Raw genomic sequence first — 144179 nt, forward strand, 5'->3', positions numbered from 1 at the left:
TATTATTGTGGGTTGAAAACCCTATGTACTCACCAGGTTTCCCAACCTGACCCACTCAAGCTTATTTGTATCACAGGTGTCGATATGAAGCCACTTTACACTGAGAGATTTAAAAGAGATGTAGATCACTAGTGTAAGTGAATGTAAGTTCTGTTTATGCTTATGTTTCTGTATTGACAATGACATCCCAAGGTTTTAAAATGAAAAAAAAATACATTTATTCGGAAATGCTTTGATAACGTATTTATCATGTTTTTATGGGAACAAATTCCGCAACATTTTTTTTATTGAAAGAGGTACTCTGATTTTTATAAAGCATAAACAAAATCGGTCTTTTCTGGCCGTGAAAATAGGGATGTCACAATAGGTCCCTTGAATTAGATGTTTTAGGGACAGAAAGTGAGGATAACGTGAATGGGTAATCGGGTTGAATGATTCGATGAAAATAAAGAATTTAATTATTATGGGTTAAAATGTAACACCGTAATTTTTCAAACAGATTTTTCATTTTAAAACCACATACTTTTCATAACATATTGTATTGAACTCTTGTTTATTCATTTTACAAGCACAACTCCATTAATTATCCAGGATCCTCAAAATATAACTCTTTCTCTGGTGTGTACAATCAAGCCGGTACCTTCCCGCGATCCTCTGAGATACCTGAAACACATAACACATAACACGATAAGCACGAAGCTTAGTGAGTACCCCAAAATACCACATGCAACACATACGCCACTCGAGGCTACAATACGACCCTCCGGTCGATGTGTCTCAGTGGGACCCTCCAGTCCCGTAGCTCGTTGGACCCTCTGGTCGGTCATAGCTCGTCGGACCCTTCGGTCCATTCTGTGTCGTTGGACCCTTCGGTCCGGTCTATATCGTTGGGCCCTCCGGCCCGGTCTATTCAACACATAGCATACATATAACACAATGCACATAACTCATATATATACACATAGCATACAAGACCCTCTGGTCTACACATAAATACCACTCTAGGTAATGTATAGTGAGAAGACTCACCTCGCATGATGTCGGATACCTTCTCGTGCTCGATAACCCGACCTAGCCTCCTCCTATTAAAATGATAACATCTCTAATAAAAATCCTCTCATGTTCTCATCCCTAATAATGGGTAGAAGACCATTCTACCCCTCTCTGACCTCTCTTGAATCAGCTTGACCAAAACCCCAAGGTCAACTGAAGTCAACTCTAGTCAACGGTCAGACTTTGACCAGACTCGTCGAGTGCACTCAAGTGACTCGGCGAGTCCATGCGTGTCCTCTGAATCCTCAAAAAGCCTTACTCGACTCGTTGAGTTAACCTTTCACTCGACGGGTTACCACTAGTCACGAACTGCGGGGCAACCCGACTCGACTCGTCGAGTCCCCATATGGACTCGGCGAGTTCCCTCCATGGCAACACTCAAAAGACCTTCTGAGGTCAGATCTGTTTCTCTAACTTATAGATCTGACCTTCTTACACCCAATAATCACGTAAAGGTTCAATCTTTAAGCTCATGCAACACTCTTATGCCCTTATATGAAGAAATAGCTCCTAAAATGGCAACCTATATCCATAACCCCAAAGGGACTGCATAAAGCTGGAAGATTGGGACTCTCTGGACCTCTTAAGGTCCAGATCTAAAGCTTATTCCACATTGGGACCTCATATGCATCATATACAATCCAAGAAAGGGTAAAGAAAATCCTAGATTCAAGGATTTTACACTAAACAGAAAGAAGGGGCGAAATACTACCTCAAAATGGAGATCCTTGCTTAGATGTCTCAGAATAACAACCTCCTTTGGTCCTTCAAGCTGAATCCCTTCACTTCATTTGAAAAACCACACCAAAACTACTTGATTTCATCACAAGAACTCTTCATTGGCTCCAATGGCGATTTAGGGTTTCTCACAGGAGATATGAGGCGCACCCAAGGTCATAAGTTCCTTTAAATAGGCTCCAACCCCGGAACTTAGGGTTTTCTCTGCCCAGTGCCTACTCGGCGAGTCCATCCTCGGACTCGTCGAGTCTGCTCATTAAACCCACGCGGTCAATCTCGACTCGACTCGGCGAGTTGGTCCCTCAACTCGTCGAGTCCCTCCTTAAAGCTCAATATTAACATACACAATAATGTCCCTGAAAATCTGGATGTTACAATTCTCCCCCACTTGAATTAGATTTCGCCCTCGAAATCGCTCCTCCACAACATATAGATCTAATCCAATAACCAAACAGCACAAGCGAAAGGGTCTCATACCACACAACTATCTTCCTCTCTGGACACCTGAATTCTAACAGGAACTCCTCCCTGGAAAAGGATATACCCATTTGCCACTACGCTACCCCTCCTGACTCTCAAGAGTCTGGAAACTCTAGTATCTCGATACACAGCCAGACCGCTCTCTTCAGGTGTCACCTCGTTATTCGCTCCTCGAATAATAAACCCCGATAGCTCACTGCACCTCTGATTCTCTGGTGGGGACTGCTAAAAACAAGTCCATGCCCAAAACTGGCTACCTATCACTCGTCCCAGACATGATAAAGGACCCAGATCATATACCAAGGAATGGAAGGATCACATCACACCAGGGACTCATCCACTGTATTGCAATCAAATCCATCTGAACAATGAATCCTCAACACCCTGACCTCAAACACAGATAATGATCATGCTTGTTCTGAAGCGTCCTCCGACATCTAACAAACATAGACCTCATCTCCCCTCTCAAAACTGAGCACCGGGTCCTCACCCGACCCAGCAGCTGAACCTCTAAAGGTTACCCCTTGCATGTTCCAAAACGTCTCGTCTACTTCCTTTCCACAACCACTATCTCGGCCCAGTGTGACACACACCAGTCACGGAGTTCGCTGTACCTCAAGCGAATACTGAATTCGACTCGCTCCCGATCTCTGTCGTCCACTACTCATTAGTTCCATGTGTTTCATGGTTTTCTCATACCAACGAATTGACCCACTCCGGTCCAAGACACCATATGGAACAATACCCCCTTCCAAATGAAATGCATCACTGAATCTGGAATCTCATTCTGTCTACTCGATACACCACTAGAATCGAACTCAACTCGAGAGTCTGATCCGACACAGAATTGGAACCACTCGTCCCAATGAACCACTCAACTCATGAGTCATGACCCGCAACTCATGCGTTCTTCACTTATCCACTCCCCTTTGGTTGCGTCAACCATTACTCAATTCAGAATATAACAACTCCCGACAATTATGGAGATCCCAGTCTCACCCCTGATTCAACCACCAGGCTCCCACAAAACTCAAATATTAGGGCTTCCCAAGCCCAAAACTCCTCTATCTCACGCTCTGATCAGAGAGTACTTCGTCGCAACATTCTCTTGCTGACTAGTGGGTACTACGGCTCCCCGCAATATCACAACAACCTCTCACTGAATAGTGAGTACTACGGCTCCCCGCAGCATCACAACAACCTCTCACTGAATAGTGAGTACTACGGCTCCCCGCAGCATCACCACAACCTCTCACTGAATAGTGAGTACTACGGCTCCCCGTAGCATCACCACAACCTATCACTGAATAGTGAGTACTACGGCTCCCCGTAGCATCACCACAACCTCTCACTGAATAGTGAGTACTACGGCTCCTCGTAGCATCACCACAACCTCCCACTGAATAGTGAGTACAACGGCTCCTCGTAGCATCACCACAACCTCTCACTGAATAGTAAGTACTACGGCTCCCCGTAGCATCACCACAACCCCTCACTGAATAGTGAGTACTACGGCTCCCCGTAGCATCACCACAACCTCTCACTGAATAGTGAGTACTACGGCTCCCCGTAGCATCACCACAACCTCTCACTGAATCATTGAAATTGCAGCTCCCCGCATTCTTACCACACTTACTCTTACCACTTCACAATCTCATCCTCAGGTTGACACCACACTGCGATCATTAACTCATGCTCTGCGGGCCAGCATAGATAGGTACACACACACCCCTCTAGGTTAAGCATCACTACTTCGGACGACCACCTTCGTGACAAAACCTCTTTTTCTCGCTGCAATTCACATTCTCAAATAAATCCATTGATGTCAATTAGCTGAAGGGCCCCCACCGGAACCATAGACACTCGGTACACCACTCGTCATCTCCAACTCAAAACTCAAAATAATCTGAGATTTAGGACATTAAACTCGGATACCCCGGAATACCATCACAACGCCTCGTAGTGTCTTGACTCTACCACTGATCTCATACTCGTGGCATCATATTCAGATACCGCATTGCTTCCTCGGAATCTCGCAACCGGTCTTTCTCTCGTGCCACTTGTATCCCCAGAATACTCCTTCTCCCAAATTAAAACACGGAGGAATTGCCAACGACTCCGAACACGAAGATGACAATCCGAAACTTCCTCCTCTATTGCTCAAAACTCATGCAAGAATACTCATAACGCCCCTGAAGTTGGTTGCCCAATCAACTTCTTCCCTTCCCATACTGCATATAATAGCCCATACTCTGAACCAGAATTCCTCAACCGCCGAACTAACCTCACAAGCCAACCACCTCGAATTCACCATTTTAACCTTGAAGGATTCCTAACCACCACAAGATCTCCGACCAACGGCCACTTGCTGTGGAGACACTCATCCTTTTTCAAACACGTACCACATGCACTATCTCACTCTGCACCTCTCCTTGACCACCAATAACCCTGGTTTCAGGAATCCGCACCGCAGGCCATCTCTATCCAGTTCCCTAACCGCTCTCGAACAAATATCTGATCTCCTCAAAAGTACCCGGTTCTCCCCCACTCAGGGTTCGAACCATCACCAATTGGTTCGCCAACAATCTAACTCACAGACTGTTTTTACCAATAACATCGCACCTACTCTTGGAAGGTGATACGCAATGCTCGATGATCTCCCCGATGGAGGTCAAGCAATTCCAAATACCCCGAATCTCCGATGAAATCCTCAGAAACTTCTCATCATGACTACCTCTAGTCATTCAGAATCTCGTATCATCCTACTACCGGACATCTCAACTGTCCAGTCGTAACCCTGACTCTCAGTCTGAAAATAACGAACTAACATATTCCTCATCCTCGACTCTTCAACCAACGTTCCATCATGTGGGTTGTAATAAGAGTGGAGTCCTCATTACCACACTCGATACTCATCATAGACAAAAAGAGTCACTGCCCTAATATACTCTTCTTGCTCGTCTGCCGCTGCAGCTAATACATGCCCTACTATGCTCAAATAGGGTGTACCCTTGTCCTTAGCCATCTCAGTCCCCGCTGACAACCTGCTCATGCTCTAACATTACCTCTCGGCAGACATACTGCCCAAATACTCTGATGAAAGATCGTAACCAAAGCTAACCCACAGGGCTCACCCCCAACCTTGGAAACCAAAAATCTCAATACCTCTCCTGTTTCCCACAGGAACAGAAATAGTACCGCTCAGGTCACAGAAAATGACATTCCCACCATCGGCCGGTCACTCAGCCCAAACCGTATTCTCCCATAACGCACCATCCCTACTCATCCCTGAGTCTTGTGACTCCCACTGGCATCTCACCAGCAATCCCTCGGAGCTAACTCGATTTCCCTTTTAAGGGATGCTCCACTAAAACTCGATCATCCTGGCCCTCTGGCCCCATATTTTTTTCACATCTGATCTCAGTCTAGACAATCACAACGAAATAACTGGTAGAACCAGTAGCACTAACCGCCAAGGGTCATGGTACTCGAACCATGTGGCCACCTCTCGATTAGCTATGAATCATGGTACCCGAACCATGTTATCTCTTCTCAATCCGCTACGAATCATGGTACTCGAACCATGACATCACATCTCGATCTGCTACAAATCATGGTACTCGAACCATGAAATCACCTCCTGATTTACTACAAATCATGGTACTCGAACCATGAAATCACCTCTCGGTCTGCTACAAATCATGATACTCGAACCATGAAATCACCTCTCGATCTGCTACTTAGATCCTCCAGAATGTTCCCTGTATCGAGTATGGGTCCTCTACTTTCAGTAGTACGGGCCCATACTACCTGCCACATCTACCCATACTTTCTGCACGGACCATCCCCGAGTTCCTAAGTAGTTGCTCAGCCTTCTCGATCACCAATCCTGTCACGTGTGTTCGCTCCTCTGCGAAATGCTTGTTGGGTTATGAGCATTCTAACACTCCTAAGTGTACATGCAACCCTAAATACCTTGGATCTATGTTTTCTCTATTATACATACAATTATGAACATCCAAGGTATTATCCTAATCTAGCATACAAAATAATAAATATAACAAGATAGAATACATACCTCTTTGATGTAGAATGTCTTCATGAAGCTTGAGTGCCTAGTGCCCCAAGTGTGACACCTCAAATGGTTCACACAACACCAAATACACTTGGAATAACTTGAGAGAAACTTGAACACTCCTTGAAATCGTCTAGCCCTCACACTCACACATTAGTACACGATTTCTTGAGCCATGGGATTCTTTTATATGGTGGCTATTAGGGTTACACCATGTAACTCATAACTTTACCCATTCCTTATGCTCCATGGATTTTAACCTCCATGGAGTATCCATGGGTCACCCCATGGACTTAGTCCAACATAAGAAATCTTGGATCACAAGCCCACATATATAAGAATGAATGATTTACACAATCAACCCATATATTTAATTAGTCTCCTTTTGATCACTTAACTAATTCCAAATTAATTCTTGATCAATACTAATTAAATAACCTTATTAATATATTAGAACTTATAATATATTAACCAACCTTAAGTGTTATTTCTCTCATTATAGTCTATCCAAATGCATGATGCCATGCAACCCAAATGGACCATGTCGGTTCGGGTCAAGTCTTACCAATTATAGTTATGGACTTAGACATTAATCCAACAGTCTCCCACTTGGATAAGTCTAAAACTATTATTGCGTATGACTTCAGGACCGATCAGCAATCGTAGCTCTCAAAAGCTTCTGTCGAACTCTGACCTTGTCGATGAACTCTGACCTTTGTCAATGACTTGTCCATTAGATAAGGGATCATATATTCCTCCATTCTAGATATCATATGGACTGAGACATGGATTATCAATCATTCTCTCTGTCCATTTGTTGTTTCCCGATTTCCGATTCATGATGACTGACTGATTGAACAAATCAAATCAGTCCTGGCTTGGCCAAGCACTCACATGTGTCATCGCTAAATCATCGAGGGGCCCACAGATATCGCTTTTATCCCGAAGGTAAAAGGAATGGATAAACTTCGACTCATATGGCTTGTTCTACTACTTGTTGAATCATACACAAAGGCACGTTTTATAACATCGAGTTACCAATGCGTTTTCGTGCAATCAATGTATAACCAACTCATAGTAACAACTCATATCTCTAGGTTTGAAGAATATAAGATATTATCGTCTCATGATCACTCGTGATAAAATCCATGAAGTGATTCAAATGAGCGCGGGTTGAATCCAATACTCAGAACTTATGAGCACTCATGAGTGTTGTAGCACCACTTTGTCCACCAACTTGGACCTTTACAAACCAACCCATGACAGTCTTGATTCATATCTACTTCCAACATATGACCGACTGTGGATGGTTTGAATAACTTAATCATTCAGGAAGAGCGACTTAGTTATTCTGGAAGTCAAAACATGCAAAGTGAAACACAAGAATAAATGAATCAAATATGGTATCAAACCCTATGAATATAAATAAACACTTTTATTTATCACCATACTGATTACTCATTATTCATTGTTTCGGTTTTATCAACTTTATACTTGAATTTAAAACAATAGTTGTCCCATGCTCCAAGCATGTACACTATGTTTTCTAAACACTAGTCATGCCATACACCAAGTATGCATACTATGTTTGTCTATGATCTTTACTTTGTAAAATAGATCAATTGAACATCACTCCAATGATCCTCTTTTCACAGTCCCAAATCCTTATTGCAACCTCACGAATTGAAACTTTTGTTTTCTATAATTAACATTGCTAACTTGCAACCTTTGTCATAATTATCATGCTCCCACTAACATGATGATTATTAGCATAACACTTATGCTCCCACTAGCTTTGACATGTACTCAGAAATCAGCTGACTTTCTTACCAAAGTTCAGATTTCTGATACTAGATTGTTTTGATAAAACTTTATCAAAATCATACACCTCTCTTAGATAGCTCACATGTGTGTCTAAACAATTTTAGAACTATGAAAAGGGATGCCGTAATCATAGTCTCAATTGTTTAGACCTTTGCCACTTCTCACAAGTCCATGTTAGTGTGCCGGTAAACCACACACGCTCCACTAACGACTTTGAGAATGCAAATATCACAATTGCTATCTAGCTAAAATCTACTTAGTGAAAGTGTTTCCCCACCATAATTTTCATGAATCGGAGAGAAACCTTATGACACTTAGATTTAATAGTGTATGTGTTCTTATCCATGTGAATTTGTCAAAACCATAATCACAAGACAAGGTTAGTGACAAATCCAAACTCATATTGATTAAACTTGTGCAATCTTAAATTCTTGCCATTTGGCAGCTCAGGTGCCTGCCATTGCTTCCAAGTAGTTGTGCAACCAATTGAGAACTCTCAGAACTCCTATGCAAAGCCAACTTGAATAGGCACAAAAATTTCAACACGATAGGTTATAAACCTCAAGTCGTGTGCTAGTGAAGGACTTTAGGTTTTATTCTTGATTAAGTCTTAAAACTTTCAAGAGCTTTAAGACTCCCACTGTCCTCTTGACATATAAGACTCCCTTGTCAAATATTCAAGAGATAGTGCGGATTCTTTATCAAGACTAACACTTTACACAATTGGCCTAAGTTGGTCTCTGTTATATCTAAAACATCACAACTTACCAATTTCAAATGTACAAGAGTAGATAACCTTTTACTCTTACATTTGACTAGTGTTAACAAACCCTCTTTAAGATATGTCACTCAAGTTACAATCTTGAAGTATGACTCTAAGAATTGTTTTGGAACGAAGTATGACTCATCTTTTTGATTTAACCATTTCAACAATTCATGACTCCTCTTCTTAGTCATAAGAATGCACTAAGATGACTTTAGAGGACCAATTGTGATATGGTATCTTAATCATTAAGATGATCATAAACATGATACTAAAGTACTCTCCCATCTTTTCAGATTTGAGAAACTTTTATCTTTCTGCCATACTTTGATTCTTCTTATTCGTTCTGTCTCACATTGAAACTTCTCCAATGCTACAGACTTATATTTAAACTTATAAGTATAACCATATTTACTGAACTTAAGTAAATCATGACGAATAGTCTTCTTGATCTTTTGTGGTGGACTTGACCAGTGCACAAGAATGTGTACTCGATCCCTTAGTCCTTTCCTTATTCACATAAGGAATTAGTCTTAATTTTCCAAGCTGAAAGTTCTCATTCATCATACTATACAACTTGCATGATTCCAAGTTTCGGTCCAATTGAACCTTGGGTGATGAGAATCTTTCCTTATTTGGTAATATTAGACACTACCACAACCGAAAGAATAAAATCCATTTTTCCAATATTGCTATCAATGGAATCTTATAAGCAACAACTTTTCACAAATGTCATTGTAAGGATACTTAAAATAAATAAAATCAAAACCTTTTTCTTTTATTTTAAAACTTTGCGGAAAAACTTATCCTTACAATCCATATGAAAACCTTGTTGTTATCTATTCCTAAGCAATATAAATATCATAACTCTTAAGTAATAGCCCAAAATTCTGATCACCGAACCATGCGATTGAAATCCATCTTCGCGATCAGAATCAGCATGTACTTAATAGAGTTAGACAATGAACTTTACCTGAAGTAGAGCCAAACTTATTGACTTTAACATCCTTAGGTAAATTTGGTAGCTTCGTAACCAATGCCCATTCCTTTGGCAATAGTTACCTATGGACCCTTGATAATGGGACTATCTCAGACTTCGCCTCTCTCTTTACCATTGGGTCAACCGAGTTGACTATGGCCGATCCCTTTCCATTGGGAAGAGAGAGCTTTACTGGATATCCAATGTCATCATTGTCAATGTCCATAGCGTTTTAGGAAGTTGATCTTCGCAAATAGATAAGATCATTAAGGGTCTTGTCTTAGTCTGTTTCATAGGATTCCCAAAAGAACTCACTATGTGACTTAGAAAGTAGTTGAGCCACCAACTTTCTCAAGACTTTGACACCCAACTCTCTCGGCTTGTCAATATGTGACTACATCTCCAAGATGTGATCACACCTAGACCTTGCCTTGCCAATAGGGCTTGAGTGACCTTAAACTTTTTAGGAACTTGTGGGTTAGGGAGAATAATTGGAGGAGGTGAAAGAAGTATGATATCCATGGGACATCATCTTCATTTAGGAAAGCTTGTTTCAAGAGATTTGGGAAGATCATAAATGTCTAGACCAGACATCTTTTTGGGAGATATTCAAGATAGTTGATTTAAAGTCCTTAATATGACACCCAATATGAAATATTAAGGCTAGGACCCAACAAACTATTTTATAACTTAGAAGAGGGATGCCGTAATCCAAGCTATAAAATATTTGAAGGTAGGTGAATGACGATTCACCAATTTCCACCATGAAAAACGAAATAATTTATTAGGTTTTAATTGGATTTGAAAGTCCTAGATCTTTGAGATTCATTGAACTGTTCAAAGGCATGTTTCAATCTCGAGTGTGCCCTTCAGGTTTTGTGACTGGGATGCCGAGGATCACAAAACAAGGTGTGAATAACCATGCAAATATACTTGGTACCCTTAATATTTACCCCTTAATCAGTGTGCCGGTTAACGACCCTGAAGCGGTGGGTGCGAGTGGACACCCATTAACGGTGGGTGCGAGTGTGCCCTTGTCCTACCCGTTCGGCTAACGACCCTCCACCAGTCAAGGAAGCGGTGGGTGCGAGTGGACACCCATTAAACTGCCATTTTATAGGCAGTAACCTTATACCCCCCTTATAGACCGACTTCGTGAATGAGGCCTACTAACGGTAAGACTGACTTTACTCTTATACATATATATAAATATTATTAACTTATAATATTATAAAGTATAAGGGTTGAATTTTAACTTTTAAAATTCTAAGGGCTAACTTGGAATTAAAGTATTCATAAGTGAAAACTTTTCAAATTCCAAAACTTGAGGGCAAGTTTTGAAACTATTCAAAACTAATTAATTCCATAACTTATGAGTTTAAAGTAGTTTTAATTAAAAAAAAAACTCTTAAAGTTCCATAACTTGAGGACAAGTTATGGAAGACTTTAAACTAATTAATAAAAAAAATAACTTTTTTTATTGTAACTTATGGAACTAATTAAGGTTACACTTTTTTTTTTAATTTAATGAAGAGACTCTTGAACCTCCATAACTTGAGGACAAGTTATGGAGTCATAAAACCATTTAATTAGAACTAGACTCTTCATTTTGTAACCTTTGCCAACTTTTATGAGTTTTATGATTCTTAAATGTGACTTTTCATATAACTTGAGGACAAGTTACAAAAACACACTTTGGAATCAACTCTTAGATTAAAATGGATTAAAAACAACTATTTCACACAACTTTTCTATTAATTTAAGAACCTCATAAGAACAAGATAATTCAAATCATCAATCTTCAAGAAATTAGCATGAACATACAAACTAATACAAATCTTGAAATTATGACAATTATCTTAGAAATTGGATTAGCATGAACATTACCACATCAAAAACAAGTTTATAAGTCCAAAAACATCTTAGGGTAATGTTCCTAGTCCAGTTCCAGCCAAAACAATCGAATATATGCATCCAACTCGATTTTTCAGCTACTTTTGCAAGTATAACAAGAAAACAAGCCTAGTCTCTGATACCACTGTTGGGTTATGAGCATTCTAACACTCCTAAGTGTACATGCAACCCTAAATACCTTGGATCTATGTTTTCTCTATTATACATACAATTATGAACATCCAAGGTATTATCCTAATCTAGCATACAAAATAATAAATATAACAAGATAGAATACATACCTCTTTGATGTAGAATGTCTTCATGAAGCTTGAGTGCCTAGTGCCCCAAGTGTGACACCTCAAATGGTTCACACAACACCAAATACACTTGGAATAACTTGAGAGAAACTTGAACACTCCTTGAAATCGTCTAGCCCTCACACTCACACATTAGTACACGATTTCTTGAGCCATGGGATTCTTTTATATGGTGGCTATTAGGGTTACACCATGTAACTCATAACTTTACCCATTCCTTATGCTCCATGGATTTTAACCTCCATGGAGTATCCATGGGTCACCCCATGGACTTAGTCCAACATAAGAAATCTTGGATCACAAGCCCACATATATAAGAATGAATGATTTACACAATCAACCCATATATTTAATTAGTCTCCTTTTGATCACTTAACTAATTCCAAATTAATTCTTGATCAATACTAATTAAATAACCTTATTAATATATTAGAACTTATAATATATTAACCAACCTTAAGTGTTATTTCTCTCATTATAGTCTATCCAAATGCATGATGCCATGCAACCCAAATGGACCATGCCGGTTCGGGTCAAGTCTTACCAATTATAGTTATGGACTTAGACATTAATCCAACAATGCTCTACTCTGTCAGCGTACTCATCTGACTAGGGTCACCCTTTCCTAGGCTCTTCCTAGGTTCTCACACTTCTCCGCCATCAGCTGCTGAAGAACTCCTTATGATGTCAGCCATCTACCTCCTGAATATCGTCATATTCACTTAGTAGGTGACTCCCATCATCAAGAGTTCCACAAAGCACGAAGCAAGCAGCATTCGGGCATCGAATAATCTCTACCAACATGTAAAACCACTCTAGGTTATTACCCACTTGCTCTCCTCATACTCAAGGGATATCACTGAACTCAAGCAACTTTACCCCACGCGGGCATCTGACTACTCTCTCAGTAGGATCCTCAAATGTTCATCTAGGTATCTCTCATAGATTACTCCTCTACTCAGATCCCTCTCTAAAAGGATTCCTGCTGGATACTCATACTCAGCACATACTCGAGGCACATCACATATAATAGCAACTCCTATGCTAAGGTATCACAAATCAGGCCACTCTAGTCCTAAAGTATGAAATACCTAGCATATCTCTAGCATGCATATCATATCACATAATATCTCATAACACATAATGTAAGGGTATTTTGGGAAACCACCGTTCGGGCGCTGGCTGATCGTACACACTGCTCCGTTCTGATTTTCTCAAAAATCTTTTACTCTTTTTAGAAAAATTGTTTCTTTTATGAAAAATTTTCCTCAAATCCTCAGTTTGAGTTCATATACGCTCCAAGGTGCATCCGAATCCCTCAAACCAAGGCTCTGATACCAACTTGTATCACCGTAATTTTTCAAACAGATTTTTCATTTTAAAACCACATACTTTTCATAACATATTGTATAGAAATCTCGTTTATTCATTTTACAAGCACAACTACATTAATTATCCAGGATCCTCAAAATATAACTCTTTCTCTGGTGTGTACAATCAAGCCGGTGCCTTCCCGCGATCCTCTGAGATACCTGAAACACATAACACATAACACGATAAGCACGAAGCTTAGTGAGTTCCCCAAAATACCACATGCAACACATACGCCACTCGAGGCTACAATACGACCCTCCGGTCGATGTGTCTCAGCGGGACCCTCCAGTCCCGTAGCTCGTTGGACCCTCTGGTCCGGTCATAGCTCGTCGGACCCTTCAGTCCAGTCTGTGTCGTTGGACCCTTCGGTCCGGTCTATATCGTTGGGCCCTCCGGCCCGGTCTATTCAACACATAGCATACATATAACACAATGCACATAACTCATATATATACACATAGCATACAAGACCCTCTGGTCTACACATAAATACCACTCTAGGTAATGTATAGTGAGAAGACTCACCTTGCATGATGTCAGATACCTTCTCGTGCTCGATAACCCGACCTAGCCTCCTCTTATAAAAATGATAACATCTCTAATAAAAATCCTCTCATGTTCTCATCCCTAATAATAGGTAGAAGACCATTCTACCCCTCTCTGACCTCTCTTAAATCAGCTTGACCAAAACCCCAAGGTCAACTGAAGTCAACTCTAGTCAATGGTCAGACTTTGACCAGACTCGTCGAGTGCACTCGAGTGACTCGGCGAGTCCATGCGTGTCCTCTGAATCCTCAAAAAGCCTTACTCGACTCGTCGAGTTAACCTTTCACTCGACGGGTTACCACTGGTCACGAACCGCGGGGCAACCCGACTCGACTCGTCGAGTCCCCATATGGACTCGGCGAGTTCCCTCCATGGCAACACTCAAAAGACCTTCTGAGGTCAGATCTGTTTCTCTAACTTATAGATCTGACCTTCTTACACCCAATAATCACGTAAAGGTTCAATCTTTAAGCTCATGCAACACTATTATGCCCTTATATGAAGAAATAACTCCTAAAATGGCAACCTAGATCCATAACCCCAAAGGGACTGCATAAAGCTGGAAGATTGGGACTCTCTGGACCTCTTAAGGTCCAGATCTAAAGCTTATTCCACATTGGGACCTCATATGCATCATATACAATCCAAGAAAGGGTAAAGAAAACCCTAGATTCAAGGATTTTACACAAAACATAAAGAAGGGGCGAAATACTACCTCAAAATGGAGATCCTTGCTTAGATGTCTCAGAATAACAACCTCCTTTGGTCCTTCAAGCTGAATCCCTTCACTTCATTTGAAAAACCACACCAAAACTACTTGATTTCATCACAAGAACTCTTCCTTGGCTCCAATGACAATTTAGGGTTTCTCACAGGAGATATGAGGCGCACCCAAGGTCATAAGTTCCTTTAAATAGGCTCCAACCCCGGAACTTAGGGTTTTCTCTGCCCAGTGCCTACTCGGCGAGTCCATCCTCGGACTCGTCGAGTCCGCTCATTAAACCCACGCGGTCAATCTCGACTCTACTCGGCGAGTTAGTCCCTCAACTCGTCGAGTCCCTCCTTAAAGCTCAATATTAACATACACAATAATGTCCCTGAAAATCCGGATGTTACATGAAAACCCTATGTGCTCACCAAACTACCATGCTTGACTCACTCAGTTTCTTGTATTACATGTAGTGGCACAAGAGCACATGTATGACAAACATATGAGAGATTTATGAATTATAGGCCAATAGAATAATAGATGTTTGTAAGGCATGTATTATTTTCGTTTATGTTTATGTATTGTATTGACGATGACATCCCAACGTTTTTAATATAATTAAAATACATTTATTCGGAAATGCTTTGATAATATCTTTATCATATTTTGGGAACAAATTCCGCAATATTATTCTTCAAAATGATACTCTAATTTTAAATAAATCATAAACAAATCGGTCTTTCTGGCCGTGAAAATTGGACGATGTCACAATATCATAACAATACTTTCTTTGACCATCTAGTTAAAGAGGTGGTGTTCCTAAGAAATTGAATTTTGTTTCCTAGTATAAAAAATTCGCTATTAATATAAAATAAAACATCGTGATATAAATGAAGAATATATTATATTATACATATAATATTGTTTATTTCTTTTTTTAATAGAATAAAAATTAAGAGTATATATTTTAATACAATTTTATTCATTAAGTGATAAAACATGATGAATGTTATATTCATAAATAAATAGTGTTTTATATCTTTTCAAAATGGCTTTTTATTCAATGATAAATAAATTCAACGACATATTCATAAATGAAAATGATAAGATTGGATTCATATATCAACAAAACTCATTTTTATTCCACAATTTTATTGTATTTATCGAGAAATATCTAATTTAACATTTTTAATACAAATTAATGGTATAGATAACTTAAATATGATAATGGATTTTTATGTATTGATAAATTATATTCATAAATGAATATGCCAAAGTTAGATTTATATATTTATAAATGATTATACTACAAATGAATTCATACATTTATATTGAAGATGTTATCTTTATAAATGTTTAAAATCACATAAAAATGAGATATTGTATTCATACATGATTATAACTAATTTTTTTTTCCTAATATATTTGGACTGAAACATATTTTTATAATTGTAATCACAAATGAATAAACATATTTTTTGTTCCATCCGACGTAGATGATGGTTTCCCTTGCTATTTTTTCTCAAATTACCAACCGATTTGTAACAATAAAGAATAGAGTTCATACATTTATATTGAAGATGTTATCTTTATAAATGTTTAAAATCACATAAAAATGAGATATTGTATTCATACATGATTATAACTATTTTTTTCTCTAATATATTTGGACTGAAATGTATTTTTACAATTGTAATCACTAATGAATACACATATTTTTTGTTCCATTCGGCGTAGATGATATTTCCCTTGTTATTATTTCTCAAATTACCAACCGACCTGTAACAATAAAAAATAGAGTTCAACATATTATTTTCTTTAACCAAATAATGATATAAACACCAAAAAAATTAAAAGAATAAAATGCTACAAATATATCATGAGATACAGATAAATAGCTTGATAAGTTGTAAAGTTTAGAAAACTATATGCATATTCGTTAGTGAATGGGCATATCTGAAATTCATTATAAAATAATGAATGATTATAACTAAATTATGTGAATATTCCAAAAATATTACTAGACATTACTCTATAAATTTGTGATGTAATCTTCTCTTCTAATAAAAGACTCCTTGAAATGTCACATGTCATTACACCAATGATTTGCCACGTGGTGTTTTTCTAAAGGCTCGCCGGATGATTTCCTGCCCATCTTCTTTGTAATTGTAAAAGACCGATTATAAGTAATTCTTGATCATTCAAATTCATATTAAGGGTGAATTTTTTTTGTCAATATGCCAAAATATAAGTAATTTTTTTTCAATGCATAATAATTTTTAACCTCAAGTCTTATATATGTTAAGATTAAGAGGGTGTTTGAGATTTCATTTTGAACCTCAAAAGGATTTTTAAGCAAAATGGATTACTGACTTATGATGGTGAGAAAATGAGTTTTTTAAAAATGTTTGGATTAACTTTTATGGTGGGGAAAGTCAACGAGTCAATATGTTGTGTTTTAAAAAATGTTTGTCTTAACTTATACATGTTTTAGGGGGTATTTAACTTTTACAACCCAAAAAATTATAAGGAGTTTTGAAAAGTGAGAAATTCTAACTTATTGAAATCTCATTTTTTTTTGTTGAAACACCACCTAAATTATAATATATTTTTGTTGAAACAACCATTACAATTTATTTGATTTTTAGTATATGATAATAAATAAATTATACTTCTATTTAATAAAATATAAAACCGATTAAAATGTAAAAATATATTGTTATGACATGTATCTGTCACTTTTTGATGATGAGACAAAATCAAAATTTGATACGAAATATACATCCGCATACCAACTACTTGGTTGAAAACAATGCATTAATTCATTTATAGATCGATTGAGAAGATGCAAAATAGTCTCGTCCGCATGACATAGAAACTCTATTCTTGCGATAACTCAACAATAAGTATTCTTAATTTATATAGAATATAGATTACAATATATCATATTGACACCAATATGTCTACGATTTTAAAAATTCAAACAATAAACATCATACAATCTTCTTTCTCTCTTAGATTTTCATAATGGTTACCAATGTCAACAATGGTTTCATAATTGTTTAAAAACGTATTTATGCAACTGGCAAAAAAAAAAAAAATTTCATCTGCAGATCATCTTCATTTTAACCGTGTTTTTGATACACACAGACCCAATAAAAGATTTTTCAACCAAATCTTTGATATGTGAATGTATTTCGTATTAAATTTGATTTAGTTCTATCATAAACAACTGACGATACATTTCATAATAATTTATTTTTACATTTCAATCGGCTTTTATATTTTATTAAATAGAAGTATAATTAAAAAATTGTATTTATTTATTATTATATATTAAAAATCACATAAGTTGTACCGGTTGTTTCAGCAAAAATAAATTATAATTTAATCTTAAAATGGATAAGACTTGAGGTTAAAAATTATTATGCATTGAAAAAAAATATATAATTTTAGCCTACTGACAAAAAGCCACCCTTAACATTTTGCTTAAAATTTAACCATCGAAATCTGCTATTGTTTATGATAACCTGCAAATTGAACTAAATTGTAAGTAATAACCGGTTCTGGTGGTTAATGGTCAGGATAGATTTTTTTTGTCAATAGCAACTTTTTTTTTTTTTTTTTTTTGTAAAATACTAAAAGTTTGGTTGGTTATGGTTTAAACATGTCATTTATAATCTCCCTATTCTAATAAAAAAATAGTTTTAATATTCTTTTGACATGTGTCATCATATTAGGCCTCCTAATTAATATATATATATATATATATATATATATATATATATATATATATATATATATATATTACCCTATTAGGTCTCCTAATTAATGAATGTAATTTGTCAACCTATTAATTCTTCATTTCAAATTTTAAATTTTAAATTTTCTCATTCTAATTATATTAAATTAATAACATTAAAATAAAAATAAAAATAAAATTAATACAAATTATAAGATGATATAATTTCACGTATTTATTTAAATTAACGATTATAATTTTATATAACTTAAAAAATATCTCTTAATTAATAATTTATTTAAAATAATTGATTAATAGTTTTGAGTCCTCACTATAAAAGTTTAATTAATTTTGTAACGGTGGTTCCATAAGTTATAAACTAGTAATTGATATAACAATAGTTATATATTACATTTTTCTTAAAACTAAAATTGTTAAAATTATCCATAAAATTTAAACAAACCTTTTTATCAATTATGTACTTTGGTCGTACGATAGTCGAGAGGTTAGGGTTAATTGCCGCTTTTACTCATGGCGTTGAAATGACCTAACACGCCACCACTTGACCAGATGTGCTATCGTTTGTAGAACCAAGCTTTTGTCACCGGGTCAACTCAACTCAGTTTCTGCCTATCATCATCAACAACATAGCGAAATAGGTTTCAGAAAGAGACAGAAAAACACAGTAATCGGTGTTGCCACAATTTGCAATTTTTAGGAAAACTCGACGTTTTTTTAATAATAATTAACACAGCTTTCTCGGAGTCGCCGTCGTAGCGGTGCGGACTAATGGCGTCGGTGAAGAGAGAGATTACAGAGGAATCTGACGACCAACACCATCTTCCCAACAAGCGATCTAAGGTGCTTTTTGCCTATTTACTTTACAGTTAACGAAAAATCGTGCAACGAGTTCGTAAAATCTATGAAGTTTCATTGTTAGTATAATCGTAAATCTGCTTGCGTTTGATATTTTTTTCTAAATCGCGATAGATCTAAAAGTTCTAGATATCGATCTAGAGTTGTTATTTTATAAATTAGAGAGTGATTAGAATAGAATGATCCAACTTTGAGCCCTAGATTCTCTGGATAAGGTGTTTTTGTTGAGGTGAATGAATCTCATCAGTGCTTTAATCATCTCTTTCGTATTGGCAGCATCATAATTTTGGAGTTGATGCCTTTCCTGTACCACAAATGCAAATCAATCTATTAGATGAACCAAGTCCATTAGGGTTACGCTTGAGGAAGAGCCCATCACTCTTGGATTTGATTCAGATGAGGCTCTCAGAAGGAAATTCCTTTTCCAGTTCTACAAAAGAACACAAAAACACTGCTGCTTCTGCTGCTACAGACAAGCTAAAAGCTTCAAACTTCCCTGCATCATTCCTCAAGATAGGTACCTGGGAGGTAAATAATGTCTTCATATCTATACATAACTTTCTTTTTTGATTTTTTTCTCCTTTCAAACACTTCTTTTGATAAATTCGTCATGAACTTCTTGTAGTATACATCCAAACACGAAGGAGACCTAGTAGCAAAATGTTACTTTGCAAAACATAAACTCGTATGGGAAGTTCTTGATGGTGGACTCAAGAACAAGATTGAAATTCAATGGTCTGACATCATGTCTCTAAAAGCAACATATCCAGACGATGGCCCTGGAACTCTAGACATAGTGGTAAAATGTCGTTTTTACCCCTTCATCTTATCTTAATTCTTACCCACCATTGATTTTCCTTTTCTTTTTTGCAGCTAGCTAGGCAACCTCTCTTCTACAGAGAGACAAATCCACAGCCTAGAAAGCACACGTTATGGCAGGCCACGTCAGACTTTACAGGTGGACAGGCTAGTTTATACAGGCGCCATTGTCTACAGTGTCCACAAGGGTTATTAGGCAAACACTATGAGAAGCTTATTCAGTGTGACCCTCGACTTAACTTTTTAAGTCAACAACCTGAGATACCATTAATATCCCCTTACTTTGAATCCAAAAGATCAGTTTTTGATGAGCCAAATGAATCTATTGGATATAATTTAAGTAATGAGGGACCCACCACAGTTGACTTACATGGAACAATGTCAACATCAGGAGGTCAATCTTCTTCTTCTAGACCTACAGAATTCATTCGGGAAACACCTTCACCCAGCTCAGGTAAACATTGCATATACACACAATACTGTGTTGTTTTGGGCATTTCATTGGTTTTTTCCACTTTATTTAAAAAAACAAAAAATTGTTTTTTTTCCTTAATTATGTTTGTTCGGTTTTGGGTTTTTTGCATTTTGCACACACCTAGCAAAATGATAATTGGATGAAAATGTGATGTGATGATGTCATTTTTTTTGTATTTAACCAAATTATTTATGTATTTTTGGTATTGGTTTTATATGAACAGTGTCAGCGAATGAAGAAGTGAAAAGAGGCGACTTCAAGAGGAATGAGATAAAAGTGGGAGGGGTAGAATCGTCAATGTCCATGAGTGATTTGGTGAGTCACATTGAAAACAAGATCATAAAACACAGAGTTCCAGGCGATCATCATCATAATCATCCGCTTTCTAATGAAGAAAAAGAAAGTCTAGTGATTCTTGAAGATATCAGTCGATGTTTATTCAACGATGCCCAAAATGGATCATTGGCTTCTGATGAGCAGTCAATAATGTCTAGAGTTAACTCTCTTTGTTGTCTTTTGCAAAAGGATCCTGAAATTGTGCAAGATTTAAGTCAGACTGATAAAATAGAAAAGAGTTGTGATGAAGGTGATGAGAATAATAATGGAGGTGGAGGTGGAGGTGGAGGTGGGATGCGTAGGAACGACTCTGTGGGTGAGTTGTTGCTGAATCTACCTCGGATAGCATCTCTACCAAGGTTCTTTTTCAACTTGGATGATTTTGGGAATCAAAGTAGATAAAGATAAAAAGAGTATATTATGGAGATTGAGGTAGCTTTTGTAAAGTGTTGGGAGTTATCTAAGCTTTTGATTATGATGTATATATATGTTTGTGTTCTACTGTTCTTCACTCTCTCCATGATGAAATATCTTTGGAATATTATTTTTGATGTAAAAATTGGTATTAATGGGTTGGAGATAAATCACTCCTTACTCCATTGGAGATGTATGATATATTTGCATTTATTTCAGTTATTCTGGATGATCTCATACTTTTATTACTTGATCACGACACGTATGCTTGTATTTGTATTATATTATATTAGACTCACAAACAATGCCAAATGAAATAATATCATCATAACAAAAAAAGAAAAGTAAACTAAACTAAGGATCTTGTGGGATTTCATCATCTTCCAAGTTCTCATGTTCTTGAAGCATATTCATAAGCATATCAACCTGATTCTGCAACATTGCATTTTGTCTCTCAACATCACTACGCTTGCTTCGTTCATCTAGCAACTGCAACTGAAGATGTTCAAGCACACGCGAATCCTCTTCTAACTGCTCGTTTAGCCCATCAATCTCTCTATCCTGCAATTAATCAATCCATCTTCATATTTCACTTGGATGAGACTAGACAAGACTAGTTTATACTGGATTGGATTGAACTCTACTAGATGAGATTGGACTAAACTAGACTATACTGTACTGAACTAAATGAGACTGGATTGGATGGGACTGGACCATACCGAACTAAATGGGCTAGGCTAGACTAGATTGGACTGGATCAGATAGAACAAGACCAAATTAGTCTGGTTTGTACAATTTTCTCGGGCTATTTTGTCCTATGACATCCATCTCATAGGATATTTATCGTATCACATTGTAGCAAAAAAAAATTGCAATTTTATCCTATTGACGTCACAAAATGCCCTACAATCTGTTTTGTCATGTCCTGTACTGCATACCTTTCTGTTCATTTCTTGTACGGCAATCCTGCGCATGCTTTCAACAACGTCAACGTTTACAAGCTTTCGTTTCTTCCCAATGAGCCATCCGCGAGGGTAACTGGCAGAGTCAAAGTCGGGTGGGGGAAGTAAAGATTCAGCTGAAGGTCTTCTGCCATTCAAATCCATTATTGGTTCAAGAGGTTCAAAGAGAGCCTTACGTTTCTCTGAAAGTATACTTGTTTCCTCCATTTTCTCATCAGTGGAATCATCGTTATTGTTATTGTTATTATTATCGTTATTGTTCTCGTTTGTTTTATCTTTATCTTCAGTTGAGTCTTTAATATTGTCCTTGTACAAATTCTTCATACTAGCTGCAACCATAAAGCTGCTAAATCAATAAGAAAAAAAAAACACGTAATTATATTTTAAAACATTATTTTTCCTATTCCAAATTGGCGTATTATAATATCAGCAATCAAAAGTCAAAATTTGTTGCCTGTTGGCCATCAAATCACATAAAATAATTGCGTATCTCCTTGTATAGTTGTATTCATCTATTAAAAGCAATATTTTGATCGTTTATTAAATGTTCATAATTGTATTAAGGAACTTATGAACAACTATAAGTTTTATTAACTTTCCTTTAAATAATTTTGACTTTTCGAAATGAAACTTTGACCTTAACGACTCCGGTTATCTCTTTCGTTTGATCAAAGTAACATTAAATTCATAACAATATATGCTTCAAAAATCATGAATGTCGAACTATTTCCAACATGAAAGAACACAGATCTACAGTTCTTAACAATTAAATCAGCAACAATTTATATCGTTGCACATGAAACTCATTAATCGTGAAATAATCACACAAACACAGAGGCTAATTAAAAAAAACGTTGATTACCTGCTCTCTTGCGAGATTTCCAGAAAACAGGCGTAGAAGTCACCGGAGAGAAGCCATTAACGAGAATACTCTGCACCTCCTTCTTACCTTCTTCCATTTCTCCGCTGTTTACAAACTCAGCAATCAATCAACTTCACCAATCTTCTTGTTGTTTATAACTTCAAAAAACTGAAATCACAGAATACGATACAAAGAGATAAAACTTGAAGGAAGGATAGAAAGAGAGAGATTCGCTTCGTTTTCTTCTGATATATTGTTTGTTGTTGTTCTTGTAAATAGTGTAGTTGTCGCTTAACGCAGAGGTTTATTTTAATGGTGCCGATAGGATCAATGGTGTGGAAATTGGACGGTTAGGATTTGGTGATTGTAGGGTCGACTGAGTCTCCACGGTGGATGAGGTTTGGTTTGTTGTCTCTTTTCGTCTGCTTTCATATTACTCTATCCTTCTATTCTGATTTCTGGGTCCTTTTCTTTCCCGCAACAAAGGATTACAAAATGTCAAATTTACTGAAATGCACAGGATTTTTTGCGATATTACGAAAAACCAGAAGGTAGTATTCAGTGGAGGCATGGTCAAAAAAGGAATACTGTCTGACAACACGCACTTTAATAGATCCTTTTTATTATTTTATCAAATATATTTAAATACAATATTTTTATTGGCAAATTTCGTGGACTTATATTCATTTAGATAAAGACTTTTGGGGTAGTTTACACGTTACGGTTAAAATTGTAAACCAGGTCTTATATGTTTTTTGAGATTTTTGAAAACCGCATACAACATTGCACTACAAAATTTTTAAATAATGTTTTGACATTAATTATTTATAGATTTTTTTGAATCTAAAATAGATGACTATATTTAGTAAAATAACGACAAGTCACTCTAAATAAATTTATTTTCTCTAAATGACCACGTATGTCAACTTTTTTATTCAATGTCCTTTATTCTTCTTTATAAAAATTATGTCAGCTTTTGCAACCAAAGGAGGTAAAAGCTTTGTTATGGTACCAACACATTTCAAATATTCGTCTCATAAAGTGTAACGGATGATGTTGCAAAAAAGTCGGAGGTTTTATCAAAATATTCTTGTTCAAACTCAACTTTATTTTCTTTAAGTCAAATCACATCAAGTTTTTAAATAAAATACAGTTAGTAAGAGCACAACAAATGAAACAAACAAACTATTAGCATTTCACAAAAAAATAAATAAAAAGATTTGACCATTGAAGGAAAATTTCAGAAAATTTGAATGCACTTGAAAACCCTAATCGCTGAAAATCGAAGGATGACTTTGGTGGTGTCTGATGGTGTCGGTGGTTACCAGCGAGAATAGCAGCTTTGGTGGTGGTTCCCGGCTAGATTGCCGGTGGTTTCCGTTGAGAGAGTGAAGAAAGAGAGATAAATGAAGTTTATGTGCGTTAAGAATAGGGGTGTGGGTTGGGTGGGGTTGTTAGGGGTAGGGTTAATTTATTATTATTATTTATAAAAAAAATCCAAAAAATAATTAAGTAAATAAAAGAAATAGAAAAAAGAAAATCTTAAGGGCAAATCCGCCTTTTTCAAGTGCATTCAAAATTTCGAAGAAAGAAATTTGCAAGACATTCTAAATTTTGGAAAAAATTGTAATCGAACTGCTCTTTTTGGGATACCAATTACCAAATGGACCAAATTTGCAATATACTCAAAGACATATCTTACAAGACACAAGTCATTGTCATAATCACAAACAAAAACTGATCTAGCACAAATTTCATTAGCAGGGCAAAATTTCATCCAAACAAATAATACACAAGAAATCTAGGAAATAATTCAACTTAAAAACAAACAATAAATCCATTTTACAAATCTAATTTTCTACTAGGTAGAGGAAAGACCTTCAAGTTTAATCTCCCTTTCTGTGTTGATGTGAAACACGAAAGACTGCAAAACAGATAGAACCCAACATTCCAACCAAGTACCCGAGAATAGCTCCATAAGTTACACAAATTGGCCATTCCTATTAAAAAAATAGGTGTTGTTAAAAAGATAAAATGACCATTTTACCCTTCACTTTGTTGCACAACATCAAATCATGTTCTTAAAATTGTAAAGTAAGAAAAAGTTACCTGCCATGTTCTTTCCCAATCAAGGGGCATAGGCCATGCCCCAAACCAAGCTCCAATTACTGCACCATGTGCAGGTAAACATATCATATAATCAATAATTCCAATTAGCCTGCAAATTAAAAAAAAATGCACATGTAAAAAATATAACATAAAAACGGAAATTGAACAACTTATATTATTATTAATCAATAATCATTTACTTTGTATGCACAAATGTATGTTGCCAATCAACCCATGAAGAACCATACACACATGCTGCAGGAACAAACTGCAAATAAAAATATACATGCAACTATGAATTGTGAACATTTTCATAATGTTTTTAAAACTAGAAAATAATTTTTTTTTATTGATTCACACTTACTGTAAATGCAGACATTAGAAGAGACCAGTTGAGGGTTCTTTGAAAGTAGCTGCATTTAGACAGAAAATTTTCTAACTTTAATGAAAAAATTAGTCTTCTTAAATTTTATAAAGTTTGACGGATTAAGTCGCCTACTGAGTTCCGATAGGTGCCCCTAAAGCAATAGCTCCAAGTGCATTGATGATTGCCCCTGAAAGTTTAAATTTGTTGTGTGTCCCAGTAAAAAAATTTAGAGTTTTATGCAAAAGATTTAAGGGTAAAGACTAACCAATTGGAAGCCCTAGTAAACCTCTAGCTACAGCCTTCAAGTACTGCAAATGTAAGACATAAAGTAAACCCTAGTTGATTGCATAGAATAGATTATATATATAATCGATTGTAGAAAAAAGAAATGATGAATTACCGAACTCTGATTCTTATCTTTCCGAAAGAGACTGTATATCAAAATCACAACTGGGACTTCAATCAGCTGCAATAACAGATTCAAATTCAGTTTTTGGAGTATGTTTTTGCTCAATTATTTAGGTACGAACGTGTTGATTGGAAATTTCTGAAACTTGTTCACATCTTATTGTTAGGGAAATCAGTGAATAATCTCTTCAATTACCAAAATCACATACGAGCAAATAGGTGATATCACACTGCACTAACTCTGTATACTTTTGGGAAATCATGGAATCTCTAATTCAGATACAACTCTTGGTTTTCTATAGATCTTAGTAGAGATAGAAAGGTAGGAAGATCAATTGATAGTAATAAATGGGCATCATCACTTATCATCCAGATTTTCATTCAAAAAGTATGGAATAGAATAAACCTTACATATTGATTAACAGGGAAACATTATTACAAATACTTTACTAAAAAACAGTTCTTAAATCACAAAATAGAACGATGAGTTTATAGAGTATTATTACCCATACTAAACGAAGAGTTTCGGCTGGATTATCGATCAAGTTGATGGAGTACACATTAATTGCTAGCCAAAATGATGAAGCTAACCCAATGCCGCAAATCAAATGCGATAATAGTAGTTTCGAAGGTGATAGGACGCCTCCGCTGGTGGAAACTTTAGTGTTGTGGCCTTTCTTCTTATCCTTCATCTCCACGTTAGCTTTATTGATGTAAGGTTGTTATCGGTGAGAAAACACGGCGAGAAGCTTCATGAATAAAGACAGATATTCATAAAAAAAAACGAATTGCAAAAATTAATCAGAAATTTCATGAATACTAGAAAGTAGAACTTACAGATATTAACAATCAGAGGCTCAAATACTCTCATAATCAGATTCTACACAGATTCTATTCTCGATTTCGTCTTAATTTCAAGAAAAAAAAAACTGGAAATCGAAAGTAAGAAGGGCAAGAATCGAGATTCACATTCACCGGTGCTATTTCAGTAAAAGAAACTGGAAATCGAAAAGAAGAAGGGTCATTGAGGATACCCGAACCGGCTTCGTTTTTAAGCCCCCGGCCCATATATGTCAAACGATATTATCAATGGACTATGGTCTAGAGATTATGGAGTATGAGCCCATAAAAAAAGGAGTAAACATTAATATATTTTATACTATCCTATTGATTTAAAAGAAATTGTCTAATTACTTTTTAGTCCCTGTAGTTTTTTGTTTAAAAAATTATAAATTTTGTTAATTTAGTTTTGATTTTTTTTAAAAAAAAAAATTAATAAGATTTTTCGTCTTTATAATTTACGATGAATTGATTACAGTTTTAATCTGTTTTAGTTTTTAATTTAGTAGAATATAATTTTGATGCATATAGCTTTTAATTCTAAAAGGAAATATTTTATTTACATTTTTGGTCTTTATAATTGTTAATTTAGAAAATTATGTTTTTGGTCCTTGTAATTTTCAATTCTAAAATTATATCAGTAAAGAATGATTGAATTATAGTTTTAGTATGGGAGGTTTGCATTGTTATGCGCTTTAAGTGGATGTTTTGAAATTTTACATCGTCACCGTCAACCTTCTTATGTTATAATATGACCATTTTAACCTCATTTCTGTCTTTATTTATTAATATAAATTATTTATTATTTGTTTTAATAAATAGTTCATCTATGTCTTTATTTTTTAATTATTTTGCGTGTGTATATCAAATATATAAATTACGTAAGTAATTTCAGATATCAATATTTTGTACTACTCAGCTGAAAGTACAAAATTAATAACCCTACCACAAGGCACATACCATCACTACTTGTATTATTATTTTGTTGATTTACACTAATTTTATTCTAGAAAAAAATCTATTTTTATAAATTATTTTAAAAATAAAAAATCATGTGTCATATTTGACATTAATCAAATACGTAGTTTTAATAATTAGAAAGACCATACAAAAATGTTTAATTTTATTTTGTAAGGTGTTGAATTTCATTTTTAAGGCAATGGTTTAAGTCTTGTTTGAAACATAAATAATGAATTTAAAAAATAGTTTAGAAGTAGAATATATTTGTCATTCCAAATTAAAAAAAGAAAAAGAATAGTTAGTCAAATATAACAAAGATTTAAATTTTAAATATGACTACAGGTGCGAAAAGAAAATAAATATTGAGATGATGGGTAGCTCACTAACATGTAACTAGCACATTAGAATATTAAGTGATTAAAGGAAATCTCACAAAAAAAAAAAAAGACTTTTCACTTCAATGGTATTAATTTTCACAAAGACTTATTCAAATAGTAATAACATATAAATTAATTTTCTATAAATTAGAGCAAGATACAGAAAAACAAAATTCAGAAAAACACAAGAAATCTTATTTACCTATCAAAATCATTTAAATAGTTATGGCTCTGGAATCAATAATTATGATAATGTAGTGTTTTTTTATAAAACTTGTTGAACAGTACTCTTTTTAAAGATCATAACGTAAGAAGCTTTGTTGCTTGATAGTTTCGATCGATTATTCATATATTTGGTTTGTTATTTGGAATAAAAGATTTAGTATTAGGAGTTCATGGTGTTTAAACCCTATATTATCTATTCCTTTGTAAATATTTGGTTTGTCATTTGGAATAAAAGATTTAGTATTAGGAGTTCATGGTGTTTAAACCCTATATTATCTATTCCTTTGTAAATATTTGGTTTGTCATTTGGAATAAAAGATTTAGTATTAGGAGTTCATGGTGTTTAAACCCTATATTATCTATTCCTTTGTAAGTTTTTATTAGCTTTTTGCTAACTTTCTAATAAAAAATCAGTTGTTCGAAAAAAATCAGTTAATTACTTTTATTATTAGTATTAAAACCATTTTATTAGTAACGTGTCTAGATTTTTGGTCTAGTTGGTATAACCAATTTAATATCGGGTGATGTGTGTTATTCTTTTACTTACAAAAAAGGTATGTTTTTATATACAAAAAAAAACATATTTATACATAAAAACATTTTTAATAAAAAATATCAAAAAGTCAAAAACACGGTAAAAGTTATATTTTGCCTCAATTCCTTGATTTTTTTATTAATCATTATCAACAATTCAACATGCATTAAGTAAGTACTTTTTAATAATTTGTTATGTATTATTTTAAGTACGAATGAATCGAAGTTGATTTGGTGTGTCTTTCTTTAATATTAATGACTGAATTAATTAAATATGAATTAGTTAAACTTATATCATTAATACTTAATTTAAAGGTTAAATATTATATAGTACATATTAAACTTAGCGAAAAGAAAAAGTATAGGTCCAAATTGCCAAACATAACCAAACTTGTTTGGCCCGCTCGGGCAAACGGAAAACCTGTGGTTTGAGAATTGAGATTATTACATATAAAGTTTAAAGGCTTGGCTGAGAGTTTTTATATCAAACCAATCAAACCAAACCACAATCACCTCTAATACAGTGAAATAAAATATCTTTTAGAATTTCTTTTTCTGTGTTGATTTTCATTCAATTAACTAAGATGACAAAAAATACTATATCTGAGAGGACCCGATACCTGAACCCAATTTTATTGAGGAATTCCCGAGTTAACCGGGCACGAAGACAAGAATTGAAACTCCCCGAAATAAAAACCGGGGACGGAGACAGGAATGAGGATATCCTTTGTCCCTGTATATAATAGATAAACATAATATATATTATATTGTGATATTAAGTATTTTTTTTTTTTTTTTTTTTTTTTTTTTTTTAACGGCAAACTAACTAATCTGCTCCTAAATACCCACCTATGTCTCCACCGAGACTTGAACCCCTGACCTCTCATATGAGATGATCACTCCATACCGCTAGACCATTAATCCTCTCATATGATATTAAGGTTATTAAATCATTCTTTATGTACATAAGATTGTAAATACTTATTCTAATTCTGAAATCTTTCCTACATTGAAAGTACATGATAACAAGGAATAAAAGCACAATAACTATCGTAATTACTGTTTTGCATATGGGGTAAAACTTCTACATTATTTTACTTGATTGGTACATGAAACATATATTTGTGTGGTATTTGTTTCGACTTAAACTTATATTTATTAAATTTGTATATAATATTGTTTCATAATTTTAATACATTAACCATCTTTTATTATGTATGCTAATAATGTGTTTCTTTGTGCAAAGGTTTATACAGGTTTCTACCAAATTTCAGTTAAATGTAGGTTCTTTTATATATACTATAAAAAATATGACAACTATTAAAATAACATGTGGTTTATAAACTTTGGATATTTAATGTGTGTAATGGTAGTGACGTTACTGTAATACGTTCTACATATGTACAAGTAGATTACTACAATTTAAGTATGAGAAGACACGACTAAAGATGCTAAAAATTTAATATCATGGTTGTTATTAGTATTAGGGATAATGACTTAGGAGGATAATAACGTTTTCTGTTTGTCCATTTTAGGTCCCTAACGTATTTTTTTGTGCGTATTACACCATTAAGGTTATTATAACAATTTACAAATAGTCCTTTAACAGGAAGAAACCGGTAAAAGAGATTATTTCTAAACGGTTATAACAACCTTAATGGTGTAATACACACAAAAAATACGTTAGTGACCTAATATGGACAAACGGGAAACGTTATTACCCTCCTAAGTTATTATCCCCGTATGAAACTATAAACCCCTATAGTAAATTTTTACTTTTTAATGATATGACGCTTCTTATGGGTAGTATGCCTACTAGGTGGAACCGTTTTGTCCCTATTAAAATTAACATTTTTTTATGGTGTGTGCTTTTGGATCGTATTCCGGTAAGAGCTAAACTGGTGGAAAGGGGGGTGATGATAGATTCCTTATTGTGTCCTGTGTGTCATAATTCTCAAGAAAGTGTGAAGCATTTGTTGCTGTAGTTTTCGGTTGCTGATCAGGTTTGAAGTCGGGTTGGGCATTGGCTTCATTTGGACCTTCCTGTGTTTTCATCTATCCGTGATGTGGTGGATTGGGTGGATTCTAGACCGACGGTTCATATGGAACGCCCGATTGTTGAGTCGGTGTTCATGGTGTTCATGATGACGTGGTTACAAATTCCAATCCAATCCAATCCAAACATTTCTACTTTTTATTCTTTTTAATTTCAACAACTTTATATGAAATACACATATAAAAATAAATACTAAAAATCTTAAAAATATATATTCAAAATAATAAATACTAAAAATCTTAGGAGGGTAATAACGTTTCCTGTTTGTCCATTTTAGGTCCCGACGTATTTTTTGTGCGTATTACACCATTAAGGTTATTCTAACCGTTTACAAATAGTCCTTTTAATAGGAAGAAACCAGTAAAGAGATTATTTCTAAACGGTTATAACAACCTTAATGGTGTAATACACACAAAAAATACGTTAGGGACCTAATATGGATAAACGAAAAACGTTATTACCCTCCTAAGTCATATTATCCCTTAGTATTATTTAGTTGATTGTAGTTTGTAATTATGTCTTTGTACTACATAAAAGAATATAACTTCACAACGGAAAAAAAATCTCCAATTTTCTGATTATTTGATGGGGATCCCCATTCCCCACTTGAGACGCAGATGGAGACCCATGGTACTTTCTGGCTTTGTTGTCTATCTCTAGATGTAAACGTTTTTAATACATGATATATTACGAACATTTGTTTTCAATCCTAAGTTAAATTGGATGGGTTGGGCTTCAATGTTTAATTTTTTTTAATAAACAAATTAAAATGTTATAAATGTTTCAATATATTTTAGACTATTTCAAAGTGTTTCATCCTTTTCTTAACTACTTTTTTAATTAAGGAATCGATATCTAAATCTTGTGGATGGCCGGTGGCATTCTGGATGGTGATCTGGCCATGTGATGGTGGTGATTTGGGTGTCATCTTTGACTAAAATGGCGGTGGTTTAGCTGATGGTGATGACTTTGGCCATAAGTGGTCTGTCTCTTGAATGATGCTGCTTTTGACGTGATTGTGCAAGACTTAAGTGAGGCAAACATTAAGCTTAATTTGATGTTTCTTTCATTCTTCTTGAAAATATAATTCTTTTCTTATATAATGGGCAATAAATTTAAAAAGAATCTAAAAGCATTGGATATTGACAACATATTATAACATCATTTTGGTGCCACCTTACATGTCATATCACTCTCGTGATGTTATAACACCGATTGAAAAAATGGTCATCACAAGAACATGTTATAAAACCCACTAATTTCCATGTCATCATTTTTTCTCGAGTTTTTTTTAATTAAAACAAATATATTTTTATAAAAGATAATATTTAAATATAATATAATATTTAAAAACCTAAAAAAACATAACATTTAAACTACACATAACATCCAAATTAAAAAGAAGAAAAAAAGAAAAAAAAAAACATTACAAAACGAAAAAAACAGGTAATTTATTTTTCCTAAACAACGCTATTCATCATTGTTATCGTCGAAGATATAATCCGTCAAGTCTTCTCGAAGTTGTCTCTATTTATTTGCATCCTGAATGTCAACCACTTTGTGTAAATATTATGTTGTTCCTGGTTGACATTGATTGTGTCTGGGCTCCGCAATATATATATATATATATATATATATATATATATATATATATATATATATATATCTTACTATATTATTATACAAACCTTACTATTTCTATAACTATAAATAGATTTAAGACGTCCAATGTTTTAAGCTGAATGTACAATAATCAATGCATTATCCGATCAACAAGTTGAATCTTGAGATAGCTCTTATCACCAAATTAGGATTGTGTTGAATAGGTCTCTAGCTCTTATCTCTTTTGACGTAGCCATTTTAATCCCCAACAGAGTCAATGTTGAATCCTGATATCTCGCCTGATATCCGTCGATTTTCGCCTGATATGTACCACCTATTCTCTTTGCCCCATACGCCATCCCCAAAAAACCTCACACGACACTCTCTAAAAAATAGAACATGTTGATGTTGAGTTCTTGCTTTTGTGAAACATCGCAGCAAGCCATGCTTCCTTCCCCTCCATCCATCTTCTCTATAAGAACATCTGTCATCTACTACTCATTGCGAATTAAACAAATATTTTTTATTCCTAGAGTCACCATAACTCACAAAAACCCTAAATTAGTCGTCTTTATCTACAAACCCTAAATCATGTTGCGCCGATCCTCCTCTCAAACCGTCCCTCCGATCATCACAATTTCAAATACAAACTCCTCCACACCGTACACACCAACATATCCAGTTACGACCTTTCGTACAATTGCATCTTTCAGGAAGAAGACGAAGTCGGGATACGAGGCGTCACCATTACCGAAGACCTTTTCAAAATCGCATCCAATGTCATCAGATCGAACGTAACTACGCTCGATAAGTGAATCCTTCCGTTATCAGAAAAACTAAGGTACCTAACAAACAACATCGCAAGAAATCTCCGGTCAACGACGAATATCCAACCTTACGTACCAAATTACAGCAAATCAGCGGGAAGCCTATACTAGACGAACTACAAAAAACTTTAGGTAAGTTTTTCCAATCTTTTTTCTATTTGACCTAATTCTCACATCATCTCGACCAATCTTTTATGATTCATCTCTCTCCTTCATGTTTTGATTCCGATTTTTGGTTACAGGAATTTTACTGGTTCACAAGGAGTGGTCTCAGTGGGGAGGCTGTAATGAGTTATGATTTTTAGTGGTGTAGGATAGTGGTTGGTGGTGATTAAGATGGGCTGTGATGGTGGCAGTATAAGGTGGTTTTGGTGGTGGGTATCATGTCTTGCAAGCCGTCTGCAAGCTATATCTATTCCCTTTGTGGCTGTGATATACCCAAAAATGATTTGGTGCCCAAACTGCTTCATTCTTGATTATTATTTGCAAAATTATTACTTGCAGTTTTCATTCATGAGGATTTTAAATTTTACAGGGTCAAAGACACAAGGGACAGAGCTCGATACTAAAGTGAGTGAGACTCTTATTTCTTGCATTTTTCATAGTTACTTTCATGCCTTTGTGGTTATGCCATTTCACTTTGAATTAATTCTTATTGAGAATGATTAATGGTGCAGTGTTGGTGGAGATGATGAAGTGCATATAGATGTCTTATGTCATTACATTCAAGCTAATGTTGATGTATGACCAATTGTTTAGATCATTATGCATTAGCATTGCCACTTCTATTCTTCACTACAGGGGTAAGAAGGTCATTTATGTGAGCAAATTTTTTCAGGGTGAAGGAAAGCAAAAACATCTTAAGTTTCTGAAGTTACACAAATACATCTTACAAAAATTATCCTTTTGATGCAACAGTGAAGGAGAAATGATGGGTAGAATTCAAAGCCAAAGGAGATGATGATCCGACCTCAATTCCAAGTAAGTCAAAACTCTTTAAGTTTCTAAAGTTATGATTGCTGAAAGGGATAATTACCATGAGTTATGTCTGATTACCTGTAATGATCTTATTTTGAATTGTGTTTTCATATCTCAATCCATTCATCGTCCACCACCATCTCTCTATTTACCTTCGTCCCCATCGTTTGCCACCGTCCCCACCATCATCGGTCTTTTAGGGTTCGTTCTCTACACCGTCTCGATCTCCTCCAATGGCCTCGACTCTCGAAAAAATTTAAGCCCTAGATTCTTCAACACTTGCTGCCTTTAATGCCTCACCACTCTAGAAACCCTCGAAATCGATCAAACAACTTTAAAATTTGAATTTTTGTGGGCTTTATTGGATTTTTTAATCTATTGTTGCTTAAATTGCATTGTATTTTGTTTTGCAGATGAAATTAAATGTGTTGTTTCTTAAACTACTTTAGTTTTTTGTTCACTTGAGGTTGTGATGAAGAGAAACTCACCATTTCTGAATCTAGATCTAGATCTGGATGAAGATCTTCATATGCACAAACGGTAAATTTCCTCAACTTTTATGCCATCAACGTGAACTTTGTTTAGGGACTATATCTATACTCTATTTTCAACTTGATTATGTCTCATTTTTTGTTAGTAAGTATAAGTGTAGAAGTATATATTGGTGGAAGATCGACAAAAAGGCAATCACTAACAAATGAAAAATATACTGATAATGAAAAGGAATTGTAGACAGAATGTTGAACTTCCTATACTTCTCATAGTTTAGAAGTATATGTTGGTGGAATATATTTGGATGTGGCCGGAGAGGATCTGAAACAGTTCTATGAATTCAACAGAAATCACATAGGTAGCCTTCACCCCTCTCTCATTGTGCTTAATCTATAAATTAATGTTAAATAATCTATTATTACAAGTCTGAATAAAGAGAGATAAAAACGGATACGTGAATAAAGGCTTTGCTTTTGTGAACTTTAAGACCACAAATATGTCCTCTGCTTCCACCAAGAAGATAAACAGTAATGAGTCGATGGTATTGGTTTAATTATAATTTTTTTTATAATCGATATTAAGTTGATGCTTCATTTGATGGGTTAAAAATTAGAACAGCTTTTCATGAGAATGATAATATTCATTGTGTGTATATGTGGCTTTGTGTATCTGGTTGTATGTGTATGTGTGTGTGTGTTTTATTTGCTACCTTTTATGCCTTTTTTGTTATAGTAAAGACAAGAAAGAGCAATGTTCTTTTGTTTCTTTGGTTCTTATGGAATTAATTATATTGAAAGTACAAAGATTTAAAATGAAGGTATATTGTTATAAATTTGACCTTGTCTTATTACATTCATGTGTGAATCAATTTAATGGATTTTCCACTTTTTTTTTCTGGACCGGGTAAATGAGGAGTATTTTTTTCATGTTCATTAATCATTTTATATTGTTTTTGCAGGTTTACTATGATTCCCACCTGATGTTCATGCTTGAAAGAAAAGTTGATCATAAGCGATTTTAAATATCTTTGTCAGTACATTGCTAATATCGGTTTTCACATCAAGTGAAAATTTGTTATAAAGTGTTTTTTTGTCAAATGTTTATAAGTTTCATCTTAAATAAAATGATTGTTTTTGCATAAAACCAAGTTTTATATATATATATATATATATATATATATATATATATATATATATATATATATATAATGTCGTTTTTGCATCACTTGATATTTACTGAACTTTATAACATCTTAAATTCAAGTAAATGCCACTTTTTATAAAATGTTTTTTGTCAGTACTTTATAAAATCTCAGTCTTTATAAATATTGATTACCAAGTTATTTCATAAGCCCACAAATCTTTAATTTTAAAGTATGTTCCCTATAATAGAAATGGAAATGAAATAAATGTAGGTTATTTGTCATTCACTTATTTCGTGGTTGGTGCTAAAAGACTAAACTATTGGCTTTGTTTGGTATTCAAAGAATTTAGATACAATCCAATTATTATAATTGGTGCATTGTAGTCGGAACTAGGAAGCCCACTTGGTGTTTAACCTTCTTTTTCATTTTATTAGGTTACATCCCCTGTAGGCTGTTTGTAACTTTGTATGTATATGAGTAGTTTTGAATTGTGATTTATTTATTTAGCCTTCATGTAGAAGATTTAGACATTTGCTTTGGTTTTATTTCTTTCATTGTTTCCTTCGTGATTTAAGTATTTGTTTAATTGTATGTTGCAAATTGTATTATTTTTCATTGCTATTACTATTTGGAACTTAAAAGGTGGTTCTTTTTATATACTTACTGTTAAAAAAAAGATATGGCTAATTTGAACTGAACAACCTAAAATACACATTTTAAGGACTTAATGTTTTAAAAGGAAACTTGAAGGAAATAACAATCTATTTTATCCTTCTTATCTATAATAGCAAGCTACTTTATTGAATGAATTTTCTCTTTTGATTAAAATGACATCATAGTTGATATAATTAATAACTGAAATCTATCAAATTTTAGAAAGTATTTATTTTATTTTATTTTAGGAAGTAATTTATATTATAGTAACATAAGTGCTATCTTAATTCTTAAGTTCTGCTTTTTTTACTTTTGTACATTACAAAAGTATTCATTCGTGTTTTGACGTTGTATTGGAAACAAATTATAGCTACATATAAGAATTAATAACAACCCATAATAAAAGTATTATAGTTGTAAACAATTACCTAGAATTTTATATTTCAGAGAAAATCATAAATAAATAAAAAATAATTCACATATCATATGATTTAAAATTATACATATGGAAGTAGTAATTATCTTCATCAATTCATCCAAGTAGGGGTGAGCGTTTGGATCAGATCAACTCATCCAAGTAGGGGTGAGCATTTGGACCGGACCATAACCGATGCTAGAACCGTTTTAGAAGGTATGTAAGGATCGTGGATACTACCAACTGTGGCAAATTAATGCCTATTTTTCCGGTTCTTGGACCGGTACAACATTCATTGTGTAAAGGCACCCGATTGATATGTAAAAGTTTTCAGCACAATGTCATTGATGCTGAATTAGCTGTTGGTAAACATGTTGGAAAGAGGGTATTTTTTTCCAAGGATTCATTTATGTCCGTCTGAAGATGACATCTTCTCATTCCAGCTGAAGAGAAAACAATTTTCAATTCGATTATGTTTTGTGATGACAATCAGTCAAGCTCGATGACACACAATTCCAAATGTAGATAATTATCTTCTAAAATCGATTTTTCTCACATGGAAAGAGCCAACAATAACTACTAGAATCACCATCGAGCATCATCACCGCCACATTCGCACCCGGCGCTTGGCGTAGGTAAACGGCTAGTATATATATATATATATATAGGTTTAGGTTCTATGGAAAACAAAAAGCCCTAAAAAAACCCTAAAAATCATAAAAATGCATAAAAAATACTTAGAGATCAAAAAACTTTTTTTTGAATTTTTCTTTTTAAAAATCACACATTTTATTACAAATTCGTTGAATTTTTTTTTTTTGAAAAAAATCAATTTAAAAAAAATAGATTTTTTATTTTATTTTTGCAGCGAATTGTTAAAAAAATGTGCGATTTTTTCATATATAAAATAAAAAAAAAGTTTTGTGACCTCTAAGTATTTTTTTTATACATTTTTATGATTTTTAAGGTTTTTTTAGTGTTTTTTTTGTTTTCCGTATAACCCTTTCCTATATATATATATATATATATATATATATATATATATATATATATATATATATATATATATATATATATCTCGAACGACAAAGATATTATAAAGCTAGCAAGAAGCTACACAAAAACTAACAAAAATTACATGCAAGAGATAGCGAGGGTTAGATTTTGTAACCAGGAAACCCAATTCAAGTTTAGACTACGACACTTAAAATTAGCCCAAAGAAAAGACTGAGTAACAATCTGGTCAAACATCAAACTCTTTTTTGGAATTCCTCTACCAAAAATACAGTCATTACGAAACCGCCAAATATGCTACCATAAAGTAAGAAAGGAGGCTTCCAATAACTCTTTATAAACCTTAAGACATCCTAAGATAGAAAAACCAAATAAACCAATCTCACATAAAGGTCAAAGTAGCCATCGCAATATTTCACCATCTACCCAAAAGAAGCAGTAAATCACCGGCCATGGGGCACCAAAAAAAAGATGGTTTACCGATTCCAACTCCTGATCGCAGACTGGACACATAATAGAAGACAAATCAACTAGAAAAATTTGCCCTAGTAGGGAGCTTATCTAAGTGCAACCGCCAACCAAAAACATTAATTTTTATAGGAACAAGAGAACACCATCTAGTCGCAATATCTGAACAAATCAAAATTTTCTTATCAATCGCCAACCGAGCAAAGCTTACCCCAAAAGAACCTGAACCATTAACGACCAACACCATCTATCAGGAATAGGGGAAAGAACCATCGTGTTTAGCAAAGCAGATAACTCCTCCCACCGAACACTTTCAACACCTCATCTAGGCGTGCGAAGAAACGAACCAGATCTATTAGTCTACATAAGTTTTTGGGCCACCGAAACCTGCTTATCTAACTCCAAAGCATAAAGCCTATGAAATTTAGTCTTCAAAGGCATGTCAGTAATCCATATATCATCCCAAAAGCTCGTATCTGAACCATCACCGATTTTCTTTTTACAAAAAGAAAAAAGGTTAATACCTTTAGAATGTAAATTATATAACGCCTTTATAATTGAAACCCAAACTGAGCTGCGAGGATTCCTTTGAGTGATATTACCAATCAAACCATGAACACCATGAATAGCCTTAACAATTTTAACCCATAGAGCAGTGGGAGAAGAAAGAAAACGCCAAACCCATTTGAAAATAAGAGCACGATTCAAAGCAAAAAGGCTGATCACCCCAAGACCACCATGAACCTTCTACACCATCACCTTCTTCCAACTCACCCAAGTCATTTTATTTTCTTCTAAATCAGCTCCCAAAAAGAAAGAATTCCTCATAGATTCAAAGCTTTTAAGCACACCTTGCGGAGCCTTAAAAAGAGACATAAAATAAGTGGGAAGAGCACCCAAGAATGATTTTAACAAACTCAATCTACCACCCACTGAAAGAGTTTTAACTTTCCAATTTGACAGATTACAAGTAACTTTATGAATAACATCACTCCAAGCTTCCACCTGAGACATATTTTTTCCCACAGGAAGACCAAAATAAGTAAACAGGAACTTACTAGCCACATTCCTAATTGAAGTTTCCATATCATCCACCGCTGATTGATTGACACCAATACCCATAATTTGACTTTTATGAATATTAATTTTGGGACCTGAGATTAGGTAAAAACAATGAAGCAATCTAACGATGGTCACAACATTTTCTTGAGACCACTAGCTAAAGAAGATAACATCGTCCGCGTAAAGTAGGTGAGACAAATGAACCCGATCATCACTTCCCACAAGAAGACCTGTAAACAATCCTATGTCAGTAACTTTTTGGAAAGAAATATGTAAACTTTCCATGATGAGGATAAATACAAAAGGAGAGAGGGGGTCTCCTTGGTGCAAACCACGATGAAACTGGAATTCATCTGTTGGGGCACCATTAACTAAAACCGATCCCATAGACGAGGAATAAATGCCACAGATCCACATTCTCCATTTATCTCCAAAGCCGAAACCACCTAAAATATCATCAAGATAATCCCAACTGTTAGTATACGTATTTATTTATTATGTTGTATTTTATATAAGCCCATGTTTGTATAGCCCATTGGAAATCCTTGTAATTGTATTTTAAAAAATGTTCTCATCACTCCAAACATCATTAAAAATCTTATTTATGTTCGTCGTTTTACTAATGACAATTCTTATAGTATTGAGTTTGATCCTTTCGGTTTCTCTGTGAAGGATCTCTAGACCAAGCAAACATTCCTACGACGTGATAGCAAAGGCGATCTTTACCCAGCCACTGGCTTGACTCATCAAGCTTTGCTTTCCATCAGTCCCACCATTTGGCATCAACGTCTTGGATATCCAGGTCGTCCAACTTTTAAACATTTAGTTTCTAGCAATTACTTCCATGTAAAAACTCTAAAAGTTTGGATTTATGTCATGCTTGTTTTTAACACCCCGATATTTAGGTACTTTCAAATTCATCCTTATGGTTTTAATTTATGTCATTTTGGTCCCCGTAATAGAAGGAAGTAGTCATGAGAAGCCCTAATGAAAAAATCATAATTTAGAAGGAATGGGAGTACGCCATGCGTACGTGTGTACGCTTAGCGTACTAGGGAGCGCTCTAGTATGCGGGGCTTATGTCTATGTATGCGGGGCGTACTCATCAGACATTGAAACCCTAACTTTTAGGGTTGAGCCCTATATAATCTCCCTTATAACCTCATTTCCCTCACCCTTTCAGCCTCCACCCTATTTGAGTCGATTTTGCAAGCCCTAGCCCTTGTGTGTGTTGAGCTTAAGTGTATGTGTATTTTATTAGTGTTGAAGAAAGAAGAAAGGATTCTTTGAGAAGCTTTGGTGTGGGATTAAAGCTTATAGATCTGAGATCTTCATCTCTTTGGGAAGCTACAGAAGGTATAAAGTCTTGAACTTTACTTGTATTCCTTAGAGATCTAGCCATATGGAGTTTTACTGGTTCACAAGGAGTGGTCTCAGTGGGGAGGCTGTAATGAGTTATGATTTTTAGTGGTGTAGGATAGTGGTTGGTGGTGATTAAGATGGGCTGTGATGGTGGCAGTATAAGGTGGTTTTGGTGGTGGGTATCATGTCTTGCAAGCCGTCTGCAAGCTATATCTATTCCCTTTGTGGCTGTGATATACCCAAAAATGATTTGGTGCCCAAACTGCTTCATTCTTGATTATTATTTGCAAAATTATTACTTGCAGTTTTCATTCATGAGGATTTTAAATTTTACAGGGTCAAAGACACAAGGGACAGAGCTCGATACTAAAGTGAGTGAGACTCTTATTTCTTGCATTTTTCATAGTTACTTTCATGCCTTTGTGGTTATGCCATTTCACTTTGAATTAATTCTTATTGAGAATGATTAATGGTGCAGTGTTGGTGGAGATGATGAAGTGCATATAGATGTCTTATGTCATTACATTCAAGCTAATGTTGATGTATGACCAATTGTTTAGATCATTATGCATTAGCATTGCCACTTCTATTCTTCACTACAGGGGTAAGAAGGTCATTTATGTGAGCAAATTTTTTCAGGGTGAAGGAAAGCAAAAACATCTTAAGTTTCTGAAGTTACACAAATACATCTTACAAAAATTATCCTTTTGATGCAACAGTGAAGGAGAAATGATGGGTAGAATTCAAAGCCAAAGGAGATGATGATCCGACCTCAATTCCAAGTAAGTCAAAACTCTTTAAGTTTCTAAAGTTATGATTGCTGAAAGGGATAATTACCATGAGTTATGTCTGATTACCTGTAATGATCTTATTTTGAATTGTGTTTTCATATCTCAATCCATTCATCGTCCACCACCATCTCTCTATTTACCTTCGTCCCCATCGTTTGCCACCGTCCCCACCATCATCGGTCTTTTAGGGTTCGTTCTCTACACCGTCTCGATCTCCTCCAATGGCCTCGACTCTCGAAAAAAATTTAAGCCTTAGATTCTTCAACACTTGCTGCCTTTAATGCCTCACCACTCTAGAAACCCTCGAAATCGATCAAACAACTTTAAAATTTGAATTTTTGTGGGCTTTATTGGATTTTTTAATCTATTGTTGCTTAAATTGCATTGTATTTTGTTTTGCAGATGAAATTAAATGTGTTGTTTCTTAAACTACTTTAGTTTTTTGTTCACTTGAGGTTGTGATGAAGAGAAACTCACCATTTCTGAATCTAGATCTAGATCTGGATGAAGATCTTCATATGCACAAACGGTAAATTTCCTCAACTTTTATGCCATCAACGTGAACTTTGTTTAGGGACTATATCTATACTCTATTTTCAACTTGATTATGTCTCATTTTTTGTTAGTAAGTATAAGTGTAGAAGTATATATTGGTGGAAGATCGACAAAAAGGCAATCACTAACAAATGAAAAATATACTGATAATGAAAAGGAATTGTAGACAGAATGTTGAACTTCCTATACTTCTCATGGTTTAGAAGTATATGTTGGTGGAATATATTTGGATGTGGCCGGAGAGGATCTGAAACAGTTCTATGAATTCAACAGAAATCACATAGGTAGCCTTCACCCCTCTCTCATTGTGCTTAATCTATAAATTAATGTTAAATAATCTATTATTACAAGTCTGAATAAAGAGAGATAAAAACGGATACGTGAATAAAGGCTTTGCTTTTGTGAACTTTAAGACCACAAATATGTCCTCTGCTTCCACCAAGAAGATAAACAGTAATGAGTCGATGGTATTGGTTTAATTATAGTTTTTTTTATAATCGATATTAAGTTGATGCTTCATTTGATGGGTTAAAAATTAGAACAGCTTTTCATGAGAATGATAATATTCATTGTGTGTATATGTGGCTTTGTGTATCTGGTTGTATGTGTATGTGTGTGTGTGTTTTATTTGCTACCTTTTATGCCTTTTTTGTTATAGTAAAGACAAGAAAGAGCAATGTTCTTTTGTTTCTTTGGTTCTTATGGAATTAATTATATTGAAAGTACAAAGATTTAAAATGAAGGTATATTGTTATAAATTTGACCTTGTCTTATTACATTCATGTGTGAATCAATTTAATGGATTTTCCACTTTTTTTTTCTGGACCGGGTAAATGAGGAGTATTTTTTTCATGTTCATTAATCATTTTATATTGTTTTTGCAGGTTTACTATGATTCCCACCTGATGTTCATGCTTGAAAGAAAAGTTGATCATAAGCGATTTTAAATATCTTTGTCAGTACATTGCTAATATCGGTTTTCACATCAAGTGAAAATTTGTTATAAAGTGTTTTTTTGTCAAATGTTTATAAGTTTCATCTTAAATAAAATGATTGTTTTTGCATAAAACCAAGTTTTATATATATATATATATATATATATATATATATATATATATATATATATATATATATATAATGTCGTTTTTGCATCACTTGATATTTACTGAACTTTATAACATCTTAAATTCAAGTAAATGCCACTTTTTATAAAATGTTTTTTGTCAGTACTTTATAAAATCTCAGTCTTTATAAATATTGATTACCAAGTTATTTCATAAGCCCACAAATCTTTAATTTTAAAGTATGTTCCCTATAATAGAAATGGAAATGAAATAAATGTAGGTTATTTGTCATTCACTTATTTCGTGGTTGGTGCTAAAAGACTAAACTATTGGCTTTGTTTGGTATTCAAAGAATTTAGATACAATCCAATTATTATAATTGGTGCATTGTAGTCGGAACTAGGAAGCCCACTTGGTGTTTAACCTTCTTTTTCATTTTATTGGGTTACATCCCCTGTAGGCTGTTTGTAACTTTGTATGTATATGAGTAGTTTTGAATTGTGATTTATTTATTTAGCCTTCATGTAGAAGATTTAGACATTTGCTTTGGTTTTATTTCTTTCATTGTTTCCTTCGTGATTTAAGTATTTGTTTAATTGTATGTTGCAAATTGTATTATTTTTCATTGCTATTACTATTTGGAACTTAAAAGGTGGTTCTTTTTATATACTTACTGTTAAAAAAAAGATATGGCTAATTTGAACTGAACAACCTAAAATACACATTTTAAGGACTTAATGTTTTAAAAGGAAACTTGAAGGAAATAACAATCTATTTTATCCTTCTTATCTATAATAGCAAGCTACTTTATTGAATGAATTTTCTCTTTTGATTAAAATGACATCATAGTTGATATAATTAATAACTGAAATCTATCAAATTTTAGAAAGTATTTATTTTATTTTATTTTAGGAAGTAATTTATATTATAGTAACATAAGTGCTATCTTAATTCTTAAGTTCTGCTTTTTTTACTTTTGTACATTACAAAAGTATTCATTCGTGTTTTGACGTTGTATTGGAAACAAATTATAGCTACATATAAGAATTAATAACAACCCATAATAAAAGTATTATAGTTGTAAACAATTACCTAGAATTTTATATTTCAGAGAAAATCATAAATAAATAAAAAATAATTCACATATCATATGATTTAAAATTATACATATGGAAGTAGTAATTATCTTCATCAATTCATCCAAGTAGGGGTGAGCGTTTGGATCAGATCAACTCATCCAAGTAGGGGTGAGCATTTGGACCGGACCATAACCGATGCTAGAACCGTTTTAGAAGGTATGTAAGGATCGTGGATACTACCAACTGTGGCAAATTAATGCCTATTTTTCCGGTTCTTGGACCGGTACAACATTCATTGTGTAAAGGCACCCGATTGATATGTAAAAGTTTTCAGCACAATGTCATTGATGCTGAATTAGCTGTTGGTAAACATGTTGGAAAGAGGGTATTTTTTTCCAAGGATTCATTTATGTCCGTCTGAAGATGACATCTTCTCATTCCAGCTGAAGAGAAAACAATTTTCAATTCGATTATGTTTTGTGATGACAATCAGTCAAGCTCGATGACACACAATTCCAAATGTAGATAATTATCTTCTAAAATCGATTTTTCTCACATGGAAAGAGCCAACAATAACTACTAGAATCACCATCGAGCATCATCACCGCCACATTCGCACCCGGCGCTTGGCGTAGGTAAACGGCTAGTATATATATATATATATAGGTTTAGGTTCTATGGAAAACAAAAAGCCCTAAAAAAACCCTAAAAATCATAAAAATGCATAAAAAATACTTAGAGATCAAAAAACTTTTTTTTGAATTTTTCTTTTTAAAAATCACACATTTTATTACAAATTCGTTGAATTTTTTTTTTTTGAAAAAAATCAATTTAAAAAAAATAGATTTTTTATTTTATTTTTGCAGCGAATTGTTAAAAAAATGTGCGATTTTTTCATATATAAAATAAAAAAAAAGTTTTGTGACCTCTAAGTATTTTTTTTATACATTTTTATGATTTTTAAGGTTTTTTTAGTGTTTTTTTTGTTTTCCGTATAACCCTTTCCTATATATATATATATATATATATATATATATATATATATATATATATATATATATATATATATATATATATATATATATATCTCGAACGACAAAGATATTATAAAGCTAGCAAGAAGCTACACAAAAACTAACAAAAATTACATGCAAGAGATAGCGAGGGTTAGATTTTGTAACCAGGAAACCCAATTCAAGTTTAGACTACGACACTTAAAATTAGCCCAAAGAAAAGACTGAGTAACAATCTGGTCAAACATCAAACTCTTTTTTGGAATTCCTCTACCAAAAATACAGTCATTACGAAACCGCCAAATATGCTACCATAAAGTAAGAAAGGAGGCTTCCAATAACTCTTTATAAACCTTAAGACATCCTAAGATAGAAAAACCAAATAAACCAATCTCACATAAAGGTCAAAGTAGCCATCGCAATATTTCACCATCTACCCAAAAGAAGCAGTAAATCACCGGCCATGGGGCACCAAAAAAAAGATGGTTTACCGATTCCAACTCCTGATCGCAGACTGGACACATAATAGAAGACAAATCAACTAGAAAAATTTGCCCTAGTAGGGAGCTTATCTAAGTGCAACCGCCAACCAAAAACATTAATTTTTATAGGAACAAGAGAACACCATCTAGTCGCAATATCTGAACAAATCAAAATTTTCTTATCAATCGCCAACCGAGCAAAGCTTACCCCAAAAGAACCTGAACCATTAACGACCAACACCATCTATCAGGAATAGGGGAAAGAACCATCGTGTTTAGCAAAGCAGAGAACTCCTCCCACCGAACACTTTCAACACCTCATCTAGGCGTGCGAAGAAACGAACCAGATCTATTAGTCTACATAAGTTTTTGGGCCACCGAAACCTGCTTATCTAACTCCAAAGCATAAAGCCTATGAAATTTAGTCTTCAAAGGCATGTCAGTAATCCATATATCATCCCAAAAGCTCGTATCTGAACCATCACCGATTTTCTTTTTACAAAAAGAAAAAAGGTTAATACCTTTAGAATGTAAATTATATAACGCCTTTATAATTGAAACCCAAACTGAGCTGCGAGGATTCCTTTGAGTGATATTACCAATCAAACCATGAACACCATGAATAGCCTTAACAATTTTAACCCATAGAGCAGTGGGAGAAGAAAGAAAACGCCAAACCCATTTGAAAATAAGAGCACGATTCAAAGCAAAAAGGCTGATCACCCCAAGACCACCATGAACCTTCTACACCATCACCTTCTTCCAACTCACCCAAGTCATTTTATTTTCTTCTAAATCAGCTCCCAAAAAGAAAGAATTCCTCATAGATTCAAAGCTTTTAAGCACACCTTGCAGAGCCTTAAAAAGAGACATAAAATAAGTGGGAAGAGCACCCAAGAATGATTTTAACAAACTCAATCTACCACCCACTGAAAGAGTTTTAACTTTCCAATTTGACAGATTACAAGTAACTTTATGAATAACATCACTCCAAGCTTCCACCTGAGACATATTTTTTCCCACAGGAAGACCAAAATAAGTAAACAGGAACTTACTAGCCACATACCTAATTGAAGTTTCCATATCATCCACCGCTGATTGATTGACACCAATACCCATAATTTGACTTTTATGAATATTAATTTTGGGACCTGAGATTAGGTAAAAACAATGAAGCAATCTAACGATGGTCACAACATTTTCTTGAGACCACTAGCTAAAGAAGATAACATCGTCCGCGTAAAGTAGGTGAGACAAATGAACCCGATCATCACTTCCCACAAGAAGACCTGTAAACAATCCTATGTCAGTAACTTTTTGGAAAGAAATATGTAAACTTTCCATGATGAGGATAAATACAAAAGGAGAGAGGGGGTCTCCTTGGTGCAAACCACGATGAAACTGGAATTCATCTGTTGGGGCACCATTAACTAAAACCGATCCCATAGACGAGGAATAAATGCCACAGATCCACATTCTCCATTTATCTCCAAAGCCGAAACCACCTAAAATATCATCAAGATAATCCCAACTGTTAGTATACGTATTTATTTATTATGTTGTATTTTATATAAGCCCATGTTTGTATAGCCCATTGGAAATCCTTGTAATTGTATTTTAAAAAATGTTCTCATCACTCCAAACATCATTAAAAATCTTATTTATGTTCGTCGTTTTACTAATGACAATTCTTATAGTATTGAGTTTGATCCTTTCGGTTTCTCTGTGAAGGATCTCTAGACCAAGCAAACATTCCTACGACGTGATAGCAAAGGCGATCTTTACCCAGCCACTGGCTTGACTCATCAAGCTTTGCTTTCCATTAGTCCCACCATTTGGCATCAACGTCTTGGATATCCAGGTCGTCCAACTTTTAAACATTTAGTTTCTAGCAATTACTTCCATGTAAAAACTCTAAAAGTTTGGATTTATGTCATGCTTGTTTTTAACACCCCGATATTTAGGTACTTTCAAATTCATCCTTATGGTTTTAATTTATGTCATTTTGGTCCCCGTAATAGAAGGAAGTAGTCATGAGAAGCCCTAATGAAAAAATCATAATTTAGAAGGAATGGGAGTACGCCATGCGTACGTGTGTACGCTTAGCGTACTAGGGAGCGCTCTAGTATGCGGGGCTTATGTCTATGTATGCGGGGCGTACTCATCAGACATTGAAACCCTAACTTTTAGGGTTGAGCCCTATATAATCTCCCTTATAACCTCATTTCCCTCACCCTTTCAGCCTCCACCCTATTTGAGTCGATTTTGCAAGCCCTAGCCCTTGTGTGTGTTGAGCTTAAGTGTATGTGTATTTTATTAGTGTTGAAGAAAGAAGAAAGGATTCTTTGAGAAGCTTTGGTGTGGGATTAAAGCTTATAGATCTGAGATCTTCATCTCTTTGGGAAGCTACAGAAGGTATAAAGTCTTGAACTTTACTTGTATTCCTTAGAGATCTAGCCATATGGAGTTTTATGATTTTTGTCCCCTTTTCTTGGACTTAATAGGTAAATGCTACTCTAAGACCAAAGGAGCTACCTTTTTCAGAAGATTTGAGTTGTGTTAAGTCATAAAAATGCCTTCTTGACTCATTTAGTGTTTGAATGCAAAGTGTAAAGGTACTTAGTGGTTAAGACCAACTAGGAAGTTGGTTTTAGGTCTTAATGATGCATGCATAACCATAAAGTTGGAAACTTTATGGTTAAGAGCACCTTCTTGGACTTGGATCTGGTTATTGGACTGAATGAAATAAGCTCTTATTCGAAGTTTGTATGGACACCGTGTACGCTAGGTGTACCAGGGTGTACGATGGGCGTAGGTGGTCAACAACGCGTTTCTTGGTCAAGGCGGAGTACGCTGAGCGTACAGCTGCGTACGCCCCGCGTACTCAGTCTGTTGGGTTTAGCAATTTTGGGCTTTAAGTTTGGGGCACCTTTTGGGCTTAGATGCTTGGGCCCTTATTGGACCATCTGAGTATTGGTGTTTTGGGCTAAGTGAAGGGATAGACTTTAGGGTAAGGCCCAAGTAGGAGTTTGGGCCCAATTTGGAAAATTAGACAGAATATGGGCCTTGAGTGATTACTTAGTTTTGGGCCTTCTGGATCAAGATTTGGGCTTGGGTCTTAGCCCAGCTAGGTAAGGGTAAAGTGGTTTTTTCCCTAATTATGGACTAATAGTTATGGTTTGTAATCTAATTATTAATTGGATGATTATTTTGTTGTGATAGCGCGGGGATTTAAGTGAGCCAGCAGCCGGAGACTTTCAGTGTGATTCAGCTGTGTGAGGTGAGTTGTCCTCACTGTACTTACGGGTCGAAGGAACCAATACCGGACCTTCGGATTGTTATCCTGGTTTATCGTATGATTGAGTACTGTAGTGATCTGCTTGATCTATATCTTGGTAGATAGGATGATGCTATGCTTTGTGATCTATGAGATCTATCTGATTATTATTGGCTGGTTATTTGCATGATTATCTGTTATGTATATATGTGTCGACATGGTGTATGTGTGGTTGGTTTGAGACGGTCTTGCTCTGTGCCGAAGGACAACAGACCCAGGGCGGCCCGGATAGACTGAAGGCCCGTGAAGCGAACCAGTCAGGCCGAAGGCCCAAAGAACGTTCCAGATAGGATGAGGGCCCGTTGAGGCGGTCCAGTCATACTGAAGGTTCTGTATGCATGTTGTTTGTTGTTATTATTATGATTATGTGTTGTGTTGGTACTTTGGGGAAACTCACTAAGCTTTGGGCTTATAGTTTTAGATTATGTTTCAGGTACTTCAGAGGATCGCGGAAAGGCGAAGGCGTGATCGTGCACCTCCTCGTGTTTGGTTTTGTGATTTTGGGGAAACTCTGATATTATACATATTTTGAAAACTATTTTGTAAACAATGATGATTTTTGGGTTGTTTAAAAAGTTTAATTTTTTTCATGAATTTTATGGATGTTACATTGTCAACTTGGTAAACACACCAAGTTACCTTTTTCATTGTCTGATTCAGTTTCTAGTTTTCCTTTTGAGTTAATACATTTGGATGTTTGGACGTCTCATATTGCATGTTCTAGTAGCATTAAATATTATGTAATTTTTCTTGATGATTTCTCTCACTTTGTTTGGGTATATCCTTTGTGTTTTAAATCAGATGTGTTTTCTAAATTTTTTCAATTTCGTTAATATGTCCAGACTCAATTCAACACTGAAACTAAATCTTTTCGGTGTGACAATTGGGGGGGGGGGGGAATAGAACAACCACCAATTTCATCAACTTTGTGCATCTAATGACATTACCATACATTTCTCATGTCCATATATATCCCAACGAAATGGGAAATCTAAACGCATGCTTCACATAATCAATAATATGATCCGAACTTTACTGTTTCAATCTCATTTTCCACCCACTTTTTGGGTAGAAGCGATTCACATGGTTGCTCACCTTATTAACATTTTACCTTCTTACCACTCTCCAAAATGACACCCCTTTTCACAAATTATTGAAATGAATCCCGTCATACTCTCATCTTCGTGTCTTCGGTTGCTTGTGTTATCCTCACATCCCTACCTCTCATAAACTTCAACCCAAATCGGTTCCATGTATTTTTCTCGGTTACCCATATCAAAACCGTGGATTCAACTGTTTAAACCTTGAAACTAACCAAATCATTGTGTCTCTACACGTTGTTTTTGATGAATATATCTTTCCGTTTGGATCTATGAATCCAACCACTCCTCCCTCCTATGACTTTCTTAATATTATTGATGATTCCAATGCTATGTCATCTTTTTTTCTTCAAAGTCAAGTTTCTCCGTCTCCTCCTCCCATTTTTGACACGTCTCCTGCTCACAACCCAGAAACACCCCCGTTTGCCACGTCCTCACCGATTTCTACAAGCCTTTGGAATCTACTACATCCTATGGTAACGACGGTAATATCACAGATTCTTCCAGCGACTCCTCCCCTGATGTCTCTCGCATGTCCACTCACCCTATGGTCACACGATCCTATGTTGGAATTGTCAAACCCGTCCATAAACTAAACCTTCACGTTGATGTTATCTCTTAAATACCCTGTAATTACTCACAAGCATTTAAGGATCCAAACTGGTATAATGCCATGAAGGAGGAATATAATGCCCTTCTCACCAATCAGACGTGGGTTCTTGTTCCGCACCCGACTAATACCAATATTATTAATTGTATCTGGATATTTAAAAAGAAACAACACGCAAATGGTTCATTGTCTCGCTACAAAGCTCATCTTGTAGCTAATGGTCATACCCAACGACTCGATATTGATTGTGATGAGACGTTTAGCCCGGTGGTTAAACCCACAACCATTCATACTGTTCTCAGCTTGGCAGTGTCTCATGCTTGGCCGATTCGTCAACTTGATGTGAAGAATGCATTTCTTCATGGTGATCTTCTTGAGACTGTTTATATGCACCAACCACCAGGCTTAGAGATCATCAAAATCCAGATCATGTTTGTTTATTGCAATGATCTTTATATGGCCTCAAACAAGCTCCCAGGGCGTGGTTTCATCATTTTGTTAAATATATTTACAAACTTGGGTTCTCAAATAGTCGATGCGACTCCTATCTGTTTGTATATCGACAGGGATCTTACACTGCTTACTTCTTATTATATGTGGATAATATTGTTCTCACCGCTTCGTCTCCATACTTGTTACAACATATTATCACCACCCTTAGCAGTGAGTTCTCTATGACTGATCTGGGTGACCTTAACTAATTTTTTGGTATTGCAGTCACACACGACAAGTCGGGTATGTTCCTATATCAGCGAAAATACTCCTTGGAAATCCTCGAGCGTGCTCACATGCTGAATTGCATGACCTCACACACTCCTGCCGATACATCAGCCAAACTTGACCCAACCGGACCTCCATTTCTTGATCTAACTTTGTATCGGAGTCTTGCAGGCGCCTTACAATACCTCATATTTACTTGCCTAGATATTGCATATGCAGTTCATCAGATTTGTCTTTACATGCATGATCCACGAGAACCTCACTTCACTGCTGTCAAGCGTATTCTATGCTATGTTCATGGTACTACATATCATGGTATTCAGCTCTACGCTTCTCCCGCTCAAGACCTTGTTGCTTATCCTGATGCTAATTGGGCTGGTTGTCCATCTACACATCGTTCTACATCCGGTTACTGTGTATTCTTAGGCCACAATCTGATTTCATGGTCCTCAAAACGTCAATGGACTACCTCTTGTTCTAGTGCAGAGGCCGAGTACAGAGGGGTGGCAAATGCAGTGGCTTGTTGGATAAGAAGCTTACTTTGTGAACTTTTCCAACTGTCTACTTGTGCGATAATTGTTTACTGTGATAATGTGAGTGTAGTCTACTTATCTTCGAATCCCGTTCAACATCAAAGAACAAAACATATCGAGATTGATATTCACTTTGTTCGAGATAAAGTTGCCTTGGGTCAAGTTCGTGTTCTCCATGTGCCTTCATCTTCACAATATGCTGATATCTTCACAAAAGGGTTGCTCTCTTCATTGTTCTTGGATTTTAGGTCCATCTTGAACATTCGTGTTCCTCCCGTTCAAACTGCGGGGGCTGTTAGTATACATATTTATTTATTATGTTGTATTTTATATAAGCCCATTTTTGTATAGCGCATTGGCAATCCTTATAATGGTATATATTCCAATTAATGAGATGAGAAGATTAGGGGAAAAGACAAAGCGTACACCAATGAACCGATTCATATGCTTTTTGAAAGTCAACCTTAAAAACAAGCACTTTATGTTTACAGGCCTTACACCAGGAGAAAACTTTCTTTAAAATCATCGAACCATCTAAGATTTGCCTCCCTTTTATAAAACTAGATTGTTCTTGAATCACAATAGAACCAATCACTAGGCTGAGTCTATTAGCTAATAGTTTACCAACAATTTTGTATTGGCACCCTATAAGACCAATAGGTCTGAAATCACCAACCAACTTCGCATCATGAACCTTTGGAATCAAAGCAATAAACGAAGGATTACAACCCTTTGGAAAAAGTTCCGATCTAAAGAATTCTGAAACTACCCGCACCACATCATCTCCCACTAAATGCCAAAACTTTTTGAAAAAATTAAAATTAAAACCATCATGGACAAGAGCCTTGTCAGACCTGCAATCCCAAACAACCCTTTTAATTTCTTCATACGTAACATCTGCCTCTAGAACCGAAACTTGCTCAAAAGACGACAAATAAGGGAACACCTCATTCAAAGAAGGACGAGACCAAGAGGGGGCATTAAACCGCTCAAAAAAAATGAGAAAAAAAACCCTCGCTTAACTCGATCTGGAGTATCAATCCACTTTCCATTAAGTAAAATTCCCTGAATACTTTGTTGTCTTCTCTTTTTATTAATAACACCATGAAAATATTGAATATTTTCATCACCTTCAATAGCCCACCGAATCTTAGCTTTTTGAGCTAAGTCGAGCCATTCCGAGCGTTCCAAATCAGAAATACTTTTCAACAAATCCATTCTGGAGGCAGAATCCGAAGGCAACCCCTCTCCCTGAGCCAAACAGTGATCAATCTCCAACAATTATTGGTAAAGATCTTTTTTAGCACTTTGTTGTGTATTTATTTTTTTCCATATTCCAAGATTTTAAAGTCTGCTTTAACTTTTTTAGTTTGTTTTTTAGGACCACCATAGCATTTCTAGCCACTACCCCATCTGAATGCCAGGATCTTTCAACAACCTCCACAAAATCATTTTCCAAAAACCTGGAATGAAAAAGTCGAAAAGGTATACGACCATAGTCAACACAAACTTCTTTTAAGAGAATCGGCCTATGATATGAAATATGTCGATCAAGAATCAAACCCGAAAGATTTGGGAAGAGAGACAATAGACCTTTTGAAACAAGAAATATATCCAGCTTACTCATTTCCCATGCACTTCTATCCGACCAAGTGAAAGAATAATCGCCTAAAGGAATGTCCACTAACCCCGCTTGGAAAATAAAATCGTTAAAAATATTAGCCAAATTCCTATGAAAGATCGAACCAAATCTCTCATTTTCATATCGAACTTCATTAAAATCTCCCATCAAAATCAATTCACCATTCCAGCTAGAAATAAGTTTCAAAAGGTCAGCCCATAACAATCTTTTAACAACCAACTCTTGGGGAGCATACACAGACACAACTAAAAGATTAGTATTAGAAGTCACCCATTTCCATTCAACTGCACTAAAATAATTAGTAGAGACATTTCTATATTTTAAAAACATGGACTTATCCCAAACACAAAAAATTCCACTAGATCTTCCAGAAGTCGAGCTAAAAGCATACTCAAAAAAAGAATTTCCCCAAATTGAACTAATTACAAACTCTTCCATATGAAGCATCCTCGTTTCTTGAAAAGCTAAAAAATTAATATCATTTTTATTACAAAGTTCATTCACCCAAGTTACCTTCTCCTTATCTCCTAATCCTTGAACATTTACCGAAAGAAAATTCATGTTAACAAATCATCTCCTCCCATTCGATTAACAAAATTTATGAAGATCATCCTCACACCTTTCATAGCATAACCCATGGCTTAACCCATCTCAATAAAAGCATTAAAAATTTCCAATAAAGATATACTATTATGTCACAACTAGGAATTCTAATGCTTTGTAAACATTGAACAAGGATAACATTGTAACTAAAAACTTGAAAGCAATGTATGATGTTTATTCAATGACAACCAAATTCCATCAAACACTCTATTCAAAACACTCAAATAGTCAACAAAAGGTTGGAAACCCTAGAAATCCCGGTTTAAGTCCATTATGGACTAGGATTTCTTTATTGGGCCTAATGGGCCAATAAACCTCCAATGTGACTATCTTGGGCTTAGAACTCTTAAATGGGCTCTAATTGGACCCAATGTCATAAGACTTAACCTTTTTGGGCTTTATAAGTCTAAAATGGACTAGTTACCTTTAATGGGCCTTATTGGGCCATAACAACCCAATAAGCCCTAAAAAGCCACAAATCCATTCTTGCATGCATATTTGGGCCGTAACACACTCCAAAGGCTCAAATGGGCCAAAAGCTATTAAATTGGGCTCCATATTTTGGACTCTAACACCAAGGCCCAAATCTTTTATTCTCTCTCTCTCTCTCTCTCTCGGCCCAAGTTAAACAAAACAAAAAAAAATAGGAAAAGAAGGGATAAGGGAGGGTTGACTTTCCATGGTGCCACTTCATAATTATCCATGGGATATCCATGCATCAAGTCACATACTTCCATGCATCCATCCTATCACCTCTCTCTCTCTTCTCCTTCTACTACTCTCGGCCAAGAGTATCAACACACACACACACACTTATTTCACTTCTAAATCCTCTCAAGAACTCACAACAACTTCTTCACATCTCCTTCAAAATTTTCGAGAGTTAGGGCTCTTCAAGGAGGTTATTCCATAATAATCATCATCATTGGTAAGTTATTGGTTAGATCCATAACCTAGTCTCTTTATTTCATCAAAACTTCTTCCTAACTCACACCATTTTCGTGATCTACTTCTTAGAAACTTCTTAAGTTCGAAATCAACCCAAGAAAGCTTGCTAGGGCCGAAAAATAGCATCAAACTCTTCCCTTTCTTCTTCAAATCGAAAACAACAAGCAAAGGTGAGTTCATACCCCTCTATTTTCGGTTTTCACAAGTTTTATGGGGGAGAATGCAAGTAAAATGTGTAGATCTATGTGTATGTGTATGTTATGTGTGATTTCATGTGTTTATGTGGTAAATATGTAACAAAAAGGAAAGAAATCTCGAAATCTAGGGCACAAGAAGGAAAATAAACATGATCTAAGATATATTACACTAAACAAGTCAAGAAAAATTACCCTCTAAAGTTATAATAAACATATTGCAACATAAAACTCATTTTTGGACTATATTTGTCAAATAAACAAAAGTTGGGTTAAAAATTGTCATTCACGGTTTTCTTAAGGACTAAAAGAGTCAAAACAGTTAAAATAAATGTTTTTATGAATATTATGCTCTTCAAAGGACTAGAAATGTGATTTGTAGCTTAATGGGCCAATTTTTGGGCTTTTCGGCCCATAGGCCCAAAAATTGCGAAAAATGTGATTTTCAAGGGGATGAAATGGTAAATTTCTCAAAACAGGGGGGAAAAAGGGTAAACAAAACTATTTCAGGGGTTAAAATGATTTTTTTCCAAAACGGATAAAAAATGTAAAGTTTTTGGAATTTGGGTCAAAATTGTAAAAGTTACGAAAAGTTTGGACTTTAACTGAAAAACTCTTTACTGAAAGGGCTGAAACTGCCAAAGAGTAAATTTTGAGCTAAAAACATTACTTAAACAAGTCTATGGATCAAAAATGTCAAGAAAATGGTTTTAGGGACCTAAAATGTCTTTTTTTTATAAGGGACTAAGATTGTCATTTTTATTGAAGAAGGGCTGAATAGGTCAAACCAATATTTTGAATCAATTATTTTATTATTAAGATATTTGGGACAAAAATACCAAATTACGACTTATGAAAATAGAATGAAGAATATACATATATTTTTAAATATCGTTATAAACAATCGACAAGCCTCGTGCCGTTACAAATATTAACAATTGTTCAATCAAGCTTCCGACAATTATACTATACCTAAAACAAGTAAATATTCAAATTGTTGGGCTTGAAAGATCGTAATCATGTTTATTGGGCCTTTGTGGCCCATTTACATGACTTTCGGGCCTAACAATGATAACACATGTCTATTGGGCCTACTGTGACCCAATTACATGTTTAATGGACCCTCAATGGTTTTTACATGCTATTGGGCCTCTCAGTGGCCCATTATGCATTACTAGTAAGGTCCAAGTAAATTAAATGCGAGAGGGGCCAACGCGCTTTTCGTATACTCAACAGCCTTATATAACATACGAAATTAGTAGGGCCTAGTAGTCCTCTTCTCCTCGTCTGTTAGGCTTACCTTCTTTTCGTATAAAATGAAATTCAATCATTAATCAAGGTTAATCAAACTCATGTGGATTGAGTGAGTAATAACGGGTGACACCAATAAGTGTCGGTCGTAGTCTGTAGTTGTAATCAAAGTCTCCTTGAGGGAGAGCGAGAGTTTGTGTATATATCTATACGGGGGTGACTCCCCCACACCTAAGCTGTTCGCTACAGTTAGACACGGCCAGTCTACGGTGACAAAGTCTTAAGATCAAATTCGGTGTTCATTAGAATACTAAGACAGACGAACTAGTCATTATCATGCATGGTTATAACGACTCACGTAGAAATCCGACATCATTAATCAGGGGAAATCATTAATCAAAGGAAATCATTAATCAAGGGAAATCATTAATCAAAGGAAGATCATTAATCAAGGGAAATCATATTCATTCGATGTAACGATTCAATGAAGCAAAACAATCATAACTTTTATTCGGAAGACATCGGGTTTTCCGGGGAAATAAATCTTACTCACTTGTACTTTCAAACATTATAATGCAAAAACTTCTCATTTATTCATGTTTTGAAATCATTCACGCATATACTTACAGGATCATCACACTATTTTTCAAGAAAGTTTTATTACAGAAAATATCGGATTTTCTGGGTTTTACCAATGACATAAACTACTTTTCATCAAACACACTTATGAACTCACCAACATTATATATGTTGACCGTTTTCAAAATAACTTGTATTCTCAGGTAATCGTTAGTCAAGGAAGCATCCGGTGTGTTGAAAGTTTCTTTTGTAGTTGCTAATCACCAAACACTTTATATTTTGAAATCATGAAATGTAAACCTTGTACTTGATGTAAACAATGCCAGTTGTACTATGTAATGGTTGGTGATGCATGTGTTATGTTTCATATATATTCATTGTGATGATATTTCAATTTAAGTCACACGAGCCCTCGGACGTTTCCGCCGTCTGGTTCGGGGGTGTGACATATTAATTGGTTTTTTTGGAGAGACAAAACAATATCCAAGTTTGGATGAAACCGACTCCCCAAACTCCACATGCAAAGGACCAATGGTCGAATGAGAATCACCATCATCAACCACAACTTTATTATCAACCTTGTTGTGAAGACCCATCATAATAGCTTCATTAGAACACTTAGAACCACCTTAAGTACCCCTTTTATCATTAAATTCCGCAGCAACAACAAATGGTTCTGATTTGTTACTCTCTTCCACAACAGGCACAACTTTCATAGGCCTGCTAGAGATCAAGGCAGTCCTGACGCTGACAGAAGGTTGTGCAATCTTCCCTTGAACCGTCTGTTGCTGTGGATCAATACCATCCTGATTAGAAACATCCGGAGTAAATCCGGGTGGATACGTTGGATCATCTCCATATTTCGAAACACCATTATTAGTTGTCACAAAAATCAAAATTTCCAAACCAAATGGGTCATCATCCTCAACAACTTTAGTTTTACATTTTTTTTATTGTGATCCGTAAATGTGTAACACCCCGAATCTCAGGTATAAACCTTTCAGTCTTATATTTCCATTTTGAAAGGCCGACTTGACGAGTTGGATGCCCTGACTCGTCGAGTAGGCACAAATTTGGTCGCGTGTTTTAAGTGACCAACTCGACAAGTTGGATCTGGAGGATGAAACCCTAATTTCCGGGGTTTTTCACCCTATTTAAAGGATCATTAGCCTCCCTTACAGCCCCTTGTGAGTCCAAAAACCCTAAATCGCTGCTTACACTTCATTTTGGTGTGATATTAAGCTTGGAATGTGGATTGTGGAGGGAAGAGCTTGAAGTACAAGAAGTTGGAGCAAAGAGAGATTGTGGATCCGAGTTCTACTTCATCTCAACATCATTTTGAAGGTAACAAGTTGTTACCTTGGCTCTCCATTAGCTAGATCTCTTGTTTCATGGGTTTAGAACCCTTTTTAAGGTATTGTGGTGGTATTTCGGATTTGGGGCAAGATCTGAGGTTTCAACTTCAGATCTGGACCCCTTTAGCCCCTTATTGTCATAAAGTCTCAGCCTTGTTAAGTTATGGCCCTTCCATTGTCTTAAGCTTCTTCTTTAGCTTGATTTTGGCCCTTAAGACATTGCATGCACGTAAAGTTTGCAACTTTACGTGATAACTAGTCCCTAGGAGGCTAGATCTACCATTTGGAGCTTTGGAATGGCTCGAAAACATCTGGACAAGAAATGAACTGTATGAACTTGGCGAGTCAGATACGGAACTCGACGAGTTGGGAAGGATTTTCCCGTGGTATGGTTTCTGCATGGACTCGGCGAGTCAGCAGAGGATTCGATGAGTCAGCTAGGGTTTTCCCCGACTTCTGGACACGTATAGACTCGACGAGTCGGTAGTAAACTCGGTGAGTCAAAGAGGGTTTTATGACCTTCTGAACTCTTAAGGAACTCGACGAGTTGCTAGCTGCACTCGACGAGTTGGGTCAACATGGACTGTTGACCTTGACCGTTGACTTTGACTTGGACCAAGGGTTGACCAGTTTGACCTCTGGGGGTATTTTAGTAATTTGAGAATTTACGGGAATGGATCATTGGTGGTTATAGGTGTTGGTTTTTGGAGCGGTGTTTGGAGAAGTTGACTGCATTATCATCGAGCTACTTGTGAGGTGATTTCTTCTCACTATATCAACAGGGTCTACGGCACCAAGGCTGACCCTTTATGATTTGCATCCTGGTTTTAGGATGGCTGTTATGCTACTACTCTGTTAGATTGATATCCTAGTTATAGGATGGTTACTATGTTAGAGATCGGTTAGATCGGTATCCTGGTTATAGGATGGTTGCTATGTTATTGATCTGTTAGATCGTTATCCTGGTTATAGGATGGTTGCCATGTTAGTGATCTGTTATATATGTATGACTATCTGTTATTGCATGCTAGCGTATGATATTTATGTGCACATGTTTGTTGGGATTGGGATTAGGTTGACGCAGGTCCTGCTGTGTGCTGTAGGACAAGACACCCAGGGCGGACCAGATAGACTGCAGGCCCGGGTTGAGGAAATTAGTCAGAGGCCGAAGGCCCGACGAGTGGTCCGGATAGGATGAAGGACCCGAGGAGGGCGGTCCAGACGTGTCGAGGGCTCGGAGAGCGGTCCAGATAGACGGAGGACCGGGAGACGGTCCAGTCAGACTGATGACACATTATGCATGCTGTTTGCTTATATGTTAGTTATATGCTTTATGGCGTTGGTATTTTGGGGGTAACTTAGTAAGCCTTCGAGCTTACATTTATCGATTATTGTTTCAAGTACTTCTGATGATCGCGGGAAGGCGAAGGCATGATCATATAGCTCCTCACATTATATGATTTTATGATTTGATTCTGAGATACTTTGACAATATACTATTTTGAAAACAAGTTTTGTAATAATCATGGGTTTTGAAATGATTTTAAAAGTTTAAATTTGGCATGATTTTTATGGATATTACAAGTTGGTATCAGAGCCTTGGTTTGAGTGAATTGGAGGAAACACTGGCGTGTCTCAAGTCTCAAACTGAGGACAAGATTTTAAAACGATTTTCTTAAAATGTTTTCAAAATAATAAAGGAGGATGTAAGTGTACGATCAGCCGGAGCTCGCGGATAGACCCCAAAATACCTTACAAATTATTTGATTTATGTGATATGTTAGAACAACATGCTAGTACTAGGCTAGGGATCTTCAGGAATTGCATGATAGAATTGCCTGATTATGTGATGCCTGATAGCCTAGGGTTTTCCTTATATGAAATTGACATCATTACTGTAGTTGCTTAGTGTATGCATTACGACTGTACATAATTAAGATCTTATAGCCTGAGAATGTTTGGTTTGGCCTTAGTTCCTGTTCTTGTTTGATGAAGGGCTTAGGGTAGGATCGGGTATTCAAAAGTCTATAGGGTCCATTGTTATGTATGGTTAGCATACACGAGTGCTGTAAGGTTGGTGGAAGTTGAAGGGTTTTGAGCATTCTAACACTCCTATGGTATACATGCAACCCTATAAACCTTGGATCTATGTTTTCTCTATTATACATGAAAATATTCTATATTCCAAGGTTTCATCCTAACTAGCATAATGTAAAGTAGCTATACTACGAGAATCTAGTAGAATGACATACCTTTTGATGGAGCTTAAAGTCTTGAACCTTTAAGAGCCTAGTGCCTCAAGTGTTGCACCTCAAATGGTTCACACAACACCAAGAACCCTTGGAATAACTAGAGAATAAGGATACTTAGGTTCACACTCATGAAATCGGTTTGCTCTCTTTGTGTACACACACTAGTGCTTAGCATTCAACAGCCACTTTCATGAACCATAGACCTCTTTATATAGTGTGGAGGATTAGGGTTACATTCATGTAAACCCTAATACCCATGACCTTTCATTTCCATAGGATCCATGGGTTAAACACTCCATGGACTATCCATGAAAGCTTAGCCCAACCTAAATGAACTTGGTCCACCACATATATATATATATATATATATATATATATATATATATATATATATATATATATATATAAGAGTCCATTTTTAATTAGCTCCTTTTTTTATCACTAGATTAATTCTAAATTAATTCTTGATCAATACTAATTAAATAATATGATTTCATTTTAATATATTAATATAAATCATAAGTATCCTTTTTCTCATTTTGTCTATCCAATTGTTCCGATGCCATGCAACCCAAATGGACCATGCCAAATCGGGTCAAGTACATATCAATTATAGTTATGGATTTAGACACTAATCCAACAGTCTCCCACTTGGATAAGTCTAAAACTATTATTGTGTATGACTCCAAAACTCGACTAGCAATCGTAGCTCTTAAAGCCGCTGCCGTACTCTGAAAAAATCAATGACGCGTCCATTAGATAAGGGATCATATATCCTCCATACTAGATATCATATGGATTGAGACATGGATTATAATCATTCTCTCTGTCCATCTGCCGTTTCCCGATTTCCGATTTATGATGACCGACTAATTGAACAAATCAAATCAGTCCAGGCTTGGCCAAGCACTTCGGGGTGTCATCACTAAATCATTGAGGGGCCCACAAATATCGCTTTTATCCCATCATGGGTAAAAGGAATGGATAAACTTCGACTCATATGCTTGTTCTACTACTTGTTGAATCATACACAAAGGCACGTTTTATAACATCGAGTTACCAATGCGTTTTTGTACAATCAATGTATAACCAACTCATAGGCAACAACTCATATCTCTAGGTTTGAAGAATATAAGATATTATCGTCTCATGATCACTCGTGATAAAATCCATGAAGTGAGTCAAATGAGCGTGGGTTTAATCCAATACTCAGAACTTATGAGCACTCATGAATGTTGTAGCAACTCTTGTTATGTCCAATACCTTAGACATCTACAAGCCAACTTCATGACAGTCTTGCCTTAATACCTACTTCCAACGTATTATTGACTATGGATGGTTTGAATAACTTAGTCATTCGGAAAGAATGACCTAGTTATTCTAGAAGTCAAAACATGAAAAGTGAAACACAAGAATAATCGAACCCAATATGGTCTCAGAACTTATGAATATAAATTGAACACCTTTTATTTATCACCATATTGATTACACATCATTCATTGTATACTGTTTCAAATTAGCAACTTTATACTTGAATTAAAACAATAGTTGTCCCATGCTCCAAGCATGTACACTATGTTTTTCTAAACAATAGTCATGCCATACACCAAGTAAGCATACTATGTTTGTCTATGATCTTTACTTTGTGGAATAGATCGATTGAACATAATTCCAATGATTCTCATTTCACAATCCCAAACCCTTACTGCAAATGCAAGAATTCCAAATTCCTGCCATTTACCGAAATCTGTTAGATTTTAAACTTATATGCATTGATCCTCTCGTAATGATTATGCACAAAGTCACAAAGGCTTGTCAATAGTCATTACAGACTATTCCAGTGGAGATCATTCCATGGAAACGAAGTCTCAAATTCAAAGTACATTGCTTTGAACATCCTTCTTGCATTAAGTTTCCTAATCTTACACAGATTTAATGAATATCTTCCACCTATGGGAACATTTCCATATTCCCATTTGACTATCACTTCTGAACAAGAGTAGCCTCTTTTCAGAATATGTCAATATGGTCCTTCCAAAATTAACACTATACTTCCAACTGTCCCTGAGCAACCAATCTTTGGTAAACCTTAGATTGTCCTCGACAATTGCTTAATCATTTTAGTCATATCCAATTCTAGACCTTTTCCCATCTTAATGCCCTGGGCATTTGGAACATTTAGAAAGGATGAATATTATAGCACATGCAATCAATCCTATATCCGAAGCATATGGGACACGATTCATGATGTCTCACATAAAGACATGATACTAGACCAGTCTTTTGCTATAATATTTCTATTTCTATTTGCCATGTTCTCATAATTCAGATTATGAAAAGGGACGCCGTAATCATAATCGAATTTTAGAACGCAAATAATGTTCCCATATATAGAATTTCCTTATGTTGAACCATTCCAACATAACATTCATATATATACTTGACTAAATTTGATTAAAATCTCACGATCTAAGCTTTTAGATTTGAAATGAAATATAATTTCCTCTCCCTTAATTATAGCAAAACAACTACTCCCAATTGAAACTTTTGTTTTCTATAATTAACATTGCTAACTTGCAACACTTATTATAATTATCATGCTCCCACTAACATGATGATTATTAGCATAACACTTATGCTCCCACTAGCTTTGACATGTACTCAGAAATCAGCTAGACTTCTAGAAATCAATACTTTATTGACTTTCTTACTAAAGTTCAGATTTCTGATATGAGATGCTTTGATAAAACTTTATCAAAGTCATACACCTTCCCTTAGATAGCTCATATGGGTGTCTAAACAATTTTAGAACTATGAAAAGGGATGCCGTAATCATAGTCTCAATTTTTTAGACCTTTGACATTTCTCACAAGTCCATGTTAGTGTGCCGGTTAACCACACACGCTCCACTAACGACTTTGAGAATGCAAATATCACAATTGCTATCTACTTAAAATCTCTTAGTGAAAGCGTTTCCTCACCATCATTTTCACGAATCGGAGAGAAACCTTATGACACTTAGATTTTATGGTGTATGTGTTCCTTTCCATGTGAATTTGTCAAAACCATAATCACAAGACAAGGTTAGTGACAAATTCATATGGACTGAACTTGTGTAGTCTTAACTTCTTGCCAACTGGCAGCACAAGGGCCTGCCATTGCTTCCAAGTTGTTATGCAACCAATTGAGAACTCTCAGAACTCATATGCAAAGCTAACTTTAACTAGATTGGGCACAGAAATAGGAATATGTCAACACGATAGGTTATAATCCTCAAGTCGTGTGCTAGTGATAAACTACAGGTTTTATTCTTGATTAGATCTTGAAACTCTTTCAGGATCTTTTAGACTCCCACTGTTCTCTTGACATATAAGACTCTCTTGCCAAGACCCATTCCTTGACAAACAAATATTCAAGAGATAGTGCGGATTCTTATCAAGACAAACACTTCACACAATTGGCCTAAGTTGGTCTCTGTTTTATCCAAAACATCACAACTTACCAATTTCAAATGTACAAGAGTAGAACACATTTTACTTTTACATTTGATAAGTGTTAATAAACCTTCTTTAAGATGTGTCACTCAAATTACAATCTTGGAGTATGACTCTAAGACTTGTTTTGGAACGAAGTATGTATCACCTTCTAGATTTAACCATTTCAATAATTCACGATTCCTCTTCTTAGTCAAACAAATGCACTAAGATGTCCTTAGAGAATCAATTGTGATATGGTTTCTTAATCATTAAGATGATCATAAAACCTGATACTAAAGTACTCTCCCATCTTTTCAGATTTGAGAAACTTTTATCTTTCTGCCAAATTTAATTCTTCTCATTCGTTCTGCCATACATCGAAACTTTTCCAATGCTTCAGAATTATACTTAAACTTGTAAGTATAACCATATTTACTAAACTTTAGTAAATCATCACAAATAGTCTTATCGATCTTTTGTGGTGGACTTGACCAGTGCACAAGAATGTGTACTCGATCCCTTAGTCCTTCATTTGACTCACATATACATGTGAACAAGGACTTAGTCTTAATTTTCCAAAGATGAAAATTCTCATTCATCATACTATACAACTTGCATGATTCCAAGTTTCGGTCCAATTGAAACTTGGGTGATGAGAATCTTTCCTTATTTGGTAAATTGTGACACTACCACAAACGAAAGAATCAAATCCATTTTCCAATGTTGCTATCAATGGAATTATATAAACAACAATTTTTTTTACAAATGCCACTGTAAGGATATTTAAAATAAATAAAAAAGCGAAACTTTTCTTTTATTTAAAACTTGCGGAAAAACTTATCCTTACAATGCAAATGCATATGAAAACTATGTTGTTATCTATTCCTAAGCAATCTATCACAACTCTTAAGCAGCAGCTCAAAAATTCTGATCACCGAAACATGCGATAGAAATCCATCTTCGTGATCAGAATCAACTTACTCTTCCTTTAAGCTTCCTCTTTTCTTTGATTCTTAAAACATCAACATGTGACCTAGTCACATCATGTAATAAGAATCTCCAAATAGGAACTTAATAGAGTTAGATAGTGGACTTACCTGAAGGGACTTGAAGTCTTTCACATAAATAATAAGAACCTTAGGATTATTTGAATAATCCAAGTCACTCCTATCATGCACCAAATTAGGAGAATTATCACAATCTGAATTCACCTTGGAGGAAGAACCCCCTAGAACAGTTGTTCCAAAAGAACAAGACTTATGAAGATTATCTTGAAACATGGACTTGGCCGCTGGTTTAAGAGCCTGATCAACATTCTGGAAAGAATGAGAATATTCAAGATTAAACTGAGCAACATTTGCAAACAATTGGTCTTTACCAATCTTGATTCCCGAAAGATTATCAATTAGAGCTTTGACATTATCAACCCGTTAAACCTTACAAAAGCAAAAGGTTTACCCAATTTTGATAGCTTCTTGCGGATAAAAACATCAATAACCTTCCCATTTCAATCACATATTCTCCACAATTCACGAATAGTAAGATGATAAGGGAAATTCGTAATAAAAACATTGCAATATAATCTCTCTAACATTGATTCATTAGACTGCCCTGAACTGCACCTCGCATGAGGGTTCTTAAGTAATTCTACCATCGATCACAAAGGTAGAGGAAAGTAAAACAAACAATCACAAATAGAGAAGACAAAAATAATAGCGACATGATCCCAACTGGCGTTTAAAACCACCGGGGAAGAAGGACATCTTCAATTTAAATATGAAATCGCCGGAAGTTGAAAATTGGGATTTTTGAACGCCGATCACAGAATCAGGGGAAAACCAATACAGGGTAGCGGTATCAGGGGAAATAGAAGATGAGATAGAGGACTCAGACGACGTTTGACCCCGTCGGAGAGGACCTACCGTGATCGTACTAGAAGAAATCGCTTTGGATTCATGGTATATAGACCCGTTGGGATATAGTGTGCAACATTTCGTCCTTTATCTTCTACTGTGTTATGCATTATGATACACGCATACATAATATACATAATATATTGTAGAGTTTCTAAGTCCAATGGTCATGCCACATGTTCAACTATGTGCCACTTCGACTTTAGATCTCCAAAAGCACGTTCCACATCCTTACATGATCCTTCTTGTCTTCTCTTGAACAATTTATCTCTTGCTTCAACTGGGTGTTAGAATTCCCTCACGTATGTCGAATATGTAGGATATAATCCATCTATACGGTAATACCCAAACTTGTATTCGTTTCCATTCACTATGAAATGAGCATCTTGTAACATCCCGTTTAAAATAGAATAATTAAATAATAAACCTGGAACCCCGAGAAGTAATTTTTTTATTATTTTGTATTATTATAGCCCAAAATCACATAATAATTAGCGGGGTGTTGGTTTTGGGAAGCCAAATGACAAGAATTGAACCTCCGGGGGTAAAGTGTAAATTCGGGATGTATTTTGAAAAGGATTTCAGAAGTCAGGGTGTAATTGGTAACTTTTGGACTTATTCTATAAGGATTTATAGGGACAGGGACTAAATGGTAAATTTTGGACTTAAGTTGAAAAGGGTTTTGTATAGGGAGGGCCGCTTGGTAACATTGGGATTTGATTTGAAAGAAAATGGGATAAGGAGGGACTAATATTGCCAACATGGATAGAAGTTTGGAAAGGGACGAGACTTATAAACCCGTCACCTTGCAACCCTAACCCTAGCCACTTATACTTCAGCCGCCACCTCTCTTTCCAACATGGATAGGAGGGACTAATATTGCCAACATAGGGGCTGTAGTTGCTGCCGTTCGTTTGTTAGAGGGGAACGAGCCTCTCCCATCTCCTTCTCTGTTCTGTTGGTGCTTCATCGCTGCTGCGGTTCCGACGACCATTCTGCCACCGCTTTTCGCCATTCATGTTGCCGTTTCCGCTCCGACTGCCGCCGTCAACCTCCTTCAAGATCGAAGAAGAGATGCTCGGTGGGTGTTTCTACACATGTGTGCGCGTGGTTCTATACGTGTCGGCGTGTGGGTGTGTTTTTTTGGGCTGGCCGAAAACGTTTGGAACCACCATGGCAGTCAACCATGGTGGTTGTCGGTCGGGTGCTACTCTTCTGCCACCACCAGCCACCGTGTGAGGTGGCTGTGTGTGATGTAGTGTGTGTGATATAGTGTGTGGGTGAGAAACCCTTGGCCGGAATCTGAAAAGGAGTCACCACTACCACCATGAGGTGGTAGCTGCCACCATGTGCCACCGCCGGCCACCAGCCGCCGTGTTGGGTGGTGGTGTGCCTTGTTTGTGTTTTGATTCATTTGGATGCTTGGACAAATGGACTAGAACCATAACCACCACCGTGAGGTGGTGGCCGCTGCCGTTGACCACCACTACCCGAGGTGGTAGTGGGTGGTGCCCGACTAACGAAACCCTAATGGGCTTAGTTAAACCCTAGTGGGCTTAATGAAACCCTAATGGGCCCAATGGAGCCCTAATTGACCTAAAAGCCCAACCATGTGATTAATGGGCTAGTATTTGGGTTGGAAACCCTAATTAGGGTTTGGAAAACCCTAATGTCATGAAACCCTAATTTTGGAAATTTGATCGGGACCCGCACTGGAATTATTTATTAGACAGAAAATGTTAATTAATAATCATTTGCAAGTTAACCTATGGAAATATTGGACTTAATGGATTAAGTCCTTAATGGGTTAAGTAGGAACACTTAACCCTAATCGTCATTTCATGTGAAAACCCTAATTTCACTTGGGCCTTGAGTAGGGCCTTTCTATTGGGCTTTGGTGATTGGGCTACTGATGGGCTATCCAAGAACAAGTAAATGGACTAAAATATTTTGATGGGCTTTAAGGAAAGGCCCATGTGAGGGTATGGGCCCAATTTGGAAAATTAGGCCATAAATGGGCCATAACTGGGCCTTGAGGATTATGAGAGGTCGGACCAATTGAAATGCCAAATGTTTGGACTGGACTAAGTGGTTGGGCCTTAGGGTAAGACCATGTAGAGGTCTGGGCCCAATTTGCAAAATTGGGCCATATGTTGGGCTTTGGTCCATTGGTTGACTATTGGGCCTTTGGAGTGTGAGTTGGACCTTGGGCTTGGAACCCAATTATTAATTGGGTGTTGTTTTGATGTTGACAGCTCAAGAATCTATCAACCAGTAGCTGGATTTTTATCCGCGGGACTCCAGCAGTATGAGGTGAGTTTTCCTCACTATACCCAAGGGTCTAAGGCACCAAGGCCGACCCTTTTGGATTGTTATCCTGATATGTTATGCTAGTATGATCTGTTAGATTAGTATCCTGGTAGATAGGATGGTATTATGCTATTATGATCTGTTAGATCAGTATCCTAGTAGGTAGGATGGTATTATGCTATTATGATCTGTTAGATCAGTATCCTAGTAGATAGGATGTTATTATGTTGTTATGATCCGTCAGATCGGTTTGTCTGTCTATAGACTGTTATGTGATTATCTGTTATATGTGCAGATGTTTGATTGGTGGTTGAGGCTCATCTGCTTTGTGCGAGAGCCAACAGACCTGGGCATTCGAACCCGATGGTTGTGGGCCGTGAGTATTCCATCCCGAGGATGATTGGACTCATATTGTGTGGGCATTCCAACCTGATGGTTGTGGGCCGTGAGTATTCCATCCCGAGGATGATTGGACTCAAATTGTGTGGGCATTCCAACCCGATGGTTGTGGGCCGTGAGTATTCCATCCCGAGGATGATTGGAATCATATTGTGTGGGCATTCTAACCCGATGGTTATGGGCCGAGGGTATACCATCCGAAGGATGACTCGACCCAAAGTATGTTGCCATTCCAACCCGATGGTTGAGGGCCTGGGGTATTCCAACCCGATGGTTGATTGGACCCATAGTATGCTGTTTGTGATTATATGTGTATTGTTGTGTGTATGGGTATTTTGGGGGAACTCACTAAGCTTTGTGCTTACAGATTCAGTTTATTGTTTCAGGTGCTTCAGATGACTCGGCAAAGCGAAGGCCTGACCGTACACATCCTCGTGATTTGGACTTATGGTTTCTGGGATACTCTGATATTAAACTATTTTGAAAACATTTTGTAATAACTAATGACTTTTGAATGTTTGAAAAAGTTTTAGATTGACTTATTTTTTTATGGGTGTTACACATCTGGTGCCATTTCTGAAAAAAGTTCGTCGAATATTGGTGACTGATCAAGAACGTTGACGTTATTGTTGGAACCCGCAACCCCGAAAAATGCATGGAAAATCCAAAAATTTGGGAAGCAACAACTTCTAATACCAACGAAGGCGATCCATGATGACCACTTGCATATTGACCTTTCCATGCTACCAGACAGTTTTTCCATTTCCAGTGTGTGCAATAAATTTTTCCAAGCATTTCGGGAAGCCCATGTCTTTCTTCTTGTGCCGCATACGATTCTTGCATATAATGCAACGAAGGTTTCCACAAATATACGTCTCCAAATGTTTCAACAACACCTTTTGACAATCTATACAAACTTTTCCTAGCTGTTCTTTCGGACATTCTCATATAATTGTTCATGGTATCGGGTGACTCCCCTATAGTCATCAAACGAATGGCCGCGACACATTTATGCAATGTTATGAATCCTTGCCTACCTCTTAACCTCTAGCATCATATCTCAATTGAAAAAAATGTATACCTAAACATATATTGATTATGTATTAAAAATATAGTAAAATTGTATTAAAATATGTATTAAAAATATAGTAAATTTGTATTTATTTTGCACAAAGATATAGTAAATATGTATTAAAATTAAAGAAATGATAGCGGTTTTCCAAGACGTTGGCGATCTGTAGGAAAACATTCCTACTCAAACAAAATCTTCTTTTGAACTCCTTTGACCTGTATACACATTTATCTGCAAGTAATCGCAATATAGACGTTCGTGTCCTTCGTCGTTATTTTTTTTTAACATCGAACGTTTTGTTAGTAGAGGGGTTGTGTCTGATTGTAATAGCTCGTTATTGCAATACTGGTAGATCATAGTGATGAATATATCGTCACTGTCATCGTCGGAAGAGTCAAAAGGATCCATAATTTTTTTATTTGAAAAGTTTTGAAATTGTATAAAATGTATAGGAAGAGAAGAATTGTGTGAATAAAATTATGATAGATAATATGTATTTATAAAAAAAACACTTTTTTATTAATGTTCAATTACAACGTTCAAAAGAAAACGTTCCAAAAAGTTCTAGCCAATCGCATTAGCCGTTTTGTCCCGTTTTCGTCACAACGAGAATCAACTTAACACCCCCTTAACGAGCAACGGGGTGGTGTTCCTTGTGTTAAGATGACATTTTGACCGCCACCTCATCAACAACGGCGGCTTAAAAGCCTCGTACCCATCGCTCTAATACACATCAAACTCTTTATTTTTGCAAACGTAACTAAGAAAAAGTGCCCTTATAGGAAGCATTGAACTTAACATATGGTTCTAAAATATACGTTATTTTTAAACGACATAAAAACTTATTAAACTAATAAGTTGCTTGAAGCCAAAGAACCCTAAAACATTAAAATTCTTATTTTTATTAACCAACAAAAAGAAAGAATAAGAAATAATCATGTTAAAATTGTTCCGTCTTCTTTGGTTTAGCCGCTCTGAAAATCAATGAATAATGAAAGTTCCAAAACATTAAAAAGTAGTGAGCGTTACATCTTCAAATGCTTTCTTTTGATCCAAATTCCCGTTCAAGATTTTGGGCTACTCTATTCATTCTAAGCACATTTCATCGATGTGCTAACGGGTACTACTAACTATGAATGTCTCAGATGGATTTTAAGTCCCACACACAACAAACAATATATATCATTAGGAGGAGTAAAATTTATGCACAACAAGGTCAAATCTCAAGTTGATTAGATTCAACACCTCACCAAACAACCCTATGCCAAGACCATTTCCAAACCCCATCTTGCCAATGATCCTTAATACAACAACCTTTATCAACTTCTAAAGCACATATCCTAGATCACATTCCCCATCCAAACCTCCTCTCACAATCGAGTATTAGAGCCACCTCTTACCCTCATTTGCATGGTAGGGTGCATAAAAATACATTTATCGTTAAGACGATTATAGGAGTCAACTATGTTTGCTTAAAATCTCGTGACTTTCAGTTTATCACCATTCAAACTTCTGCAATGAAACACCCCTCGTTAAGGTAGTTTAAAAAATCATTAAAAAATCATTGATTTTTTTATAATTTTTTTTTATCTTAATTTATGTGGAAAATACGGTCCTGGTATAATTTAAAATACTTAAAAATATTTTTGTGCGGAATTTGGTCCCAAAGTACCAAAAAAAACTTAGTGTTTTATTTAAAAGAGCGAGACAATCATCCAATTAATAATATCATAAGATCAAATGCAACATCACAACCCGAGACCTTCTAAATATCATTGTTATATTCTAAGCAAGTCTTAAATATCTATTCTGAACACAAGTCAAAATAAGTAAAGCAATAGAATTTCCAAATTAGAATAATTGATGTTTGACTCATTCAGAGTAATGATAACGTGACATCCCTTATTTTTCATAAATGAATAAAATTTTTCTTTATGACTTCAAAACCGTGTTGTCTTTGTTTGCAGAAAGTCCTAGTTTGACAAAACATATTGAGTAACAAACTTTGTTTCAAAATACCAAAAACACTAAGGATGTCATAATAAATACACAACATATGTTACAATATAAAGACATATTTGTCCCGAATACTATTATAAGTTGTCTCTTATTCACTCAACATTCCTATTCAAGTTCCAACGACTTTAGTACCGCTACCTGTAATGCATATAATTTGAGTAGGTTAGGTTTGGGAACCTGATGAGACATATTGGGTTTTCAATCCCACAATATTATAATGATAATAAATCATATTCAAATATAATCCTGCAAACACAAACGTTATCAAACAATACATATATGATATATCCCCATGATAATGCACCACTAGTTACCCAACCTGTCAATTCTCACATACTGATCCTATAACAATGATCCATTGAGATCTAACCTGACGGATCACTATAAGCAATGAGTAGACTATACTGCTTCGGGGATCACTATAAACAACGAGTAGACTATACTGATTCTCGTTTTCTTTTGATAATTGTAACTTTCGCATACGAGCTCAGATTTTGACGATCTTTATACTCACGAGTTAGTATTCACAACTACAACTTTAATATAGATTATTTCATTCTTTTATAAAAGTAATTTAAATATTATTTATATACAAATAACATTTATATAAACACACACGTATTACGAATTCTTATTTATTTAATTATAAGAAAATTTACATTATTAGCTAGCGTAACTAAAGAATCTTCTACGACTTGATTAATGAAAAAAAGCGGGCGTTACAGATAATGAAAATCGTCATACTCAACCAACTCCCAAAAGTAATATAAACCTAATAATTTCTAAAAACATTGTTAAACCAAAGAATAGAGTAGTAAGACTCAAATAGCCAAGAGAAATAATATATAAACTCATATTCACAAACAAGGATATAAAAACTATGAAGGAAAACCCAAAAAATTTAATAACTCATAATTTCTATTCAAAGAAGCCAATAACCAAATCCAATATTAAGGGCTTAATTACAAACCCACAACATATAGCAAGGGAATTAATATTTCACAATCCCAAAATAAAGAGGTTTAATAATCCATAATTCCAAATAAAATGTTTATAATCCATAACCAATATCCAAAAGGGTTTATGAAACCATAAACTCAAATAAAGGTTTAATCTTTTAATAAACCAAATGATAAAGAGTAATAACTCATAAGTGATCCTAGACCTTAATCCTCAGCTAATTATAGGTATATTAAGTAATTTAGTTTCTAATTAGTTGCTAATTATTTTGGTAGTTATCTATTAACCATAAATCTTACTAAACATATTTTTTATAACTTATATAAAGGAATAAGAGAATACTATAGTAGATTCAGATGTCGATTGGTATAATTATGAAAACAAGGAAATTTTGGATAGAAGCCCCATATAACCTTGTTGGGAACAATAGGATAGTCACACATACATGTGACCTGTATGTTTCACCCAAAACATCGACTAAAAACTTATCAAATTCAATCCTAACTGTTCCAAATTAAGTTGTAACACTCGGTTTCAAATCGTTTCAATATTCGGGGTCGTGACCCGATTATCGGTTATCATAAGGCTTAGGGCCTTAGGGAAAAAGGTTATTGGCCCTTTTTGGATGTGGGAGTTATAGATGAAGTAATCCGAGTGTTCGATTGTGTTTCGAAGCCCAAGGGTATAATCATAATTTTGGCAGTTCGGGCCTTTATGAATTTTGGGTCTTTGTTCGGTAAGTTTTAAGGTGATGGTGAGTTGATAGAAGTATAGGGCTTCTCGTCGCCTTTCCGTAGATATAAAGTTTGCTGGAAATGAACGTAGGACGAAGGAGTTAGGGCCAAATGAAGTTCAAGTATTTTGGAGCTTGGTCGAGTACGCGGGGTGTACTCACCAAGGACGCACGGCGTAGTGGGATTAATGGCCGCGGGTCCTTTTTGAGTACGCCGGGGCGTACTTCCTTCATCATGAAACCCTAAATTTGTGGGTTGTACCCTATTTAAGCTATAATTTAGCCTTTTGTTGCCTTGTTTAACCAACCTCCTCACCCTTGAAAACACTATTTCGTTCCTTAGCCATGGTTTGGTGCTTTTGAGCTCTTATGAAGCTTTTGTGGAGGATTTTGTACATCTTGAGGGGAAAGAAGAAGCTTGAAGACTCATTCTTTGGAGGAGGGCTTGAAGATCCAGTTTTAGCACCTCCTTTTGGTGGCTTGTGAGGTAAAAAGTTCAAACCTTGACATTTCATTTTATAGATCTACTCCTTGGCATGTTTTTGGTCATTTTGGTTGGTGATTGGGTGTGAAGGCCGTTTTTGGAGCTTAGCTTTATAGATATGGACATATTAAGGGTTCCTTAGGCATAAAGGTGTAAAATTTATGGTGGTTTTGGTCTCATGAAAGTATTAAGTCATTTATTAAGCTCTTTTGAGCTCTAGAGCCCCATTAAGCCATGCATGCACATAAAGTTGTCAACTTTATGTGATTAACCACCTTAAGGAAGTCAAATTTGGGTTTGGATCGAAGTCTTAATAGATTAAGAGCTAATTTGGAAAGTTGGCCAAAGTTGGTGAGTACGCGGGGGAGTATAAGCCTGTATGCATCGCGTACAATCCCTTTAAGCAGTACGCTGAGCGTACAAGCTGAGTACGCCCCGCGTACTCAGCAGGCTTGGGTTTCGTTGTTTTGGGCTTCAGCTTTGGAGTAGGATGGGCTTGGTTTTGGGCCATGTTGGGCCATCAGAATTTTATAGTTGGGCTATTGAGAATTTATGGGACACTCTTGGGTGAAGGATCATGGAAAGGATTGGGCCCAATTTGGAAAATTGGGCCATAATTGGGCTTTGGATTATTATTTTAGATTTTGGGCTTTTGGTAAATTGGATTGGGCCTTGGCCTTGGGCCAAGTCAGAGGAAGGGTAAAAATGTCTTTTACCCTAATTTGGACTCTTAGTCTGTGTCATGACCCGATTATTAATTGGATGTCATTTTGGTATTTGATAGCACGTAGATTTTAGCGGATTTGCAGTCAGCGATTTATCTGTGGTTTCAACTGTTCTATGGGTTGAAGGCACCAATGCCGGCCCATTTGGCTTATGTTATTGGAAGACCAGGGGTGGCCCTTGGCATTTATATGAAAGACCCGGAGGTGGCTCCTGTCAAATCTGTATGCAAGACCAGGGTTTAGACCTTGGCAGCTAAGTAGGTAGTTAGTTATAGATTGTATGATAGTTGTCTTTGTGATGCTTGCATGGAAGACCAGGAGGTGGCTCCTTGCACTTTTCTATAAGACCCAGGGTTTTGCCCCCCGGCCTAGCAAGGGAAGACCATGATACGGATCGTGAAATAATAACAAGACTATGGTTGGCACATAGCACCTTCTATTGCATGTATGATAAGTATGATATGTATGATGTGTATGGTATGTGGTATTTTGGGGAAACTCACTGAGCTTTGTGCTTATAGTTGTTGTTTATGGTTTCAGGTACTTCCAGTTCGAAAGGAAATGGTCCGGCTTGATCGCAACACATACACCCATATTTTCCGCAACCTTGTGATTTTTGGATTGTACTCTGATAACTGTTTTTATTATAAAATACCTTTAAGTGTTTGAGTAAATGATAAATGGGTGTTCTGGTTGTTTTAAAAATGAAAATTTTACCTTGATATTTTGTGACGTTACATGAGTTTAATGGCTACTAAATGTATTTGAGTTTGCTTAAACTTCAACTAACAAGATTAGAACCTAAAACACATGGAATATAATTTTCATATGAAATTGGAATCATAATCATCATTTTGACATTAAGATCAAACTCTCATGAATTCCATGGAAGCTCAAAAATCATCCAAAACTTATTGTACAACCATAGATGCCTAGGATACTTACATAAACATAAAATGACAGTGAAATATAATGTTTTAATACCAAATTATCATCATAACACCAACTGAAACTGTAACGCCCCGATTCTCAGGTATTGAATTAATATAAGAATTTTCTTGTTTTCAAGGTCTACTCGACGAGTTGGTTGCCCTGCTCGTCGAGTAACAGCGGGTTGGTTCGCGTGTTTTAGTGACCTACTCGCCGAGTCCAATAAAGGACTCGACGAGTAGGAGCTGGCAGATGAAACCCTAAAGTTTGGGGTTTTGCACCCTATTTAAGGATCACTTATCCCCCCTTAGCCTCTCTTACTGCTCCCCTCGAATTCAGAAACCCTAATTCGTGTTGTTCTCTATATTGGTGTACTTCTTAGCTTGGAAAAGGGATTTTGGTGAGGAAAGGTTTGAAGACCAAGAAGCTTTGAGCAAGGAACAACTGGGGATCTAAAGTCTACATCAGCTTATCACCATTTGGAGGTATCAAGTCATCACCTTGAGCTTCTTCTAGTTAAACCCCTTTCTATATTGAGTTTTGGGACCATTTTGGGCATTTGGTGTTGCATTTCGAGTGATGAACCAAGATCTGAAGTTGCAACTTCAGATCCAGGCTCATCTTGGCCCTTATCATCATAAAGTCTCAGTCTTTAGCATGTTGGTGGAGCTCTTTTGCCTAGAACCCCTTCTTTAGCTTGTTTTAGGTCATTATCACCTTGCATGCACGTAAAGTTTGCAACTTTACGTGATGAACATGCCTTGGGAAGCTGGATCTATAATATGGAGCCTTAGCATGGCTTAAAAAGCGTCTGTATGGATGAGGGATTGAAGGGACTCGACGAGTCGCAAGGTCGACTCGGCGAGTCATATGAAGATGGTTATGAACTCGTCGAGTTAATGAACAACTCGGCGAGTCCGATGAAGATTGCCTTGGGCTCGGCGAGTCAGTCGAATGACTCGACGAGTCGGCTAGGATTTTTCCCAATCTTTGGACACGTATGAACTCGGCGAGTTAAAGGGAAACTCGACGAGTCAACCAAGGATTTCACGACTTCTCGAGTTTAGGAAGGACTCGGCGAGTTGGTGAACTACACTCGACGAGTCGAGTCAACATGGACTATTGACTTTGACTGTGGACTTTGACTTTGACCAAGGGTTGACCAGTTGGCTTCTGAGGGTATTTTGGTAAATTGAATATTGATAGCAAAGGACATTGGTGAATATAGGTGTGGGAGTTGGAGCTACTTTTGGAAGAGTTTAACACTACCTTCCGAGCTACTTGCGAGGTGAGTTATCCTCACTATACTCAAGGGTCTAAGGCACCAAAGCCGACCCTTTGGATTGTTATATGGTTATGTTATGCTAGTATGATCTGTTAGATCGGTATCCTAGAGGGTAGGATAACATTATATGATATGTGGTATGATCTGTTAGATCGGCATCCTGGTAGATGCGATGGTGTTATGTGCTATGTGGTATGATCCGTTAGATCAAGTATTGTCTATAGACTATTATGTGATTATTTGTTATATGTGCACATGTTTGTTTGGCGGTTGAGGCTTATCTGCTTTGTGTGAAAGCCAATAGACCTGGGCATTCCAACCTGTTGGTTGTGGGCCGTGAATATTCCATCCCGAGGATGACTGCACTCATAGTATGTGGGCATTCCAACCTGTTGGTTGTGGGCCTGGGGTATACCATCCCGAGGATGATTGGACCCATAGTATGTTGGCATTCCAACCGGAAGGTTGAGGGCCTGGGGTATTCCAACCCGATGGTTGACTGGACCCATAGTATGTTGTTTATGATTATATGTGTATTGTTGCAGGTATGGGTATTTTGGAAAACTCACTAAGCTCTCGGGCTTACAGTTTCAGTTTATTGTTTCAGGTACATCAAGGATCGCGGCAAGGCGAAGGCGTGATCGTACAGCCTCTCATGTTTTGTTTATGTTTATGGGAAAACTCTGATATTATACATTTTGAAAACAAAGTTGTAATGATTTTTAATGGTTTGAAATGTTTTTAAAAGTTTTAAATCGGCTTGAATTTTTGGGTGTTACACTGATGATCAGAGAGCTGCTGTTACTTGGGAGCAGTTCAGGGACATGTTTCACGCCCGTTACATTCTGCGGGTCGAGCGGGAATGTTTGTCACAAGAGTTTCTGAGTTTGAGACAAGATGGGGAGTCGGTGACAGAGATCACCCGTATGTTCACTGAGAGGACGATGTTTTGCCCGGAGTTTCCTTCCGAGCAGGCTCAGAGGACCCGTTATCTGAGCATGCTCAAGACGGATATCCGTCAGTTTGTGTCTAATAATCAAAGTCATTTGCTCTTTACGACTTGCATCCGGAGTGCAATCAAGAATTACCGAAAAATATTTTGATTTTTTATTTTTATAATAATTGCACTTTTTACTTCGGATGCCAACAATTCAATTAATTCGTTTTGAATTTTATGACTAAGGTAATGAAAGTGACTTTTTTTATCTTGAATAAGTTGAAAATGGTGTTTCATTATTGGATCAAACTCAGCAATCATTTGAAGTACACCTAAAAAGTTACCATTAGATTTCTTATATATTTTTTCATTAGTTCCACGAAAAGCCAAATTATATTCAGCTAAACATTTTACAACAGCAATAATTCTTATCAAAACTTCTTTCCAATGTTGAGTATCTTTTTTTATTCTTTCTTGTAACTCTTTATCAATTGTTTCATTTTTCCTTAACCTAAGTCGTGTTTGTGTCCAAGTTTTTAAATTAATCATGTGTTCAGAACTATGTTCATGTTCATTTAATTTTTCACTAAGATGTTTCCAATCATTAATTCCTTTGGTTGCCAAATTACTTCTAGATCTAGCTGTTTTAAATAACTTACAACAAAAACAAAACACTTTATCAAGTTCTTTTGATTACACCAACCACTTTCTATCATAAGAGTCACCATTCCTTAATTTACGAATATAAAATTCACAAGAAAAATGTCTACCTAGTGCATCTTTTGGAAAAATTTTGTTATTTTCAATTTCCCTAATAGGCCATTTTTCTACAAGCAAATCTTTCATTTTTAAATTTAACTTATCCCATACTCTTGGATCAAAAATATTAATATCACTAGATTTATCAACAAAATCATTATTTTCATGATCATTAGAATTTTCAATAGGTTCATTAGAAGTTTCAATTGGACCTTTAGAATTATCAACAAAATCATTAGTTTCAACATCATTAGTATTTTCATCATTATTTTCATTTCTAACAAAATACTTATTTAAAGATCCTTGTAATTTATTAGTAAGATCTTGTTCTTTTCGTTTTCGTTTTCTATTTTGAGCACCACATGGTTGTTTTCTAGGAAACATATTTAAACTTCACAACAAAATTTAAAAATCAAAAAGATGTAGTAACAACAAAGAAGGATACAACCTGAGATTAGCAATCCGTGAGATTAGCAATCCGTATCCACAACCTGAAGTTAACAATGTATCCACAACCTAAACAAAAAAATAGTATCTTTTAGATTTTCAGAAATTAAATTAACATATTATTCAGAAATCAAAAACACAATCAGATTATTCAAAAATCAGAATTTAAAAAACTCAACAGATTATATTCATCCAATTATTCAGAATTCTGAATTAACATCTCAGAAAAATCAAAATAAGAATTCATATCGCATCTCAAAAAAATCAAAATCAGAATTCATATATATCGCAATGTACATATCACTATATCAGATTCAACAATAGACATACAAATAACTTATCAGATTATATAAAAACAATCAAAATCAACAACTTAATTTGATCATAAAGCAAGAGCAGTAGAAGAAAAAGAAAGAAAAAAATTACCTGTAAAATTAATGAAGCTTAGTGTAATCTAGGATCAACAACACTGCAAGTTTGCAATCTTGGATCGGATGAGTTGGATGGAAAGTTCACTTCTCCAGGAAGCTATATAAAAAAACTGAAATTTCAAAAACTTACTGGATTAGGAGTTATGCAAGAAATTTTCAAGTAGGTTATGCAAGAAATTTGAAATATTAGAAAAAACTTACTGGATTGATTAGGAGTTAGGACCTTAGGAGGACGAATTCATCAATAGCTGTATCCACCTTTGAATCTTCGCTTTAAGTCTTTAGCACAACAGAATTAGAGCAATAGATAAACTAGTAGGGACGATTCAGACATTCAATAGAGGACGATTCAGGAAAGAAAGAAAGAAGAAGTAGGCGATGGCGAGAGAGAGAGAGAGAGAGAGAGAGAGAGCCAGAGAGGGAAAGAGAAGCGAGTGTTGAAGGCTGAAGTGGTGAATCGGATGAGACAGGGCAGTATGCGATGGCGATTGGCGATCGATACAGACTAAATATTGATTTTAAACTATAATCGTCCATGTCCATCTCCATTCTCAAGAAAGGACGCCTCGTGTTCTTCATCTTCAATTATTGGAAGTTTAGATCGAAGAGTCGGATACCGTTGTAGTTGCCGTATTAGGTCTCCAAGAATCCGCTGCCCTCTTAAGTCTTGAACGGGATGGATTTTACTGGACTAGTCTTCTTAACATGGCCCAAATATACCATAATACCTATAAGAGGCTTTGAAAAATTGCTGCTCCATTATAAATTGCTGCCCTGGGCCGTGGCCCAGCTCGCCCTGGGCTTGGGCCGGCTTTGATTATAATATGATATGTGTTTAAAAAATAATTAAATAAATAGATAAAAATAAATTAGTTAAATTTTTATAAAAGAACTGTTGAAAAATATTAAACAATTAATATATTTAATTAGCATTAGCAGAAAGAAAAAGAAAATTTTTAAGATATAAGTAATTCAATCATTGAAAACGTTCTTATTCAATAATCAATTTGTCCGTCAAAATATTCTTTTATTTAAAAACAATATTAATTCACACTTTAGTCTTGTGGTATGCATATACTATTTTTAATATTCGAAGTATGCATTATCTATCTTTGTTTAAATAAAAAAAATGCAATAATAAATGTCATACGCTCTTATCGTGCTCATGATGAATGATAGGTGTTACTTATTTTTTAGAACAAATTACAGGATGGTCCTTGAGCTTTTCAATTTTTCCCTGATATGGTCCCTACAAAACTTTTTTCCCTGAAATGGTTCCTACGGAGCAAACATTGCACACAAAACGTCCTTATCACTAACTTTGGTAAAATATCCTGTTAAGTATATGTGAAAAGACGAACATACCCTTTGTTTTATTTTTTTATATTTATTTTAATATGTTATTAACTTGAAATAAAAAAATGGGACTCTCTCTCTCTCTCTCTCTCTACCCTCACCACTCTCCCCTTCCCGTTTTTTTTCACCACCGACCAAGGAAGAGGCTGCCAGCCACCGGAACCGTCCCTTCCTTCCTCTTTCTGTCGCAATCCAGCTCCACAAACACCCCTACAACTGTTGTTGTCCCCATCGATCTCCGCAGCCCTGCCAAAATGCTTGGTTACCAGAAAAACGAACCAGAAGAAAGGATGTTGTTGCCTCCGATTTGCCCCCCTCCACCTCCTTCTCCAGTCGAGTAGCATCACCCTAAACATCCTATGTTTTTGTTCTGCTCGATCCTTGCCTCTCCTTCTCTTTCTGTTTTATTGTCGGACAAAGAAAGAAGAACCGATGAGGGAGCTGCCGGAGCAGCCCCTCGTCAGCACCGCCGTCGATACGAAAATCACCGGCTTCCACCTTTCCCTCTTCCTACTCTGATCGACAAAACCACCAGTAACCATTCCTTCCATTTTCTCGGCGGCTCCTTGACCCTTCAATCCAGTTGCTTCCTTTCCCCTTTGATTGGTGGTCGCCGACAACGAGAAAAGAACCATAGATGGTCGTCGGAGGTCGGCTGCTCCTCCTCGCAATCTGCTTGACCACCGGAGCTTCCCGATCACTGCTTTCCATTTGTGTTTCTCTTTTTGCTTCTCCGATCAGACAATAAACGGGGAACATTTCCCCATCGTTTATGTTGCTGGATCTCTAGTGGATCTACCATCGATGCCCGAGCAAAGGAGAGAGAGAGAGAGAGAGAGAGAGAGAGAGAGAGAGAGAGAGAGAGAGAGAGAAGGACCATTTGTGGACAAAGAACAAAGAGTATTTTCGTCATTTATAATTATTTAACAGAATCTGTTAACAGAGTTAGTCATAAGGGCCTTTTGTGTGCAAAGTTTGCTCCGTAGGGACCATTTTAGGAAAAAAAAAGTTTCGTAGGGACCATATCAGGGAAAAACTGAAAAGCTAAAGGACCATCCGTGTAATTTGTTCTATTTTTTATAAATAGGCTGATTTTGTTTATGTATTATCTTTGATAATCAAATTAACCATTAAGCTAACAAGGAAACATGTGTAACATCATACAAAGTGTACGAAAATGCATACAATATATAAAAGACTATATTTTAGAAAAAAAAAATATTACTATAGTAATTTATCTGATACATTAATTATTTATAAAAAGTTGAAAATAGATAAAAATTGTTTACCGATCAGCTATTTGCTCATATTAAAAGAATATTTGTTTTAACTAAAGTTGGCAATGTGACAACCCATGACATGATAAGAAACGAAATTGGGTTGAAATAGAAATTTGAATTCGTGTTTGTATTTGTGTCGTTTACATATCAAATGTAAAAAACACGATGCCGTGTTGTGTCATGTTCAAAATTCGATATGAAGCTGACACGATATTAACATTGTTTTTCATGTCTTGAAAAATTAAATTTGAATTAAATAAATAAAATATTATTTTATTTTATCTTTTTTGCGTTTGTGGTGTCCGTCATTTTTATTGTGTTTTAATTGGATAATTTTCGTGTTAGCAAAATAAAACACGACGACATGTCGTGTTGTGTTCGTATTATATAAAAATCGTCGTGTCGTGTCTGCTAAAAACATGATACGACTGTCCGGTTTTTCACCGTTAGTTTTAACTTAAATTAGTATAACTCATTACCAAAACCGCAAAATTATACATGTTACAACAACGAAAACACAATACATGTATTATTAATCTAGTTTTTGTACAACCAATCTAGTTTTTGTTATCAATATAATAGTTTTAGTCATGTACTTTTACAAGTATATTAGTAGTTGCAACAAGAGTTTTGAATATAAATGTTTAAAATATTATATTTTATAGAAATTTGCGATAAACAAACAATATGTAGTGTGTACGTGAAACCATCCTTATTGGCTTACTGAAAAGTCGTAGAAAACACACCCTTACTAAGGTGTGCATAATTGACCAAATAAGTGAGTTAGCATTATGGTTGCAATGTTTGACTGTTAACAAAAAGGAACAGATTATAATGTGTTTCAATTTTGAAAGCTTCAACCGGGCCTCTTTGAATACCTACCTTTGCATGTATTTATCCATTTATAATATCATAATGTCAAGGTCTTGGTAGATGAAGTTTCGTTTATGGTTCTGGAAGTATGGGTTCCTCCTCTACAGGAAGAAGACACACAATCGCTCCAAAATAAACCACAAGGAGGTCATCCTTTTGAAGTTTTTTTGACAGAAAATGGGAGTGAAAACCTTTTTAATGATGAGGATTTCTCGGAAGGTGTTACAAACACTTTTATCTCGGAAATCAAAAAAACAATTGCACAAGTAAGAAAACCATGTACGAACCAATGAACAGTTTGACAATGTAGATAACAATACCGAGGAAATTGTTGCGGAGAAACCGAAAGAAAAGATTAAGCATGTTCTACCTCACATGGATGCAACAAATCATATGAGGTTGGGAATACGGATCATCCTCTGGGTTTCACATTGTCAAAACTCAGGAAAATGCCGGCAACCGCTGTGACAGAGCAACCTGATGTTGCTGATTTTATTTGACGTCGATAGCAGCTACTAATCAACCGTTAGACATAAATGCTAGCGGTGGTTTCATGAGGTAGCTTAAGCGGAAAATTCATGTAACTCATGGTATATGCTAGTCTCATGTTCAAAAGGAGAAGCATGTGGTGATAATTATCAGAAGTAGATAAATGACTTCAGAACTAAATCACGTGGGCCGAGTCAACATTATAGTATAAGATTACGTACGACTATAAATTCAAAAACAAAATAGAGATTTGGTTTCTAATTATGAAGAAAGTTTTCAAACTATTCAAATGGGGAAGGCGATGAGGTATAGAATGAAGGGGTGTGAATGAGACCTTAAAGCTATGGTTAGCGAGGAAGGGGGCTTGGAGAACTCCAGTTAATATGCTTTCCATAAATGCTTGAAGTCTCAGTTAGAAATTTGGGGGTAAAAGCATTTGGAAATTCTGATAATTGTGTAAACACTTTCAAATCGAATTATTTGGATGGTACTCCCAAATCCTTAATTGAATAAGACTCATAAGTTTTTGAGAACAAGAAAAGAGAATGAGAGGGTCTGTTTTCGTTAGTACCAGATTTTTGACCAAAATATGGTTAAGTATCTCTCTTGTCTGAAAACTGTCATATGCCAGTTTTGTATCCCAAAACTGTCTTCAACAGACAAAACTGTCACAAAAATGGGCTCTGCCCCTTGGATCCCGTCAGGGTCTGCTGTCGCCCATTGGACCCCGCTCCCAGGGGCGTTGCCCTCAGACCCCCCGTTCCTTTAGGGGTTTTGCCCTAAATGATACTCTACTTTGAATCTTGAATAAATTTAAACAAGTGTGGACTCAGCACATTCCTTACTAGTGAAACAATTCACCAATAGTCTCGGAGAGAGTGATAAAGGGGTTGTGTGTGGAAGATCGAATTCATTTCTTAGGTATTCAAGGAACGACTATAAATTGACACGATCTCTCCATATTAAAAGGTGTGAGAGGCAATGCATTTGAATTCGATTGGAATAGTGCAAGGGGTAGTACCGGTGGAATCTTAGCTATTTGATATTCCTTAAAGTTTTAAGAAAAAAAGGAAGACATATGAGTAACTACCTTGCGGTGAACACTAAACAATGAATGGGTTACACAAAATACTATCATTACATTTATTGATGATTATACATCACAAGAATTGGAATGATAAAGAGACTTTGGAGTTTTATCTTGGCTATGATTGTTTGAAGATTGGATGAATATGTAATCTCTAGTGACCTTAATGAAGTTTGGGTTCCTATAGGGAGGTTTGGTTCACCCTTTTAGTCAATCTTCGGCGATTCAATAAGATTGTTATTAAAGGGGTACTCGATGAATAAAGGGGAATGAAAGTAAGTTAACTAGATAGGTTCTTACTAACAAATGAAATGATTGACATGTTCCCCGATGTAACACAATTTTTTTTGGACACAAAATGGTGTGATTACAACCCTATTATTCTTAAATATCTTGTGAGGGATTACAATCCAACTCCTTTAAAATTGATTTATTCATGATTTTCTATGGATTGGTTGAGAATGAGGTTAAAAAACCAATGCATGTTGATGGTGATGATAACTATAAAAGGAAATAAATTTATTGTTTTTAAAAAACAAGTTTAAATGCTTTGATAGCAATTTAAATCTATGGAATGGGAATGTGAAGAAATCACAAGTTTCTAAGAAGATGGAGATTAAAAAGAAGGTTCTTGAGATTAATACGGGTCAATATGTAATTGCCAAGATTTTGGCAAATCAAGTTTTAGAGGTTAATAGGATATTATTAGTATCGATCAAACAACTTAAAGGGTTGTCAAATTTCTGATGGTCTCTAAACGGTCAATGAAATCATTGGTTGGTATACATAGAATAGAAAAAAGATTATACTTTTTAAATTGACTTTGAAAAGTCATATGATTTTGTGTGTTGGGGTATTTGGATGACATCCTTAATAAATTGGATTTGATATGAAATTGAGGAATTGAATAAAAGCATGCCTAAATTCTTCCATGGAAACATTTTTTGTTAATATGAGTCCTACTTTTTGAATTTCAATTTCAAAAGCGGTTTGATGTAAGGTGATATGAAACGACACTAGGTCATGAGTGGGATGATGATGTGAAAAGTGGGATGATGACCAAATGACACTAGGTTGTAAGTCTATAGGCCCAAAGTGGGATGATGATGAAACGACACCAGGTCATGAGTCTAGAAGCCCAAGGTAGGATGATAACGGAACACTGCTAGGCCGTGGGTCTACAAAAAATAGGAGGATTGTGTCTCTGTGACAATCGAGAAGATTCCGTCTGTAACATCCCAAAAATCATGACAAAAAATTTCAAGTTTAATATAACAACTCATAAAAACATTTTAAAGGAACCATTATCAAGTTATTTCATTTCAACAAAACCATAGATCATATGTCTCAAAAGCAAGTCATAATATAGTAATAATGTCAGAGTACAATCCCAAGAACATCATAGTGCGGAAAATAGTGGTGTGATGCGCTGCTACTGTGCCAGCTCCTTTCCCTTTGAAGAAAAAGGACCTGAAACAAAAACTGTAAACCGTAAGCACAAAGCTTAGTGAGTTCCCCCATCATACCACATACCATACAATAACATACTGTCAGGCATATCTGGGTGCCCGACCTACCCCTTCGATCTCTTTCAACCGGTAACCGCCTAGCATATCTGGGTGCTGGCCTACCCCTTCGGTCTTTTTCAACCAGATAATGCCTAGCATATCTGGGTGCTGGCCTACCCCTTCGGTCTCTTTCAACCGGATACTGCCTAGCATATCTGGGGCTGGTCTACCCCTTCGATCTCTTTCAACCGGATACGGGGACTATTCCACCCCCTACTACTACCACATAATACCCTAGAATACATACATATATCATATACTGCCTAGCATATCTGGGTGCTGGCCTCCCCTTTGGTATCTTTCAATCGATAACTGGGGACTATTTCACCCCCTACCACTACCACACCACAACATAACATACTAGCACATAAAGCGTAACAGATAGTGACATACCAGACAATTATCACGAAGACAATCATCTAACTAACAACTCCTACTAGTGGGCCGCCATTGTGGCCTTAGACCCACTTCTACTGGAAGGTAACTCACCTAAATGTCGTGTAGTGACTGCACTGTCCTCGGTGCTAGGATCGACTCTCCTCAAACTCCTATACATAACAGTCTCCTTTAGTTACTCTTTCATATTCATATCCCCTTTAAGGGTCAATCTTGGGTAATGGTCAAGGTCAAAGTCAAAGTCAACGCTCCGGTCGAAGTCAACATCCTGGTTGACTCAACTCGCCGAGTTGGTCCATCAACTCGTCGAGTTCCATAATTCAGAGAATCTCGAATTCGCGATCCGACTCGTCGAGTTACCCTCTAACTCGCCGAGTTTCTCCTTATGACAGAATCAAGACTTTCCATTTGAACTCGTCGAGTCCTTCCTTGGACTCGTCGAGTTCTCCTTCATATAGTCGGGACATTTTCTCACTGACTCGGCGAGTTCATCTTTGGACTCGTCGAGTTCTTGACCTTTAAGTCCAAAACACGTCAAACTGGCTGAGTCATCTTCTAGACTCAGCAAGTTGCTAAGCATCAGAGAAGGTTGGGGGAACCACGACCCGACTCGCCGAGTCCTAAGAACGACTCGTCGAGTCCCCCATGATCCAAAACTATATAGTCGATTTCAGTCAGGCTTAACGCATCCAAAACATAGATCTGGCCTCCTAGGGTCGATATAACACGTAAAGTTTCTAACTTTACGTGCATGCATGAGTTATTTAGCTCAAAAAGTCCTAAAAAGTGGTCCCTAGGATGCATGGGACTCCCATGGCCATAAAGTTGGCACCTTTATGCCATGGAGTCCCTCATAGAATCTAGATCTGAAGTCAAAACCCCAAAACATGCTTGCATCCATGAATGGTTCCAAAAATGGCTCCTTAAAGCCCTAAACTACTCCAAAAAGAGATCTAATAGATGAATGGACAAGGTATAAACTTTATACCTCAAATGAGCTGGAAATGGAACACAACCTCTGGATCTACTTGCTTCTTCTTGAACTCCCAAGCTTCTTCTTCCTTCTCAATCTTCAAAACCACCAAAAACACACAAAAATGGCTCAAGAACACTCAAAATGGGTTAGGGTTTCGAATTAGGGTTTTTTGGACTAAGGGAGGTGATGAGAGAGGTTACAATGGGGGTGTTAAGGTGTTTAAATAGGGTGCAATCCCTGAAAATTAGGGTTTCACTCCGACAGACCTACTCGTCGAGTCGAGGCTCCTCGACTCGTCAAGTAGACTTCAAGTCCCGCGTCCAACATATCAAATTCCTACTCGACGAGTTTGGGGCCTCCAACTCGTCGAGTCCCTTAGCCAATATGAAAAATTCTTATTTAAATACGTACAAGGAACCGGGCGTTACAAATCTCCCCTACTTATTTTAGAATTCGACCTCGAAGTCTGCTGCTGCATCCGGAAAAAGCTCGGGGTAGTGCTCCCTCATCTCGTCCTCCGACTCCCAAGTCCATTTTGTGCCCTTGCGGTGCTGCCATTGCACCTTCACCAACTCGACCTTCTTGTTCCTCAGGTCCTTTGTCTTCCTATCGAGGATGGCTACTTGTCGCTCGATGTAGTTCAGGCTGTCATCAACCTGAATATCCTATAGAGGCACCACCGCAGAGTCGTCTACCAGGCACTTCCGCAGCTGGGAGACATGAAAGGTACTGTGGATCTAACTAAGCTTGGCTGGCACATCCAGCCTATACGCCACCTTGCCCACCCGGGCTACAACCTTGAAAGGACCAATGTATCTGGGGCCCAACTTGCGCCGCTTCCTGAACCGGATGACACCTTTCCAAGGTGACACCTTCAGGAGAACCCTATCTCCCACCTGAAACTCCAGGCCCGATCGGCGCTTGTCGGCATAGATCTTCTGCCGACTCTGAGCAGTCTGAAGCTTGCTCCGAACCTGTTGGATTCTCTATGTCGTCTTGAGTACAATCTCGGTACTCCCCATGACCCTCTGCCCAACCTCTCCCCAGCATATCATGGTCCTGCACTTTCTCCCGTACAACATCTCAAAGGGAGGACGGTCGATACTCGCATGGTAGCTATTATTGTAGGAAAACTCTGCCAAGGGAAGGTAGGTATCCCAGCTACTACCAAAGTCTAATACGCATGCTCGCAGCATGTCCTCCAAGGTCTGGATGGTTCGCTCACTCTGACCATCCGTCTGAGGGTGGAAAGTCGTGATAAAATGCAGAGGAGTACCCAACTCGTCATTGAATTTCTTCCAAAATCTGGAAGTGAATCGCACGCCACGGTCAGAGATCGCGGAAACTGGCACTCCGTGTCGAGCTACAACATCTCGGATGCAAATATGGGCCAGCTTCTCGGCCGAGATGCTCTCCTGGATCGGTATGAAGTGAGCACTCTTGGTCAAGCGATCCACGATGAACCAAATCGAATCCACCCCTCGTGCGATCCTGGGAAGCTTTGTGACGAAATCCATAATAATATCTTCCCATTTCCAAATAGGGATATCCAACGGCCGTGTCTTTCCATGAGGCCTCTGGTGCTCAGCCTTGACCTTCCTACAAGTCAGGCATCTCTCAACATACCAGGCTACATCCCGCTTCATGCAGGGCCACCGATAATCAGGACGAAGATCTCTGTACATCTTCGTCGCCCCGGGATGAATAGAAAATCTGGATTTGTGCACATACTCCATCAAAACCTGGCGCACGCCTCCATGATATGGAACCCACACTCCATGGTGTAGTGTCAACAACCCATGACTATCATATTCGAAGGAGGAAACCTGAACCACAATGTGCTCACTCTTCCGATGTTCCTCCTTCATAGCCTCCTGCTGGGCCTCTCGGATCTGCTCCAGAAGCGGAGTCACTACTGTCATCCGCAAGCAAATATCTCTGATCGGGGCAGCCTTGCGACTAAGAGCATTGGCCACAACATTGGCCTTGCCCGGGTGGTAGAGGATCTCACAGTCGTAATCCTTCACCACATCTAGCCACTGACACTGCCTCATGTTCTGATTCGGCTGATCCATGAGGTACCTCAGACTCTTGTGATCCGTGTAAATGGTACAACGGACCCCATAGAGGTAATGTCGCCAAATCTTGAGGGTGAAGACAACCACCCCCAACTCCAGGTCATGCGTTGGGTAGTTCCCCTCGTGAGGCTTCAGCTGCCTCGAGGCGTAGGCGATGACGTGCCCTCTCTGCATCAATACTGCGCCCAAACCTGAAATGGACACATCGTAGTATACTACAAAATCCTCCACGCCCTCAGGCAGGGCTAAGATTGGCGCCTCGCACAACCTCTGCCTCAAAGTCTCAAACGCTGCCTGCTACTCAGGCCCCCAGCGAAATACAACGACCTTATTCGTCAGTCGGGTCAAGGGTACTGCTATCTTGGAGAAGTCCTGAATGAATCTCCGGTAATAGCCATTTAACCCTAGGAAACTGCGAATCTCAGATGGAGACTTCGGAACCTCCCATCTTATCATGGCCTCCACCTTGTCCGGGTCAACCAAAATCCCATTCTGGTTGACAAGGTGCCCCAGAAACTGCACCTCGCGCATCCAAAGCTCGCACTTGGAGAACTTGGCGTACAAGTTCTCCCTCCTCAGGTTATCCAACACTTATCGCAAGTGCTCCTCATGATGCTCCTGTGTCTTGGAGTAAACCAAGATATCGTCAATAAAGACTATCACAGACCGATCCAGCATCGTTCTGCATACGCGGTTCATGAGGTCCATGAACGCGGTAGGAGCATTAGTGAGCCCGAAGGGCATCACCACGAACTCGTAGTGGCCATAGAGAGTCTAGAAAGCAGTCTTCTGTACATCATCATCTCTGACTCGCATCTGGTGGTAGCTTGAACACAAATCTATCTTGGAAAACCAAGATGCCCCATGTAGCTGGTCGAAAACATCATCAATCCTCGGGAGTGGGTAACGGTTCTTCACCGTTACCTTGTTCAGCTCCTGGTAATCTATACACATCCGATGCGACCCGTCCTTCTTCACAAACAGGATCGAGTCTCCCCAAGGCGAACTTCTCGGCCTGATAAATCCTTTGTCTAACAGCTCCTGCAGTTGTGTAGACAACTTCTGCATCTCGGGAGGAGCCAACCGATATGGTGCCTTGGTGACCGGAGCCGCACCGGGGACTAGGTCGATCCGGAACTCCACCTGCCTCCCCGGAGGTATCCCAGGCAGCTCCTCTGGAAATACGTCCGGGTACTCTCGCACCACTGGCACATCACTCACGGTCGCCTTACCCGCTTCCCGGGTATCCATAACGTAGGCGACGTACCCTGCGCAACCCTGCTGAAGGTAGTGCCTAGCCCTCGCTGCTGAGCACAAAGCTGGTCCTTGCTGCGGCCTCTCACCCTAAATCACCAGCTCTCCTCCACTTGAGGTCCTGATACGCACCAGCTGTTGCACATAGTCGATCACCGCCCCATTAGGGCTCAACCAGTCCATGCCTATGATAACCTTGTTCCCACGTAATGGAATGGGAACCAAATCTACAAGGTAACGCTCGTCATATAACCTCAACACGCAGTATCTGAAAACCTCTGATGCTTGGACAGATCGATCGTCAGCAATCTCAACCTCTAAAGGATAGTCTAACATGCCTGAAGACTCAGAAAACCTCTTGCTAAGCGCAAGAGTGACAAACGATCGGGTAGCCCCCGAGTCGAATAACACCTGAACTGGGATGCCGTTCACATGGAACGATCCTAAATATAACACATAAACACAGTACATAAATATCATAACCGACATGTAATAAGAGTTAGGGAGAAGAAAACATACCTGTCACCACATTAGGTGCGACACGTGCCTCCTCGGCGGTCAGCTGGAAGGCTCGACTCCTCACCACTAGAGCATCTGTCTTGCCCTGTCAGCCATCTGTGATCCGCAGGGTCGCTGGAGCTGGCGCCGCCATTGGCGCTGCAGCTGTCAATCTCGGGCAGGTGGCCTTTTTATGGCCCTTCTGATTGCAATGAAAGAAAATCAGGTTTGATGTCTAAAAGGTAGGTGTAGGAGCAGTACTATCCTTGCCCAAGTGCCCAGTCTTACCGCAATTGTAGCAGCCCGATGTCCCCAATCTGCAGACTCTCTCATGTGACTTGCCGCATTTTCCACAGCGGCCCCGACCCAGCTGGCCCTTTAACCTAGAGTCAAATCCCTTGGGTTTCTTCCCAGAAACCCCAGTAACCCTCTCAGTCTCCGCCTTCATCTTCCGGATGTGCTCAATGTCAATATCCCTCTCCCTCTCCCTCGCAATCATGTCATCCAATGTCGGGCATGCCGAGTAGCTAACATGTTTCCGAATGTCAGCTCTCAACATGTCGTGGTAGCGGGTCTTCCGCATCTCCTCATCCCCCGCATACTGAGGCACCAATAAGGCCCTCTCCCTAAACTTGGCGGTAATCTCTGCCACCGACTCAGTCGTCTGCCTTATATCCAAAAACTCCCTGGCCAGCTGCTGATGCTCCACAGCCGGCCGAAACTCAGCCCTAAATCTGGTAACAAAGTCCGACCAAGTCATAGCCTCAATGGATGGGGCTCCCAACAAATCACTAACTGCCTCCCACCAATATCTAGCTCTGTCCCTCAAACACCCTGCAACATACCGGACCTTCGACCCCTCAGGGCAGAAGCTCGTCAACTGTGCAGACTCCATGTCTGCAACCCACCTCCTGGCAACAATGGGGTCCTTCACCCCGTGGAAGTCGGGCGCACCACATCCCCTGAAGTCCTTGAAGGAGAGTGTGCGTGTCCCTGACTGAGTGGACGCCATGTGACTCCGAAATGCCTTGAGGCGATCCTCCATCAGCTCGATAATCCCTTCCTTGATCGACCCAAAAATCACCGGGGTCGACTCAAGGATGCCTCTCGTGATCTCAGAAGCAATGAACTCGCGTAGTCCCTCATCGACTGGCTCGGTACCCGATCCTAAACCTGATCCTGACCCTGAACGTCCCCCTCCGTGTCGTGTCACCACCATTCTGAAACAAAACATATAATTGTCAGGGTCATACATAACCTCGAGAGGTCTCACATACTACAAGTTCCCTGGTTCTATCTCAGCCCTCCTTGACTCGTGTACGGATCCTCTGCTTTCAGTAGTACGGGCCCATACTACCTTCCACATCTATCCGTACTTTCCTTAAGGATTGCCTTGACTCGAACGAGTCCCTTCTACTACTATCACCTTTCATGCTATTCTCATCCTATGCTTGCCCTCGGATAATCTCCGAACTACTCTCCGCCATCAGCTGCATAAGAAATCCATGCTACCTTTACCTATCTAGCTTGCGAATACCATTACATATCACTAACACCAGATAATTCTTCGAATGAGAGATCCTACCTTACAACGGTTGGACTCAAACAAGAGCTGTGTAATAAGGCTAGACCTAACCTTCTGAAATTATTTAGTCCTTGCAATATGTAACTTAACGTATTCGTTTACTAGTTAATTAAAGATAACTAGATTCCCTAAAAGCACAAAGCAAGCAGCATTCGGGCTTTGAGTAACCAAACCAAGCATATCCTATTCAGGCTATCATACGACTGACTAATCATCTCTAGCATATAATTAAATAAGCACATATAACAGACACATAAGGCATTTTCCTATATCCTTAGCCCTAATCTAGCATGCAGTTCTCATAATCATACAATAGGCATATAAGGCATCATTCCTAGATCCTCAGCCCTAATCTAGCATGCAGTTATCATAATCATAGCATATCATAACATAACTTGTATGGGTATCTTGGGGAAAACTTACTTGAGCTCGGCCGGTTGCACGCATCACACACCTTGTTCTTTCTCAAAACCTTTTATTTTAAAACTTAGAAAAATTATTTTCTTGTAAAAATATTTCAAACCCTCGATTTGAATCCAGACACCCCCGAAGGTGTGTCCGAATCCCTCAAACCAAGTCTCTGATACCAACTTGTAACATCCAAAAAATCATGACCAAAAATTTCATGTTTAATATAACAACTCATAAAAACATTTTAAAGAAACCATTATCAAGTTATTTCATTTCATCAAAACCATAGATCATATGTCTCAAAAGCAAGTCATAATATAGTAACAATGCCAGAGTATAATCCCAAGAACATCATAGTGCGGAAAATAGTGGTGTGATGCGCTGCTACCGTGCCGAATCCTTTCCCTTTGAAGAAGAAGGATCTGAAACAAAAATTGTAAACCGTAAGCACAAAGCTTAGTGAGTTCTGTTGGATTAGTGTCTAAGCCCGTAACTATATTTGGTATGTACTTGACCCAGTTGTGCTTGGTCGTTTTGGGTTGCCTTCACCAAAGCAACTTGACAGGATGATTTATAGAAAGAGAGAAGTTATTATGGTTTATTAATATATTAGATGAATAATATATTAAAGGAGAAATCATATAGTTTAATTAATATTAGTCAGGAATTAATTAAGAATTAATTTTGTGGTTGAAAGAGATTAATTAAATAAAAGGGTCTGGAACTGTCAATTGTGTGATAGTTGGTTTTGGGCTGTGAACTCTCCTGGACATAAGGGGGATGAAATTAGGAGTGGAAGCCCACTCTAATTTCGTTCAAGGAGGCCTTATTCCAGAAGGTTCTCAAGCTGCTTAGGGCCTAGGTCATCCAATTAGGGTTTTGACTGAAACCGTAACAGCTCAGCTGTTTAAGGAACCCCAGGGATTCAGTTTCGGCTACACCAAGAAACCCTAAGGTTACTATAGCCGAAATTTAGCCTCTCTCTTTTTCTCTTCTAGATCATCCTCTTTCTTGTGGTGTTTGTGAGCCATTAGAGGTGTTGCACTTGTGACACTAAGCTTCTTGAAGATCAAGGATTCTTGCAATTATTGAAAGGTATCATCTAAACTTGTTTTGTTGTAGATCTCGATTTCAATGTATGCTAGATTAGGATATTCAAGTCTTGGATGAATTGCATGTACAATAGAGAAACCTAGATCCAAGCTTTAGGGATTTTGCATGAGCACATAGGATTGTTCTTTTGTGTAAAACCCATCAGTGGTATCAGAGCCTTGATTGGTTTCTGTTGTATTTGATGTTTTGTATGTCATTCATGCTTGAAAAATCGATTTTTTGGTGATCTGCCGGACAGACTCGTCGAGTCCCAAAGTGGGCTCGCCGAGTCAGATGAACTCGACGAGTCCATAAGGGGACTCGCCGAGTCGGGCTGTCAAACGAAGGGAATTTCGGGATTTTATGTCTATTTTGCTGTGGGATAATTGCCAAAACGTTTTTAATTGATAAAATACGAATTTTATTGATATTATGTGATTATCCTTGCCAAAATAAACGATAATGTCAAATTAATTGAATAATTATTTCCTTATATGATAAATGTTAATTATTTGAATTATTTGATCGATTATCTTGCATGAAATTGGATTAGGTCAAAATTAGATAATCACCAAAATTAATTGTTTAATTATTTATTTGAATTTTGATCTAGATAGTTTTGAAATGTTTCAAAACTTGTCCTCAAGTTTTGGAATTTAAATTTTTGGATTAAAAGTTTAATTTTGAAATAATTAAATTGCAAACCCTAGAATTTTACAAGTTTAAAATTCACCCTATACTATTATAATATTATAAGAATAATTATTATATATGTATAACATAAATGCTAGTCTTACCGTTAGTAGGCCTCATTCACGAAGCCGGTCTATAAGGGGGGTATAAGGTTATGACCTATAAAATGACCGTTTAATGGGTGTCCACTCTCACCCAGACAATTATCACGAAGACAATCATCTAACTAACAACTCCTACTAGTGGGCCGGCATTGTGGCCTTAGACCCACTTCTACCAGAAAGTAACTCACCTCAATGTCGTGGAGTGACTGAACTGTTCTCGGTGCTGGGATCGACTCTCCTCAAACTCTTATACATAACAATCTCCTTTAGTTACTCTTTCATATTCATATCCCCTTTAAGGGTCAATCTTGGGTAATGGTCAAAGTCAAAGTCAAAGTGAACGCCCCGGTTGAAGTCAACATCCTGGTTGACTCAACTTGCCGAGTTGGTCCATCAACTCGTCGAGTTCCATAATTTAGAGAATCTTGAATTCGCGATCTGACTCGTCGAGTTACCCTCTAACTCGCCGAGTTTCTCCTTATGAAAGAATCATGACTTTACATTTGAACTCGTCGAGTCCTTCCTTGTACTCGTCGTGTTCTCCTTCATACAGTCGGGACATTTGCTCACTGACTCGGGGAGTTCATCATTGGACTCGTCGAGTTCTTGACCTTTAACTCCAAAACACGTCTAATTGGTTGAGTCATCTTCTAGACTCAACAAGTTGCTAAGCATCAGAGAAGGTTGGGGGAAACACGAACCGACTTGCCGAGTCCTAAGAACGACTCGTCGAGTCCCCCATGATCGAAAACTATACAGTCGATTCAGTCGGGCTTAACGCATCCAAAACATAGATCTGGCCTCATAGGTTTGATATAACACGTAAAGTTTCTAACTTTACGTGCATGTATGGGTTATTTAGCTGAAAAAGTCCTAAACTACTCTAAAAAGAGATCTAATAGATGAATGGACAAGGTATAAACTTTATATCTCAAATGAGCTGGAAATGGAACACAACCTCTGGATCTACTTACTTCTTCTTGAACTCCCAAGCTTCTTCTTCCTTCTCAAGCTTCAAAACCACAAAAAACACACAAAAATGGCTCAAGAACACTCAAAATGGTTTAGGGGTTTTGAATTAGGGTTTTTTGGACTAATGGAGGCGATGAGAGAGGCTATAATGGGGGTGTTAAGGTGTTTGAATAGGGTACAAACCCTGAAAATTAGGGTTTCACTCTGGTAAACCTACTCGTCGAGTCGAGGCTCCTTGACTCATCGAGTAGACTTCAAGTCCCGCATCCAACATATCAAATTCCTACTCGACGAGTTTGGGGCCTCCAACTCGTTGAGCCCCTTAGCCAATATGAAAAATTCTTATTTAAATACGTACCAGGAACCGGGCGTTACACCGTTACTGACCACCGTTAGAAGAGAGTAGAAAAATAAATGTAATATCTTAATATTGTAATATTTGATTTACGAGATAATAAAAATCAATTATGTCGTTACATTTATTATTAAACTGACTGTTAGGCTAAAAAACTAAGCGTCTGAAAAGTTGTATCGTCTTTTAAAATGGTTAACGTATTTAGAAAGTACTTGTTGACATAATCCCAAGCGTATAAGATTCGTAAAAATCCGACTCCAAATGAAAGATTTATGGATTTAGTAAAAAATAAGAATCAACCGCGTAATTAAAGTTAATTACGTCAAAACGGTACTTAGAGATTAGTTGAGTTTTGACTAAAAGTGCAAAAAGAAGATTCGTAGTCCTCCTTGAGATGTAAACTTTTGGACAAAGGATGCCAAAAACGGGATCCATATGTGAGAGATATGATTTTTGGAAAATCATTTGTTTTTACCCCCATTAGGCATAGAAAATGAAAGTCAAAACTAGCTAAAAAAACTAAAGGAGAGTTATAGTACTGTTTGAGATCATCACATAGATATAAAGAGGGCTTAGATCGGAGCTCGCAAGAAAGAGTTATGATTTTTACAAAATCATTTTGTGTGCGCAAGGTGCGCGCGCTATGCCCGTCGCGCACCTGACACTGGATTCTAGTAGATTCGAGTGACAAGGCCAATTGGGGAGGTGACACGCGGCGGCCTCTGGATGGAGCCACGATGACCATGCGCAACGCGTAGAGATTTTTGCGCCGCACGCACCCCAAAACCCTTTTATAAATAGAAGGCAGGGCAGGCCCCTTCTGCACACCTTCTAAGTCTCTCTCTCTCTCTCTCTCTCTCCCTCTCTCTCTCTCTCCCTCTCCTTCTCTAGGAACGGTCCCCGGAGTGCCGAGCCCGATTCAACCCAACATTAGTAGCCTCACACGTCGAGGGTGAGTTCATGGCCCCATTTTACTATTTTAAACGTTTTACGCGAGGGGGGGGGGGTAATACATGCTTATCAAACTGCATTACCAATATATATATATATATATATATATATATATATATATATATATATTAGTAGTTATTCAAAGCATGAAAACCTTAGGATAATGTACCCATAGATACTCTACCTTGTATAAGTTATGATATTATGCCTAAGAGTTATAATGCCCGATAGTCTAGTAAGATATTTTACATAGATGTTATACTGACCAAATTCCTAGGATAATAGAGTACCTAAAAGTAATGCTGGTCATATATAGGGATATGTGTACTTAGTCGTTTCTCTGCCTAATTATCATGTTTACAAATCAACCATAGTTAAGGGTATATATATATATATATATATATATATATATATATATATATATATATATATATACATACCAAGATAATTATGAGATCTATAGAATATAATTATCAAATAAAAAGTAGAAGAATTATGTAGTGATAATTATAGGAGTTATTAAGTAAAAGAGTTAAAGAGAAGATAAAACACCCAAGGTTAATTGTGCTAGTGAGCTTTTATTATTCATCCTTAGCCTGATTAAATTCGGCTACCCCGAACCTATAATCATTAATCTTGCAAGATCCAAAAAGATATGTATAAATCTATACATGGTTTGACACCCCACCTGCAATTGCTAGCTACAATCCCGACCATATAACTTTATTTATTATGCAAGTATCATTGGACGACCGATGAAGCGTCTCGGGAGGGGGGGGGGATTATAGTCCACAACGTTGATTATGGCGGCTCATGGTAATACATCCCGACAACCTTAGAGATCCGACTACCTAGAGGGACGCCTTCGAGTAGTTAATAAAACATCCTAAAATATAAAGATAGTAAGATAGGATCCATAAAGTTATCCTATAAACATAGTAAGTTAGGATTAGTAAAATATCCTATCGAGATAGTAAGTTAAGATTGGTAAAATATCTTAACAATGAAAGAGAGGTTTTTCTAAAAAGGAAAAGGATTCTTATTTTAATAAAATCAAATAAAGCATAAAGCTATAAAAACCTGTGAACTCACCAACATTATGTTCACGTTTTCAAAATACATATATTCTCAGGGAGATGAGTGTGGAAGAAAGTCGTGCATAGGAGGATGTCGCCAAGGAAGCTTGCTGGAGTTTAGTTCCGTTTGTTTTTTTATTTCTAGTTATGTTCAGGATGTGTGCTTGATAAATCAAAGTATCGTTTGTTTTATATTTCTGCGTAATGTCAATGTATCTGTTTGCCTCGATCCAGTTGTCCCTACGTAGCACAACCCGGTGTTTCCGCCGCCGGACGTGGTGTGACAGATTGGTATCAGAGCTACATGTTATAGTGAACTAGTAATTCATTAGGAACTACGACTATAACCTAGGGCGTATACTCTAAATTAGTTAAACCTAATAAAAGTATTATTATTAACTAGCGTACGGATAGAGTACTTACGGGAGAGGTGACTATGAACTTTCGCTTGGGTTGCTAGATTTCAGAACGCCTATATATATGCTAAAATGATCTTGCCCTCCGACACTTCTCATATGGTCGATCCTTACTTGATAGTCTTGAAGTACAAAACGTAGAATTAATAAAATACCCTAATCAAACCCTAATCAGATAAAGAGTTATACAAACTCTTATAAATATACCTATATATTATAAAAATCATCCATTCAAATCACAACTTAAGATTTTAGGTAAAAAACGAATCCTAGGGTTAGTCCAGTATTGCGGTCGTACCACAACTAGACCTAGAATGTGCAATTATGTTTTATTATGGTCCGATCGACGCACGCCTAAACCTAGATGCTGCAGTTAACAACCTAAATGCTTAAGGATTTGTTGATCGATAGTTTAATACGATTAGTTAAGAAATTAGGCAAAGGACTGCAGCTTGAGGATCTTTATATCGGTAGCCTAGGTCGACTTCCTAAAGGCTAGAGTCTTAGATCAAGAGCTATTACAAGAGGATTCAACACTTTGTATTGGTATGGTACACCTTGAGGATATCCCGATTAGAGACAAGTATCTGGCATAACCCTCATATAGAGAATCAAAAGAGATACGGTACTATCTACTATATACTTATAATAAGAAATTATATGTATTATATGATTATCATATTACCTCTCATAAAAATATTCATGTGTGATGTCTTATGCATGATATCAGAGCAATACGGATGATATATGGGCTTGGGTGTCGTATCCTTACCCGAAAAAGGACTAGGTGGTGCCACACACGCCAGAGTCAGAAAGCGATTACAATCCAACGATGCCCCTACCCCTACCCCAATATTAGCTGATGATAAGCCTTTTAAAGATGAATAAGAGCCCATTGAAGAGGAGGAGGAGCGTGAAGAGGATTTTGGTGGAGTACTCGCAGATAACTCACCTTACCCGGATTCATCTTCCCATGACGACCATGCGAAGACTCAGGAGGACGACATCACTGAGTCGGAGTCATCCCTAGAGATTGTTGCTCCATTACCTCCATCCTCTAGCCGACCCTTCGGTAGTCATGTTGTTGGATTAGGTTTCTAAGCCCATAACTATAATTGGTATGTACTTGACCCGAGAGTAGCATGGTCCATTTCGGGTTGCCTTCATCAGGACAATTTGATAGGATGGATATTTAAGTAAGAAGTTATTTGTGATTTATTAATATATTATAAGTATAATATATTAATTGAGGAATCATATTATTTAATTAGTATTGATCAAGAATTAATTTGGAATTAATTTAGTGGTCAAAAGAGACTAATTAAATATATGTGGATTGATTTGGTAAATCAATGTTTCCTATAGTGTGGGCCAATTGTTATTTAGGATGGGCTAAACCAATATGATGGTCCATGGATAGTCCATGGAGGTTTAACCCATGGAGCCTAAGTAATATGAAAGGTCATGGAGCATTAGGTTTCGCATGGTTGTAACCCTAGTTATGCCACACTATAAAAGGATCCCCTTAGCACCCAAAATCGGCACCCTAGTGTTCTAGGATTTCAATGAGCCCATTTTGTGGTTCATAACTTCTCTCTCAATATTCTCCAATTGTTCATGATGTTTGTGACTTGTTTGAGGTGCAACACTTGACGCACTAAGCTCTTAAAAGGCCAATGTCTACAAGCTGCAACAAAGAGGTAATCTTCTAACTCATTTCTATGATGTTTATGTCAATTGTATGCTAGTTGTAGGCTCAATGCTTTGGAAACAATATTGAATGTGTAATTAGAGAAAACATAGATCCAAGGCATTTAGGGTGGTATGTGCACCATAGGATGTTGTAGTATATGAAAACCCAACAATGGTATCAGAGCCAAGGGTTGTTTTTATTATATTTGATGCTTGCTTAAGTTTCAAAGCTGGAAAAATGGATCTTCTGCATTCTGTCTGATGAACTCGCCGAGTCTACTGGGCGACTCGACGAGTTCACTCAGTAAAGCATGAACTCGGCGAGTCCAGTTCATGAACTCGTCGAGTAGGTGCTCCAGGGTGCAGAATTTCGAGTTTTGGCCAGAAATTGGATTAGGATCATTACTCCAAACTGTTTTTTGAACCATGAAATCTGTTTTTTCATAAGGTAATGATCATGCTTGTCCAATTTAAAGATAATTGTCATAATTTTAAGATTTGTATTAGTTTATATGGTTAGGTTAATTTCTCGAAGATTGATGATATGAATTATCTTGTTCTTATGAGTTTAACTAGATCATGTATGTATTATTTGATTATTGTGTTAATTAAAATAATGATCTAAATGATTTTAATGAAATCCATAACTTGTCCTTAAGTTATGGAAAATGAAATTTTTGTCTTTTAAAAGAGTCATTAAACTCATGGGTTGTAGAAAATGAAAAGTCTCCTTTTTAAATGGTTTTAAAGTCTTCCATAACTTGTCCTCAAGTTATGGAACTTGAAAAGTTTTTTCATAAAAATTATAATAAACTCATAAGTTATGGAAACCAAAAGTTTTGACAAGTTTCAAAACTTTCCCTCAAGTTTTGGAATTTGTAAATTGTCACTTTTGAATACTTTAATTCCAAACCCTAGAATAATAAAAGTTTAAAATTCAACCCTTATACTATAATAATATTATAGGTTTAATATTTATATATATGTATAAGAACAAAGACAGTCTTACCGTTAGTAAGCCTCATTCACGAAGCCGGTCTATAAGGGGGTATAAGGTTACTGCCTATAAAATGGCAGTTTAATGGGTGTCCACTCTCACCCATCGCTTCCTTGACTGGTGGAGGGTCATTAGCCGAACGGATAAGATAGGACATTAATTCTCCCTCATTAATAGTATAATGAAAAATACCAAGTAATTAAACACTTATAAATTCCCAATCTTAGTTACTTAGGAAAAATGTGAAAATGGTGCTAATCCATGAAATTACACTTTGCATCTTGTTAAGTCATTAGTGGAGCGTGTGTGGTTAACCGACACACTAATCTGGGACTGACAATGTTTGGCAAAAGGTAACTTGGTGTTAATCATAGATCAATGGAGCGTGTGTGATTAACCGGCACATTGATTAGATGATTTGTAACATTGGGTGTACGAAGCTAATTTGCATGGTTATTTACACCTTGTTTATGATCCTCGGCATCCCAGTCACAAACTTGAAGGGTACAATAGAGATTTAAACATGCCATTGAAAAGTTCAATGAATCTCAAAGGATCTAGGAATTTCAAATCCAATTAAAACTTAATAATCTATTTCGTTTTTCATGGTGGAAATTGGTAAATCGTCATTTACCTACCTTTAAATATTATACAATTGGATTACGACATCCCTTTTTGCAATTGTAGATTATTGTGTTGGGTCATAGCCTTAATATTTTATTTTGGGTGTTATATTAAGGACTTAAATCAACTAACTTGAATTTCTCCCTCATAGATGTCTAGTTCTGACAACTATGGTCTTCCTTATCCTTTTGGAAAAAGCTTTCTAATGAAGATGATAGCCCACATGACGATCAAAGTGAAAGATTAATCCCTTTGTCGTGCATTAATGGGACTGGAAATCATACTTCACTTCCTCCACCTCCTCCAATTATTCTCCTTAACCCACAAGTTCAAAGACTTGAAAAGTTTAAGGTCACTCAAGCCCTATCGGAAAGCAAACACAAAGATGGAAGTTTGTATGTGCCAATATCTTGCCGATGAAGTTACATATTGACAGGCTGGGAGAGTTGGGTGTCAAAGAAGTTGGCTGTTAACTGGGTTCTTCAGTCACTTCCTGAGTCATATAGCGGGTTCATTAAGGACTACTATATGACAAACCACGACATGACCTTTATCGATCTTACCTATTTTCTTGTTGCTACTGAATCAGCAATGATTTGGTGCACTGGTAAAGCAAATTTGATTAGAATGTCTACTCCCCAAACTTCCATGGACATTGACAATGGTAACATTGGAAGTACAGAAAAGCTTTCTCTTCCCAATGGAAAGGGATCGATAAAGTCAATTGAACAAATGGTAAAAGAGAAAGGCTAAGTTTGAGATAGTCCAGTATACTATTCCCAAGAGGTCCATATGTTCCTATTGCCAAGAGAATGGGCATTGGTTGCGAAGCTGCCATTTTTACCTGAAAGATAATAAGGATGATAAAGTCAAAAAGTTTAACTCTACTTCAGTTAAGTCCAATATCTAACTCTATTAAGTTCCTATTTAGAGATTCTTAATACATGATGTAATGTAATTACATTTTGATGTTTTGGAGAATCGAAGAAAATAAAGGAAACTTAAAAAAAGAATAAGCTGATTCTGATCGCGAAGAGATGGATTTCGATCGCATGGTTCGGTGATCAGAATTTTGAGCTGATGCTTAAGAGTTGTGATAGATTGCTTAGGAATAGATAACAACATAGTTTTCATTTGTAATTGCATTGTAAGGAAAAGTTTTTCCGCAGGTTTATAAATAAAGAAAAGTTTTTTATTTTATTTTAAGTTTCCTTACAATGGCATTGGTGAAAATTGTTATTTATATGTTTCCATTGATAGCAATATTGGAAAATGGATTTGATTCTTTCGTTTGTGGTAGTGTCATAATTTACCAAATAAGGAAAGATTCTCATCAACCAAGTTTTAGTTGGATAGAAACTTGGAATAATGCAAGTTTTATTGTGTGATGAATGGGAATTTTCATCTTTGGGAAATAAGACTAATTCCTTGTTCACATGTATATGTGAGTCAAGTGAAGGACTAGGGGATTGGGTACACTTGGTTGTGCGCTGGTCAGGTCCACCACAAAGAACGATAAGAATATTCGTTATGATTTACTAAAGTTTAGTAAATATGGTTATGCTTACAAGATTAAGTGTAATTCTGAAACATTGGAAAAGTTTCAATGTAAGGTAGAACGAATGAGAAGAATCAAATTAGGCAGAAAGATAAAAGTTTCTCCAATCTAAGAAGAATGGAGAGTACTTGAGTATCGTGTTTTATGATTATCTTAGTGATTATGAAACCATATCACAATTGATTCTCTAAGAACATCTTAGTGCATTTGGATGGCTAAGAAGAGGAATCTGATTTGTTGAAATGGTTAAGTCAAGAAGATGAGTCATACTTCGTTCCAAAAACAAGTCTTAGAGTCATACTCCAAGACTGTGCCTTGAGTGACATAATCTTAATAAAGGTTTATAACACTTATCAAATGTAGAGTAAAATGGTTCTTACTCTTGTACATTTGAAATTGGTAAGTTGTGATGTTTTGAACAAGACAAAGACCAACTAAGACCAATTATGTGAAGTGTTTATCTTGATAAGAAACCGCACTAACTCTTGAATATTTGTTTGTCAAGTAATGTTCCTTGACAAACTGAATCTTATATGTCAAGAGATCTGTGGGAGTCTTAAGGATATTGAATAGCTTCAAGAACTAATCAAGAGTAAACCTATTGTTAGTCACTAGCACACAACCTGAGGTTTGTAACCTATCGTGTTGACATATTCTTGTTTTTGTGCCCATTCCAGTTAAAGTTGACTATGCATGTGAGTTATGTGAGTTCTCAATTGTTTGCATAACAACTTGGAAGCAATGGTAGGCCCTTGTGCTGCCAGGTGGCAAGAAATTAAGATTGAACAAGTTCAGTCCATATGAGTTTGGATTTGTCACTAACCTTGTATTGTGATTATGGTTTTGACAAATTCACATGGATAGGAACATATACACCAGAAAATCTAAGTGTCATAAGGTTTCTCTCCAATTCATAAAAATGATTGTGAGGAAACGCTTTCACTAAGTAGATTTTGAGGAGATAGCAATTGTGTTATTTGCATTCTCAAATTCAATTATGATTACGACATCCCTCTTCATAATTCGAGTTGTGAGAAATGGAAAAGGTCTAAACAGTTGAGACTTATTCTTGTAAGTTCTAAAATTGTTTAGACACACATGTGTGCTATCTAAGGAAAGGTGTATGAGTTTGAGACGCCTAGATAAAGTCTTATCGAAGCATCTTGTGTCAGAAATCTGAACTTTGGTAAGAAAGTCAATAAGTATTGATTTCTAGAAGTCCAGCTGATTTCTGGGTACATGTCAAAGCTAGTGGGATCATAAGTATTATGTAATTATTATGCTAGTGGGAGCACAATTATTATGTTAAGTTTTGCGAGTTAGCAATGTTAATTATAGAAAACGAAAGTTTCAATTTGTAGGGTTTGAAAAGTTGTTTTGCTATAATTAAGGGAGAGGAATTTATACTCCATTTCAAATCTAAAAGCTTAGAATGAGTTTTTTAATCAAATTTAGTCAATGATATATATGAATACTATGTTGGAATGGTTCAACATAAGGAAATTCTCTCTCTCTCTCTCTCTCTCTATATATATATATATATATGGAAATGTTAATTGTGTTCTCAAAATCGATTATGATTACGACATCCCTCTTCATAGTTCGATTTGTGAGAACATGCCAAATAAAAATATTGTAGCAAAAGACTGATCAAGTATCATGTCTTTATGTAAGACATTATGAATCGTATCCCATATGCTTCGGGTATAGGATCGATTGCATATGCTATAATATTTTCGTGTTCTAATTTTTCCAAATGCCTAGGGCATTAAGAGGGAAAAAGGAATAGAACCGGATATGACTAAAGTAGTTAAGCAATTGTCGAGGACAATCTGAGGCTTACCCAAGATTGGTTGCTCATGGACAGTTGGAAGTATAGTGAAAATTTTGGAAGGACCATATTGACATACTCTGAGAAGAGGTAACTCTTGATCATAAGTGATAGTCAAAATGGAAATATGGAAATGTTTCCATAAGTGGAAGTTATTCTTTAAATTTGTGTAAGATTAGAAAACTTAATGCAAGAAGGACGTTCAAAGGAATGTAATTCGTTTCCACAGAATTGCTCTCCATTGGAATACTTTGTAATGTCGGTTGCCAAGTCTTCGTGACTTTTGTGCATAGTCATTACAAGAGGATCATTGCATATAAGTTTAGAATCTAACAAATTTCAGTAAATGGCAAGAATTTGGTATTCTTACATTTATCATAAAGATTTGGAATTGTGAAATGAGCATCATTGAAATGTTGTCAATTGATCTATTTTCACAAAGAAATGACCATAGGAAAACATAGTGTGCATGCTTGGAGCACGGGATAACTATTGTTTTAGTTCAAGTATTAAGTTGATTATTCGAAACATTATACAATGAATAATGAGTAATCAATATGGCGATTAGATAAAAGGTGTTTTATTTACACTCAAAAGTTTCGGGGCCATATAGGATTAGTATTATTCTTGTGTTTCACTTTGCATGTTTTGACTTACCGAATAACTAGGTTATTCAAACCATCCACATTCAATCATACTTTGGAAGTAGGTATTGAGGCAAGACTGTCATGAATGGGTCTGTAGGATTGTCTAAGGTGTTAGACATTGCACAAGTTTGCTGCAGTATTCATGAGTACTCCTGAAATAAGATTTGAGTATTGGATTCAACCCACGCTCATTTGTATCACTTCATGGATTTTATCACGAGTGATGATGAGACGATAATATCTTATATTCTTGAAACGGAGACATATGAGTTGCAGTTTACAAGTCGGTTGCACATTGATAATATGAAAACGCACCGGTAACTCGATATTATAAAACATATTGTTGTGTGTGATTTGATGAGTAAATAGAGCAAGCATATGAGTCAAAGTTTATCCGTTCCTTTTACCCTGAGGGGATAAAAGCGATATCGGCGGGCCCCTCGATGATTTAGTGATGACAAACTTAAGTGCTTGGCCAAGCCTGGACTGATTTGATTTATTGAATTCGTCGGTCGTCATAAATCAGAAATCGGGAAACAACACATGAACAGAGAGAATGATTATAATCCATGTCTCAGTTCATACAATATCTAGAATGGAGGAATATATTATCCCTTATCTAATGGTCGCGTCATTTGATTTGTTCAGAGTTCGACAGCAGCTTTTGAGAGCTACGATTGCTAGTCGGGTTTTGGAGTCGTACTTGCAATAATAGTTATTAGACTTATCCAAGTGGGAGACTGTTGGATTAGGTGTCTAAGCCCATAACTATAATTGGTATGTAGTTGACCCGAGAGTAGCATGGTCCATTTCGGGTTGCCTTCATCAGGACAATTTGATAGGATGGATATCTGAGTAAGAAGTTATTTGTGATTTATTAATATATTATAAGTATAATATATTAATTGAGGAATCATATTATTTAATTAGTATTGATCAATAATTAATTTGGAATTAATTTAGTGGTCAAAAGAGACTAATTAAATATATGGGGATTGATTTGGTAAATCAATGTTTCCTATAGTGTGGGCCAATTGTTATTTAGGATGGGCTAAACCAATATGGTGGTCCATGGATAGTCCATGGAGGTTTAACCCATGGAGCCTAAGTAATATGAAAGGTCATGGAGCATTAGGGTTTTCATGGTTGTAACCTTAGTAATGCCACACTATAAAAGGATCCCCTTAGCACCCAAAATCGGCACCCTAGTGTTCTAGGATTTCAATTCGCCGATTTTGTGCTTCATAACTTCTCTCTCAATATTCTCCAATTGTTCATGATGTTTGTGACTTGTTTGAGGTGCAGCACTTGAGGAACTAAGCTCTTAAAAGGCCAATGTCTACAAGCTGCAACAAAGAGGTAATCTTCTAACTCATTTCTATGATGTTTATGTCAATTGTATGCTAGTTGTAGGCTTAATGCTTTGGAAACAATATTGCACGTATAATTAGAGAAAACATAGATCCAATGCATTTAGAGTTGTATGTGCACCATAGGATGTTGTAGTATATGAAAAACCAACACATGCTTTGCGAACCATGACTATAACCACCCCCAGAAAGTTTGTTCCCATTCCATCCCGTAAGAGAGCAGTCTCGCCGCCATCATAACCGAGGTCATCAAAGAAGTCGTACCCCATGCACAAATGGACTCCATAAGTGGATGAGTGGATCAGGGGGATAGTATTGGGTTTTACGAGGTCGGAGAATCCACCTAGGAACCTATACGCGATCCCATTGTAGAGGATCCCACTAATAGGGTCATCTTAGTGTTAGTTCTGCAAGTAGCGCGACATGGGGATCGTATACATCAGGTAGAGGAGGATCGTGATTCATTGAGGAGGGAGATCAGGTTACTGGCTGGTAGAGTTATATATTTGGAGCAAGGGAGGGGTATAGACGAGATGAGGATCCTCCATGCATACGACCATATGGAGGAGACCCATTCTTTGGTTCAGTGTCAACAAATCGTGATCGAGGGTTTAGAAAAGCACGTGAGGGAGTCAGAATTGAGATTGATGGTGTTATAGATATGTACTGTTACTATGGAAGTTATGATTAGTTGCTTACAACACCAGTTGGCACAGTTAGTGGCTTGGATAGTGGTTTGTTTTGGCATGTGGTAAATAGTTCTAGCTAAGGAAATCTAGGAACTATAATTTTTGGGTTTGAAGGAGGGAAATTTTGTATAGCAGATAATAGGATATTGCTATGTATTTTGCATGTAAAATAGATAGTTTGTTTGTTCAAACCACATCATTGTATACTTTTTGGAAATATGATGTAAAAATTTATGGAAGTGAATAGAATATATATATATATGATCTTATTTTATATTGTGTTACTTGTTTGATTTGTTTTCTTGATATAATTAATTCTCTTAACTAAATTTTCAAAGATAAACCTCAATATTTTGTCATAACAACTAGCATATGCCATAAATTTAGAATCATGCCTCGCACAAGGAGAAACCCAAGACAACCCGAACCTAATCCTGAACCTATGAACTAGGTCGCGATTGAGGCATTAGTAGCCCAACGTGTTGTCGATGCAATAGCAAACCTAGAAACCAATAAGAACACATGTTCAAGAGGCAATGTAGGTGAGAGTTCGCAAGGAGATAACCGAGGTACAACCAGGGTTTGTTCATATAAAGACTTTATGAATTGTAAGCCAAAATCCTTCCATGGAAATGAAGGTGCAGTGGGTTTGACTAGGTGATAGAAAAGATGGTGTCTGTTTATGAGATAAGATTTTGTGCAGAGGATTGCAAAGTTAAGTTCGTTGCCTGTACTCTGGAAGCTGTAACCCTGAGTTGGTGAACCAGTTATACGAAGACCATGGGCATTAATGTAACAAATGCCATGGCTTGGAGCGAGTTAAAGCAGCTCATGATTGAGGAATACTGCCCATGCAAAGAAATGTAGAAGCTAGAGTAGGAGTTGTGGAATCTGATGATAAAGGAACTTGACATTGCTTCTTATACAAACCGTTTCAATGACCTTGCCACCTTATGTCCCGGGATGGTCACCTCAGAATGTAAGAAGATTGAAAGTTATATTTGGGGTTTTCCCTAGTCCATTCAAGGTTTAGTCATTGCCTCCAAGCCAACCACCTATGAAAACACTAAAAGACCAGCCTTCAACCTAACAAATCAAGAGATTTGTCGCGGTACGATGGTTCAGAAGGCTGATCTCCCAAAGGTGGAGAATAGGAAGAGGAAGCTTGGAAAGGAATCCAAAGGAAGGTCTAGGAAACCAACAGAAAAGAACCGGGAATCGGTTCAAGCATTTGCGATTACGAAAAGCTTGTTAGGTAATACTGTTGGATTAGATGTCTAAGCCCATAACTATTATTGGTATGTACTTGACCCGAGAGTAGCATGGTCCATTTGGGTTGCATATCATCAGGACAATTTGTTAGGATGGACTTTTGAGAGAAGGTTATTTATGGTTTATTAATATATTATAAGTTATAATATATTAATATGAAATCATATGTTTTAATTAGTATCGATCAAGAATTAATTTGGAATTAATTTAGTGATCAAAAGAGACTAATTAAATCTATGGGGACTAAGTATGATAATTAGTTATATTTATATGTGTTGGGCTTATGATCCATGTTGGACCAAGTTTATGTATGGATACATAAAGAGTTGGGCCACATGAACCATGGATCATAAAACCCATGGGTATGGATTATGGGTTATACCCATGACCCTTGGAATCCTACATATAAATAGGTTACTCCATAGCCAAAATCACCACTTCTTTTCTTAGAGAAATATGGAGGTGTTTTGGTGCATGGAATTCTCTCTCAAGAGCCATCTTTGTCCTAGGTGTGTTGTGATTCCATTTGAGGCTTCCACACTATTGGGGCTAAGCTCTTAAAGCTTGAAGACATCAAGCTACATCAAAAGGTATGTCATCTAACTAGAACTTTGTAGTATAGGTGCTTCATAATATGTTAGTTAGGATGAAACCTTGGAATAGTTAATATTTGCATGTATAATAGAGAAACCATAGATCCAAGGTTTATAGGGTTGCATGTACACCATAGGAGTGTTAGAATGCTCAAAACCCAACAGTGGTATCAGAGCCATAGGTTGTTTTCTATTATATTTGATGCAAATGTTTTATTGTCAAAGTTGAAAAAAAAGAAAAAAACATGACGTTTGTCAAATTTTAAGATAATTACTTGTTTTTGTGAAAAACTAATTATTTGTAAAGTTTGAATCATTTGCTATATGAGTTGAATTAGGTCAAATTTAGTAAAAGATAAAACGATATTATTATTTTATTAGTTTTAAAAGTTTGATCTAAAGAGTTTTTTTGAAACCTCCATAAGTTATGGATATGAAAAGGTTTTAAAAAAATTTGATTCAAAGTTTTTTATGGAGTTACAAAACTTGGTCTTAATGTTTTAAAGAATTCCATAACTTGTTCTTAAGTTATGGAACATGAAAAGTTTTTTTTGTGTTACCTTGTTTTATGAGTTAATTTAGATTAATGAAAAAAACTGTGTGTTAGTTGTTTTCAATCCAAATTGATCTAGAAATAGTTCATAAAATGTGTTTTTATAACTTGTCCTCAAGTTATATGAAAAGTCACATTTATGAATCTTAAACCTCATAAAAATTGTCATAGGTTACAAAATGAAGAGTCTTGCCCTCATTAAATGGTTTTATGACTCCATAACTTGCCATCAAGTTGTGGAGGTTCAAGAGTCTCTTCATTAAATAAAATGTTTAACTTTAATTAAACTCATAAGTTATGAAAATCCAAGAGTTTTGAATAGTTTCAAAACTTGCCCTCAAGTTTTGGAATTTGAAAAGTTTTCTCTAATGAATACTTTAATTCCAAGTTAAGCCCTTAGAATTTTAAAAGTTAAAATTCAACCCTTATACTTTATAATATTATAAATTAATAATATATATATATATATATATATATATGTGTGTGTGTGTGTGTGTGTGTGTGTATAAGAGCAAGTCAGTCTTACCATTAGTAGGCCTCATTCACGAAGCCGGTCTATAAGGGGGGTATAAGGTTGTTGCCTATAAAATGGCAGCTTAATGGGTGTCCACTCTCACCCACCGCTTCCTTGACTGGTGGAGGGCCGTTAGCCGAACAGGTAGGACAAGGACTATAATTCTCCCTTAATTATAAGTATAATGATAAATACTAAGTAACTAAACACTTATAAATTCCCAATCTGAGTTACTTAGGAAGATGTGAATAAGGTGCTAATTCATGAAATTACACTTTGCACTTTGTTTAAGCTGTTAGTGGAGCGTGTGTGGTTAACCGACACACTAACCTGGACTTAACAAGCTAGGCAAAGGGTAACTTAATGTTTATCATAGTATCGTTGGAGCGTGTGTGGTTAACCGGCACATCGATTGAGGGGTAAATATTAAGGGTACCAAGTATATTTGCATGGTTACTTCACACCTTGTTTTGTGATCCTCGGCATCCCAGTCACAAAACCTGAAGGGCACACTCGAGATTGAAACATGCCATTGAAAAGTTCAATGAATCTCAAAAGAATCTAGGAGTTTCAAAGCCAATTAAAACCTAATAATACATTTCGTTTATCTTGGTGGAAATTGGTGAATCGTCATTCACCTACCTTCAAATATTTTATAGCTTGGATTACGGCATCCCTCTTCCAAGTTATAAAATAGTTTGTTGGGTCCTAGCCTTAATATATCATATTGGGTATTATATTAAGGACTTAAATCAACTTTACGTGAATTTCTCCCATTGTTGATGTCTGGTTTAGACAACAATGATCTTCCCAAACCAAGCTTTCCTAATGAATATGACTTCCTGAGTTTGGCTCATGGAAGTCATACTTCTCTTCCTCCACCTCCTCCAATTATTCTCCCTAACCCACAAGTTCAAGGTCACTCAAGCCCTGATGGCAAGCAAGGTCTATGTGTGATCACATCTTAGAGATGAAATCACATATTGACAAGCCGGGAGAGTTGGGTGTCAAAGTCTTGAGAAAGTAGGATGTTCAATCACTTTCTAAGTCACATAGTGAGTTCCTTTGGGACTACTATGAAACAGACTATGACATGAACCTTAATGATCATATCTATTTGCTTGGTGCTGCTGAATCAGCAATGATTTGGAACGATAGTAAAGCAAATTTGATTAGAAGATCAACTTCCCAAAAACTTTATGGACAGTGACAATGGTGACACTAGAAATCCAGAAAAAGCATTCTCTTCCCAATGGAAAGGGATAGGCCATAGTCAACCCGGTTGACCAAATGGTAAAGAGAAAGGCTAAGTATGAGATAGTCCCATTACCAAAGGGTCCATATGTTTATTTTGCCAAAGGAAGGGGCGTTGATTGCAAAGCTGCCAAATTTACCTAAGGATGTTAAACTCAATAAGTTTGACTCTACATCAGGTAGAGCCCATTATCTAACTCTGTTAAGTTCTATTCTGAGATCCTCATTACATGATGTGACTGGGTCACATGTTTATGTTTTAAGAATCAAAGAATAGAGAGAAATCTTAAAGGAAGTATATGCTGATTCTGATCGCGAAGGTGGATTTCGATCGCATCAGAATTTTGAGCAGTTGCTTAAGAAGTTATGATATATTGCTAAGGAATAGATAACAACAATTTTCCATGTGGATTGTAAGGATAAGTTTTTCCACAAAGTTTTAAAATAAAAGAAAATTGTTTAATTTTGTTTATTTGAAGTAACCTTACAATGGCATTTGTGGAAAATTGTTGCTTATATGATTCCACTGACAGCAATATTGGAAAATGGATTTGATTCTTTCATTTGTGGTAGTGTCTAAATTTACCAAATCAGGAAAGTTCCTCATCACCCAAGTTTCAATTGGACCGAAACTTGGAATCATGCAAGTTGAATAGTATGATGAATGAGAACTTTCAAGCATTGGAAAATCAAGACTAATTACTTGTTCACATGGATGTGTGAGTCAAGTGAAGGACTAAAGGGATCGAGTACACATTCTTGTGCAGTGGTCATGTCCACCACAAAGCTCGTTAAGACTATTTGATTTACTAAAGTTTAGTAAATATGGTTATACTTACAAGTTTAAGTATAATTCTGAAACATTGGAAAAGTCTCAATGTATGGCAGAACGAATGGGAAGAATCAAATTAGGCAGAAAGATAAAAGTTTCTCAAATCTGAAAAGATGGGAGAGTACTTTAGTATCATGTTTGTGATCATCTTAATGATTTAGAAATCATATCACAATTAGTCCTCTAAAGGTCATCTTAGTGCATTCTTATGACTAAGAAGAGGAGTCATGAATTGTTAAAATGGTTACATCAGGAAGATGAGTCATACTTCGTTCCAAAACAATTCTTAGAGTCATACTCCAAGATTGTAACTTGAGTGACATATCTTAAAGAAAGGTTTAAAACACTTGTCAAATGTAAGAGTAAAAGTGTCCTACTCTTGTACATTTGAAATTGGTAAGTTGTGATGTTTTGGATAAAACAAAGACCAACTAAGGCCAATTGTGTGAAGTGTTTGTCTTGATAAAGAATCCGCACTATCTCTTGAATATTTGGCAAGATAGTCTTATATGTCAAGAGGATAGTGGGAGTCTTAAAGATCCTAAAAAGAATTTCAAGAACTAATCAAGAATAAAACCTGAGGTTCTTCACTAGTACACGACTTGAGGTTTATAACCTATCGTGTTGACATATTCCGTGCCCATTCCAGTTAAAGTTGGCTTTGCATAGGAGTTCTGAAAGTTCTCAATTGGTTGCATAACAACTTGGAAGCAATGGCAGGCCCTGTACTGCCAGGTGGCAAGAAGTTAAGATTGCATAAGTTCAGTCCATATGAGTTTGGATTTGTCATTATCCTTGTCTTGTGACTATGGTTTTGACGATTCACATGGATAAGAACACATACACCATAAAATCTAAGGGTCATAAGGTTTCTCTCCCATTCATGAAAATGATGGTGAGGAAACACTTCCACCAAGTAGATTTGAAGCAGATGGAAAAAGGTCTAAACAATTGAGACTATGATTACGACATCCCTTTTCATAGTTCTGAAATTGTTTAGACACACATGCATGCTATCTAAGGAAAGGTGTATGATTTTGATAAAGTTTTATCAAAGCATCTCGTATCAGAAATCTGAACTTTGGTAAGAAAGTCAATAAAGTATTGATTTCTAGAAGTCCAGCTGATTTCTGAGTACATGTCAAAGCTAGTGGGAGCATAAGTGTTATGCTAATAATCATCATGTTAGTGGGAGCATGATAATTATTGTTAGTGTTGCAAGTTAGCAATGTTAATTATAGAAAACAAAAGTTTCAATTCGTGAGGCTGCAGGGATTGAAAAAGTTGTTTTGCTATAATTAAGGGAGAGGATATACTTCATTTCAGTTCTAAAGGCTTAGATTGAGACCTTAATCATCTTTAGTCAAGAATATATATATGAATTTCATGTTGGATTGATTCAACTTAAGGAAATTCTATATATTGCGTTCTCAAAATTCGATTATGATTACGGCATCCCTCTTCATAGTCAAATTTTGAAAACATGGCAAATAAAAATATTGTAGCAAAAGACTGGTCTAGAATCATGTCTTTATGTGAGACATCATGAATCGTGTACCATTTGCTTTGGGTACAGGATCGATTGCATGTGCTATAATATTTGTCATTTCTAAATTTTTCCAAATGCCCAGAGGCATTAAGAAGGGAAAAGGTCTAGAATTGGATATGACTAAAATGATTAAGCAATTGTCGAGGACAATCTGAGGTTTACCAAAGATTGGTTGCTCAGGGACAGTTGGAAGTATAGTGCTAATTTTGGAAGGACCATATTGACATATTCTGAAAAGAGGCATCTCTTATTCAGAAGTGATAGTCAAAATGAGAATATGGAGTTGTCTCCATAGGTAGATGTTATCTGTGTAAGATTAGAAAACTTAATGCAAGAAGCATGTCCAAAGCAATGTACTTTGAATATGAGACTTAGTTTCCATGGAGTTGATCTCCATTGGAATACCTTATAATGACTGTTGACAAGTCTTTGTGACTTTGTACATATTCATTACAGGAGGGTCAGTGCATATAAGTTTAAAATCTAAACAGATTTCGATAAATGATAGGAATTTGAAATTCTCACATTTTTCGATAAGGATTTGGGAGTGTGAAATTAGAATCATTGAAATTATGTTCAATTGGTTTATTTCACAAAGTAAGGATCATAGACAAACATAGAGTGCATACTTGGTGTATGGCAAAGCTATTGTTTAAGAAAAACATAGTGTACATGCTTGGAGCATGGGACAACTAGTGTTTTTAATTCAAGTATAAAGTTGATAAAACCGAAACAATGAATAATGAGTAATCAGTATGGTGATAAATAAAAGTGTTTATTTATATTCATAGGGTTTGATACCATATTTGATTCATTTATTCTTGTGTTTCACTTTGCATGTTTTGACTTCCAGAATAACCAATTCGCTCTTCCTGAATGATTAAGTTATTCAAACCATCCATAATCGGTCATATGTTGGAAGTAGATATGAATCAAGACTGTCATGGGTTGGTTTGTAGAGGTCCAAGTTGGTGGACAAAGTGGTGCTACAACACTCATGCGTGCTCATAAGTTCTGAGTATTGGATTCAACCCGCGCTCATTTGAATCACTTCATGGATTTTATCACGAGTGATCATGAGACGATAATATCTTATATTCTTCAAACCTAGAGATATGAGTTGTTACTATGAGTTGGTTATACATTGATTGCACGAAAACGCATTTGGTAACTCGATGTTATAAAACGTGCCTTTGTGTATGATTCAACAAGTAGTAGAACAAGCCATATGAGTCGAAGTTTATCCATTCCTTTTACCTTCGGGATAAAAGCGATATCTGTGGGCCCATCGATGATTTAGCGATGACACGTGTGAGTGCTTGGCCAAGCCAGGACTGATTTGATTTTTTCAATCAGTCAGTCATCATAAATCGAAAATCGGGAAACAACAAATGGACAAAGAGAATGATTATAATCCATGTCTCAGTCCATATGATATCTAGAATGGAGGAATATATGATCCCTTATCTAATGGATGCGTCATTGATTTGTTCGGAGCTCGACAGCGGCTTTAAGAGCTACGATTGCTAGTCGGGTTATGAAGTCGTACTTGCAATAATAGTTTTAGACTTATCCAAGTGGGAGACTGTTGGATTAGATGTCTAAGCCCATAACTATTATTGGTATGTACTTGACCCGAGAGTAGCATGGTCCATTTGGGTTGCATATCATCAGGACAATTTGTTAGGATGGACTTTTGAGAGAAGGTTATTTATGCTTTATTAATATATTATAAGTTATAATATATTAATATGAAATCATATGTTTTAATTAGTATCGATCAAGAATTAATTTGGAATTAATTTAGTGATCAAAAGAGACTAATTAAATCTATGGGGACTAATTATGATAATTAATTATATTTATATGTGTTGGGCTTATGATCCATGTTGGACCAAGTTTATGTATGGATACATAAAGAGTTGGGCCACATGAACCATGGATCATAAAACCCATGGGTATGGATTATGGGTTATACCCATGACCCTTGGAATCCTACATATAAATAGGTTACTCCATAGCCAAAATCACCACTTCTTTTCTTAGAGAAATATGGAGGTGTTTTGGTGCATGGAATTCTCTCTCAAGAGCCACCTTTGTCCTAGGTGTGTTGAGAAAATCACCACTTCTTTTCTTAGAGAAATATGGAGGTGTTTTGGTGCATGGAATTCTCTCTCAAGAGCCAACTTTGTCCTAGGTGTGTTGTGATTCCATTTGAGGCTTCCACACTATTGGGGCTAAGCTCTTAAAGCTTGAAGACATCAAGCTACATCAAAAGGTATGTCATCTAACTAGAACTTTGTAGTATAGGTGCTTCATAATATGCTAGTTAGGATGAAACCTTGGAATAGTTAATATTTGCATGTATAATAGAGAAAACATAGATCCAAGGTTTATAGGGTTGCATGTACACCATAGGAGTGTTAGAATGCTCAAAACCCAACAAATACCACTGGAAGTAGTCCAAGATGAAATGAGTATGGGTATCGTCACATCGGAGCCTATTGGGTTTGCACCAACTGCGGCAACAAAGGTCATCTTGCCAACAAATGCAGAACCCCACCCAATCGAGGAACCGCAGCAGCAGAAGGTCGAGCATGATAGGAGTGCAAGGAAATTGGACACATCAAGAAGGATTGTCCAAAGTTGAAGGCACAAGGAGGTAATACTAGGAGTCGAGTGTTTGTGATAGGAGCGAGAGAAGTCGTCTAAGATCCAATGGTAGTTACGAATACGTTACTAATCAACGACCTATATGCAAATATACTTTTCGATAATGGGGGCGATAGAAGCTATATTACTCCCGAGTTTAGGAAGTTATTAAACCATCCATCTAGTAAAATTAGGGAAGCCTATAGAGTAGAATTGGTTAACGGCCAAGCCGGTAGTACCCAAGAAATACTTAAGAATTGTACCTTAACTTTAGATAATCATACTTTTCTCGTCGACCTTATGCCTATGGTCATTTGAAGTTTCGACACCATCATCGGTATGGATTGGTTATCCCCTAACCATGTCGAAGTCTTACGCTTTGAGAAAAGAATTACGTCTACCCCTACCAAACGGAGAGCCCTTAATCGATTACGGTGATAAACTCAATAGAAATCTTAGGATCATATCCTCATGAAGACCAGAAAATACTTGCAGAAAAAGTATTACGCCTTCTTTGCTCATATTGTCGACAGGAAAGACAATAAGAAGAAAAAGTTCGAGGAAGTACCTCAGGTGTGTGATTACCCTGATGTATTCCATGAAGATCTACCAGGCCTGTCGCCAGCTCGACACATAAAGTTACGGATCGATCTAATTCAAGGAGTTGTCCCAGTAGCAAAGTCTCCTTATAGATTGGCACCATCGGAGATGCAAGAACTCTCCAACCAACTACAAGAACTTCTTGACAAGGGTTTTATCAGACCAAGCATCTCGCCTTGGGAGCACCCATTCTATTTGTCAAGACGAAAGATGGATCTTTCCGAATGTGCATTGACTATAGAGAGCTAAATAAGTTGACCATTAAGAATCGATATCCAATTCCCCAAATAGATGATCTCTTCGATCAACTACAAGGATCCAGTTACTTCTCTAAGATTAACCTGAGATCTGGATATCATCAACTCCGAGTAATGGAAGAGGACAATCCTAAGACTGATTTCAGAATGCGATACGACTATTATGAGTTTTTGGTCATGCCCTTTGGTTTGACCAATTCCACAGTTGTGTTTATGGATCCCATGAATCGGGTGTGAAAGACCTACTTGGAAAAATTCGTGATTGTATTCATCGATGATATTTAGGTATACTCATGAACCAAAGAAGAGCATGAGCAACATCTTCGAGTGATCCTAGAGATTTTAAGGAAATAAAAGTTGTACGCAAAATTCTATAAGTGTGAATTTTGGGTAAGAGAAGTACACTTTCTCGAGCATGTGGTAAGAAACGATGGTATTCATGTCGACCCTTCCAAGACCGAGGTTGTGAAGAATTAGGAAGTGCCCAAGACACTAACCGAGGTTCGCTAATTTTTAGGATTGGCTAGCTATTACCGAAGATTCATAGAGAGTATCTCACATATAGCCAAACCCCTCACAACATTGACCCAAAAGGAAGTAAAATTTGTTTGGGGAGACAAAGAGGAAGCAACTTTCCAAAAGCTGAATGAAATGTTGTGCAATGCACCGATACTATCCCTTCCAGAAGGTACTGATGATTTCGTAGTATATTACGATGCTTCACATCAGGGGTTGGTGTGTGTAATGATGCAAAGGGAGAAGGTCATAACCTATGCCTCATGACAACTCAAGGTGCATGAGAACAACTACATCACCTATGAATTAGAGTTGGGAGCGGTAGTTTTTGCACTGAAGATTTGGCATCATTACCTTACGGAACACAATGTATAATCTACACGGATCACAAGAATCTACAACACATCTTCGATCATAAAGAGCTCAACATGAGACAAAGGATATGGTTAGAGTTGCTAAACGAATATGACTGTAAGATTCGATATCATCCATGCAAGGCTAACGTCGTAGATGGCACCTTGAGCCATAAGGAACGAGTTAAACCTCGTAGAGTAAAAGCACTTACAATTACTATCCATTTTAACCTAATCTCACAGATTAGAAGTGCTCAGTTCAAGGAATTAATGGAAGAAAACATTAAGGAAGAAGGCCTCAGGGGAATGGAAAAGCAACTAGAGATTAGGGATGATGGAACAAGATATTTCATGAACCAAATATGGGTTCCGAAATTTGGAGAGGTCAAGGAACTAGTTTTAAATGAAGCCCATAGGACTAACTATTCCATCCATCTTGGGGCAAACAAGATGTATCTGGATCTAAAAGCTCTTTATTGGTGGCCAAACATGAAGGATGAGATTGCGGCCTACGTAAGTAAATGCCTAACATGTTCCAAGGTTAAGGTAGAACATCAACGACCCTTAGGATTGCTACAACAACTAGAGATACCTGAGTGGAAGTGAGAGCAGATTGCAATGGACTTTATGACCAAACTTCCCAAGACTACTACTGGTTACGACACTATATGGGTAGTTGTCGATAGATTAACCAAGTCTTCCCACTTCATACCAATAAAAGAAACAGATAAGATGGAGAAGCTGATCAGGACGTACCTTAGAGAGATTTTCAGATTGCATGGGGTACCATTATCTCTTATCTATGACAGAGAAAGAAGATTTACCTCCCGATTCTGGAAAAGTTGCAAAAATCCCTTGGTACTCGCCTGGATATGAGTACGGCCTACCATCCTCAAAATGATGGCCAAAGTGAGAGGACCATCCAAACGCTGGAAGACATGCTTAGAGCATGTGTGACAGATTTCAAAAATCACGGGACACTCATCTTCCATTGATCGAGTTCTCATACAATAATAACTATCACACGAGCATTAAGGTTGTACCGTTCAAAGCATTATATGGATGAAAGTGTCGATCTCCTATTTGTTGGGCAGAAGTTGGTGATACCCAACTAGACAAGAAATTTGTATGGGATACCCTATGAACAGACCCAAAGATTATTCACGAGACGGCTGAAAAGATAGTGCAAATTCAAGAGCGTATGAAGGCAACACGTGTCCCTCAGAAGAGCTACGTTGATATAAGGTGCAAACCCCTATAGTTCCAAGTCGGAGATAGGGTGATGCTCAAGGTTTCTCCTTGGAAAGGAGTTATAAGATTCAGAAAGCGGGGAAAGCTAAATTCGAGGTACATATGACCATTTGAAATCCTCGATAGGATAGGTCCAATTGCCTATCGACTTAGATTACCTCAAAATCTTAATAACATGCATGGTGTATTCCATGTGTCTAATCTTAAAAAGTGCCTTTTCGACGATACACTTGTCATTCCGCTTGATTACATTCAGATTAACCCTGAATTGAACTTCGCCAAGGAGTCAGTCGAAATCATGGATAGAGAGGTCAAACGACTCAAGCATAGTCGGATTCCCATAGTCAAAGTGCGATGAAACTCTAAGCGAGTACCAGAGTACACATGGGAACGAGAGGACCAAATGAAGGACAAGTACCCTCACTTGTTAGAAGGAAGCCCAGCGATAAGATAGAATTTTGGGACAAAATTTCCTAAACATGGGGAGAATGTGACAATCGAGAAGATTCTGTCATTGACCACCGCTAGGAGAGAGTACACAAATAAATGCAATGACTTAATATTGTAATATTTGATTTACGAGATAATAAAAATCAAATATGTCGTTACATTTATAATTAAACCGACTGTTCGTCTAAAAAATAAGTGTCCGAAAAGTTGTACCGTCTTTTAAAATGGTTAAAGTATCTAGAAAGTACTCGTTGACGTGATCCCAAGGATAAAAGATTCGTAAAAATCTGATTCCAAATGAAAGAGTTATGGATTTAGTAAAAATAAGAATCAGTCGCGTAATTAAAGTTAATTACATCAAAATGGTACTTAGAGATTGGTTGAGTTTTGACTAAAAGTGCAAAAAGGAGATTCGTAGTACTCCTTGAGATGTAAACTTTAGGATAAACAATGCCGAAAACGGGATCCATATGACAGAGATATGATTTTTGTAAAATCATTTATTTTTACCCCCGTTAGGCATAAAAATGAAAGTCAAAACTAGCTAAAACAACCTAAAGGAGAGTTGTAGTACTCTTTGAGATCATCACATAGATATAAAGAGGGATTAGATTAGAGCTCGCACGAAAGAGTTATGATTTTCATAAAATAATTCTGTGCGCGCGAGGTGTGTGCCTATGCCTGTCGTGCACCTGACACCGGATTCAAGTAGATTGCGAGTGACGTGGCCAACTGGGGTAGGTGACACGTGGCAGCCTCTGGATAGATCCATGATGACCACACGTGACGTCTAGAAATTTTTTCGTCGCACGCACCCTAAATCCCTACCTATAAATAGAAGGCATTGCAGACCCCTTCGGCACACCTTCTAAGTCTCTCTTTCTCTTTCTCTCTCTCTCTCTCTCTCTCTCTCTCTCAACTCTCGAAGTTAATGCTCTCTTGGAGCGGTCCCCGAAGTCCCGAACCCGATTCAACCCTACATCAACGGTCTACGCATTAAGGGTGAGTTTATGGCCCCACTTTACTATTTTAAACGTTTTACAGGGTGGGGGGGGGTTACATGCTTATCAAAACTGCTTTACCAAAATTATATATATATATATATATATATATATATATATATATATATATATATATATATATATATATATATATACTCTCCCTAGTATAAGCTATGATATTATGCCTAAGAGTTATAATGCCCGATAGTCTAGTAAGAGCTTTTACCTACATGTTATACTGTCCAAAGTCCTAGGATAATATAGTACCTAAAAGGAATGTTGGCCAATTATAGGGATATGCACTATACTTAGTCGTTACTCTGCCCAATTGTCCTGTTTAGAAATCAACCATAATTAGGGTATATATGTATCTATGGTAAAATAATATATATATATATATATATATATATATATATACACACACACACACACAAAGATAATTATGAGATATATAGAATATAATTATCAAATAAAAAGCAAAAGAATTATATAATTATAATTATAGGAGTTATTAAGTAAAAGTGTTAAAGAAAAGATAAAACACCTAAGGTTAAATGTGCTAGTGAGCTTTTATTATTCATCCTTAGCCTGATTAAATTCGGCTACTCCGAACCTATAATCGTTAATCTTGCGAGAGCCAGAAAGATATGTATAGATCTATACGGTGTTTGACACCCCCACCTGTGATTGCTAGCTACAATCCCGACATGATAACTTTCTTTATTATACTAGTATCAGTTGACGTCCGATGAAGCATCGCGCGGGGAAAATTATAGTCCACAACATCGATTATGGGGTATCATGGTAATATATCCCAAAAACCTTAAAGATCCGACTACCTAGAGGGACACCTTCAAGTAGTTAATAAAACAAGTTAGGATTAGTAAAACATCCTAAAATATAAAGATAGTAAGATAGGATCGATAAAATTATCCTATAAAGATAGTAAGTTAGGATTAGTAAAATATCCTATAAAGATAGTAAGTTGAGATTGGTAAAATATCATAACAAGGAAAGAAATGTTTTTCTAAAAAGAAAAATGATTCTTATTTTAATAAAATCAAATAAAGCAGAAAACTATAAAAACCTGTGAATTCACCAACATTATGTTGACGTTTTCAAAATACATGTATTCTCAGGGAGATGAGTGTGGAAGAAAGTCGTGCAGAGGAGGATGTTGTCAAGGAAGCTTGCTGGAGTTTAGATCCGTCTGTTTGTTATTTCTTGTTATGTTCTATATGTGTTCTTGATAAATCAAACAATGTAACCCCGAATAAGTTATAATAAACAAAAGTATTGTTTGTGTTATATTTCTGTGTAATGTTCAATGTATTTTTTTTGCCTCGATCCAATTTTCCCTACATTGCACAGCTCGGCATTTTCGCCACCGGCCGGGGGTGTGACAGGCTCGACGTATAGTAAGCCTTGATTCGACACATTGTTCGGGAAGGACCTGACAGATAATGATGGACGAGATGCATAGTTCCAAGTTTCCTATTCATTCAGGTACAACTTAGATGTATAGAGACTTGTAGGATGATTTGTAGTGTTCATGTATGTGGCAAGGTGTGATTGAGTTAATGTTAACAGGTCGATGTGAGACTATAATGTGGCTATAGCACTCGTAGGTCAATGAAAGTTCATAGATGGACCATAATATGGTTGGGTGTACGAGTTATATGCCCCCATTTAGGATTTTGATTGGGAGTAAATGCAAAACCTTGAACTATCATAAGGTGGCTTGCCGTGTAGAGTTGCCAAGAAAGTTCAATCAAATGCACAAGACTTGTCATTTTTTCAGATTCAGGGATGTTTAGCAGATGAAACTGCAGTAATACTGGTATGGACCTAAATTTTACTCCCTATAACAAGTGGATTCCACAAGGATATATGATAAGTTACCATGATATGAGATTGATGTAGATGCAAGCATTCAAACTAAGTGGTTAGGCGATGGAAGGTACAAAAACAACGAGAGGTTCCTACTAGACTTGGAGAAACCAAATCAGAGATGCTTGAGCATTATCCGGAGTTGTTACCAAGGCGGCTTTCGAGGAAGAAATCTAGATAAGTGGATGAAAGTCATAACACTTATTTTCAGGATTGTTCGGTTATTAATCTTAAAGAAAATAAGAGTGAGAGTAGTTAAGAAAACCCATTATTTGTGACACATTTGTTAAAGGGTAGCTACGTGTACTACGTCATTAGTCGCGATGTGACCGTGTGTGGGTCGCGACACGTTGCCGCAAAAAGACCAAACCCTAATCTCGGGCCTTGAGCCTTATTTAAAGCCACTAACTTCTAGGTTTCATCACTCTTGCAGCCTCCACCTCCAAAGAGAAAAACTTATCCCCACTATGCATTCTTGAGCATTGAGTGATTCTTGGCGAAGAAGGAAGCCTTTGGTTCATTATAAAGATCATTGCAGCAGAAGATTCCACCTCTAGATCCATTGCAAGCTTTGTAAGTCTTAAAGTTTCTTGCTGTATGTTGTTTCATGCGTAGATCCATGGGTTGGATATGTTTTTGGTCATTAAGTGTCCCTTTTCTTGATGTTCTTGGAGTTTGAAGAACTCCAAAACATTATACTTGTCTATGGGTGGTTTCTAGACATTTTTCGAGTCATATGAATGGATGTTTGGGCTCCCTTGGATCTTTGCAACGAAATCAATACATTTAGAGCTCTTTTTGGATCCAAAGTTGTGGTTTAGGTGTTTGTGGACTAGTACATGGGTAAAGTTGGAAACTTTATCCACTAAGTCAATGATTTGAAGAGGTCTTGGAAGTTTTGGCATTTGTCTCTATGGATTAAGTACTTGATGAAGGATTTGCATTTGCCCATAAAGCACGACATGACCATGGCATGGTCGTGACGCGAAGTTTGAAGGTCATTCAGTAACACCCCGTTTTCACCTTACAGTATAATTTAGTATTAACGCTTATTTATGAAATTCAAGGTTTTAATACATTGCGTTTAATCCAATTTGTTCCATATGAAAGTTGTAGCACATGAAAATACAAATCTGTGGGTATAAAGAACGTCGAAAATGGAGCTCGTATGAAAAAGTTATGAATTTCAGAAGATCATTTCACTGTATAAATATAAGATATGTTTATATAAAATGAAAATGAAATATATTATTGTAGTGACTAAAGAACATGGTTTGGCATGCGGAATTAAAGAGTGCACAATGAACATGGTGATTTGGGTGTTCAAGAGATGTATTGATTGTATATGGTGTTACACAAAAAGGATCTGGATCTAGACTACATAAATAACACACACTTACACACTCAACTTTTACATCTCTTAAGCACACCTCTACAAGTGGACTAAACCCACCTTATATAGAGGTTTTTACATGTCTCTCTCTCACTCTCTATCTCTCATGTGTCATAAGGCTAATACTCCACATGCAAGTGGGTTTTACAAAATTCAAACATTAAAAAGTCATTCATGGAAAACTTTGTACCCCAACATTCTCCCCCTCAAAGTTAGGAATGAATGACCCACTTCAAATCTTCCAAAATCAAGCAACTACGCGATCCGAGCCTCAAGGGTGACACATGTCGAAACGAACTTCAATCTTCAATTCTTCCATGATTCTTCAATTTGGGCTCTAGGATGTGAGACCATACAAACCAAGCATCAACGAATGATCATGAGCTTCTCAAACTCCAAATTAATCACCCCAAAAGTTGAGCATAAAAACACACCCCAAAAATCTTCAATAATTCCAAACCCATTTCGAAAATAAATCATTTCCGAACTTCCAATTGCATCATTTCGTAAGCTTCAAAAATTCAAGGTCACTTCGGTCTTCAAATCCGCGTAATATGAAAAATTCAAGTTCGAATTTCCATATAAATTTCTCCCCCTTTTTATAATCGAAATTTGATTATAAAACCTTCAAGGAAAGAGAACGTGCTATATTCAGAATTTTTCGTGTTAAAACTCCCCATTAACATGTGGCATAAACTTTGTGCTTCAATCCGGAAAATCCAAAAAATATTGAATTTTTAGCTTCGTTCACGGATCGCCTTTGACAAAATTTCTCAAAAATGGGTAGAAATTGTCAATTTCAAAATTCTGTAATGACCCGGTGCGCCCAAAACAGCCAAATATGCAAAACTCTCCCCCTTTTCCAAAGCTGGGTAGAAAGCGTCAATTTGCACAAACTACATGGGCCTGAAATGTATTTTCTTCAATTTTCAGCAAAAACAGTCCTTTTTCGAATTTGGGTATGAACCACCAAACATTCGAAGCCTCAGGGACTATTTTCGAAAATTCTGTCTTTGTTCACCAAACATACGAAGAGTAAGAAAATCTTCGAATTTGGGTGAAAAGTGTCAAACTTTCGAAACTTCAATTAATTGTTGAGTCGAAGGTTAAGGGACTGAATTTGAAAATTTTCAATTTTTCTTCAAACATTCGAAGGCTTTTATCAAACATACGAAGGGTTTTGAAAAGGTGCCAAACAGTCGAAATTTCAGGGGTCATTTTCGTAACTTTGGGTTTCTTTTTCAAAACACACGAAATCTCAATCCTTTCACCATTTTACCCTCTTCGTATAATTCCATTTTTCCCAATCAAACGAAAATTCTCAGCATACGAAGCCTCACTTATGAACAGTAACCTCTTAACCATTCATCCTCTTAATCGACTGTAGAATCAACATACCAATATCAACAATCGACCCTTCGTATCTTCAAAATCCAAACACAGGGACCCTTCGTATATTAGCCCAGTTCTTTATCACAATCCAAATAATCGACTATACAAGAAAGGCTTCGATTGATCGACTCCAAACCATCGTCCATACAGGAACCCTTCGTACATTAACGATCAAAATCATCTTTCCAAATCTTCGTTCTCACAGCCTTTATCCTTCGTTTTTCATCAACATCGACTTGACATCACCGATTCCAAACAATTAACTGCAAACTCAGTAAAAGCTTACTTCCAACATCGACTCACAATCAGCTTAACCTTTCGAACATTGACTCCAAAATCGACATTAACACAATTTCAAATCAAAATTTTCGATCATCACACCAAAGACTTCGATCGAACGACTCCAAAATCGAAATCGCAACTCCAAAATCGTTTCTTCAACACAAAATCACACCCAGACTCCAAATGTTTCGACCATCAACAACAAAATTTTCGTCATTCGCTTTTCATTCACTCCAAACACATCAACAATCTTCAAAATCAGATACTCTACTGTTCGTTCTCAAAGCATCCAAACCTTGACCCTTCCCACATTGACTTAGATCAAGCATCCAATTTCCCAGACTTCGCTTTAATCATTCAAACCACAACATCCAAAATCGACTTAGACTCCTGGACATCGATCTCAGCTGTAACAATTCGAATTTCAATTCCAAATCCAAAACCCAAGTATCGAACAACATTCATCTACTGTTTTCAACATTAAGAACATAAAATCAACCAATTTTCGAAATTAACTCTCAAATTGAACTTGATTTCGACACACACAGCCTCAAAACAACTTGTATCTATCGATTTCATCTACCAATTCATCAATTCATCACACAATCATCGACTTTGACTTTTTCACAGTTTGACTTTTCGGAGTCAAAGATCAACAAACACCAAATTCATGATTCTATTGCCCGATTTTAGATCAAACAAAGAATTTTCAACTTGTTCTTCATTACATTCAAGTGTTCTTAGTCAAGATTATCAAAATCAATGGACCAATTTTGGAATTCTTCACTTTGACTTGATCATCTTCGATTTTGGTATTAACGAAACTGGAGAAAATCGATTCACAAGTTCTGATAACCAAGGATTGCTAATCGATTTTCAAGAACGATGATAAGATAACAAAAATGAAAGAATGATCAAAAGTCGATTCAAAAATATCAACAGCGTACAACCATGAAAGAATATGGCTTACAGAAGGCGAACAACACTGAATTAGAGTTAAATGGATTTAAAGCAATCTTGGGCTCAAATAGTGAAATCGAGAAATGTATTAGATTTGAGAAAATGGGCTTACAAATCCGTTTCTGAATAGTAATTGATCCATTCGTTTGAATCAATAATAACGAAAATATTGGGCTCTTTGTTGACCGGTATATGAATCAAGAAATTGTGTTGGATCAAATTATCGATGAACAGTAACAACATTATTTGGTTTTAGTCTTGATCTTAACAAAAATTTGTTGAATCACCAATGGGGTAAAAACATATTAGATTCAACGAAACAAATTGATCAGAATTCAAAAACGTAACGCACGATTCAATTATTACGAGAGATCATAGAGAGAGACTCACCAAAAATGCTCCAATTGTGACAAATGTTGCCAAACCGAGAATCGTTCTTCAAAAATCACGTTGATCTTGAAGACCCGCTCTGATACCAATTGTAGTGACTAAAGAACATGGTTTGGCATGCGAAATTAAAGATTGCACAATGAACATGGTGATTTGGGTGTTCAAGAGATGTATTGATTGTATATGGTGTTACACAAAAAGGATCTAGATCTAGACTACATAAATAACACACACTTACACACTCAACTTTTACATCTCTCAAGCACACCTCTACAAGTGGACTAAACCCACCTTATATAGAGGTGTTTACATGTATCTCTCTCACTCTCTATCTCTCATGTGTCATAAGGCTAATACTCCACATGCAAGTGGGTTTTACAAAAGTCAAACATTACAAAGTCATTCATGGAAAACTTTGTACCCCAACAATTATGTTTTAGGTGAATAAGTATAAATAAAAGTCGTAGTACTCTTTATTTCGAAGTCGTGGATATAAAGAATGTCGAAAACGATGCGCATATGAGAAAATTACGATTATCCGAAGAAAATGAGCAAATACTTGGCAGCTGACACGTGGCACCACCGAAGCCTGGCTTCCCACCAACCACTGGACACGTAGTAGAAACTGGATCCGCCAAAATCACCAGCCACCGTGGTGCAATGCACCTATGGCTGCGGACCTGCGGTGCGAAGCACCTTCCGAGAATCACTACAAAGAAGAGGCTTTCCCTTCTTATTTGTTACACCACTCTTTCTCTCCAAAGAGTTTCTCTTTCACCCAAGAGCATTTTGGTCCCTCGTGATTCGAATTTTTCTTCTATAGTTTAATTAGCGAAACTCTATAAGTTTCGATAGGAGAAAAGAAAGTAGGCGTCGAAGTTTTGCTCGCGGATATTTGGACTTCATCGAAATCAAGTAAGTTATACTTACTCATACTTATAGCAGATTATAGTAATAATAGTTGTTATGAACGTAAGAGTACTAGATTAGTCATTAATTCCAGTTAAATGTTCTGATTGCTCTACTTATGGGAGATGTGTCTAGGATAGACACGTTGATATGGTTGTTAGATTTCAGAAAAGCTATATGCCGTAATGGTTTTGCGTCCCGACTGTCTTGACTGGGAGATCCTTATTTGATAGACATGAAAGTATATTTGAGATTAGTTCAGAATCTAAATATTAGTCTTTATGCTCAAATAGTTAATAGCTAGCATAGTATATTATAGGTTGATACATATTGGTCAAGCTGTCTACAAAGCTACCTACGTAGTTGATTCAAGGATTGTTTAAGTGGGTTTTCTCACTATACTTTATACGTCAATACGTATCCTTGTGTGCTAGGCTGTAGTTAGGCTATAGTATGATGTTAGGTTGTAATATGGTGCGAGACTGGTAGGCTTGTTAGTCTGTTACTTTTAATGTTGTCTGTTTATTTGTATATTTCAACATATTATGATAAGGGCTGAGGTGTTCCAGCTTTGTGTAGAAGGCCAAGATGCGGGCTTTCCATCTTTATACTGAAGGCTTTGTGGTGAGTTGATGACAAGACCAACTTTAAGCATTGTGAGTCTAGACACTCACAAGGGGCGAGTTGATGGAAAAATCAACTAAAGTGTTTTCAGCATAGATACTCGATGCTTGTATGTATATTGTTGTATATGGTATTTTGGGGAAATCACCAAGCTTCGTGTTTACCTAGTTGATTACAAATGATTCCATGTGCTTTTTCCGATCAGGAGAAGAGCAAGGCTTGATTGTACAAGCGCATCAACATCATGTTTTAGTTTTCCGCATGTTCTATTTATACTCTGATTTGAATAGTTAGGACCATGCTCTGACAATGATTAAATAAATGAGATTTTTATATTACCTTTGGAAATTATACTTTACAATGTTAGACAAATGAGTTTTTATACTATTGTTGGGTACAAGTATTATTTGTATACTTTACTTTAAAAATGAAAATTTTACTATGAAAATCAGGACGTTACAAGTTGGTATCAAAGCTCTAGTTTGAGGGATGTGGATGAACACTCATGTGATTCCAAACATATATTTATGAAATTCCAAGTGTTAATACATTGTGTTTTAGCCAATGTGTTGCATACGAAAGTTCTAGTAGACAAAAATACGAATCTGTTGATATAAAGAACGTTGAAAACAGAGACCATATGAAGAAGTTATGAATTTCAAAAGATCAGTTCACTGAATAACTAAAAGTCGTAGTACTCGTAATTACGAAGCAGTTGATATAAATAACGTCATTAACAGAGCTCGTATGAGAAAGTTAAGATAATCCGAAAAAAACGAGCAAATAACTGGCAGCTAACACGTGGCAGCACCGGAGCCAAGCTTCTCACCAACCACATGACACGTGGCATCACCTAGTCCTCCAAATCCACCAACCACCGTGGCGCGACTCACATATGGCCACGGTGCGTGCACCTTTCGAGAATGACTATAAATAAGAGGCCACCCTTCCTCATTTGTTACACTCCTCTTTCTCTCCAAATAGTTTCTCTCTCACCCTCGAGCATTTCGGTTCCTCGTGATTTGACTTCTCGTTCTGTACTTTAATTAGCAAAACTTTAGAAGTTTCGATATGAGAAAAGAAAATAGGCATCAAAGTTCTACTCGCATTTCGGTTCCTCGTGATTTGACTTCTCGTTCTATACTTACTCTGTCACACCCCTGGACCAGACGGCTGAAACGTCCGGAGGCGGGTGACTACAGTGTGCAGTATCATAACAATTGAATATGAATGAAACAGAGTAAATCCAAACATCATACATTGAGATATCAAACTTACATTGTTTACATATTGTATTTGTCCTTCGAATTACACAAAAGAGACACAAGTAGATAAATTCCGAACTACAGCAAAATAGTCCTGCATCCGCGTCCCTTGTTACCTGCTTACTAGATCCCTGAGAATACAAGTCGTTTTGAAAAGCGTCAACTAAAAACTTGGTGAGTTCATAAGCATTTTTGTATAAGATAGTTTTACACTTGTTTAGAATCGTTCTCATTGTACTTTCAGAAAATCCGATATTTTCTATGAAATCGTTTGAAGCCTTGCTTTGAAAATCATGGATATATGTGTACATGTCGTTACTTTGGTTCATCCTTATAAGGAGTGATTATGAAAAGTAGTGTAATTTGTAAAGGCGAGCTGTGTTCGAGAATAGTTCTTTTGAGTAGTAATAGTCAACCGTTTCTAGAAAATCCCTTATTTGCAAAAAGTGAATATAGTTTTTAATCTTGTTTTTCTTATCGAGTAAAATTGAGTGTGCGTTCTAGTTTATCGTTATCGAAATCGTATAAAATCATTTTCTCCAAAAAATCCTATATTTTCTGCTATAAAATATTCGTAAGTTCTGTTTCCAACTGTGTATACTTGCATATGTGTGTGTTAGTTTATCGTTTTCAAAATCGTTTACAAACGTTTTCCCCCAGAAAATCCTATGTTTTCTTATTGGTAAAATAGCAGTATTTAGACCATAATACTTGTTAGGTGAAAGAAGTCAACATGGCGATTGTGGACATTCTACGCAATGAAAAAGGACAGTCAACACAACAAATGCGAAGCATCACTACCATGCGTAGGACAGTCAACACAACGTGCCAAAATTTATTTATGAGGTTTTCCTTGCATAAATTTCTAGATAACATAACATATTCTAGTGAGTCGTTATAACCATACTAATACGACGGAAGCCTGTTTTGGCGTTTCTCAGGCGCCCTTGTTTTGGTTAAAGACATTTGTCACCCTAGACTGGCCGGTCTAGCTGTAGCAAATAGCGAAGGTGCGGGGTGTCAACCCCGTATAGATCTATACACAAATTCCCGCTCTACCTCCAGGAGACTCTGGCTATAACTCCTTACAGGACTTTAGACGTACACTAATATTTTTATATTTAGGTACTTTTGAGATTTGTCTGACTAGAATATTAACAACCTTTTGAGTAATCGTTTGAGATCCATTATTTGTTAGATAAATAATGAAATTCGTACTCATTGAATAGAAATATCGTTTTCGTTCCATATCGTTCATTGTGCTTGTTAACTGGGTGCTCGTGTTCGTTCCGTTTCGTTTATTGAAAAATAAGTCATTTTGAACGGTTATCAAAATGACCCAACATTATCGGAAATGGGCAAAAATGGTCTTTCCTTTCTATAAATTGTCGGCTCAGGCCCGTATTAGACAAGAGAAAAAAAGTGTCAAGTTATAATTTGTGTAAATTTATGACTGCAGGTTATGACACGCATTTTCTGTTTTATGACATATAGAACATTACTTATGTTCTTGAAGGTTTTACGACAGCAGTTTATGACATGCAAATATTTTGTCATGAAAACTCTGTTTTCGTATATTTTTCTTGATAAAATTATTTATATTAAATATTTATAAATAATCACAAATAGTTTGTTAATCTGGTAAAAAGTCATGAGTATGACATAATATTCCAAGATAACTCTTGTATTTATGTTTGGCCAAAAATGATCCAAAATATTATTATTTCCATAATTTAATCATTTCCAAAATATTTTGTCCAACAACTTGTTTAAGCAAATTCTTATAGTTGATGTAATAATATGTGACTTATACTTGGTAACATAAAACTTTTTGTTTCTAACCATGATTTGTGGAAAAATAATCCAAACTCTTGAGACTTAACCAAAATCTCGAGTTTTTGGACTAAGTGTAAGGAATTTCATACTTAAGCACATGTAAGATGGCATGCACACACAATAAGCAAATAGATCATGATTTACACAAAACTTTGACTTGTACTCTCCCCAAAAAACAATAAAAACGTAGAAAAAGTGGGGGTATGAAGCTCACCTTGAATTAGCTTGTTGGGTGATTTGAAGAAGTGTTAAGGAGCTCCCAAGTTCCAACACTTGAAAGGTTCTTTGAAATTTAGAATATCCTAAGAATAATTTTATGTGTAAATATAATGAAATCCTAGGAATAATGTGGAGAATCACTAGTCAAAGAAGATGAAACACTTACAAAAGAAATCTGGGAACTTTCTTTGAAGAAATGAGGCTTGAAGCTTGAATGAGTTGGGAGCACTTCTTAGGAGTTTACTGAGTATGAAAAATGAGAAATGGAATATGGGGGAAAGGAGTTCACGTATTCTAAGTGGAGGGATAAGAGTGACATTACACTTGCTTGGAGGACTGGTGTACAAAGCTTAGTTATCCATGGATATTTTGTGTTTAAGTGGGATTGCATGGGAAATGAAGATTTGCATCACATCATAAAGTCAACCCTTATCTTCTTAAAATCCCTTAAAAAAAATCTTGGGTATTATTTTATATAAATATGTTTAAAATAATCAATTTTGGCATAAATTAGGGGTTTAAGGGGTCTAAAATAGGAAAAACACGAGTTTGGAGGAATTCCCGACGTCAAAATATCCTAAACTGATGAAAAAGTCTGAAATGGTCCAAAATCCGGAGTGGAGTCCGGAGCCTGCGAGGGTCCGAAGTCAGCTTCTAATTTCCGGAGTCAGTGGCAAAGTTCTGGAGTCATACATTCAGTTCCGGAGTCATTCTCGGATCCGAAGTCGCATGCGAAGTCCGGAGGTCCGGACCGGAGGCGCGAAGCTGGCTGGGAATTCCGAAGCGGGGCGAAGCGAAACCATCCGGAGCATGCGAGATTGTCCGAAATAACTTGTCGTCTTCGGAATGGGGTTGTCCGGATAAGAGGCTTCTCCTTAGTCCACCAGAGGGTCCGAAATAGGGAGAGGTTCCGGCCCAAGAGGGTTCCGGACCAAGAGGATTTCGGACCAAGAGGCAACCGGACCAAGAGGTTCAGAACCAAGAGGGTTCCAGTCCAAGAGGGTCCGGACCAAGAGGATTCCGGACCAAGAGGGTCCTTTTGGGTTTTCTCCTTCGGTTTTGGGCTGTTTTCAACTGAGGAAGGTACATAGAGAGATTTGGGAGAGATTTCATATCCTTGGAGAGATTTGGGAGAGATTTCATATTCGTGGAGAGATTTGGGAGAGATTTCATATCCTTGGAGAGATTTAGGAGAGATTTCATATTCTTGGAGAGATTTGAGAGAGATTTCATATTCTTGGAGAGATTTGGGGGAGATTTCATATTCTTGGAGAAATTTGGGGAGAGAGATAGATACAATGGGAGAGATTAAGAGAGACTTTGTCGCGGGCCTTTATTAATGTTTTTCTTCGTAGTTCAAAGACCGTACACTTAGTTACATCCCATTTTGAGTGTTATACACCCCCGAAGGGCACGTAATAGTGTTTTATAGAGTTGTTACTTCCCTCAATCTGATTAGGGTTTAGAATTTTGAACATTTGAAACTTTCAAGTGTTACTTTACATTAAGATTTAGAGTCATACATTAGTAAACATAAAGTAATCCCTAACATATTAGTACTAATTGAGTTGACCAGTTGACCCGTTGACCTTGACTCGACTTTGACTTGACCGGAAGTTTTTCGGTTGTCACATGCTCCTACTTATAGCGGATTATAGTCATAATCATTGTTATGAACCTATGAGTACTAGATTAGTCATTAATTCCAGTTAAATGTTCTGATTGGTCTACTTATGAGAGATGTGTCTAGCATAGATACATTTGCATGGTTGTTGGATTTTAGAAAAGCTATATGCTGAAATGGTCCTACCTTCCGACTGTCTTGGTTGGGTGATCCTTATTTGATAGCCATGAAAGTATATTTGGGATTATTAAAGAATCTAAATATTTGTCGTTACGCTAAAATAGTTAATAACCAATATAATATATTATAAGTGATATGTATTGGTCAAGCTGTTTGCAAAGCTACCTACGCAGGTGCTCCAAGGACGGTTCAAGTGAGTTTTCTCACTACACTTTATACTGCAATATGTATCATTGTGTGCTAGGATATGGTTAGTCTATAGTATGCTGTTAGGTTGTAATATGTGTAAGACTGGTAGGCTTGTTAGTCTGTTACTTGTAATATTGTCTGTTTATTTGTATATGTCAACATATTGTGATAAGGGGTGAGGTGTTCCAAATTTGTGCAGAAGGCCAAGATGCGGGCTTTCCAGGTTTACGCTGCCAAGGGTTGAGTCAATGACAAGACCAACATTAAGCATTGTGAGTCTAGACACTCACAAAGGCGAGTTGATGGAAAAATCAACTAAAGTGTTGTGGGCCTAAATACTCGATGCTTGTATGTATATGGGTGTATATGGTATTTTGGGGAACTATTACAAAATGATTTCAAGTACTTCTTTAGATCAGGGGAAGAGCAAGGCTTGACTGTACATGCAGATCAACATCATGTTTTAGCTTTCCGTATGTTCTATTTATACTCTGATTTGAATAGTTAGGATTATGTTTTAACAATGATTATATAAAAGAGATTTTTATATTACCTTTGGAAATTATAGTTTATAATGTTATACAAATGAGTTTTTATATTATTGTTTGTGACAACCCAAAATTTCTATTCTGTACAACCATTCACTTCATTAGAAGTCAGAACTGTTTCTGCTAACTTTCAAGCTTTTGGAGTCAGTTTGAGTGTTTTAAAGTTAGTACTTCAAGAGGTAACATGAGAGAGGATGCCCTAGGGTTTATTGTGCACCAATAAAGTTCCAAAACTCCAAGAGTTTGGATTTTACGGCCTAAACAAGGTGTTTACGGCCGTAAACCCCAAGAGGTATAAATATGGCACTTAGCCATTTTATTCACTTTTTCACATTTTCAAGAACAAGAAACTCAAATCCTCTCAAGTAGCATCCGATCTTTCTTCTTGATCTTCAACTTTGTAAGTGTTTCTTGCCCTAATAAGTTGATATCTTACTCAATCTAGTGATCTTACGTGATTCCATCCGTGAAATCATTCCATATGTGTAGATCTTCAAGTTTCACCAAGAACACCAAGAACACACACTAGTGTTCTTGGACTTTTAACACCCTTTCAAGCTTCTACATAGTAAGTACTCTTACCCTAGTGTGTTATAAGACTTTTTACACTTCTTAATCATCTAGAAAACACAAGGAAACACAAGATGAAAGGTGTTTACGGTCCAAGATGTTCTTGGACCGTAAACCCTAATGAAGGGGCCAAAGTGTGCCCTAGTCCCTTACCAAGCCTTGGATACTAGTCTAGATCCATCCTTGATGTGCTTAGGACCTTAAACATCAAAAATACCATAAACCATATTGGTTTACGGCCGTAAACACATGGAGAAATGGTCCATGGGCCGTAAACTCCATAAAGGGGTGAAATGTTGCCCTAATCACTTCCAAAGGCTTAAAATTGAAGTAGGAATGCTTCTTTAGGACTTATAAGCTTCAAAACACAAAATAGTAAAAGTACCATGAGTTTACGGCCGTAAACTCATGGGTTTACGACCGTAAACTCAATAAGAGTTGGTCCCAAAATCGTAAACTCATAAAGAGCTTACCCTTGGACCCTAAACTCAATAGCCAAGTCCTACAACCCTTAGATGCAATCCTTAGTACTTATAACACTTAAATAAAGTGTTTTACATGTCTTAGGATGTCTTAACTTAATTAATTAGTTGTTTAATGACTAATTGGATACATATATGTGTTATTATATGTTAACTAGGATCCTTGTGTGTGTTCAAGACTTCACTTGACACTTAGCATCCTATACATTCCGTTCATCCAAACCACTCACTACAGGTGAGTTCATACCCCTTAATTAACCTTTTAAATGTTTTTAAATGCTTTTATGGGGGGGGGGGATACAAGTTGATCTATTATAGTTATTATATCAATCACATGTGATTAATAACTACCAGCCTAGTGGACTTCTTACTTTTCAAACTGTTTTACAAACTCTTTTACATACCAAATGCTTTTATCAAACACTTTTACATGTCAAATACTTTTACTTAAACTCTTTTACACTTATAGTCTGTTAAATGTATATCTTTATAGATATAGTTATATAAGTAGGATTGAAAGGACTTAGGACTGATAACTGACCTTACCTCCTGTTCCTCGTTTGGTTGTGGACTTAGGGTATCAGTTATTTGTCCGAAGGTCATTTGAATCCTAGTTATATATCATGTATATGTATATAGATATAAAAGTTCCTTCTTTCTATTCAATAACCTTGGGTAGCAAGGGTATACAATCATGTTCATACATACAAATCATATTACTAGTAAACTATAATAGGTGTAGTTTAGGGAGTTACTGATACTATTACTAGAACAGTGAAACATACAAAGAGTCAGTTCATACATAAGTCAATAACATACAGATAGAGAATACTACGATGAGAAACAAACAATACCATACAGAGAGAACATACAATACCATACAGAGAGAACATACATACATGCTAGACAGAGAGAGAACACACAATACAGCTAGCACATACATATACTAGAACATTACTACAGTTATGTGAGCCACGTAACGGGGCATGGCATCACCTGTCATGGCCCGTTTTGAATCCAGAATCTCCTTAAGTGGGGAGCGTTTGAGTTTGCGTATAGATATATACTGGATTGACTATCCTACACCTTGCTGTTCGCTACAGTGGGACTTGCAAGTCTACGGGTGCCAAACGTCATTTCTTCCGACGTCTTACATCATCGTGTTTATAGTCGGTAGCAGGGTACAGGCCGATCACATGGTACTTTAAATGACAAATGGTTTAAGGTAGTTAGTACAGCAGTAGTTACTTAATACAATACTACAATACTATTTTATTTCCCCATTGCATTCACTTTGTGATCTTCACACAATGAACAGTAATGCAAAAACTATATTTTTGGTTAATGATAGTCAGATTTGGGAAAATACACACTCTTACAAGAGACACACACACAGTTACTTGATGCCTTGGTAGAAGGCTACTTTAGTAGGAAACATAGGGTTTTCTAGGAGATTCAAACCTTTTACAAACATTCACAAACTTTTACAAACTTACACATCACATACTTACAAGCACTTTCATACAAATACAGACACTAAAATACTTATGATCTCACCAGCTTTATAACTGATACTCTCTTTCAAAATAACTTGTATCTTCAGGTCACCAGTAGACAGGTACCGATGCAGGGTTTAGAGAAGATGGAGCTCGTTCAAGACTCACCTTTCATTTTGATTTATATTTTGGTGTCTATTTAACTTGACAGAACACACTTGTATTAAAATTATATTATTAATGCAATGGAAGATGTTGTTGCTTGTTTACTACTATTCATTGTTGTGATACTGTACATGACGTCCTCCGCCCCAGAACATTTCCGCCGTTCTTGGTTTTGGGGTGTGACAGATTGGTATCAGAGTATTGTTTATAGTGAATTGAGTATATCAACCCATAAAAGATATACAGACTATAAATACAATGGGATTAAAATACTCTGACCAAGAGTTGATACTTTTAAATAATAAAATATTTAAATAAGTATACATGCCTGCATTCATACTAAAATCAGTGTCACTAGGACAGAACAAAAGTATTACGATTGTTGGGCAGCACAAGTAGACTTAGAGACATATAGTCAAAACTGGGAAGATATAGCCTGATTAACTATATTATCCGCGGATTGACTAACATGTGCCTAAGTGTGGTTGTGAGGTTGCAACAAGTCTAAAAAAAACTTACCAACACTACCACAATGAAAACCTTAGAACAGAACATAAACCTAAAATACTATAGGGGTATTTTGTGTTACTATAAATTACTTACGTGCTTATTTCTTATATCCATTTTCTCGCGTAGATAATATGGCTGGATTCCATCCCCACGGCAACTTGTACTTCCCTAACCAAGGTAATGAAGGAGGGTTTGAAGCCGAGCCAGAAAATGATCACCCAATCCCTGTGGATGGTCACCAGGCTGAAGGCTTTGCAGATGGTTCTGACTCCGAGCCTGAAGTTGAGAACCTACCCCCGATGGCTCTTGTCCCAAATCCTAACCCTCGTCCGGCTTTTCAAGGCCCGACGCCTCCGTGGGTGGAAAGCTTGGAAACGTGGAGCCAAGGGTAGGATCAGCCCATGCCATTCAACGGAGACCGAAGCTTTTATGACCTAAGCGAAGTGGGCTCAGCAGACAGAGTCTTGCCAATCCTGGTCCGCAGAGTGGCCAGAAATGAGATTCAAGGCAGGACAGCTCTCCATCGAATCACGGTAGTTGACGCCAATGCGAGAATGCATATAATCCGTACCATTCGTCTGGAAGATGCTCTTGAGAGATCTAGAGTAAATCATGAGACCCTGCAGCAAGAGCTAGCTGAAACTCGAGCTGAAGTCATAGAGCTCCGAGTACGCCAAAGGGTGTACGAAAGTCACCTAATTGATATGGAGCGTCAGCTGGCTGAACTAAGGGTTCACCCAAGGGATAACCGTCCCCAGTAGGAGATATTCTACATTTCTTTCCCTGGTTGAAAGAATAGTCTTCCTAGCTATGCTCTAAGTGCTACTTTTCTAAGTAACTAACTTTGTACTGTAAGTACCTTCTCGTTAGGCCAGTATGCCGTCAAAACTTTTGTTACTTCGGATATGATGTAAGACCTACTCCAAGGTCATTTTTCCCAAACGTATTACATCTTAAATATCAATGATATTGAAAGTCGGCAAATTTTTGGTGCCAATCATTGTTCAAATACTTCCGTTTTGTTATCATTAGAATCCTATCTAAACACTCTCTTCGTCAAATTATTGAGCTGTGGTAAATTAGCTCAATGATTTCTTTCAAATTCTTGTCAAAAGTTGGATCCGGTTATCCACCAACCAATGATAGTCTAGTGCGAAATAGCAATTATCTAGTAAACATTCTACGAACTTACTTCAACTCTTTTCCAGTTCTGCATCATAGGGATGTAGGTCAAACTATCGAGAACAGTTTAGCAAAACAAAAACTTTACGATTACATGATTGAGTAGAATACATCTAGGGCCGACAATAATCACTCACGAACTCATTTTCTTTTGCATAACAGAATCATGTTGTCACCCAGAAATAACCAGCCGAGCAACAAAACCCCTATCCTTCATATCGACGCCGCTACTTTCCAAGCCGCGGTATCAGCTGCCGTGGCAGCTGTCCTTGCAAACCTCAGCGCTAACAACGCAAGCGAGATTGGCAAGGGGGTTGATAATTCGAATCGTTGTATCAGTCCGGGAAACCAACAAATGATAACAGTCACAGACTTGCAAAGCCGTAAAACCGAGAAAAGGAAACGAAAGCGCCAAGCCCAAAAGGAGCGCAAGCGATCCCAAAGACTTGCCATGAAACAGCAACAAGTGGCAACCCCTGCCATCCCAGCACCGATCACACCATATGATGGAAAACTTCCGAATTGTGACAAGTGTAGATTTCACCATAATGGGAATTGCAATGAAATGCAATGCTGCAATTGCCACAAAATAGGGCACCATGCTCGTAGCTGTGGAGCAACGGCACGACCCATCACTCAAGTCCCAGACATCGGAGCCAAACAGGCTTACTATGGTTGCGGTGAAATCGGACACCTTAAGAGGAATTGTTCGAAAAGGAGGAGTAGCAAAAGCAACCGTGTCCACATAACTCTGACCCGACACATCATTTCCACCACTAATGCGAGTGCAAGCCAGATATGTCATTTATGTGGTGAGGTAGGACATCTTAAGAAGGATTGTCCAATAACGAAGAACTCTGGCGCAGACAGGAAGATACTAAGGATCACAGCCGCAGGAGAAACTACTCCGGACCCACATTGAAATACTAGGGCGTTTCGTAATAGTAGACTTATAAACTGATAAAAACTAGTGCAACTCGAGTCTTATCTTTTTGCGAGACCCCGTCAGTCAAGGGACTCTCGTGCTGCGTGTACATGCTTTTTGTAGTATCCCTGTTCGCAGCAGTAGTCTTATAGATAAAACTAAAGTACTTAAACTCTGTAAAAGTTGCACCGTTATGTTTTGTAACACCTTTATGATCTGGTCTAACGCCCTTTTATTCCGAGTAGTCCGACATTATCGTTTAACTTGAGTAAATTCGATCCTCACAATGCCAGTTTCATGCGTAAATTCTTTTCTCCGAAATCGCCTTTCTAGCGAAGCCGTCATTTCAGAACTCCGAGGTACTCATGCAGAGAGTACCTTAAGTCTCGTATACTTCCCGAAGACACTTCAACAAAACTCCCCGGAGTACCACTCGTACAGTACGTCAAGGGTGATATACGCAAGGGTGATATATAATCAAGGTTGATCTATCGCTGGAGAAGGTATACGCAAGGGTGATATATAATCAAGGTTCTAAAGGCTTAGAATTGATGATTCCGCTTCAACTTCTTTTCCTTGTTTGGATGTGAGCTTAAGGAAGAATCATTTATTCGACTGCCTTTTCAGTCTTAATTATATACGACTCGTATACACGAAGCTGTGATTGATGAACCAAATACGACTTCTGATATGAACTTTAGGACGGAGACTGTCCAAGACTACGAGTGATCGTACTGCCATGCAGATAAACTTAGAATCCAATCAGATGCTTTTCCCACCAATCAAGACAATAGATTCAAATAGAACAGAAAACTCCCAGGATTTCCTCCGCAACGTCAAGTCGAGTTCAAAATCGACTTAGTTCCAGGGGCTACTCCAGTAGCCAAATCGCCCTATCGTCTAGCACCTGCAGAGATGCAAGGACTGTCCTGTAAACTTAACAAACTGCTCAGCAAGGACTTCATAACGAAGTTGCCCAAGACAACGGGTGGACTTGATATCATATGGGTCATCGTCGACAGATTGACCAAGTCCGCACACTTCCTGCCTATCAAAGAAACAGTCAAGATGGAGAAGCTTACAAGAACTTACATACGGGAGATTTTACGACTGCACGGTGTTCCCATATCCATTATCTCGTACAGAGATAGTAGGTTCACTTCGAGGTTCTGGCAGCCCCTACAAAGTTCCTTAGGAACTAGGCTGGACATGAGTACAGCCTACCATCCACAGACCGACGGACAAAGTGAGAGGACTATCCAAACCTTGGAAGTTATGTTGCGAGCCTGTGTGATCGACTTTGGGAAAGCATGGGATACTCATTTACCCCTTGTCAAATTTTCCTACAACAACAGTTATCACACGAGCATAAAGGCTGCTCCATTTGAGGCCCTCTATGGCCGAAAGTGCAGATCCCCTCTGTGCTGGGCTGAGGTGGGTGATACCCAGTTAGCTAAAAGACGAGTTCCTGAAAGTACTCTCACGGGTCCGGAGATCATTCGGGAAACGACAGAGAAGATCGTTCAGATTCGCAAACGATTTAAAGCCTCTAGAGACCGACAGAAAAGCTACGCTGATAAACGAAGGAAACCGTTGGAATTCCAGGTGGGCGACCGTGTTCTATTGAAGGTCTCACCCTGGAAGGGCTTGATACGCTTCGGAAAGCGTGGAAATCTAAATCCAAGGTACATAGGGCCTTTCGAGATTCTTGCCAGAATCGGCCCTGTAGCTTACAAATTTAACTTACCCCGCGAGCTCAGTAACGTACATTCTACTTTCCACGTCTCGAACTTGAAAAAGTGTCTGTCCGACGAGACTCTTGTAATCCCACTCGACGAGATCAAGATCAACGAGAGCCTCCACTTCGTGGAAGAACCTGTAGAGATCATGGACCAGGAGGTCAAGAAAACGAAACAAAGCCGTATCCCGATAGTGAAGGTTCGCTGGAACGCCAAGCGAGGACCTGAATTCACTTGGGAGCGAGAGGATCAGATGAAACTGAAATATCCTCGTCTTTTTACTTAGTTAATTGTAACTACTTATTTGCTTAAACTCTAATTTCGAGACGAAATTCCTTCTAACGGGGGGATGATGTGACAACCCGAAATTTCTATTCTGTACAACCATTCACTTCATTAGAAGTCAGAACTGTTTCTGCTAACTTTCAAGCTTTTTGGAGTTAGTTTGAGTGTTTTAAAGTTAGTACTTCAAGAGGTAACATGAGAGAGGATGCCCTAGGGTTTCTTGTGCACCAATAAAGTTCCAAAACTCCAAGAGTTTGGAGTTTATGGCCTAAACAAGGTGTTTACGGCCGTAAACCCCAAGAGGTATAAATATGGCACTTAGCCATTTTATTCACTTTTTCACATTTTCAAGAACTAGAAACTCAAATCCTCTCAGGTAGCATCCTATCTTTCTTCTTGATCTTCAACTTTGTAAGTGTTTCTTGCCCTAATAAGTT

At 36.8% G+C, this 144179-nt stretch overlaps 3 protein-coding genes and 3 long non-coding RNA genes across 7 annotated transcripts; 3 read left to right on the plus strand and 3 right to left on the minus strand.

The window, feature by feature from the left end:
- Positions 1-19014: 19014 nt before the first annotated feature.
- Positions 19015-21634, plus strand: LOC145107808 (uncharacterized). Its single transcript, XM_079044761.1, has 5 exons — positions 19015-19357; positions 19649-19900; positions 19998-20171; positions 20246-20645; positions 20890-21634. The coding sequence occupies exons 1-5, from the start codon at positions 19286-19288 to the stop codon at positions 21402-21404; spliced, it is 1413 nt and encodes a 470-aa protein (XP_078900887.1). The 5' UTR covers positions 19015-19285; the 3' UTR covers positions 21405-21634.
- A 45-nt stretch (positions 21635-21679) lies between these two features.
- LOC145107809 (protein HEADING DATE REPRESSOR 1-like) lies at positions 21680-23714 on the minus strand. 2 transcript variants are annotated; one of them, XM_079044763.1, is made up of 3 exons: positions 23241-23714; positions 22355-22721; positions 21680-21977 (listed from the first exon to the last, which is right to left on the minus strand). In XM_079044763.1, the coding sequence occupies exons 2-3, from the start codon at positions 22715-22717 to the stop codon at positions 21771-21773; spliced, it is 570 nt and encodes a 189-aa protein (XP_078900889.1). In that variant the 5' UTR covers positions 22718-22721; positions 23241-23714; the 3' UTR covers positions 21680-21770. The 2 variants fall into 2 exon arrangements, with proteins under 2 accessions (XP_078900889.1, XP_078900888.1); XM_079044762.1 differs by having other exon boundaries at positions 22355-22707; positions 23241-23710.
- A 1182-nt stretch (positions 23715-24896) lies between these two features.
- LOC145168647 (phosphatidylinositol-glycan biosynthesis class F-like protein) lies at positions 24897-27136 on the minus strand. Its single transcript, XM_079087405.1, has 9 exons — positions 26962-27136; positions 26631-26873; positions 26117-26182; positions 25982-26024; positions 25849-25903; positions 25714-25762; positions 25550-25617; positions 25350-25458; positions 24897-25240 (listed from the first exon to the last, which is right to left on the minus strand). The coding sequence occupies exons 2-9, from the start codon at positions 26814-26816 to the stop codon at positions 25127-25129; spliced, it is 690 nt and encodes a 229-aa protein (XP_078943531.1). The 5' UTR covers positions 26817-26873; positions 26962-27136; the 3' UTR covers positions 24897-25126.
- A 7234-nt stretch (positions 27137-34370) lies between these two features.
- Positions 34371-36112, plus strand: LOC145168648 (uncharacterized). The gene is made up of 3 exons (XR_013741982.1): positions 34371-34526; positions 34937-35063; positions 35974-36112. It is a non-coding gene; the product is annotated as an uncharacterized LOC145168648 (long non-coding RNA).
- Positions 36113-41760: 5648 nt separating this feature from the next.
- Positions 41761-43503, plus strand: LOC145168649 (uncharacterized). Its single transcript, XR_013741983.1, has 3 exons — positions 41761-41916; positions 42328-42454; positions 43365-43503. It is a non-coding gene; the product is annotated as an uncharacterized LOC145168649 (long non-coding RNA).
- A 28900-nt stretch (positions 43504-72403) lies between these two features.
- On the minus strand, positions 72404-80765 carry LOC145107810 (uncharacterized). Its single transcript, XR_013707985.1, has 3 exons — positions 80324-80765; positions 80118-80232; positions 72404-79760 (listed from the first exon to the last, which is right to left on the minus strand). It is a non-coding gene; the product is annotated as an uncharacterized LOC145107810 (long non-coding RNA).
- Between the last annotated feature and the right edge of the window lie 63414 nt (positions 80766-144179).

Source organism: Lactuca virosa, chromosome 4 (assembly GCF_052849685.1).
Source record: "Lactuca virosa cultivar CGN04683 chromosome 4, Lactuca_virosa_CGN04683_v6, whole genome shotgun sequence".
Classification (NCBI taxonomy): domain Eukaryota; kingdom Viridiplantae; phylum Streptophyta; class Magnoliopsida; order Asterales; family Asteraceae; genus Lactuca; species Lactuca virosa.

What these genes read in the sequence shown, in the direction of transcription:
- LOC145168647 (XM_079087405.1), bottom strand. Translation starts at nt 26,816, where the DNA reads ATGAAGGATAAGAAGAAAGGCCACAACACTAAAGTTTCCACCAGCGGA. An exon ending in AAGATAAGAATCAGAGTTCG is followed by an intron (nt 26,025 to 26,116) that starts GTAATTCATCAT and finishes TTACATTTGCAG; the next exon opens with TACTTGAAGGCTGTAGCTAG. An exon ending in CATACATTTGTGCATACAAA is followed by an intron (nt 25,459 to 25,549) that starts GTAAATGATTAT and finishes TTTAATTTGCAG; the next exon opens with GCTAATTGGAATTATTGATT.
- LOC145107808 (XM_079044761.1), top strand. Translation starts at nt 19,286, where the DNA reads ATGGCGTCGGTGAAGAGAGAGATTACAGAGGAATCTGACGACCAACAC. An exon ending in TCAAGATAGGTACCTGGGAG is followed by an intron (nt 19,901 to 19,997) that starts GTAAATAATGTC and finishes AACTTCTTGTAG; the next exon opens with TATACATCCAAACACGAAGG. An exon ending in CTGGAACTCTAGACATAGTG is followed by an intron (nt 20,172 to 20,245) that starts GTAAAATGTCGT and finishes TCTTTTTTGCAG; the next exon opens with CTAGCTAGGCAACCTCTCTT.
- LOC145107809 (XM_079044762.1), bottom strand. Translation starts at nt 23,337, where the DNA reads ATGGAAGAAGGTAAGAAGGAGGTGCAGAGTATTCTCGTTAATGGCTTC. An exon ending in GAAATCTCGCAAGAGAGCAG is followed by an intron (nt 22,708 to 23,240) that starts GTAATCAACGTT and finishes TTATGGTTGCAG; the next exon opens with CTAGTATGAAGAATTTGTAC. An exon ending in TACAAGAAATGAACAGAAAG is followed by an intron (nt 21,978 to 22,354) that starts GTATGCAGTACA and finishes GATTAATTGCAG; the next exon opens with GATAGAGAGATTGATGGGCT.